General features: G+C 30.1%; 2 protein-coding genes across 2 annotated transcripts; one reads left to right on the top strand and one right to left on the bottom strand.

The window, feature by feature from the left end:
* Nucleotides 1-21245: 21245 nt before the first annotated feature.
* On the bottom strand, nt 21246-65158 carry Mvk (Mevalonate kinase). Its single transcript, XM_035374818.2, has 9 exons — nt 64913-65158; nt 56483-56630; nt 49950-50103; nt 46083-46315; nt 42990-43038; nt 42676-42766; nt 37508-37624; nt 32904-33063; nt 21246-32802 (listed from the first exon to the last, which is right to left on the bottom strand). Exons 1-9 carry the CDS (start codon nt 64979-64981, stop codon nt 32690-32692), a joined length of 1134 nt encoding a protein of 377 aa, XP_035230709.1. The 5' UTR covers nt 64982-65158; the 3' UTR covers nt 21246-32689.
* Nucleotides 65159-65437: 279 nt separating this feature from the next.
* Nucleotides 65438-111026, top strand: udt (protein undicht). The gene is made up of 15 exons (XM_035374816.2): nt 65438-65553; nt 69373-69556; nt 72443-72504; nt 74428-74517; nt 74602-74814; nt 77743-77846; nt 81106-81211; nt 81300-81516; nt 85449-85513; nt 86019-86108; nt 87496-87735; nt 93889-93995; nt 94870-95011; nt 98812-98990; nt 106593-111026. The coding sequence occupies exons 1-14, from the start codon at nt 65487-65489 to the stop codon at nt 98964-98966; spliced, it is 1842 nt and encodes a 613-aa protein (XP_035230707.1). The 5' UTR covers nt 65438-65486; the 3' UTR covers nt 98967-98990; nt 106593-111026.
* The last annotated feature ends 9237 nt before the right edge of the window (nt 111027-120263 follow it).

Here is a 120263-nt window from a genome sequence, read left to right as displayed (position 1 = left end):
TATTTTAGTTTTATTTTAATTTCTAACAGAAAGACACATTTTAACAGAAGACACATTTCGTACCAAAATAGACAGATAGACAACGTAGACCAAGGAGGTTAGAATAGAAGGAGGGAATGTTCAACTCAAACGGTGAAGCTTGGCGGCCATGTTACTGTTATCGCTGTGACTTGTGCAAGGTAATCGCAACATTTTTTTTTCTTTTCTTTTTGAAGCATGTCAGCTTGTGTTGCATATGGATGCACAAATATATTTTCGAAAAAGATTCCTGGAATTACTTTTCATTCGTAAGTATTGATTTTCGTTTTCTATGTAATTTGATAAATATCACAATGTCATGTTGTATTCTTTCCAGATATGAAAAAGAGTACTTAATAATAATCAAACTATATTAAATACGTTTTAATGCTTTTGTTTATAGCTGATATCCTCGTTCCTTAACATACAATGATATATGCTAGGATTTAAACTGTATAATTTGAACGTTTTAAATAATTCGTTTTAGAATTTTCATTAAAAATAAGAAATCAATTGTTACTATTTTTATGAATTGTAAATGTGTTAAATAAAATAATGCTTTTATTTATGTATTAATTATTATTCATGTTTAAGTTTTGTGAACTGTTAGGAATATAATTTGTGGATTTGATCAAGATAAACTACCTGTTTTGTTGTTAAAAGTTTTTTGCTTAAATTTACAAATTTGTGAGCAGTATAGCGATAGAAGTAAAATATTTACACGCCTGAACATGTGGGAAAGATGTATCCAAATATTTATATTGGTATATTTCTGTAATTCACCTTAATTCAAGGAAATTTCTTTGAGACTGAAATATGAAACGAGCATAAACTGAAATCATTTAATTCACATAAATCTGTTTTATTTTATTAATATTTATTTTCATGTTGTTATAAGGTTGTTGGTTGTGAAAAGAATCTATTTAAAACTTTCATTAAAAAAATGCAACTTGTGACTATCATTTTAGATAATTATCTGCTATTAATTTCAGGTTAAAATCATTTTAAATGATTCTTTAGTAAATTATAATATTGTGAATATATCAGAAATATCACTTGTTAAAGGAAAAATTGCAAAGTACACCCAACAGGCTGCTAATAAAACCTAAACAAATTCTTGAAATATACAGAAACTTCATTTTTAAAGGCTTTAATGTTATGCACTTGCATTTAGATTTCGAACTAGTTCTTAATGATTTTCTGTACGTAGTTAATTAAGAATATTATCTTTATAACTTTAAAACAAAAAACTAACAATAGCGAAGGATTTCATTATAAATTTAACATATTTTTACTGGAAAATACATGCACAGAACAGCTTAAAAACACGTACGTTTCACTGCCGTAATGCAATGTTTTGAAGTTACAAACATGGACGCCGCTTGTTCGGTGGAGTTTCATTCCCCGACAGTGGAGGAAACTGCGAACCTTCCCTCCTTCTATACTAACCTCCTTGATGTAGACAGATGTCTTGTTTTGTACCCGCTAAGTCTTTCTGCACCGGTGGGCGAAAATCAAGCTTAGTTGCCTAAAAGAAAGGTACATAGAATGGGGGCAATTTAGTTTTTCAGAGGACAGTTGACGGGGGACGTGTGCAGTTTTCAGAGGAGAGTAAAAAGGAACTTCGTACATTTTTATACAAGTTCAAAAGGCCAGGAAGAAAAGATGGGACAAAATAAAGTTAAAATAAAGGGCCCAAAAGTAGTGGAGAGAGAAGGGGGAAAGATGAAAATAAGTAGAAATTTTTCCTAAAACTCGATTGAATCCACGGGTATTGTGAAAAGGGAAGGAAGCTATGTTATTTACAATAAATAGTGTCTCCCAGGTGTGTGTAGTGAGTGTGTTAGGTAAAGCTGAATAGATGTGATGATGAGGGAAGTACCAAAATATTCCAGGTATAGAAAAATTATTTCAATTCCGTTTACAATTTAGTTTCATTTTGAACAAATATAGAAACTATATTCATTACAAAACAGAATAGGTAATGCACAGGAGGTATGAAACAACATCAAAGAGTTTCTGGCTCATATTTTAAATACTAAAATATGTCACGGCGTGTCAAAGAACAGTAATATCAGGTATAAGCGGAGATAGAGAAATTTATTTATTATCGGAAACAGGGTCAGTTTGAACACCTAGCACACACTGACCCACTTTATTTATTTATTTATCTGTCAATAAGCCTTTCCACCCACTCCTGGCAGTTCCACCAACGGTCGAGGGATAAGTCGTTGAACACTGGTAATTCCGAACTGTGTTCGATTCCAGGCAAACGGGTTGGCTACATGGGCGTTTTCGTGATTTTCCCATGTGCAGCGTGTGTACGAGCCGGTTTCCCTTAGAAATTAATCTACGAAGGCATCCCTTCCCTTAGCTAGACATCCCTGATGAGTTTCCCATAATGACAATAAATCAAACCATCTCCCTCATATTTAAAATAGGAAAAAAAAAAAAAAAAAAAAAAAAAAAAAAGAGGAGAGAAAGGGGAAAAAAAAAAGAAAAAAATAGCATGGGTGTTTTTCCAATAAATTTTCTAATTCATTACAGGAAAAAATAAATGCGTATGCAGAATATACTATCCCAAGATTCCCAAGGCGCATTCGTATCCAACATTTTTTAAAAAAATTAATTTTTTTAATTAAACTTAATAAGGAATAAATGAAACATTAACTTATTTTTGCTACTAAATTCTTTATAATTTGGCTTTAATTCTTTATTACTAAGATTTTATTCTCTCACATTAAGGTTTTATGCTCACTGTTGCCTCTGTAGACGAAGCAGCTTCTGTCACATGTCTTATTCATGGTAATTCTTTAAAATATGCGGTCTCGTCTTTATTCAATTACGATAGTTTTGTGAATAAATTAGAAATATGTTTTTCAAAATTTTTTAAGAACGCAAAATTGTAACAAAGTAAAAAAGGCAAAGTCCCAACGACGATGAGCGGTAAAGACTCCGAACACTGGTAGCTTGACCTAGTGTTCGATTAAAGATGAACGAGGCGTTTTCGTGATTTTCCCCATGTATAACATAGACGCGAGTCAGTTTTCCTCATAACGTCCTCCACAAAGGCATCCCGCCTTTTAAGCAGATAGCTCTAGCATGCTTTGTTATAGCCAAATAAACAAACCAAATTAAAGCAGAAAGGTAATAAAACTTAAGTCCTTATCTTTTATTGCGTTTAAACTTCTCACTATTTCTTCGTAATTTACTATACATACAGAAAATTATATATATAATCCGTATTACTTTAGAAGACAAATTTAACAACAGTACTGCATTTTAAAATAAATTTACAATATTATTATTAAAACACATTTACGTATAGCACTGAAACAAACATGGCCGCCAGTTATTCAAGCCAGCTTTCTGGTTCAGGTTGATATCACTTCCAGATAATAGAAAAATCGACAAGCTTCCTTCTATTCTATTCTCTTTGATTCTTAGCTGTCTGTTCATTGTCCAATATGAAGAATGAGGGTTTCTGATAAAAATTTGCTGCTGTGAAACTCTATAGAGATCGCTGCATATTTTCCAATAGACAATTTATTCCTAAAAAATCTATGTTACTATTGGCTGTTGAATTTTCCATCGATTAAATAACAATATTTTCTCTCACTTTTCGTATATATCTAAAGAAATTCCCATTTCTCTACCCTTCTTCATTTTCAATATCTTTTCACGAATAACTTGCCAAACTATATCTGTCACTAAACACTTTACTCACAAATTGCAGATTATGCATAAGACTCTGATAATAATCTTCATACGACAGATGCATATAGAAGTCAGGGCAGGCCTCTGTAATCTGTAGTATAATAGGTGATCGAGGTGACACTGTACTTAGCTAAATGATAAGCTTCCATCCCAGTTTGTAATTCCGAGTTGAGGATTTCGGCTCAACGTATATTTTGAGTGACTCTTTGCCGCACAGACAGTATACGATTACAAATATCCATGCCTTCTCCGTGATTCGATCCCCATCCTTTTGGTACGGCAGTCAGTGTCTTTAACCACTATCCCATTTGGGCGGAACATTCGTACGACATCCCACCCATATTCAAATTATTCGACAATTAAATTCAATGAAAAAACAAAATTAAATTCTTTTTCCGATACCTCCTTGTTAAAGCAGCCACATCCGCCAGTCACCAAAATTGGAAGATTAATTTCCAGAATTGATAAACTTGTAATAACAGTAATATATGGTATAATATTACACACATAAAACGGTTTAATATGTATAAAGTTTTAAGATAAGCTTTAACATATATAGTATATATAAGGTTTAATATGCGTAGTGCCGAAGCTGTGAGCGATGCCGAGTTTGTGCATTTCTCTTATTGCTTTGAGTGCAAAGACATCAGTGTACACCTGGGTAAAGACATGATGGTTTTTCAAGCTACAATGCTTTCATCGATTAAAATATTTTTTGAAAGTATATAACTCCATAATTATTTTTATTTTATAATTTTTTTCACTAATTCCCTATCAAGAGTTCTAGGTACTTCAAAATCCTCATTTCATTCGCGGTAGTTTCTGTAAAATGTTTTGGATGTAAAGCAGATCAGCCTGATTGATCTACTCTTTTAGAAAACATATTATGCAAATTAGTTGTTTCTTTTCCAATAACTTTGATCACTTCATCATTAAAAAACAAATTGTAAAAGTCAGATATTTTGTTCCCTAAAATTAAAGAATTACCAACATTCAAGTCAGTCTGGTTTCAATAAAGGTCAAGCTTTCGGTAGTTTGGCGATGAATAAATTCCATTCAACAATATCTTGGAATTCGGACATCTTCCCTCATCCAAAGGGAACATCTACCGTCTTACTTGCATTGACATATTTTCCAAATGGATGGAAGCAATTTAGTGATAGTGATGAATCAGTGTAAGTGCATTGAAGTTCAAGAGACAGTGTGCATAATCATATTCATTTGTCGCTCACATATCAGATTTAGCAAGGTTCACCGCAGATATGAGATTAGCAACTATTTCCTTTTCATCACTGACTGTCACATTCATGATTTTCTGAATCTTTTCAGTTAAATATCTTGTAGAGACATTAGGTAATTTTTGGAAGCAGAAGAGATGAAAAATTAGCAACCGCCTTCGCCGGGAATCGAACGACGGACCTCTGAAATACAGGCCTAATGTGCTGACCACTACACCACGAAGGCACGCTAGGAAAGCAGGAGAAATACTGTATAATCTTTCTCTTTCCGCCACTGGTAACACTAAAAAACTGGTTGCATGCAATTGACTAATAGTGAAGAATTTGAAGCAAATCTGTTAAATTTCGTAAGATGTTTACGAAGGGCTTGAGATAGTGAACTATGACTTTACAAGCGTTTATTTTTATTAGGATGTGACCTTCAAAGCACTACCTTTTATTGACACGATCTTCAAAGTACTTTCTCTGGTCAGCGATGTCCTATAAGCTCGGTTGGTTCAGGATCCTAGCAAAAACCGCGACTTCAAAGGGCCTCGAGCTTCAGAGGCCACCGTCATACATAAATAGTACTAAATAAGCTGAATTACTTCACATCTTCACTCTTAAAATGAGTACTTCATCGCTTTAAATTTTTTACATCTTGCTTGCACTCACATTCCACTTCAGCAATATGTCGATCACAATGTGGTAAATCTCGAAACAGAACCACATATTGCTATATTTCTGGCGCAACAGCCGATATTACTGCAAAATTAATAACATACATATCACACTTGCCTTTTTTTCTCAGAAAATTTAGAATTTTATCATCGTATTGCTGCTTCGCCATTCCTTTGGATATAATGGCACTCTGTTATCAAATTGGGAGATTTTCAAGCACGATTTTCAGTACTGTTACCAAATAGAGAGATTGCGGAAAATCCAAATGTTGCAACTGTAGTCCCAACTATAGAATGAAAAAGCTTTTGGGCTCTCCTACTTTGATAACACCTAGCCAAATAAGGAAAATGAGGTTTCTGCTTTGTTCTTCAAATTATTCATCTGCACCTCGTTAAGTGTCAGATAATATTTCCTTTTGCAAACTAAACTACTAGCTATAAGTGAGACATTTTAAGATCTCGAAATCATTTTTCACAAGAAGAGAGATACACAATTAGTGCAATAAAAAGTGACTAATTAATCACGCCAAAATACTTAACAGAACAAGCGGAAATATAACTTCCTTTAAGGGGTGACCAAACGAAGTTAAAAAATCCAGTGAACATGAACTTTCCTGGAAAAACTGAAGTTATGGCCACATATGACTGTATTGAACAAGTTCATCGAAGAAGGAAATTCGGAAGACTGGTTATGACCTTAGCGAGGATAATTAAAATAAGAAACATATAGCGATTCTATTAATATTATCTCTGTTATGAAAAACAGCTTAATCTAAAATAAATATTATTCAATAGTTTTAGACTTTTAGACTGGTCACAAAAAAAAGCTGAGTGTCATTTTAAGAGTGGTAGATGGGTGTTCTAGACCAGTTACTAATGCAGAATTTTTTTTGCTTTTATGAAATTTGAGATACCATTGGTAAAGGTCTCACTGAATCATAGCTCTATTAATTATCTGATACCTTTTTCAAATTCTTACAACCAGTCATGTGAGGATGAAAGTAATAGGGAGTAAGCTGTGGGTTACACAAGACACATTCTTGAAGGAAACTCAACAGCTCATTATACACCTAATTCTGGTCAAAGACCTAAAGATCTCAGCGATGTAATGAAATGGATTCAAGATTAACTCGTTCTTAACTTCCATCATCTCCTATATTGGCAAAATCAAATCAGCAAAAAACTCTGCAGAAAAATTACAAACAGGCTTCCAAGCAGGTATGCTACTCTTCAATTTCGCAGAATCCGAAGATTAGGGAAGATTTAGCACTCCCTCTATGACGGACAAATATGGAAGCAGGAAATTCACACAGCTATTTTCTGGACTTAATCTCTTCTACGTCTTATGCAGTCTACCTTCTTCTCCGAAGGTCTTATACGCAAAGCTCTTATTCTCAAAAATTCTCAAAGATGTTGCGTTACATACAGGATGACGCTTTCAGCCTAGGCGCCTGCTCTCCATATGCTTCACACCTGAGCCTTCTGGTCATAGAATGAAGTTGGTTTTTAGAGATGTACTTCTGTGCAGATTGTCACTGAAGTTATGGCCATATATGACTGTATTGAACAAGTTCATCGAAGAAGGAAATTCGATCGAAGAAGAAAAATCGAAGTTCATCGAAGAAGAAAAAAGATTGTCGCAAAAAGCATTGGATTAACACATTTTTTTAAAGGTCGTCTTATTCGCAGAATCTTATAAAATTTGTGTTCAAGAAAACACTAGTAGGTACAGTAATGACACATAGCTATCTTGTAACATAACAACTTTCATAAATTAAAAATTAAAAATATTTATAACTTAATGATTTTTTATGATTATCATAAAACCATATGAAACAATTCTTAACTTCAAAATCGTAAAAAACAACCTTATATTTAGCGTAGGTATAATGAAACACTCAATCGATTTCGAGGGCAGCTAAAGGTCCCTCCTCATCAGGAGAAAGAAATACATAGAAAGAAGAAAATAGGAATCACAGAAACACGTGGTGCTTATCAGCACTGCACGTGGTTATAACTAGATTTTTAATCAGAGTTGCACTGGCCGCCTACTTTTACTGAGCCAGGCTGTCTGATCAAGCATAAAGAAATATTAGCGAAGTTAAAATAGGGAGCGAGGGGCAAATGCACATTACGCTCAAAATCTGAACTTCAAATAATGAAAAGCAACCACTGAACGGATTTTTATACCCTCTGGTAATACCAAGCAAAGAATCTAGGAGGTAACGCCATCTATCGGCAAAAATAATTGAATTAAGACAGTAGAATTTTAAAGGCATTAGGAAGGACTGGATTGGACTTTAAATCATTAACTAAACTTTCTAAATCTTTGTGAATGTGAAAAGCCTCAAGAAAATCCAATTCGCCTATGGAAGAAGCTTTTTGGATGATTTTTGCAGACCCAAAATCAAAATTATGGTTAAAAGTCCAGCTATGATACGCTATTGAAGACTTGTTAATTTCCCCTTTTTTGACATAAGATTCATGTTCCTTGATACGAAACTTCAACGCTCTTTTTGTTTGGCCAATATATCTTAAACCACACTGACATGATATACTATAAATTCCCCAAGAATTCAAGACAGAAACGCAATCTTTTAGAATCGAAGGGTGAATTTTATTAATAGGGGAGAAACCGACTTGAAAATTGAATTTCTGGAGAATCCGTGCAATTTTATAGCTAACAGAAGGATAAAATAGAAGCACTACAAGGTCATTGATATTATTTCTAACAGTGGAATGTCTTCTTTGATGGGAATCTGAAAATTTTTTGACGGCTTTATCAATAATCACGGGAGAAAATCCACGGTCAATCGCAACTGCTCTCAAATAATTAAGTTCATTGGTAAGCAAAGATTCAGAGGAACAAACTTTTAGCGCGCGGAAAACATAATAGTAAAAAGAAGCCATTTTTTGCTTAACAGGGTGGCATGACTTGGCATGGGGTGGTAAACAAACTGCAAAGGGTTTGCGGTACACAGTGGTGCTAAAATCGGTTTCATTGCGGATTATAAGAATATCGAGGAAGGGGAGGGAATTGTTGGATTCAATTTCAAGAGTGAATTGGATGGCTGGATCAATTGAATTCATAATAGATAGAATCTCGGATAAATCCTCTTTATAACCGTCAAAAAGTGCAAAAGTTTCGTCAACATACCGAATCCAAAGACGAAAAGATAATTTATCAAATAATTTCATCTCAAAATAGTGCATATAAATGTCAGCAAGTACCGGACTGAGAGGATTACCCATAGCCAATCCTTCAACTTGACGAAAATATGCATTTTGGAAAACAAAGTGGGTTTGACTTAGAGAAACTTTAGTAAGCGAAACCAACTCATTAATTTCAGTATGTGTGAAGTGAAATTCCCGAAGCCTAGTTTCAAGACAATTTAGTGCTCCTTCGACCGGAACATTAGTAAACAATGATTTGACATCAAATGAAACCATAATGGAACGAAGTGGGGAAATATTTTTAAGTTTATCAATGACTTCAACAGAATTTTTTACAGTGTGAATATTGTTATCAAGTAGAGGAGAAAATCTGGAAACTAAATATTTGGCCAAAGGATATGAAGCAGTACCTATGTTGGAAACAATTGGTCGAAAAGGAATACCGGTTTTGTGGACTTTTGGAAGAGCATAAAGTCTAGCGCAATTAGTAATAGGCGGAATAAGTGATTTCTTCAACTGAGTTTTATCCCTCTCCTGATGAGGAGGGACCTTTAGCTGCCCTCGAAATCGATTGAGTGTTTCATTATACCTACGCTAAATATAAGGTTGTTTTTTACGATTTTGATTGTCACATTAGCGTGTTTCTCTTCTAGTCTAATTCTTAACTTATTTTTAGCAACTGAAAACTTATTCGCTGAAAAATTCTTTTAACATACCATACGTAATAAAAATATAAATTACAGGATGTTGCATAAATCACAAAAGAATATCATTGAATGACATCTAAAGAAAAATAAATCTACCTCGAATTATTCCAATTAACTGATCCTTCAAGGTAAGTCGCAAATGAAGTCAAAAATATCAAATTTTGAAATTAAATATCTCCGTCAATTTTTGTCACACAGGAATCAAACTTCATATAAAAATATGGATTGGAAGACCGTATAAAACTGCATAAAAGTTAAGATTTTGAAATTTTTACAAAATTGGCATTTAAATTTAAATTAAAAAAAGCCAAAACACAAATATTTTCACCACTTAAAATATTCTTGTCATTTAAATTATGTCTATGACCTATGTTTAAAGTATATGTATATGTCAATGAATAATTGCGAAAATAAAGGCCATATAAGGATATTCGTGGACTGTATGTGCGTATCTTAATATACACCTACACTACACTCTTTCAAATATAAACAATAAGCTGTAAAATAAAATATTAGATTTTAAAATTAAATGAAACTTAGAATCAAATGCATATTTTTGTACTCTTCCATTTATATTTATAACTGAAGAATATTTTTCTCCTTTTGTTTAACTGCAAAATCTTTAAATTGGATTTTAAAAACTAATCTCGCATAACACATATACTTCTACATCTATTCGAGATAAAGCATATATTGCTTTAATATACTGAGAAAATGGTCAGCTAAATGGTCAGTGATTACTGAAGTTAAAACTATATGAAAAATAATATTTGCTCATATAAAATCACCTTCAATATTCTCTGCTACTATTATTTTACAAAGTTCAACAAGCCTGACTCTTGTTTTACGGTTTCCGTTTTATTGAACTTATGCATAAACCAGCGAAAGTAATGAAGTTCAGTTGATAAATTACTCTTCCAAATCCTCGGGGAAAGCATCAACTAGATTTCGAAGACAAATTTTTCAGTTTTCAGTATTCTCAACAATGATGACGAAAATAATAACAATAAAAAAGGTTGATATAAAATTTATCTCTGGCTTTAAGATACACGTCTAGCAAATGATCTTCATTGGATATCTTCTTCCTGATACAGTTCTGAGTTTAAGATGCCTTGCAATCAGTATCTGATAACATTTTGTTTGTAGTTGCTTCATACCTTTTATATTCAACAAGTGAAGTGCAGAACTATTTTACAAGCATTTCGTACTTCATATATTCTTCAGTTCGCATCATCACTTCGTAAAACTTTATCGCATGAAAATTTTTCAAAATTTTATCCTTACAGTTCTGCAGGATACACTGGTCTTCAGCTAGGAACTTTAATGCAACTTTAAGGAAAATTGCGAAAGAGCTGCTAGTCCACGCTCCTGACCAGATATCAGAAAGCAGTTTTATGTCATCTTCATTTCAATGCAATCTTTACGAATACGTCACCAACTTGCAAGAAAAGAGAGGCATTTTGTTTCATACAAGAAGAAACTAACCACATTTTGACAGCAGTTAACAGCACTTTGGCTTACTACATTTATAAGCGATTGCAAAAGGCACATGGATAGCAAATGTATTTGTTTCTTTTCTGCACCCTCTTCTAACACACAGACGTGTTAACAACATTGTGATAATACAGGTTGAAGCTTTTTATGATCACTTCTTCTCTTGACGATATAAGTACATGCTCATTTTCTTTACAATCCAGCTTTTTTTTAACGCTACATAAAAAAAAAAAAAAAAAAAAAAAAATAACGAAAATGCGGTTTACGCATTTTGTTAAAATTAATTTGAAAGCAGGAACGATGTGACTTTTTTCCCACTCATCCACAACGTAAAAAGGTAGGAACGATGCGACATTTTTCTGCACCTGCACAATGTAAGGGAAAGGAAAATAGATTGGCATATATAATAAGTTTGCCAAATGAATTATTCTGGGCTCAACTTGGAAAAAAAAAAAAAAAAAAAAAAAAAAAAAAAAACTGAAATGTTTCAGATTTTAAATTACGTTCAAAGGGGCGTTTTTTAACATTTTGTGTGTTACCTTTCTTTATTAAATATCATGTTCCTCGAACTTAAACCATAAGATCCAGTGCAACAGCAATATCGCAAAATAGTTTTAAAACGAGCATATCTTTAGAATTTCCGATACAGAGACTCACGCGCTGGAGATAAAATGTTTTTTCTGCACAACGTTGCCATTGCTCGCTTTGAAATCCTTGAGTTTGTTAATCAAAAATTCGTCAAAGTTTTAAAAAATAGGAAATCGATCATAAAACAAATTTCAAATTTGGTCTTCCACATGCTCATATTCGTTGGAGGATTACGTTATTCAAAATTCGATGACTCTATGTACCGTTATTTTATGACAATGTGAGAAATATACATACATTTACGCAGATTTTTATTATTTAATTTCTTCAAATATAATGCAGGCCTCTAACATTTTATGGCAACAGTTTGAAAAGTGAACCGACATTTATGAGTCCGACGCAAAATGCCAAAACGAAACTAATAGTCCTTCGGGATTCAAATCCCTTTGGACTAAAAAATTGCACTGACTATTCAATTTTTGGAAAGATTCTCACTTCACAATAAGGATATTTTCAATTGAAAATGAAAAAATGACATATTAATTCTTCACTAGTATTATCATAGAAATTCCTATGCTTAATTTACATAATCTCAAGATACATCAAGAGCTTCATACAAATTGTAACATATATTTTACCAAATATTCCCCCCCCCCAAAAAAAAACTATTAAACAGTTCTCTTCTAAAAAAAAAAAAAAAAAAAAAAAAAACTAGGAGCACGTGAAACTGCTTGAAGTAGTCAACATTTCTTACATTGTCAAAGGAAACAGCATTTATAAAATTTTTATCTGTTAAGAGTTTAAAAAAAAAAAAAAAGATTTGTTGAAGAAATGTTGATTAGTTAACTGGTGAGGGATATCTATGAAAACAGTCTTATGCATGACTTCTTAAAGTAAACTGGATTGCATATATTTGAAACAGAGAAACTATTAACTCAGCTAATACACAATCGATAATCATACATATGAAAAATAGCTCAAGCCACTTTACAATTGGAGGGCAATAGGTCTAAAATTTTAATATATTAACCTTCCAGTATTCGCGAAATTTACGACAAATTCAGGTTTTAAGCATATTTTTCCAGGGTTCGTACGCATTTCTGCACAAGGAAATTAAGTACTTTTAAAGACCATTAATGAAAAAAAATTAAGGACCTATCAGCAAATGGGAACTGAATAAATTCAATTAAAAATATTATATCTATGCCTGAATGTAAGTAGCTTGCATTATTATTAAACATAACTTAATTAACATAATTATTAATATTTTGAGAATAAAAATAATTTTATGAAATTTATCAAGTAGCATTAAATATTTTACACTCATAATAACTGGACATATCTGAAAGAAGATAAGTGACATTTTAGTTACATTTTACTAACAGTTAGCTTTTTTTTTTAATGTCTCCTTTTGTCACACACTTGCTCAGTCTAGAGGTTTAGTAAGTAGATTTTATGTCAAGCAGCATAGGTTAAAATGAGCATTAAAATCATAATCAGCATGATTCATAACAAAAGACTGGCTGTTGTCACCGCTCCTGCTCGCCTATAGTAAGACCTGCTAATCAGAACAAAACTGAAAGGCCTGATGTAGGCATAGTTAGCAAGTTTTGAAAGTTAGCTGACCACTGTCTGACGCTGTTAGTGTCATAGCTTCGTGTAGAGTTCCAGGGGTTGTAACTCAGTTAATAGAATTTAAGGTTCTATTAGGCCACTAAAGCATTAGCGGTGATAAGTTGTTTTGCATTAAGTCTCACTAGATGGATGCAAAGAATAAGTTTCACATGAATTTTTATATTTTTGTGTTTTACCTTGTGACCACGGTAAAGGTTTAACACCTTGAGCCCGGCGCCGAATTTGTTGTCCTTTCTGTTCAGTCAGCAGCGATCAGCCGGCGGCAATATTGCGATCAAGCGGTGCAATATTGCCAACTTAAATTATTCATAAATTATACAAAAAGGAAGGAGACGTACATAAAGTCCAAAAGTATTGTTCGAAATGTTATGATGACAATTCAAAACTATTTGGATGCAAGATAGCCAAAAATGTAACCAAAATAGTTGTTTCAGATTGTAATTTGTATAACTAAGCCGTATTTTTGTTTAGAATGTTTCAATAAATTTCATTAAAACTACTTTTGATCACATTTCATTGAGACTATACTTATTTTTTAACTTTAATACTGTCGGTTCGGCGGACTGACGCCAGCCAAACGAAAATTCCAGAATAATATTTGTTAAAAAAACCCTATTAATATCACAATCTCATAAAATTTCACAGTTTAAAATACATGCAATTTATGACATTGATTTTTAAACAATATTAGGATAATTACACATTAAAATATACAAAACATAAAACTCAACAAAATAATTATGCGTCTTTTTAATTTGAAGGTCTGCCCAGACATTTTGGTTAATTTATATCGATTTCCTTCTCCTTAAACATGTTTTCTAACAATTAGAAATTTGTCTCAATATGCAAAACAATGTTCTCATTAGTTTCTGTGAGTTTTATCTCCCAAATGCTAACCTCTCCAACTGCTACCTATCTCCAAACTCTATCTCCAATTCTACCTACATAACCTCTATCTCAAAACTGCTACCTATGAGGGATCACTTGATCTGGTAAAAGTTAAATAGTCCAACAACCCCCCCCCCCAACAGACGTGAAACAAATTATCACTATGTCTGAAACTAACTATAAATCAGATAATAAATTTAAATAAAGGTTTAAATAAGCTTCTTATTCAAAACTAACTTGCAAAATATAGGCCTGTTCTTATGCAAACAAAATTATTTACAGTTTGTGGTGATATAATTAAACAAGAAGAGTCAAATTCAAACTAAAAATATGGACTAGTGGTCAAAGACTATACAATTTAATTTCAATTTAATCTGGTTCAGTAACTCTATTGTCATAATAAACTCAAATGTCAGCAGCAGTAATGGAAAGACTAATAATTACAAATTATCAGAGCTGACACAACTAATGCAAAGAGCAAGTGGAGGTCAGAAACACACTTGTCTTACACTCCAGAAACATTCATTTTATCACATTTTTCTGGAATCTTTTAGAATCGAGGGTCTATAAATTTGCCTTATAATCTTTCTAAATTTTCCAAGCTTCAATGTCTAAAATCCTAAAGAAAAATTACCCCTACCAATTCTATAACAGCAAAAAGCCAGAAATGTTTTTTAAAAAAATCGGAAGAAAAAAGTGTGAAATCAATTTTATAGAGAAAACTGATGCATTTTCTGAGAATTCTGATCATTCTGAGAAATGTGAAAAATTCTTACCATGAAAAAATTAAAAAGACATTTTTAATTAATTACATAGCTATTTTGCTTTTGCTAAAAACTGTTTTGTAAACTGTGCTTTATAGCATTATTCCTTGCTTATTTTTCACATTCAAAAAATTTTACAATATATGGCCAAAATGGAACTTTATAATATGAGAAAGAAAAATAAAAATACTTAATTTTAATATTATTTCTTAAATATAATTCCAAAATATTACCATTATTTTAATGAAATTTAACAAAAAAATCGTCAAAAAATTCACAGATCTCGGAATTAAAAATTTTCTATAGAAACCGATCTTAAAATCGCCAAATTTAGAACCGTTTAATAAAAGAATTCACATTCCCAAAAGTGGAAAGTTCTTTGAGAGCTCTTCATTACAAAAAATGAAATAATTTTGAAATGCTTATGTTCCACTTCTTGTTCAGAAAATCGAATATCCCACCATTATTTATATTACAAATAGGAAAAAATTATAACTCATGAACCCATTCAAAAAATAGCCATATTTGTCAGTGAATCGCCAAAAATATTCCTGCAAAATGCTAATTCACACTCGAAATGACAGTCGTAAAAACAGACAGAAATTTCAGATGATTAAAATTAAGGACCTTCTGCCGCTTTTGGCCAAAATTAAGGACTTTCAAGGACCAAAAATCGATTCCAAAAAACTTAAGGACTTTTAAGGACTCTTAAGGACCGTACAAACCCTGTTTTCGCATATCGAAGGAGACGTCTGAAGGTCATTTCTATTCCTCCTTTCTACCCTTCCCCATATCATGGAATGTGCCAACAGGAAGTCATTTGACTTTTTTTTTTTTTTTTTTTTTTTAAACTGGGATTTTGTGCTACGTGGCAGCTTTTTCATAAAAGTTACAACACGCGCATGGTCATGTTTCAAAACGTGGAAAAACTTTTTTCTTTTTTGTGTTATTAAAAAATATTTTTGTGTTATTAATTGCCATGTATTATTTTAATTTGAATACATTTGGCTCTGTAAATTTTATATCAGTTTTCATGGCAAAAAAATATGTGCAACCCGCTGATTTTGCGCAGATTCTTCAAGAATTATCAGATGGAGAAAAGGAAGACAAGGAAACCTTTGGATGGGAGAACAATAGCGATTTCCATTCCTTATTTCTTTTATTTCTATTTTTCAGAAATAAATAAGAACATTAAAGTTAGTTTAAAGGGCGTTTTTGTAACCAGTAAGAAGTAAATTTCTTTGCAGAAGTAAATAATGCTAAATTTACTTTTTTTCCTACCAAGGTGTTTTCATTTTTTTATTGTCTATACTTGTCTTTGATGAATATTAAAATTAGCTTTGATTTTAAAATATAATTATTAAATAATAAATTAAAAATTTTCTATAATGAAATACATCATTGCATTTCGATCTCACGAACATAAGAACATAAAAATAATTCCTTTATATTTGAATGTGATATCATTTGTGTTTTGCAATAATAAGATTAATATTTTACTTCTTAACAAATTTATTATCAATATTCACCCATTTCTGCCGTTTTTCTTGCCAAAACCAGTAAAATAATGGATGTCGTAAAAAATACGATGCGTGCGTGCTCATGTAAAATTGCCAAGTGCGCATGCTGGAAGGTTAATATATTTATAACATGCATAATTTTAGAATATCATAGCTATCATCGTGAAATATGGAAAACTTGTTTCCAAAAGTTTCCAGGAAGATTTTATGCTGTGCAATGACATGATTCAAAAAAAAAAAAACAACTTAAAATTGACTTGTAGTTTCTTTATAATGTATGATTCAGATTATCGAACTACTTGTAATATTAGCCACTTGCACGACCAACCACATAAAATAGTTAAAAGACAGACAAAATATATAATGATGAGTACATTAATTTCAGGGGTCCAATTAGAAATTAATAACAACAGAGATTAAAAACTGCATTTACTGCTTCTAAATTACATGCTTTGTTAATCAATAGCAAACACATTAAACCTGAAAGGAAAACAATACATCTTGCGCCTTCTTGCCAGTCTGTTGCCAAATGGCAACAGACTGGCACATTGAAGATAAAAATATTTTATATCAGGTAGTGGCAATAAATTTTTTTTTTTTTAAAAATCAAAGTCTTTTTTATTAAATTTGAAAGACAACAGTCACACCTTTTGCCAAATGGAGCCACATTTCTTTTAAATCAATAAATTTTCATATGAAATGCGAAACATTTTCCCGAATGGCAACAGTCTGGCGAACTGGAGTTAAAAAGGTTTTACTTCGACGAGTGTTGCCACTTCTCACTTTCCAATTGCTGAGTTTGTTAATCAAAAATTGATTAAATAAGCATAAAATATGAAATAAATTATGGAATTTGGAAGCTCTAGATGCCACCGCAGCACAAGGAACATATATACATACAGATTATTCATCATTTAATAATGTTAAATAATAAAATACATTAATAATATTTAATTACATATTCTACGTTTAATGTTCTTTGGGTAATTTCATTGCTAATTTTCTTACACATTTACAATGAAAACATCCCTAGTAGAGAAGAAAAGCTTTTATTTATCAAAGTACTTTTGAATATGATGAAAATAAAATTAATAATCAATGCACATACTATTGTGTGGATAAACTTGGAATGTATTATTTATTAAGGTAAAAATAATTGAATACAAATATTACATAATTAAACCCTGGCTAAATTGGTCAAATCGTCAGAAAAATTTTTCAGTAGATTAAGCAATTCAGATCACATAAAATAAGAAAGAAAAAAAAAAAAAAAAAAAAAAAAAAAAAAAAAAAAAAAAAAAATGCTAAAAATCACTATGAGTTGGAGGAATGGAATTTGTGGGTTTAAGTTTCATTAATTCAATAAATTCCATTTTTCGATGGGGAAATTTTTTAAAAAATAAATATTAAAAATTAAAAAAACTTGTTTCATATTTTTTTTAAAAGTTTGACAGAAATATATATTCGAGATTCTGTGATCTACTGAGAGATGGGGAAGTATGAAGAAATACTGGGAATATCCTGGTAAAATTAGGAAAGTTTGTACCCATACAATATATATATATATATATAATAGGAAGAAATATTGCAGTGAGCTCGCCAAAAAGTTACCAGGAGCTGTGGCTCCAAGAAATAGTTCAACGCAGTATTTTTTTAAATAATATCATTGAAGGGTGAAAAATTAGCGTACATGCGAAATAAAATGCAGAATATAAAACTGTTAAAATCATTCGTTGGAAACATGTGAAAGGCAAAAAATACAGTAAAAACCTATCGATGTGATAAGTGAAAAGTTAACACATATAAAAAACTGATCGAGGGAACAAGTTAAAACAAAATTAAAACATATGAAAAACATAAAATTACAAAAATTATAAAAATTACAAAGCGGAAAATGGTAAATTAGCCTAATTAGACTTCGAACCTGGCTTTTCAAGGGAAATTTAGTTGGACGTTGAACTAAACTAACACCATTACACGTTTCGCCGACTAATTAAAGAATTTCAACATTTACTTTTCAAGACGCCTTATTTCAACTCTTTACACAATAAAAAGCAGCTATATAATCTTCTTAAAAAACAGCAAGATGACTTTATCATTACAAAAATTGACAAAGCCAGCAACAATTTTAGTGTTATTTGAAAAAAGTTTTACTTCAACCTTTTGCATAATGAATTAAATAACAATTGCACTTACCAAAAAATTACTACCAGCACTAAAATTCTTTTCAATAAATTTAACGCACTACATAAAAGACCAAAAATACATCCCCAGAAATATAATAAAAGATTTGTCAATCTCTATGCACTACCAACATTTCATAAGTCTCCTATTAAATTCAGGTTCATTGCCAATAGTACCAAAAATTATCTTAAAGAAATAGATTATCGTTTTGCAAAAAAACTTCGCTTAATACTTGACTTAATTAATAACTATGATTTTAAGGATCTACATTGCAACTGGATGATTTCAAGTAACGAGCTAGTTCTAAAAACTATAAATTCACTTAAAATAGACCATATACAATGGTACAACTTCGAAAACCTCTATACTACCTTACCACTTAAAGAAATATATACAAGCTTATTTGCTCTACCGGATATAATTCCGCAAATTTCTACAATAATAAGTACCAAAAAATGGCAACTTTTTCTCTCAAGCGTGCTTTTCAACAATTTTATTCAATTTAACAATAGCATCTTTAAACAAATTCAAGGAATTCCAATGGGAGGTAATTTTTCCAGTTCTGTATGTCAATTATTTCTTTTTACAAAAGAATTGACCTTTGTCCGTTCACTCAGTAAAGAAGAACATCAAAACAAAACAGAAGTTGCCAATATCTACCCCACTTGCTTAAAACTAAATAATACAAATACGGTTCAAAATAATGTAGTCTACCTTGACTTGGATATTATTGATTACAATTTTATAAAAGTTTACAACAAGAGAAGAGAATTCACTTTTTCCACACTAAAGTTAACCAACTGGAATTCTAATATTTCCAAAAGAATCATCCTAAACACAATTTATTCACTACTTAGAATAAAAAGAATATGCAATACAACAAAACACCATCAAGAAGTAATACTTTACTTCATGATAATTTTGAAAAATAACCTAATTCCTCATAAAATAATTAAAAATACCTTAAAAAAAGCTGGCATTAGCCTTACCAATTTTTAGACAATTTGAGTTAGATAATGAAATTTTATACTTAAAGCCCAATGGGACAGTATAAAGTGTATGGCTGATTCAGAGAATCTAATGTAAAAATGTACAGATAATTCTTGTCACTACATTTTCTTTCCTCCAAAAGATTTTGGCACAATACTTTAATACTATTGTTTTAATAGTTTTAAATTACTTTGATGGCCAATTCTACTTTTATTAACAAATTGGGCCTTTTCGTTTTTCACTGTAGCTTGATCGCCCTCTAGCTTGAAGAATTACAACTTTTATTAACAAGTGACTTTTTTCCATTTTACTCTTACTTTTGAGGCCATGTTGAGTAATCTTTGTTGAATTAGCCATTTTCACATTTTTGAAACAGTTTCATTCTTCTAACAACTTGACTGATGCCATTTTGAATTCTTTACATGTCTTTTTGAGTCTTTCAACTCCTCTTTAACTCAGAGGGGGGGGGTATAAGTTCCCGCCAAAGGACAATCTTATCGCATTGGCTGATACACAGTATCATTATTTCACCTGCCTACATCACACGACGAGAGAGATGGCTTTGAAAGACATGGAGGGGATTACAACCCCTTTTCAAATTTGCTTCGCGATCAAGAGGACAGCTTAGCCACAGGTCTGTTTTTTATGTTTCTTAAAATATTTTTTCTTGGTCTTAGCAAGACCCACGGCGTTTGTTTTCATTAGAATTTAATTTCAGAGCTATAATATTCATAAAAGTTTTATTCTTTAAGCTAGCAGGTCCAGCCCATACGTTATTGTATAGTTTGATTAATAGCAGACTGCTATTTATTTTATTTTTAGTTGCATTTACATTTTTTTTACACCTTAATGTGTTATTTTTTGCGGATGCATTGGGAAATTGGAACAGAGAATTGTAGCTCCAAAAGATTTTTTGGGACAATTCATATTATTTAAAAAATTTTTTGTCACACAGGAGCGTCAATTGTCTGTTTCGGCGAAATGCGTAATGGTGTTAGCTTGGTTCGACGTCCAACTAAATTTCCCTTGAAAGGCCTGGAAGTCTAATTAGGCTAATTTACCATTTTCCGCTTTGTAATTTTTATAATTTTTGTAATTTTATGTTTTTCATATGTTTTAATTTTGTTTTAACTTGTTCCATCGATCAGTTTTTTTATATGTGTTAACTTTTCACTTATCACATCGATAGGTTTTTACTGTATTTTTTGCCTTTCACATGTTTCCAACGAATGATTTTAACAGTTTTATATTCTGCATTTTATTTCGCATGTACGCTAATTTTTCACCCTTCAATGATATTATTTAAAAAAATACTGCGTTGAACTATTTCTTGGAGCCACAGCTCCTGGTAACTTTTTGGCGAGCTCACTACAATATTTCTTCCTATTATTTCATAATTTTTGCAGCATATTGCGCAAAAATTTTTTGACCAAATAGGTCTTACAGCACAATACTTATTAGCTTTTCAATTTCAATTATATATATAAAGAGGTTATTTTTTTGACAACATTCTCTTAAAATATTATAATGGTAACTCTACAACCGCAACATTTCCTTTTTCTCCTATATATAGTGATACAAAAATACTAAAATGTGATAAAACATGTTTTATTAAAAATTTGTTTTTTTATCTTATTTGTTTTATTTAAATGATACAAAAATACTAAGATGTGATAAAACATGTTTTATTTAATAAAAAAATAAATTAAGCCACACATTAAAAACAAATACATATAAAATTCTAAAAAAGATATACAATATTTAAAAAAAATCTGTATTTTTCATAATCTAAAGTTTTTAAAATAAATGTACATGCAAGGAAAATACCTACATGTAATGATTATTTTGACCCCAAAACAAGAACATGTTTTAATACTGACAAGTAGATAGTGTTTTTTAGCATACCAGCAATCAATTGCTATCTTAGAACAAGAAAGATGGTAGTTTCAACAACAAAGTTTGATAGAAATATATATTCTGGTGCCATAAAATCAGTATATTTTTTTACACATCTGGGAAAAACGTGGAATCATTAGAACTTGAAAATGCAAAAAATACATAAAATTTCATTTCAAAATCGAAATATTTTTAAAATTTGTATATCTTAATTTAAATCTTTTTCACTCGAATGACTACAGCAAAGAAAATGCTAGTTCTCTCTGAAACTATTAAGTCAATGTTAATATGATACAGTTAACAAAACCAACAAATAGGAAAAGTTTTAGGAAATATATATACATTTAAATTATTAGTAATTTTTTTAGAAATAAAATTTATAAGTAATAAAATGGAAGATAAATGCACTCATAATGATTTACAAGACAGCAATGATAAATTCAAGTTTTGTGCAACTAACCTCAACACAGAAGAATGTAAGAGTTTAAGTGAGAACCGGCTGAGAACAAAACAGGGAAACAACTAGGGTGCAAAGAACTAACATAGATTTATAGTAATAAGATAATTTAAAAATTTTTATTTGAGTTTTAAGTGCAGTTAAAAACGTTCTTTTACAAGATTTTGTGTCCTACAAATTTTTTTTTCAATGCAATATCATTCAATTATTATGAATGGAATTAAATGGAAATCATGAAATAAGGTACAAAATACATAAATTTATATATCCTTTTGCTTTCAAAATCATACTTTGATTTGATCACGCAGGCATTTGGTTAAAATCTCTAATAATTTTTGCACTAAAAATAAAATTTCTTATATAAAACTTGTTGCAAATGCTTTCATCAAGACTTTGAATTCTCATTATTTTTTAATTGCTGTGAACTTTAGAAAATTAAAGTGTGTTGCATGATACACACATACATAATAAACACTGCCAACAACAACAAAGTGACAGCTACTAAAATTAGTTACCTTATCTACAAGCTCAAATAACCTAGCCGCCAGAAATATTAAAAAGATTTATATCATCCTGATATGAAATTATAACTATCATAAATGCAGCTGTATTTGAAGACTGCATCTTGGGTTATACGATTTACTTCCCATGTCAGTAACTTTTAAATCATAGGTATAAATTAACATCATGCAATGCATTTCATGTATTTTCAACATTTTCCAATTGTGTTTCATAATGTTCAGTTATTCTTATTTTATTTAATGAAATATAACAATAAAATTAAGATACTTATGTATTAATGCAACGACCTTAGTAGGAGTCACCAAATTTTCAGAATGTGCCGAAGTCTAGCTACCATACGCATAATAATCCTTCAGTTAATATACATGATAAAATGTGTTTCCTAGATAGCTGCTGTTGAGTCTCCACAATTCTATGAATTTTTTATGCAAAAACTTATCACTGTGTACTTTGAGAGAACAACAGCACAAACAAATTACAGAAAGATTTGAAGAAGAATGTATATGTTTTATTTTTTTTAATGTACCATGTAATCCTTATTTAATAATTCAAATTTGAATTTTAAATTGCTAAAGTATGTTTTCTTTTCATATGTTGATAATGTTTACCAATTTATGATAAATACTGATAGTTTAGAAATCTTCCTAAAAAAAAGGAGATGAGTAAAATCACTGACTTGCAGCTGATAAATAACTTTTAACATTTTATCCGTAAAAGATCGCTAATTTGCACTGCAGATTGCCAAGGTGGTTGTGTTAATACATAAACACCATTTTTTTCTTTTCATAAAAAAAAAAAAAAAAAAAAAAAAAAAAAAAAAGATAATTGATAAATTTAAAAAAGTGATAATGACAAAACACTTGTAAATAAAATAAAAGAGAGGCAGTGGCATTAAATGTTATAAATAATAAAAAAATTCCATACATAGAATCATATAAACAAAATGCTTGCTTAACTATTTAGCTTCATACCTCTTAAAACAATTTTAAAATGTTAAAATATTACAGTATTATGCCTATGATATTCATTAATAATAATTATGGCTACAAAAACAGTCAAACGACATAAAAAAGTTCTTATCCACTCTTTGACTTCACATTTCATATTAAGAGTTATAGATTTATGTCATATGATTTAGTGATAATGAAAGCTTTTATATTTTAAATGCTCACAAAACAACTATTTTTATAACGAAATAAATGAGATAATGCAAATTACTACATGGTTAATTTATTGAAAACTGATTTATGCTGGCCTTTCTTTGTAAGAAACTTATCATTTCTTTATCCTCCCTCTTTTACAGCTTTTTTTTTTAAAGACAGCATTGTCATCTGGATGAAGAATCAGTGTCCTTTGTCTTTTGCTAACAGTTTAATCGACAATGTTCTTTATCTTTTTCTAACAGTTTAATCGACAAAATATATTGCCAATCATTTAAAGAATTATAAGAAAATGTAAGAATGAAGTACCACATTCCTTTCAAAATAACAAATGTATGGAAATTTTCTGACATCAAGAAATTATTGAATATAAAATCAGGGCAAATATAAACATGTGTTACATTTTGCAAAATGCAATTAGTAAAAACTGAGTGGAAGATCAAAAATGAAGAAAATTCCAAAATGCATCAAAAGAAAGATGAAAAAATTCTGAAAATCTGTACTGTTCTATGGAGAAAATTTTTGCAAGCAAAAATAATAGCCATTTTCTACAATGATACATATTTCCCATTTTTTCAGTTCAACCAGTGGAAACAATGGGTTTAATATCCAGGATATCTGGCAAACCCCTAACACTGTGAAATGCTTACAAAAACATGAATTCAAACCTTTTGCAATGTGGTTTTATCCAAAATGGGCACTTCTGAATAAAGGGAGTAACAGTAACTGGAAATGCTTGTTTGGGTAAATGCTACTGTTATAAAGTATTCCCACTGAAGATTAGTCCATGGGAGTAGTGCAGTTTACTGACTGGACATGGTTTTGAGGCAGTTCACAAAAGGGAGTTATTAAATGGTTAACACAGACCAACATCGCTTTTGTTTTTATAAAGATAACAATAAATATTTGCCAGGCTACATCTATTGAAAACTTTCTTTTAGTTTTATTAAAAACCTAATCTTTTTTGTGTAAATAATGACCAGAAAATAAGTTTCTTTACTAAAGAATAATGCTGTTGTAAACCAAGAATTTATCCTGCTTCTAGTGGTGAGAAATGAACAGCATAAGAATGGCTGAGAATCAACATGGATCAGGGCAGATGCACATATATAAAGCTTGCAAAATTGAAAGACAGGTATTACATTTTAAAACTAACTGCTGCACATAACTCATGAATAAATTTTAAAAAAGTTATCTTTCATGAGTTATTAACCTATTGATGGACATCAATGGGCTCAGCTCGAATTCCAGTTATGCACAGCATTGGATGCAAATAAACACAATTCACATTGCAAATTTACAACTGACTGGTATTGCATGTACTTGGGCAGAAAGAATTGCTTAATCTCGCAACCACTAAAAGGTTAACATCTGAGAAAACAAGTGAAATACTAGATTTACAAGAACTTTGGTTACAAATGCATATATTTCTTTCAACATGTTCATATTTTTTACAGATTCATTTGGATTTTTTATATGAACCATTCAGAGCTTGTGTAAATAATTTGAACTGCATGAAATGATCAATGATTTTGAACTGTATTGCACAGAAATCTTATATGGGACACTACTGAATTAAAAAAAAGTTATTTAAGAGTATAATTTAAGCTATATTGTGCAATATGATAAGTATTGTGCATAGTGCTATTACAGACGAAAAGAAAAAAAGTCGGGAGGGGGGGGAGGATTTGAGGGAGCAGAAATTAAATAAAAAATAAATAAGGAGGTTTAATTTTTGAAAATGTTATTAAGAATTGTTATCAAAATTACAGAATTATTAGGAAATGAAACTAATCTTCAGGAAAAGGCAAAGTAATTATTCCACATGGATTTAGATTCTCAGAATTCAATGTTTGGTTTAGATGATCATTTAGACGTTAAAATGGCATCGAATCGAGAATATTGAAAGCACTGCATTACAAATGAACATTCAGAGTAAAAAAGATATCTTCAGATACTTGAATGTAATCCTTCATAATACACACAGAAAATTCTGTTAAGTTCATTAACGGAATTATTCCTTCAAATCCTTCGTAATACACACAGAAAATTCTGTTAAGTTCATTAACGGAATTATTTCTTCAAATGTTATTGTTAATGAACCAGAGAAACCAAATGCATGACAGCCAAAATCATACATTGAACATTTGACAGTGATTCGGAGAAATTTCAAAAATCTTTGGCACAACTTAAAAATCTGATGCATAACAATTAAAATTTACATTAAGTAGATAAATATAGTTATTAAAAAACCTTCTGAAATGCCCAGCTTTAAATAGTAGTTGGAACTCAGCATCGAAAACTAATTATAAATGCTTAAAGACTGATTTAATATTACAATTAAGAATAATAATTAGTAAATGAATTACTGTTAGACTTAAAAGAATCCAACTGATTTGATAGAGGAAAGAAGACAATATGCTTAAAAGAGAATCAAATGTGGTGGCTTGGGCTGACAGAACAATATATTAAGATAATTTATCACTTATTTCTTAACTTTTACAATTAAAGAAAGCACATTAATTTAATCTACCTCAAAGTATGATATATGTAACATCTGATTATAGCTCTTATAGAATATTACAAATACACTAAGCTCATGTAAGGCTGCTTCACATGCAAGCCTTTGTTTTTACATTTGTTAAAAAAATGCAGGTTCATGCAGTCACATACGCCAATCCATTAATTACATTCTCCATTTATACTAAGAAGAAAACTGCCTGTATAAAATTAATAAAAAACTAAAAGAATAAAATAAAAAAATTTCATAGATAATAGCTATTACCTATGGAAACTAGAAAATTTAAGGAAATAAATATTAATACAAACTCTACATAATCACAACCATAAAATACTTAAATACAGAAACATCACATTTACAGAGATCATACAATAACCTCTCACAGTAGATAGTATTTCTCTGCAAGCCTTTGATATATTCATATAGTGTATACAAATTCTACTAAGAAGTAATTTAAAAGCAACTTATTTGAAGATTACTCTTTACATTTTATTTCTTTCTTTCATGGGCAATCTTAAGAAATATAAAGATTTCATTGGAAGACATACTTGAAAAATTTGAAAAACAATAATTGTGAAAAGATTAGAGAGACAGAGGTGAATTCAAGTAACTTCTTCAACCTTTTCAGAATGGGCATATTACATATGAATCAGTCACAAATGGTACCTCAGAGTTGGGTATGTCACTGACTCTTAGGACATGTGCACCACATATGAATTTCTAGATAGAATGATTAATTTGTATATTTTTTGGGCTACTTTGTGAAACCCTACGTCTTTTATGGCAGAATTTATTGAGACTGACCTTCATTCCATTGCAGTATTTTATTTTCGATATTTCTTTTGAAATCAAAATGGAAACTGCGAGTTGAGGAATGTAAATAAACACAAGGTGGCTATGAATTGTGTCAGATGATATAAACATATGGGGATGTTCTTGATGCTTCTGAATACTTTTTTTTTTTTTATTTCTGCTGATATGGAGATATATGTCCTATTGGTTTACAAGCTTTAATCATTTCTATTAAGAGTTTTACTAGTGTTGAGGTTAATACTTTGTATATCGCTTAGAGAAAATTTTTTTTATAAATGGCAAGGAAAATATAATGATAAAAAATTAGTTCTGATAACTACCTGAGTGCTCCTTTCATAATGTGTCAAAACTGGAACAACTGGTCCACAAATTTAAACTTTTTCCTAAGTTAAATTTTGCAGTGCAAACTGCCATCCACAGGTAAGGCAGAAACTAATCTTAGCCTAGCCATCTACCAGATTATATTGAGTAATGCCAGAAGGGTTGGGGATCCATTATAAAGTAATGTGCTGCCTGCTTTCAAAAGAGAATCAGAACAATCTGGCAGAAATAAAGTTAATTTTTACCACCAAGGAGAGACATATAAGTAAGTGCTTTAATGACAGCTTGACAAATAATAAAGGTAACAACATTTGACTCAATTCTTCTGCCAATTTTCTTGACAACTAAAGAGACTAACAGCCACTTCATCATCAAAGTTATGGCTGAATTTACTGAAAGACCTGTAGAGATTAAAAAGTTTTGAATGAATTCTTGCTCCAGTGTAATGCTATCCACAATTTAAGTGTCAGTGTAAACATGCAGCCAATTTGAAGGAAGACATCTTTCAACAATTGCCACAAAAGTAGCCATTTTAAACAATATATTTGTAGAAAATTTCCTGTTTATGAGAAGAATCAGGTCCAGATTATAGTTGACTGCACTGATATGTTTCTGACAGATGATTGGTTTAAACAGGGGAATTTCTATCACAGGGAATTAGGGGATAGTGAACTATAGTTAAATTAAATGTCATGTAAAGCCTAGATATTTGTGCAAGAAATACGAAAAAGGAACTGCTTTACCTGATCATTTTAAATAAAACTGAAACTTAAATACAAAAACTCATTTTTTCCCCACAAAAGTTAGCTTTTAATTTACAATTATTTTTTATTCATTATGGTTATATGCAATATGATTCAAAGATATTCTTCTATTAAGTATAAACATAATATGTATTGAAGCATTTATATATCAGGTATGTACATTCAAGATGAAATTTTTTCATTCTTTAAAAATATATTATAAATAATAATAACAAAAAAAAAAAAAAAAAAAAAAAAAAAAAAAAAAAAAAACTGAAAGCTTTTAGATTTTATATTATGCTGAAAGGGGCATTTCTTTTTAACATTTTGTGGGTTACCTTTATTTATTAAATATCATGTTCTTTGCACTTAAACAGAGTGCGTACGCATTTCTGTACTTTTAAGGACTTTTAAGGACCATTAATGAAAAAAATTAAGGACCTATGAGCATATGGGAACTGAATAAATTCAATTAAAAATATTATATCTACGCCTGAATGTGAGTAGCTTGCATTATTATTAAACATATCTTAATTAACATAATTAATATTTTGAGAATAAAAATAATTTTATGAAATTTATCAAGTAGCATTAAATATTTTAGACTCATAATAACTGGACATATCTGAAAGAAGATAAGTGACATTTTAGTTACATTTTACTAACAGTTAGCTTTTTTTTTTTTATGTCTCCTTTTGTCACACACTTGCTCAGTCTAGAGGTTTAGTAAGTAGATTTTATGTCAAGCAGCATAGGTTAAAATGAGCATTAAAATCATAATCAGCATGATTCATAACAAAAGACTGGCTGTTGTCACCGCTCCTGCTCGCCTATAGTAAGACCTGCTAATCAGAACAAAACTGAAAGGCCTGATGTAGGCATAGTTAGCAAGTTTTGAAAGTTAGCTGACCACTGTCTGACGCTGTTAGTGTCATAGCTTCGTGTAGAGTTCCAGGGGTTGTGACTCAGTTAATAGAATTTAAGGTTCTATTAGGCCACTAAAGCATTAGCGGTGGTAAGTTGTTTTGCATTAAGTCTCACTAGATGCAAAGAATAAGTTTCACATGAATTTTTATATTTTTGTGTTTTACCTTGTGACCACGGTAAAGGTTTAACACCTTGAGCCCGGCGCCGAATTTGTTGTCCTTTGTGTTCAGCCAGCAGCGATCAGCCGGTGGCAATATTGCGATCAAGCGGTGCAATATTGCCAACTTAAATTATTCATAAATTATACAAAAAGGAAGGAGACGCACATAAAGTCCAAAAGTATTGTTCGAAATGTTATGATGACAATTCAAAACTATTTGGATGCAAGATAGCCAAAAATGTAACCAAAATAGTTGTTTCAGATTGTAATTTGTATAACTAAGCCGTATTTTTGTTTAGAATATTTCAATAAATTTCATTAAAACTACTTTTGATCACATTTCATTGAGACTATACTTATTTTTTAACTTTAATACTGTCGGTTCGGCGGACTGACGCCAGCCAAACGAAAATTCCAGAATAATATTTGTTAAAAAAACCCTATTAATATCACAATCTCATAAAATTTCACAGTTTAAAATACATGCAATTTATGACATTGATTTTCAAACAATATTAGGATAATTACACATTAAAATCTACAAAACATAAAACTCAACAAAATAATTATGCGTCTTTTTAATTTGAAGGCCTGCCCAGACATTTTGGCTAATTTATATCGATTTCCTTCTCCTTAAACATGTTTTCTAACAATTAGAAATTTGTCTCAATATGCAAAACAATGTTCTCATTAGTTTCTGTGTGTTTTATCTCCCAACTGCCAACCTCTCCAGAATGTACTACCTATGAGGGCTTACTTGATCTGGTAAAAGTTAAATAGTCCAACACCCCCCCCCCAACAGACGTGAAACAAATTATCACTATGTCTGAAACTAACTATAAATCAGATAATAAATTTAAATAAAGGTTTAAATAAGCTTCTTATTTAAAACGAACTTAGAACATATAGGCATGTTCTTATGCAAACAAAATTATTTACAGTTTGTGGTGATATAATTAAACAAGAAGAGTCAAATTCAAACTAAAAATATGGACTAGTGGTCAAAGACTATACAATTTAATTTCAATTTAATCTGGTTCAGTAACTCTATTGTCATAATAAACTCAAATGTCAGCAGCAGTAATGGAAAGAGTAATAATTACAAATTATCAGAGCTGACACAACTAATACAAAGAGCAAGTGGAGGTCAGAAACACACTTGTCTTACACTCCAGAAACATTCATTTTATCACATTTTTCTGGAATCTTTTAGAATCGAGGGTCTATAAATTTGCCTTAAAATCTTTCTAAACTTTCCAAGCTTCAATGTCTAAAATCCTAAAGAAAAATTACCCCTACCAATTCTGTAACAGCAAAAAGCCAGAAATGTTTTTTAAAAAAATCGGAAGAAAAAAGTGTGAAATCAATTTTATAGAGGAAACTGATGCATTTTCTGAGAATTCTGATCATTCTGAGAAATGGGAAAAATTCTTACCATGAAAAAATTAAAAAGACATTTTTAATTAATTACATAGCTATTTTGCTTTTGCTAAAAACTGTTTTGTAAACTGTGCTTTATAGCATTATTCCTTGTTTATTTTTCACATTCAAAAAATTTTACAATATATGGCCAAAATGGAACTTTATAATATAACAAAGAAAAATAAAAATTCTTTATTTTAATATTATTTCTTAAATATAATTCCAATATATTAACATTATTTTAATGAAATTTAACAAAAAAATCGTCAAAAAATTCACAGATCTCGGAATTAAAAATTTTCTATAGAAACCGATCTGAAAATCGCCAAATTTAGAACCGTTTAATAAAAGAATTCACATCCCCAAAAGTGGAAAGTTCTTTGAGAGCTCTTCATTACAAAAAATGAAATAATTTTGAAATGCTTATGTTTCACTTCTTGTTCAGAAACTCGAGTATCCCACCATTATTTATATTACAAATAGGAAAAAATTATAACTCATGAACCCATTCAAAAAATTTCCATATTTGTCAGTGAATTGCCAAAAATATTCCTGCAAAATGCTAATTCACACTCGAAATGACAGTCGTAAAAACAGACAGAAATTTCAGATGATTAAAATTAAGGACCTTTTGTCGCTTTCGGCCAAAATTAAGGACTTTTAAGGATCGAAATATGACCAAAAATCGATTCCAAAAAACTTAAGAACTTTTAAGGACTCTTAAGGACCGTACGAACCCTGTTAAACCATTAAATTCAGTTCAACAGTAATATCAAAAAAATAATTTTAAAATGAGCATATTTTTAGAATTTCTGATATAGTCTGGCACACTGGAGATAAATTCTCCCCATACAGTGTTGTCATTGCTCGCTTTGAAATCATTGAGTTTGTTAATCAAAAATTCATTAACATTTTATAAAATATGAAATAGATAATAAAGCAAATTCCAAATTTGGGCTTCCAGATGCCCCTATTTGGGTGGAAACGTACATTATTCAAAATTTGATGGTTCTAGGTACTGTCGTTTTATCACATTGTGAGAAACATACATACATTTATACAGATTCTTCATTATTTAATTTCTTTAAATGTAATACAGGGCTGTAATATTTGGTGGCAACAGTTTGAAAAATGAACCAATATTTAAAGTTGTCAACGCAAAATGCCAAAATGAAATTAATAGCCCTTCTGGGCTAATTATTATTCTTTAAAATTATATGCTTGTTAGAAATCATTTTACCATTTTTAGCAAAACAGCATTAAAAATTTGCTAAACCAATACATATATATGTAATGAAAACGAATTTATAACTACAGATGGAGGACTACTGAGACATAAAAATGCAGAAATACTGACTGCATAAATACTTGATAGCTTAGAATGTATATTCATATTCTGATTCAGAGGAAGAATTCTGATTGCTTTGTTATAACTATGAAACTTTGCAGTTGAGGCGGATTAAATTTCATTTTTATTTAAATTGACATTTGTGGCCACCATTTTCTCGGCACTCTAATCGTGCCTATTTCCAGAATATTTATTTTTGAATGCTATTCCAATGGGAAAAGAGTACAGCAAAATTGCATCTAAGCAGCACAGAGGGTCGAGCAAAGTGCACATTTATCTAATATGGCAGAAAGGTTTAGGTCAGAAAAGTTTCAGGTCTCTGATTTTAGATTCCAATTTAACTAATTAATTAATCAGCATTACGCAAACTGTGGCACCAGTTAATCTAGAAATGAAACAGTCCAGAAAAACTATTATTACGATTTTAGAACAGAGAGGGGGAATTAAGGGTTACTGTTAGTTAAAATTATAATTTTGAAATCCTTGATCCTTCCTTTACTGTATATGAACTCACCAAATAGGAAACAAAAAAGAGTTATAAAAATCTGCCAGTAATTCAGAATATACACACAGTTTTGCAGAGACAACAGCATTCAGATTTCTGAACATTAGTTTCTTTCTACTTTCACTGTATCTTAAATAAGTTATTTTACATAATAAATTAGCAATTTTAGTACATTAAAATTATAATCAAGAGATTAATACTTCAAACTTACTCAAATAGAAATAAATACATGCATAAATAAAAGGGTTTTAAAATATCAAACAATATACATAATACCACTTTCAATAACAAATAAATATAGCAGACAGCATCTATGAGCTATTGGAATTTAACTTGAACACCAGGAGTTCCAGCAAAAATATCCCAAATATCAAAATCACAGTTTTGCAAGTCTTTTTTCAAAGAATCAATGATAGAAGATTTTTCTTCTGCTAAAATAAAAATGTATAAATTGAGTCAACAGATAAACACAGTTTAAATTACAAATAAATATATTGAAAAATATTGAGATAAATTTTCATTTGTTACTTACTATTTTTAATTGGAAGTAAGATAATAGCACTACCACCCCCCCCTGCTCCAGTTAATTTTGATGCACAATGATAACTTTCAGCAATATCATGAATGTGATTCAGTTTTGGGTGACCTGCTCCTAAGCTATTCAGCAGATGATGATTCATATTGATCAGATTCTAGAAAAGAAATATTTTATTTGAAACCCAAATTTTTCTACAGAAAAATGAAATGTAAGTACTCTATACATGCTTTATAAGTAAAAGTTATATTATTAATAAAGACCACTTAAAAAAAGTTATACTTACAGATAATGCCTCACTTGCTTTGTTTTATACTATTAGATTTTTCCAAAAGACTACAATTCGTATTTTTTGGGCTAACAGACTGAGTTTGAAGAAGATTTCATTTTTATGAAAAGAAGATCAAAAGCAGGAATATCATACATTTTATGCAAAGAGTGCAGAAAATTATAATTTTAAATAATAAAAAAGGATACATATGTAAAGCAAATTTGCAGGAAATTTTGATTATTTGCAAAGAAATGCATGGCAGAAAAAATGCCTTAGAAGTCACATATCATACTTAGAGACTTTATATTAACCAAAGTACATAACCAATAAACTTGAGCTCTTGACGATAAGGCAGGCAAATTTATACTGACTTGATGGATATAAACTGTACTTAACATATGATCTTTATAAATTCTCCTACACTACATGCCATGTATTTCCCTACTACCAAATCACAGGTGACTCAGTGTACTATTCTCACAGGTAACACTTTTAAAATTTCCAATATGTTCTATATTTTTTTAATTTCAAAAAGAATGCTTTATGCTTGAGCAAATTACTTCTATTCATGTGAGCTGTGTAAACCACAACAAGGTTATTTAAGGTTTTATGATCTTATAAAATAAAATTTGATAAACCTTTTTAGAAACATCAGACTGTTCAAAACTTTTCACACACTAATTAATTATAACTGCTTTTCCCTTTTATATCATTTCAGCTTATAAAAGTTTCGTGACAACTTTCTACTACTTTTTTAGTGAAGGAAACCTGTTTGTTTATATATATATATATATATACATACATAATTCATTTATGAAAGAAATATTGATTATATTACCTCCTAAGATTAATTTTAGTAGAATTATCTAAAAAGAGTGAATCCATAGTTAGTAAGTTTAATTCCGAAAATTGTTTAAAGTACTTTGAATGTAAATTGTTAAAAATGTTTAACGGGGAATGTTTAATATTTAAAGGTATTTAAAATCATACAACATTTTATATACATACATATATATAAATACTCTTTTCAGAGAGAGAGGGAAAACAAAGTTTTATTAGATGCTTTTGGCAACAGCAGCTTTTTTAAATTGATCTCTAAACCCACGGAGTTAATTTTTACTGCAATAGAGCCGGCATTTTTACTGCTGTTAATTTTTACCACCATTAATTTTTACTGCCATTTTCATCAAATTGCATACTTATAAAAATTTCATTTTCGAATTATCAAAATAAAATTTAATCACCATTACATATAATATCATGGCATCGCTTTTTTATGTCTAAAAGAAATATGTATCAAATACCTCATCATAATTTACAGTTTTGTGCCCATTGCTAGTACATAAAACTTAAATCCTAAAGAATATAAATACTGAAGATGGCACAGGTATTTTAGAAAGAAGCAGTAAGAATTCTAGAAGATGGCAGAGGTAGGAAAAATTCAGACTTTGGACTTAATGAGCACTAAAAAATCTAATTAAAAAATTTTTTTTGAAATTCTAGATTAGATATATTTTAGAAAGATGAAAGAAATAATGAAAATGATAAAAATATTTTACAAAAAATAAGACTTATAATGGGCACACATAAATCCAATTAAAAAGAAAAAAAGACAACTTTTGAAATTTTTTTTAAGAACTTTGTATTTTTTAATTTTATACATAGAAATTTCAAGTTAATTAGTATGCTTCAACCAATTTCAGATAAAAAGTGTTTTCTTTCTTCTTTAAATAAATAAAAAATGACAGTTCCCATGACACAGAAAGATTTAGCATACTTGTATCATGTCTTTAAATGTAAAAAATCATAATTTAAATAAATTAATTCTGATTTAAATAGATAAAATATCTTGTTTATAATTAAGTTATGAATGCCTGATTTAAACACTCATAACATGTTCTTAATAATAAATATGACTTATAAATTTTCAGTGATTATGTAATCTGCAAGAGTATTGTAATTTTTTAAAAATATTTATTTGCTGAAAATTATCTTATTTATAATTTGCTAAAAAATGATTTTAATATTTGTTTTCAGTTCATTTATTTTACTTCTTTCTAAAACCCATTAGACTATAGTCTGCACCATATTTTTAAACATAAAAATGAATATTAATCATAATAAACAATTACAAAATAATTTTATAAATGACATCAATATGAAATACTAGTTCATAATCATTTTAAACTATTCAATAATAAAATACCATGATAATTTCCTCTAAAGATGTAAATTAAGTAATTTTAAATTCAAGTTTAACAAATGAATTATTTACTCAATTTTTCTTAGCTAATCAAAGCCTTCATGTAAAAATGTATTCAAATGTTCTAAAAATTAACTCAAAATTATTCAAGGTTTGTTGAAAGCAATAATGGGTTGGATGTAATTAATGGATATTAACTATACTAATTTTTACTTAGGCGAAGATTAATGAAAATTATCTGTGAGTTTAGCTCCTTTAAAGGAAGAGAGTATATAACTGATGGTCCATATAGAGTGGAAGTTCATTACAAGATCATTTCTGATTGACTTTACGTAAACTTTTCTATAACATATATTATTATTTTGTTGAAAAATGGACAATGCATGCTTGGAATATAACATAAAAATAAAATCATGCAACTTCTGTGCTATAAAAAGTGTTTAAAATGGAATTTTGAACTTTCAAAATAACAGAAAACATGCACAGGAGTAGAAATTATTATATTTTCTGCATAATCCCAATCTATGCAATGTACTCATTTTAGCATTTTATTAGCAGCTGGATATAACAGCACACAATATCTCAGGAAACTGGAGCCATGCATGATTGAACAGCTTGCTTCATCTCATCACTACTTGGAAATGTTAGCTTTTAAAGAATGAAAATTTATTAAAAATGTCAGAAGACGAGTTTTTGCTAAGTGATCAAAACCACTGGTTATAAGTAATTAAAACTAGCGTAACAAAAAATCATTTTTGCTACAAAACTGGCAGGAACTCAGAAAATAAGTAATATTTATTCATACAGCAGCAGATTTAGCACTCAAAATTCATCTGACCTTTTCTGTAATTGATTTGACAGCAGAAGACCAATTTTCACTGCTCTTTTAAAACCATAAAATTTTCTTAATTTTACTATGAATAAATGAAAAGCTACAGAATATTCTTTGAAACCTAGCAGTACTTATAGGCAATGTCATAACTGTGCAACTAAGAATTTCCAGTCTTGAATTTTCATTATCTTTAAATACAATCATTATGTAGAACCTGTAATATTTCGTAAGACTTCATTGAAGAAATATATATTATCAAAAGGATTGGGTAAAAAACTATGATGTAAAAAGCCCCAAAAGATGGTTTAATGGTATGACAAAATGTGCCAACAATTTCTTCTCCCTCACTTAATAACTTCGATTTCACACCATATTGGATGAATCATATAAGTTGAAGCATAATGCTAAATTACTGCCTGAATAAAGCTATTTTTTAAACCATTTTTCACATGTTTATAGAAGATTATTATTAGCCATTAGTATTAACCAAATTTTGCTAATAATATTAAAGTGTTTATGGATTATATCCTGTGTAACAATAATAGGTTTTAATAGCTACAGCAAGTGTTTTACTTTATATAATAATTATAATTCTATTTATCATTTTAACTACTTCCTCGTCATCACTATCATTTCCTTAATTTTGAAATAAGTAATAGTTTCTTATGAGTGATTAAGCAGTCGGTCAGACTATACCATCTTGTATATTTCATGGCACCTACATATTCTTTTAAGCCAAGTATCTTATTTGTAATGTTTATTTAACAGACACCAACTTCATTAAATACTGATGTCGGCATTGTGCTTTTTAAAGTGCTCTTCATTTTATAAGGTTTAAACAACACATTTGTGGCACATGCATTCTACTATAATCAAGCAGACAAAATAACATTAACAAATATTAGGAAATTGCTGATATATCTTCTTTTTGACAAAACTGGTCATTAAACATGGAATGACTTCCTACAAAGCTGTGATTGGGCATATAAATATAATGCTATGAAATAAACTATAAGAGGGGTCAATAAAATTCTTCAAAATAGTACATTTGGATCTAAACATTTTACTTTTTGAATGTTTTCAAAATATTTGTAACTAGAAAACACTTTTTAATAGAATGAGAATAATAAAATAACACATACACTGTGTTATGAGTCAAATTGTAATAGGGACTAAAGAAATTCCACACAATATTATATTTGGATTTCATAATTTTAAATTATTTTAAATTTTTCACAATACTTATAACTAGAAAATGCTTTTAAAGAGAATGCAAATCATAAAGTTAAATATACCTCTAATACTGCCATTTCTTCCTCATTAACAGCAGATATTGTATTTTTCAGTAAATTCCAACACTGCTTTGAGATTGCATTAATAGACTCAAAAACTGGGTCAATAATAGATGGAAACTAAAAACATAGATATTTAAATCAATTAACAAAATTAATGGAAAAACCATAATTCTAAAACATGAAAATGCAAAATATGCGGCATCTATCAGAAATGTATGAACACCACACAGACAGATTTAAAGACCTCATGACAATAAAAATGTTTTAATACCGAAAATGATTATTTTACGTTTAATCATAAAATTTTAAACTCTCTTGCAATGTTTACAACATAAAATATACATTACATAAGATACATTACAGATAGACATAAAATATAGATTTCTTAAAAAACTTCAATTTCATGCCAAAAAATGTAACATGCTATCTTGTCTACAGTTTTGAGTAATTTAAGCAGAAATACCATCACATCTTGATTTACATATCCAAATTCAGTGATTTTGGGGTCATCAAATTCTTTAATATGATATCATAAAAATACTGTATTTATTTTGTAAAAGGTATTTCTTAACATTATATTACCAATGAAGAATTGTATGTTCCTTTTAAGCTGAAACAAAAGGAAAGCCAGAGAGATATTTCTTCAGCTGAGAAAGTGGAGGGAAAAATAATCCACACTTACTGACAAGGACTCACACTTAAGCAGCAGCATTCCAATCAAGCTGAGATAGATGAACATAATTAACCCTCTGAGCAGCATGACCGGCTTTAACCGATCATGAGCTTTTTTGTCAGTTGGCACATATTAGCTTATAATTTAAGATATTTTGCTTTATTATTTTCTTTAATAATATAAATATTATCTTAATGAATGCAAGCTTATGAAAATGGAAAGTATAATTGGTTATTATACTAATTCAGCTAATAAGTACTGTTTAAATACACATCTTCATGACAGATCCAAAATCTTACACTGCTTAGAGTGTTAACTGATTCACTCAATGACAAAGGCATGCAGTATTTCAAAGCCATTTTCAAGTTGTGAGAGAAGAAAATCACTTTGAACAATTTTTTGAAATCTGAATTTTCCAGAAAATTAGCTAAATGAGCAAGAAGGTAAAAGCTGAACATTCCATATCCAGAAGAGAATTGGAAAGACTCACACAAAACTGAACTTTGCATACATGGTGTACATAAGTAATTTTTATAGCTAATATAATAATAAATTCTAGCAGTTCTTGTATCAATAGCACTTTTATAGTCTCTTAATAGACAATAATTTTAAAGTCTTTTAATAGAGAAAATTTTAATGTTGCTTTGTTATGTTGGGCTGGAGTTGAGAATGGATCTGAAATATTCCCATAACAAAAAGCATTCAGCAAAATGAACAATTCACATAATGAATGCCATTGTGGAATAGATTATATTCATTATATAAGGTAACAGTGTAGAAATTTTATGAGATATCATTACCAAGATATGCACCAGATAGAGGTAAAGATACAGTAAATTACAGGCTTATTTATTTGACATGCAACTTTTATACAGATACAGAATTTGATTAAGATAAAATTTTATAGAAGATCTATAAAGAAATATAAACTCAGAAATGGCAGATATTACAATACCAGAAATAAATGGACTTTTATGTTTATCTGGGCAGAAGAAGAGAATAATTGCAAAATTACTGGACAGCTGATTTCAGGTATCACTAGGTGAATGTAACATTCAGCAGCATGGTAGGTTTTCCTTTAGAGTACACAATCCAGTAAAAGCAATAAAATAGAAAATATTCTGATAACACAAATCTATGACACTATGAGTGTATCTTTGAAATTTCTGCTGCTAAAGTAACAAACAAACAAACAAACAACAACAACAAAAAAGTTTATCTATTTTTATTAAAGTTAGTTAAGAGTTACTATATCACTATTATTACTATATAACTATATATTTGTTATAATTACTATATTACTATATATTTGTTATAATTACTGTATCGAAATTTAATTAAATCAAGAGGTAAATACATATATAAGGCATATTTCACACAGAAACAGAGATCTCAAATGTCTTAACCTCAAAACACTCTTTAATGGTCAAATTGTATCTCACAGAGTCAAAATGACAAATAAGAAATACACCGACCCACAATGAAAATTTGCAATTTTCAAAAGCGTAGATGAATTTGAGTGTCTGAAAAATCACTGCTAATGTACACAGCACTATGCAAATATCATATGTTACAACCAGTCACGACTGACTGTCTGAATATATTGTCACGAAATGTACAGGCATGGTGGAATAGCTTTCCCACAAAGCAGGTTTAGGGTTGCCATAAAATAGCAAGGGAAGGCAGGGTTGCCACATTTGGCGACAAAATTGGCGATATACCATTGACGGTTGGAGAACCTTCTGGAACGAATTCTTACCGGTTTAGCCCAAAATGTTCTCGAACACAAGCTGAAAGCTATATAAACCCTGCTGGCCCACAGTCAGTTAGTATCGAGTTGGTGTCTCATCTAGCGAGTCAATCGCTGCGGAGTCGAACGAGTTGACAGCCGGGCAGTAAATGCAGAGTGGGTCATTGAGTGCACTGAAAGAGTCTCGTAGTGTATCGTGGTTAGTGCATCATCGAGAGAGCGTGCTGAGCTCCGGAAACGACTGAACCGAAGAGTCGGGAGCTGTGCTCTGTGTGTTGTCGAGTGCATCGCGAGTTGTAGCGTGGAGAGTCTCGAGAGTACGCGGAGTTCCGAGAACGACCAAGCAGAGTCGGGAGCTGTACTCTAGTGCTTTGCAGTGAAGCTGTCTCCACCGTGATAGCCTCATAACCTGGAGGCTGTGTCGTTGATCGTGTCAGCGTGTTTATAGTAGTTTATCGACGACTGTAAAAATGTGTTTTGGAGCTGTCCTGACAATACTGGCAAATAAAGTATGTTTCGATACTTCATCAAGTAGTGTCATCATTATTCACTCCAAATCTTCACGAACCCCATACGAACGTAAAGGAAGAAAATGACATAACAACTGGTGTCAGAAGAAAAATGCAACAATATGCTAACAAGGCAGTTGTTGAAGATGCCAGCAGTCTGAAGTGTTTAAACGCTGATATGAAGTGTTTATAATATTTATAGGATAATTTTTGATGACATTCATATTTTTATACTGAAAGAAGAGAAAGGGCAGTGAGCTCTGGCATGATTTTGGATGCAAGCCAGTTAAAGATGCAGCTTTTATCTTTGGTATTGATAATTCAGTAGCTTCTTGAATGTAGAAACAATCCCAAACAAGTCAAACAGTTGTCCAGAGACATGCCCAGTAGACTTAAGATTACCAACTCTTCTGAAGATTGGTATATTGTTATAGTAGTCTGGTGGAATTGTTGAGCAACCTCACAGAGCATCACTTGGTAAGACAATATCTGCCAATATTTGGTTTCTCCCATGTGTACCATAGGTATGCCCAGCTACTCTTATAAAGTCCTTAACAAAGACATCCTTTCCCATAGGTAGATAGCAAATAAGTTGTTTTGTCTTAATTAATTAACCTAACCATACCATCTGCCAATACCGTGCACTGAAGGCTTCACATCAAGGGACTGCACACTCAAGTGTTTCTGTTCCACTAACAGTCCAATCCAGAGGGACAAGATTAAAGTGGTGTTGTCACCATTTCAATTGGACAATACCGGTACAATGCTCTATTCAAATCCAGATTTGCTTTGGAATCAAATACTAACCATGTAATTATTTGGATAGAATGAGGTATAGGAAATATGACCAAAATATCATCGAACATCACAAATTCAGAAATAGCTTCATCATGATATGGGCTGGAATTTATATGGGATAATTCATTCAGCTGCACATCTTTAAAGATAGCTCTGTAACAGCTGCATAGTATTGGGATGAAGACCTACACCTCATCATAAGATTTTATGTTGCAGCAGTTGGTCCTGATTTTCTCCTTATGTATAATAATGTGTATTTTCAATGAGCCAACATCATAATTAAGTACCTGGAGAATGAAGGTGTTTTCCATATGAAGTGACTGCCATATTCCCTTGATCTTAAACTCCTTGGGTTGCTCTTGGATGGGCAGCCTTTGCATGTTTACATCTTCTGGCCAGTCTCGGACAATTGAAAAATAACCTAATGGAGGAATAGCTATTGCTATTATCTGCGAAGGTTGATCATCTCACCGGTAAAGGTTTGGTGAAGTTACATAACTTGTTAATTATTTTGTTTGTATGTTTTTAGCTTTCAACATCCATTTGTTAATCACCCAAATGTGATGTTGTTACAAAATTTATAATTAAATATTGCTTTCATCTTTGTACATGATGCTTGTTTTACTTCATGCATAATCATATTTGCTATTTTCATGTGTCATTCATCTACGATTAATCAAATCTTTATTTTTGTATTTTTCTTAATTTTACCATCATGTGCTTAAATTTTGGAAGCCAGTGTAGTCTAAAAGACACTAACACTTTATACTAATTACATATTAGAAAAACCTGATATGTTTCTCAGTTAATCTCAATTTAATTAGTTTAGATTACATCGAAATAAAAAATATCATATAATGACTTATTATTTCAGGCTCGGTTTAATAAAGTTCTATATAAAATTAGCATATACTTTTGTACAAAATTATACTGGCATGAAGGCTGACATAAATTCTTCTTCTGAAGAAGAACAAGGGGGAACTTCTTTGCTTTTTCAGCAAAATCCTAAAGAATATGGATCTATATCATTATCTGTGAAAATATTGATAAATAAAATGTAAATCAATCTAAGGCAGTTTTTCATTCTAATTTGCATTTCACAGTGGCATGTTTCTCCTTCACATAGACACAGAAATAACTTTAACTGTAAGGGTTTCCCCTTCATTTCATTTCTCTTGATCCTAATATTTTAATTCTATTAAGCAGCTACTTTTTTCCCTCTGAATATAAAAAAAGCTTCCATGAGAAAGTTCTCCATGAAACTAATCTTCCTTTTAGGCAGATAGCACTCCAATGCTTCACTATAATTCAAAAGTCCTAACCTTCATAGTCCTCCATCTTTATGTCTTGAGCTTTTATATATCTTCAGTCAATGCATTATAAGCAATGCACTGTAAGCAAGCTTACACTGCATTATTAACCAAAAAATATTACTTACTACTTCTTTTTTCTGCTTGACAGCAGCTACTAAAGCTTTCGTATTACGAGACACTCTTGTATTCACTAAAAGCACATTAATGTTTTGCATCCTGTAAAATGTGAAACATATATTATGTTTTAAAAATGTTTTTGACAGTACATAAGTAAATAAAAGAAGCATTTCAATGAAGAAGATGAATAATGGAAGAAATCAAACGCTTATGAATATACAATAAAAATATAATTTTACATTCTGCATTTCAGACTATATTTCAGCTTGCATACATGGATATTTAAAAATTTATCATTAAAATATTATTTATTAAAACATACTCAGGTAATGTATCAGCAACAAGTCCATTTTCAAAAAGCAATGCACCACCTTTCAAGGAAATAACAATTAGCACACAAATATTTCTTATACATATAGGCACAGAAGTTACATATTATTATATTATATAGGCACAGAAGTTACTGTTTACATCTACACATTTTAAAAACAATTGTGTTTGGGTAGAAATAACAATCAATCATACTTTATTAGTTGAAATGTTTTTGAAAGTAGATATAAAAGTACAATCATGTTAAACCCCCCAAAAAATAAATAAACAAATAAATAATAAAGACAAATCCTGGGAATTACATTAATTACATTTGGAGCATTATCATAAAAAAATTTTTTTAGGCTTCAGATTTTTTTTTTTTTAAATTCAACATGAATATTCATGAATTTTTTTAAAAAAAGAATCATATGAAATTTATTGCTGGGGTCAGAAAAATTAAATGAATTTTTTAAAACTTTTATAAACTGTACTAAATTATTTCACTAAATAATGCTTAATCCATTTTTTTAACAATTTCAAATAAATATAATGTCCAGAATTATAAATGAGTTAGCGTGTTGTTATACAATAGCATATACCGTTTACCACTGATGTACAGGTTATTTACGTTAGCATCATATTTTATGGTTAATCTAAATAAGAGTACAAATGATGAGATTTTAAAACATACCTGACAAGTGATTCTTTATAGCAATTTTTATAATTTTTATAATAATTCCTAAAAAATAGCCATTTCCAACAATAACATTACGTATTTCACAGTGTTGATAGAATGACTGACTGGTCTGTATTGTTGCCAGAAGGTGGCAAGTGGCCCATCAACTTTATTAAGCATATGTTATTGTTGGGGATGAAGTCTGAGCAATTACTGCTATACAGAAACACTTTTCAATGATGCTGTATGTAAACAATTTACGTTTTGTTTATATTTAAGTTTTCATGCCTTAATGCTTCATCTTGTGCCGATACATTCTGATACAACAAATGTTTGTTGTTGTGTTCTTTACCGCTCTTTTATTTATCCTATGAGTTCTGAATAATACTTTACATAATTTTTCTTTAATCAAGATTAAACTGAAGTTTTACTAAAATGAGAGTCTTAAGTACTAACCATTTTGCAACAATAATAAGGAAGTAATCTTCTTTGAAAACAGAGACAACTAAACATTTTATAACATATTTTTCACTCTGATCTATGCAAATTTGAGATTAAATTTTAATACATGCAGTTGATTACTTTTAAATTATACTTTTTTTTTATTTTACATTAATTCAAAAGTTCAGAAAATGAATTAAAATTCATCTGACTAAGAAGTATTTTGCAATCTAAATTTTTTGTTGAAAATTATAACCAATAAATTTACCTATATTTATTTCATAGACTGCTTAGAGAAATAAATTATTTTAAAACTATGAAAATAACTTCAGAAAAATAAAGTTAGATTTATTAGCTTTTTACGAATAGAGAATGTTTGTTAAATTTATCTAAAATATATGATTTCCATGAAAATATCTTAGACATTAAGTTTTAGCAAATTATTTCAATTGATTAATGGATTTTAACAGGTTTATAATACCTTTACTAATAAAAGTTCTATTTCAGTGATAGGCATGGGTTTCTACTACAGTAATGCTTAATAAGATGATCAGCTTTCTATACTGTTCTTTTATTCAAAAGAATTCTTAAAGCTCTGCTACATAGTGAATATCAGAATATTAGACAGTCATAGACAATAAAAGCTACAAGAAAAATGTGCAGTTCGTAAATTTTCCAAGGTATCACAGAAATGCAGTTCATTTCCAAGTTAAATGCTAGAACCATCTATAAAATAATACCGCACTCTTAGAATCTTATATAAAAATAATGGCTTCAAAGTAAGGAAAAAAATCAAGAAATTCAGACAAAACAAAATTGTCTTAAAATCTGTAAGCAATTAATTCTATCCATAAGTGTGTAGAAACTTATCTTAAATGACAAATCATATCTTACATATGATCCTAATATGACTGCTGGCATTAAGTATTATCATTCAACATTTCCTACCTATGTCTCCTTGTACACTTCAAGATTGAGCTTAAAGGGGGGGGGGAGTAATTGTATGGCATGCTCTCCATAAGAGGATAATATTTCTCTTTTGGTCTTTTTTGGAACTTCTGGTCTCTTTTTGGGGAAATGTTGTAATTAGTTCTGTCAATTTAAACCAATGTATTAAAATTCCTGTTTCCTTTCATTAACCAACATTCCAAAATGAACATATATTGTTAACTTTAAGTCATTATGCAAAAGATGGTACAGACTATTTGAACAGCCAGAAAAATCTATTTTGTGTACAAATTGAATAACACTCTGAACAGATTTTTAGGCCAGAGAGCCATGCAAGTGGTTTTCAAGAATGACTGTTTCTGAAGTTCCCTTGTAGCTCACTAGATGGCAATCAAGAAATATAAGCCAGTAGTTGATGCAGCAATTCACCTTCAAGAAAATAAGCATCAGCCATTGAAGTGTCGCAAATAATTTCATTGTAACACCTGATATAGTAATAAAACAAGAGTTTTGCTGAAAAAGTTAATTGCCTTTTACTGTCCCTCAAAGAGTTAAGGCACTCAACTGAGTTACCCACCTAAATTATTTCCACACATTCAAAATAACTACATTCAAGAATTTTTTTTTTTTTTTTTTTTTTTTTTTTTTTTAAGATATGAATACTATAGAATATATCTGCTACAGTTTTCAGTTAGAATAAAGAAAGAGGTTAAAAGAGGTTGAATTAAAATAAAGAATAAAAAATTTGGTGGAAAAAAGAGCACTTTTTGAATTTTTATTGCTGCATTAAAGGGTTAAATATACACAATCAAAAATAATTAACTGAATAATATTCTGAAGTAAATTTTAAGTTTGCATGAATAATAGTGTTAATTTTAAGCAATTTGAAATTTATGTCTTTATTATCTGAGCCATTCTTTAAGTAGTTGCACCATTCAATAACAAAACACCAACAGTTTTAAAAATGTAAACATTTTGAGTGCACTATCAAAGTACTGTACCTTTAAAGTTAAGTATAAAAAAATTAATATTGCATACCATAAGTGCAAATAGAATTGTCAATTCCCGATGGTTTGCCATGGAATATTTTTTCAGCCTGAAATGCCCACTTGTTTATAAGCTCTTTGTCTTCAGGTAAAAGGCGTGGAGTTATTCTTCCACATGAAATCAGTAAAGCAGTTGCCAGGCAAACTGAAAATGAAGCAGAAGATCCCATACCAGATCCAACAGTAAGCTCTGAATCTACATGCACTACACATGGTGCAAAAGACCTTAATTCCATACAAATAAGAAACCAAAGGATAAAAATATTTATATATAATTTTAGTAGCATTTAAGACAATAGTATCATTATATTATAGAAATAAGAGAACTATATAAAAACAAAATGTTAAGGCATATAAAAATTTATATGAGCTATAATATACATACAAAAAATACAAGTTACATGGATTTAGGTTGGATACACTAAAAAAAGCCTCATTTTCCTACCCTGGCACCTTTTCACAGTTCTAGGGATTCTATGCTCTTTCAAGCAACATAAGATAAATATGCCCATTTTTTCATCAATCTCCCATCGTTTCATTCCTTTGAAGATTCAGCTTAAGAATTTCCACCCATTAAGGTTCCATCAATGGAGAAATTTTAAGCTCACTTGAAAGTGCTATTAAGTGACAGCAGAAAGCCAGTATAACTACTAGAGCAGTGATTTTCAATCCTTTCTACCACTCTTTCATCATTGCTAGACAGTCATTTTTACTCTCCCAATACTTTCCAAAATTAAAAAAATACATATATATTCATTTAAATTTCAATTACTTTTTAATGTGTTTTACAAATTAAACATGAAAAAATAAAAAAATGCTGATAAATACCAAAACTTGGAAAAAAAGTCATTTTTTACATTCATAAACTAAAACTAAATATTGAACAGGTAAATAAAAGGTTCACCACATTCCCCACCCCAAAACTACGAAAGTCTCCTCTATGGGGGCATTTTCCTCTAGTTGAGAACTTCTGTAACAGAATATTCAAATGGAAAGAGGGGCATAAAGAAATATGCAAAACGTTAAACTACTGTTCTGCAAATGTAAAAGGAAGATACTCTACATGAACATTTTACCATTTCTTATGTATCCCAATTTTAAGAAAATGATTTGTTTCTATTAAGAAAAGGGGGGGGGGAATTTGGTACTGTTCTGCTATTAGGACCAAACTGAGATATGTATGTACAGATGCATGTGTTCATGTATGCATATATTATATGTATGTACGAATGTATGTGTGTATGCACATATAAGCACACGTATATGTGCATACATGCTTACATACATATATTTCTGAATCTGGTCTCGATATTAGAAGAGTACAAGGAATTTAGAACATGTATTTCTTTTGTTTTTCTTTTTCTTTCTTTTTTTTTTCTTTCTTTTCTTTTTTTTTTTTACTACATATAGTGGAAAATATAATATTATAAACAGCCATATAAGAGACATTTTAATGCTCTTATTATGCCCATATTTTGGTGAATTTTCATGGAAAGAAAATTTATGATTTACAGACACATCATACATTAAATTTTGCTTCCTACAACTTAAAAGAACTTCACATATCAGCAATAACTTATTCATTGTATGATTATTGTGCTTAGTAAAAATTACATTTGACAATATGATTTTGAAGTGCATATATAACATTAATTTTCATCTTTAATAACACATTTATTAAGTACCATACACTGGGTACAGACTCAAATTGCATGCAAGCCACATGCATGATCTGAAAGCAGCTCATGGGGCAGAAATTATTTTAATGACATAAAATGTTTCTAACTAAATTAAAAATTTTATTTACTGAATATTTATCAAAACATAAATAAACAGCAATAATAATGATGCAAAAGAAAAACCTACCCGAAATCTGAAGGTTGGTATCTGTAAGAAGTTTCTGTTAGGTACACTTTATAATTTAAATTTACTGATAGCTAAATATTAAATTTTTACACTAATATTCATTTCAAATAATTGTAAAATACTGAATTAACTGCTAAATAATTAATTATCAGCTTAAATAATTTACAAAACTTCCCAAGTGAGGCAAAACTTGAGAATAAATATTTACACTCTATTCTCTTTTATTTATTAAATTTTTCTTCAATACATAAAGATAAAATTCATATATTTGCATGTAAAATAATTATAAATTTCTTTATTTCTTACTACAACTTTCAGCTGCAACATATCACAGCATTTTGATTTGATAAAGTTTGTAACCTTAAAGAAAACTACTTCTTACTAGAAACTATCTTCTTCACAAATTGTAAATGCTCATTGGTCACGAGTCTGGTTTATTTCTTATTAATTTTCAGGGAGGGGGGAGGGAAAAATATCCGAAAACATTCAGATTTTATATTATGCCCAAATGGGCATTTTTTAAACATTTTTTGTGTTACCGTTATTTATTAAATATTATGTTCTTTGCTCTTAAACCATAAAATTCAATTCAACAGCAATATGACAAAATATTTAAAAGAGCATATCTTTAGAATTTCCAATACACAGTCAGAAGCAAGCAATGGGATTCTGTAGTTTTGCCATTGCTTGCTTTGAAATCGTTGAGTTTGTTAATCAAAAACTCACAAATGCTTTACAAAATATGAAATAGATAATAAAACAAATTCCAAATTTGGGCTTTCAGATGCCCATATTCAGGTGGAGATTTACGTTATTCAATATTAGATGGCTCTAGGTACCATTGTTTCATCACAATGCAAGAAACATACATACATTTATTCAGATTCTTCATTATTTAATTTCTTTAAATCTAATACAGAGCAATAATATTTGGTGGTAACAATTTAAAAGCTCATTAGCTGTTTACAGTGAATCAACACAAAATGCCAAAATGAAATTAATAGCCCTTCTGGACAAATTACTCCTTTGGGCTAAAAAAACTAGTCACATAAAATAAATGTATTGCCAAACAAATGATAATTCTTACTGAAAAATTCATAGCTGAGGGTATATATCTTTTGACAAGTATGAATAAAAGCTAATCAGATCTGTATCTTCAAATCTTTGAATAAGAATTATGTCAGTGTAAATTAATTAGCTCTACTTGTAGATTTTCTGGGACATTATTACTCACATTCAATTTTGGTGATGAAAATAATGTAAAATTAAACTTCAGATCATTAAAATCTTAAGCTTTATGCTCTTGTCTTAATTTATGTCATAATAATTATAATTAATTTATGGAAACTGTATTCACAGATCTTGTAAAATTACATTTGAAGCTTTCAGTTTTGGACCACTGCCATACATACTGCTAACAGTTGCTTTTTTTTTTTTTTTTAATAAGGAGTAAAAATAAAAATCCGACAAAAGATCAGTGTTTTTTTTTTTTTTTTTTAAATTTGGCATTTTTTTAAAACAAAAACTGTTTAGATTTCTTTTTTTCTTTTTTAAATTACAAAAATGGGCTACCTTTTTGCAGCCCTACTGCCTGCAAGCATTGTTGAGCAGTATTTCATTTCTTTAATAATTTTTTTTTTTTTTTTTTAGTTTTTTAAACAATAATAAAATTAATCTGCTGCTGCAAACTGCACCCTATGAAATGTGAAATTGTTGCTAAATAACTTTTGAAGAAAATATTGTAAATATGCAGTTGAACTTGCAACTGCTGTATTTTAAAATACATCCTCCTATATTATACACGACACATCAATAGATTTTTAACTATTTTATGAACTACAGCTAATTATTGTCAGTTTTACACTGGGAAGTAATTTAAGTGCTGCCAATTTTAACAAATGTTTTTTAATCATTTTGGCAGAAACTTGCCAGTTCTAGTTCCAACACAAAAGTTAAAATATAATAATAATAAGGATACAATAAATTTACTTACCCAGCATTGTAGCATTTAGATATGTGAATACACAGAAATAAAAATGTGATGATAGCCAGCTTCTCGGATTCATTTTCAGTTGTTGACGAATTTAATTCAAAAGCATCGGTAATATGTTTTATACTTTCTTCATCAGCTTGCATGATATCACCACCTATAATTATTTTTTTAAATGTCTACAAAAAATCTAGAAGTTATTCTGTTCAAATAGTATTAATAGTTATATACAGTAAACCCTTTCTGACAGTTTCTTTTTTCACAGTAAACCTTTTCTTTGCTGTCCCTTGCCGTTAGGTTATCATGCATGTAAGGCAAAATCACGCTCTGCAAATATTAACTTTATATGGGGGGAGGGAAAAGATGTAGTTCATATTAAGAAAGCATGCATGATTTGCCTTCAAAATGCCATTAGTGTGTCTTCAGAAATGTAAACATGCTTGACATATAATAATAGGCTTTCAATGCTTTTAAGATTTCTTCATCCATTATCTAGATTAAAAAAGTGGTATTTGGTAGAATGAAATAAATCTCTACATTTGGATGCATTGTTGTGAGGGTTTCAGCACTGTGTCCTAAAGCATTATTTAGAATTAAGAGAAATTTAAATTTCAGGTTTTATTGTTCTAAGCAATGTTTGACTTCTTTAATAAATGAATTTTCAAACCAGTCATTGAAAAGGACTAACGCAATATGGCTGATGCCCTTCAGTATATTATGTGTAACTAAAATTCTTGTATTAAGTAAATTAAATGGAACAATTAAGATAAAGAGTATATGCAAAGTTACATTCTGCAAGGGATTGCTGAAGATATATTTTAAGATTTCATTTAAGAATTGTCTAGATAAGGGCTACTTATGACTATTTGAATATTTTCTGCATTTAAGAATCAAATTTTGAAAGTTCATCTAAATACAAAGTAGAAAATTAATGATTTTCTTTTTTCCCCAAATAGTTCTTTACCTTATGAGGTCTTATGTCATAACACATATTGCGGCATATGGTTTTGTATGATATTTTTGTAGGCGCACATTCATTTCAGTTGCAAATCAAGGTATTAATAATTTGAACAATTGATCAAATTGTTATAGTAAATTATTATAATTAGTGCTTTATTACAGTTAGTTTTAATAAGAAAAGTTAAGTATAATATCAAAAATAATAAATTATTTTTCTAAACATATATGTGAAGAATATACAAGACAAAAATTCACACAATATAGCACAGAATTTTTTAAAATCAACATGTAAAATTTTATAATGCTAATTTTCCCTCTTTAGAGAACAGAACTCAAGAAAAAGCCTTCATAAGGCAAAGCAGTATGTTAACAAAATAGCTACATGACAATAATCGACCATGATATTGATAAAAAAGGTATTTATGCAGCAATCCCAGCATATATACAGTATATGTCTCTTTTGACTGCTATGCAATGCAGAGCTGTATGGAGCTAAGACTGTGTAATTCTTTCAAGTAAACACAGATCACTGTGTACACAGGGAGACCAAAAGCATAAAAGAGATGGATTTCTAGAGAAAGGTATTTTTTACCGATGCTTCTCATTTTTTAAATTCTATTGATTGATGCTTTTGTATAAAATTCTCAGTGCATAGTAATTTTGAAAATGCCTGTTGCTTTTTGCACATTAGCTGGCTAAATATTAGTTGCTGATGAATTTACAAAATTTGAGCAATAACTTACAGACCCTATTACTGTATAGTATGACTGTTTAGCAAAAATTAAATTTGATGACATAATTCTGAACTACAGACATCGTATCAGTATCTTTCACTTTCAACAACATTTTAAGGTACTTACATATTTTCCTGTGGACAGTGAAAGTTTTTGAAGATCCCATCAATCTTAAGTCAACTATCTGGGGAAAATGTGAAGGCATAGTACACTTTTTTTTTTTCTATTTAGATAATCACAAGTCACTCTTTATTTACAGGGTTCGTATACATTTCTGCACATGTAAATTAAGTACTTTTAAGCACTTCTAAGGAACATCAATGAAAATTAAGGACCTATCAACAAATATAAACTGAATAAACTAGAGCTATTATCTATACCCAAACTTCACTTTTTTAATACCACTTTTGTAATTTGTAAGAATTTTTTAATTTTTGTAATTTGTAATAAATCTGGCAAGTAGGATACATTACTTTTAAACCTAATCTAATATTTAACTGAATAATAAAACTTCAAGAATAAAATCAACTTCATAATTTCTTTCAAGTAATTAGCATTAAATTACAAAATTTCTTGAAATATTTATATTTTACACTTATAACAGCCCCATATATTTTAAAGATTAGTGAAGCCCCATATATATTAAAGATTAGTGACTTTTTATTTAAATTTCACTAAGTTACCTTTATACCAAGTCTTTCTTTTAAGCTTCCTTTTATCATGTACTCGCTCAGTCAAAAGGTTTATGCACATTTTAAGTCTAGCATAAGTTAAATTGAGAAATAAAATAATAATCACCATGACTCATAACAGAAACTTGGTTGTTGCCTCCAGCTGCTTACTTAAAAACAGAAAGTCACTCAACAGGAGAGATGTCTGACATTGATACAGATGGTCTGACATTGATACAGATGGTTAGTGTTGAAAGTTAGCTGCAATTTGTCTGACCCAGTTAGTGTCATGATTTCATGTAGATTTGCTGGAGTTGTAACCCAATTAATAGACAGTATTTAATATGAAGTTACAATAAGCCATTGAAGCACCATAAGTGACAGGTTTTTTTGTATTATTTGAAGTCTCATTAGATGTAAGGAATAAAGTTTTATGTTAATTTTTAGATTTTTGTGTTGTATTTTACATCCACAATAAGGGTTAATAAAAGACAATAACTAACCTTAACATGTAGAGATAACTTTTTAAGGATAAAAAGCAGTTACAAATAATTTAATTACATAGCTAAATATCCTTAATCATAATAGATTTACATGGTTAAAATTACATTTTTTCATTTCTATAAAATACCCATTAAAAAAGTACAAAGAATATTTTACTGCAGTTATAATTTATGATATTGATTCTAAAATATATTCGTATGAAACTATGAACATTAAAAGCTATGAAACATTTATGTTTTGTAGCAACAACAAAGAACAAAATATCGATTTGTCTTTTCAATTTGAAACTTTTCCAGACAGTTTAGCTAATTTACATCAATTTCCTTTTCTAAGTTTATTTAGTTCAATAAATAAGACAATGTTCCCACTGCTTCATCTCCTAATCTGTTAATGTTTCAACAATCAAACTTTGAAGAATAATTTTCTCGCTCTTTATAAAACCAATTTCTTTTTCAATGAATTTCCTCTTCATTTTAGAAATTTCTAATTTAATTAAAAACTTTTGTTATTCTAAAGAACTGCTTGTACTTAGAATGTGTAAAAGAAACTGTTATATTATGAGTATTGAGAAGAAATTTGAAATGATATAATGTCAAAGCCGATGTCAGAATTTTTAGAATTTAGTAAAGCACTGAGCAACAAAATCTAGGGATGGCAAAAATTTTAGAATTAAGGAAATATGTATGTTGTACTGAGACATATAAAATGAATTTTTTAATAAATTGTTGGTTTACAGTTTCTTTCCTTGCTTCAATGCTTGTGCTTAGTGAAAAGATAAGAAAATAAAAAGAAGATAAACATGTTAAGAGAAAGACTTTTGGGATGAAAAAAAAAAAAAAAAAAAAAAAAAGATTCAAATAATTTTGCTTTCACTGCTCTTCCAAAAATTCTTCAAAAGCTAAGAAATTCATCACAAATTTGCTATGAAACACATCCATTACAAATTAATACCATAAAAACATTTTTCATTCCATCACATTTTTCTGGAATTGCAGGTCTATAAATCTTGTCTTTAAGTCCTTTTAAACCTTCTGAGATGCTAGATCTAAAATCCCTACAAACTCTGTAAAAGCAAAAAGCTAGATGACTTTTAGGAGAGAAAAAAGTTCAGAAAAGAGCACAAAGTGAATTCTCAAGAGAAAACTTTTAAGGAAAAAAATCATTTCCAAAAAAAATCTAAGGACTTTTAAAGACTCTATGAACTGAGACTTTGTTTGATAATTAACAGATAAAAGTTATGGATATAAGTTATGGTATAAAAATTTTAAATAAATATCAGCTCAAGCTTTAAGATTATCTTGGCCTACCAGCGGCTGTGAAGTAAAGTCACTGAACATTTATTGTTCTACCTGGGCTCACATCCTGGCGAATCGGCTGACTTCATGGGGTTTCCCTTGGTCCTAAGTCATAACATGGATACAAGCCAGTTCTTGAAAAGCCCTCTATGAAGGTCCACTTCTCTGTATGCTTTGCCGTAACACAAATAATCCTTTCACCTCTCCTTGTGTGCCCCTTTGAGTTTATCTTATAAATTAATTTAAACTAGCAGCATATAAAATAGCAACAAAATTTCCACCTTAATAAATTTGGTGCTATATCAATTCCCTAAAGCATTAAGGTCACAGCTTTGCAATGTCTTTTTTTTTTATTTATTTATTATTTTTTTTTTTTAAATTCCATTTCGACAAACTGCAGTCTTTCAATGTTTTTAGTATCAAAACAAATATAGGCAGTCCTGTAACTCTGAAGATATTCCACTGCTTGTATTTTTACAGAAAGCAGCCCCAAATTTAATTATGTGTGGGTCGTCTTAGATAGGGACATAGAAGAGTCCTGTATAGTGTAACAAATATTTATTAACAGGTTTAAGTTACACATGAACATTACATTTAACTTTAAGAATATTACACAGCAAGATAGGTCTGATACAACCTATCAAGTGGGATGCTTGGCTTTTACTGAAGTACTTCTCTGGCTACTTACCAGAGGGCAGCCTTGTTGTCACAGTTAGTATAACAGTTTATGTTAAGCGATTGGTTACAATTATTTAAAATAAATATTAAAGAAAAACTCAGGAATAGAATATAATCTTCTTCTTCTTCTAAAAACAACAACAACAATCTGGCTTACTGAGGATTATAGTTGCTTAAAATCAAAGTAAAGATTTTGTGAATGTGTTGCAGTGTCCTGCTTATCCATTACAGATGCTAAATTGCACTACTTTGTAACAGCTTTTATTTGTCAAAAATGATTGATAGGAAAATACGAGGGCAATCTCAAAAAAAAAGGTCTCCTATTTTTTGGGGACGTAGAGAAAGTTTTAATACGGTTGTTGGCAACACTTTTGTGAGTGGTGCCTTCTCCGCTACCACATAAACACGCAGGCGCTTCGCTCGGATGCTCAGTCTTGGCTTGGCAGCCATTCGAAATGGAGCTCCCGATAAACGTTACCGCCAAGTGCGAAGTGCGCCCAGTTATTCAATTTTTGAATGCAAAAGGCATTAAACCGGTTGAAATTCACCGCCTATTGACAGAAGTGTATGGACAGTTGTGCATGGATGTCAAAAACGTTCGCAAGTGGTGTAGAGAGTTGACAGCCGGTTGTACTGAAATTCATGACGAAGAAAGGAGCGGGAGGCCGTCAATTGCCGACGAGACAATTGCGAAAGTTGAGGTTGAGTTTCGCGATTGTTGAGTTCATAAAATGCGTAAAGATCGGAGGATCATCTGGATGCTCCTGAAGCTCCTCAATGCTTCCCGAAGGGCATGGCGGCAAGCTGGTATGACATGAGCATTGTAAAACTGCCACTGCGTCTACAAAAATGCATCGACTGAAATGGCGATTATGTTGAAAAATAAAGCATTCTGCAATCTTTAAAGTGATGTAGCAATTATAGAAAATAAAAGGTTCTTTGTATATCTAAAAATCTAGGAGACCTTTTTTTTGGGATTGCCCTCGTACATAAGTACTCATTTTAATAAGTATAACAGATGATAAAAATATTCAATTTTCTTTAAAAAAAAATTGAGGAAAGCAGTAAAGGAAAAAAAATCGCTCAGGTTAAAAAAAAAGGAGGCATAGCGTATTACTATGAAATACAGAGAGGTGTAAATAGTCTTCAGAAAGTTACAATACGTCCGATCAATTTTGAAGACTTTTCCACTCTTTCACTTTTCCAAATAACATATGTCAAATTACCTGAATATATAATTTTTTATATGTAAAATTATTTGAATAACTCATTCATTTTTATTAGACCAGTTTATTTCTAACATGTCCATACTTTTCAGTTTCTTTCTTAAATTCAAACAAGAAGATAAGTCAAATCTAGTACAATTTAACTATTTTCTATTTGAAGTTTTTTATGATGTTTAAAAGTGATTACATGAACATTCTGTATTAGAATATGTATTCCATAGCATAATAATGTTCATAACTATATATAATATAATAATATTTAAATTTTGCTTATAAAATTAACCATTTATAACTTGATAAAACGGCATTTACAAACAGAATCCTTATAAGCAGTGTCTATTGTCATTTCACCAGATGGAGTACATTTGGCATAAATTATTACTTTAAAATACTGATATTGTTCATGTAAAAATCATTATATATTATATAAAATTTTAATATTTAAATCTTTATGTTAAAGTTTTATACCTGCATTAAAATGCGAGAAATTATTAAGGTCATTCAAGTCCCATTCCTTCTGCACATTCAAGTTTTTTAGGGTAAGAAGTACTTTGTCTTCATCATGAGAATCCAGTATCAGATATGTTCGAAGACTGATGCTAACTGCAACAGCAGCCTATGGAAATATTGATCATGCTTTAAAATAAAGCAAATTTTTTTTTCATAGTAGAAAGTATAATTTTTTCACAATGACCAAGTAAGGTACTAGAGACTAAGCATGATGATAAGGTATCTGAAGAATAAAGATATCATAGGAATAAAAATTTAATATAAAACAACAAAGTGAATAGATCTATCAAGAGCAATGCAATTTTGTTTAGTGATATGGAAATTTCATAAAACAAAATATATCACAAAAATTACATTATTTCACAGTAAAATTAGCAAAATGAAAAACTGACAATTATTATTTATTATTTTATTTACCATATATTAAGGCCTATAACATGCACTTTTTATACAAAGAATAAGATTGAAATTTATGGGTGCACATTATATGTCGGATATAAAATTGATAGATAAAAAAAAAATTGTTGGATTTTGAAATAAATATTAAACATTTGGTATTACTTCGTCATGTTCCCGCCACATATTTTAGCATGCGAGTGTGAATCCTTACTAATATTATAAATGCGAACATGAGTTTGTTTGTGTGCTTGTTTGCTATGATTTCACGCCTTAATTACTTAACTGATCATCATGAAATTTTCAAGAAATATTTTTGATATATTAGAAAAGGTTATAGGCTATAAAATGTCTTTGTACGACTTTAATTAGTTGAGATATTAATTAAAAACTATGTTTCCCCTACATTTTTCACTTACTTTGTTGGGTTTTTTCCTATTAAAGGAATTTGGCTACGTGGCAATTAATTTTTTTGCAAATATCTATGGAACAGCGGTTAGTTAAATGTCGAGACGCATAATCATCGATTCCAAAAATTTGTCGGAATCAATCAATACCATTTTCATTTTTGTACGACTTCAGCTGAAACATTAATTAAAAACTCTGAAAATGCTAATTTGAACGAGACTCGATAAACAACATTAGAGATTTTTTCTTAGGTCTTCCCGTGTGGGTCCAATAAATTGGTGATAAAAATTATAACGTTTGATCTAATTATCCAAATTTCTCAAAATTTAGAAACTTGTGTTGCACTCTGAATGATAGGAACATTGGTGGTAAAACTGTTTTTGGTACTTTTCCATTTTGTCGGCGCAAGCGTAAAAGTCGCCAAAAATGGTACAACCGATGCCAAACGGAATTTTCTCGCTGGTAACCTTTTACGTTTTATTTTCTAAACAAGTCGCAGCCATTTCTTATCATATTGATTGTTTCTTTCAATACTAGTATACAATTACATAGAATTTGTACCAGATAATTCAGTTTTATGCCATAAGGCCATTCGCAGTAATTAAGTCAATTAGGATGCAATAACACCGCTCTCTCAAAGGTGAAAATATAGAAAAGGCAAAGTCAAGGGTTAAATTCATCAATTCTAATGAGAATGCACTAGCGAAGTAAAGCACTGCGGTTTCACATAATTTCTGAGTAAGCTATTCGTACGAATTGAAATAATTCTTGCATTTAAACTTATATTTCAAATTAAGAATGTAGATAATTACTGAGAGAATTAGATTTTTGTAACATGGTTTACGCGTGACGAGATAACTTTGGGTCACGTGATATGAAACGGCGAATCAGGATGCAGTACCACGAAAGCATAATAAATTCTTAATGTCTTTTTACAAATTTATTGTCTTTTATTTATTGTCTTTTTACAAAACTTTAAACGATATTAAAATGTTTATGCCTTCAAAATAAAAATTTCTTAGAACTAACATTTGTTAAAATTTTTTATGTGTATACTGTGTGTTGTCGCCAATAAAGTCTGCTTGGCGAGATTTGCGCCGGGTAAACGGAAAAGTACCCTGTTTTTATCGCTTAATTATTTCGAGCTTAATCGCAGATGAAACAATACTCTGCTTGCTATTGTTAACTCTTTGTTGACAGGCTGCCATTCGAAAGCGACAGAAGGGAAGGGGTAGCTGGCATTCGGTTGACTGTTGGGTTGACGAAAAGGTCAAAGTTCATGGATTTACATGCTGAAAATCATTTAAAAATTAATAACTTGATTTCTAATTAACTTACTTGAAACTATTATCAACATTTCGACTTTTGTGATATATTTAATGTTTTGTTTCGTATTTTTTCCAAAGATCTATACATTCGTTTTATATATTTCTGTTATTGTTGCTTGAAAAATTGCATTTACATTTTATATTTTTTACATTTTACTGTGTGCGATAACAATTATTGTTTTATCATTTTAAGGCATTTGATTATTTTTTATTTTTAAAAATAACCCTTTGGTCAGGCGTAAATACAAAATATCCGTGGCATATAGGTATTGAAGGGCAGTATTTACTGAAATCTTACAAGGAGCGTATTTTTAAAATTCACAGGTAGTTGAAATTTATTTAAGACATAAATGTGAGCGAAGCCGCAGGGTGTGCGCTAGTAAATAAATAAATAAAAACAAGCACAAACACTGTTTTTGCATCAATCACACACACATGCATGCACATATGCCAAAATGCTAGGCAGGTATTCATAACGGAAAAGTACCAAATATGTTTATAATAGGGAGACTTGTTATTATAAAAATTCTCATGGAATTAAGAAATAAATTGATAAACTCATAAAAATACATAAAATGCTCAGCTACATACAAGTAAAAAGCACATGTCAAAAATATTATACCTTACTAACAAGTTAGTTGTCATTTCTCATTCAATAATACATACTGCTTATTATTCATTATAAAAATTTTTAACATTATACTGAAAAAAAGGTCACCAACTTATTGTCAGTTTTGTGAATAAAATAAATAAAAATAAAAAAAAAAAAAAAACTGGTTAGTCTATATTTTAGGGTGGCCCTTGTATTATCACCAAGTTGTTGTTTCATCATGGTAACCTGAGTAGTTGAATGTTATGGAAACCCTATTACGATGTTATTGGTTGCGTGATTGCAGTGAATTTGACTGAATTCACTGCAATCATGCAATAATAGATGGGAAAATATTTGTAAGGGCTTATTTCTGCACTGGATGTCAGTTGAAAGTACATTGCTTATTTTATGATGTACACTGTAAAATGGCTGTATGTAATGAGATTAATGTGAAGTTTCTATATGATTTGGAATGAAAGGGGGAAGGGAAAAAGCATTAATTGACTGGTGTGTAAATGAAGGTTATAATATTATAAGCATTAGAGTAGATTGAAGGGTGCCCCTTGTATTATCGCAAAGCTGTTTTATTTATCGCCAAGTTGTTGTTTAATATATGGTAACTTGAGTAATTGAATGTAATGGAAACCCAATTATGACGTAATCGGCTGCCTGATTGCCATAAATTTTGAATGACACAAAAAAGATTTGCAAGGGTTTGTAGTGTGTGTTGGTTAGGAAGTACATTGCTTGTTTTGTGGTTTAGATGGTAGAATGGTTGAATGTGGTAAGATTAATTTGAAGTTTCTGTACGATTTAGAACGAAAGGGGAAAAATGCATTAATTGACTGGTGTGTAAATGAAGGTTTACTTAGTAGCCATTATAAGTGTCCTGTTTGTATGCATATGGTTGAACATCAGAGGATAGCGGCACTACGGAATATATTTTTGACTCTTATTTTTGTGAATTTATGTGATGACGCCAATATACGGATTCTAGTTCAGATAATTTTAGGAAGTTTTTGGATGCTGTTAAGAAATTTTGTGTGCCATAGACTGAAGGACTCAGAAATTTCTTAGTGCTTAGATACATATGATGAATTTCCTTTTTTATGTTATTTTATTGTTTGATTTAAAACATAGTTTATTGACATTATGTATTTTTTTTGTTTGGTTCTACTGTAGAATTGGATGCTCCTTCGACTTTTAAGTGAAAATAGATCAATATATACATGAACAAAGTCACGGGATGCCAGTTTGTGCAATTCTCTGATTTTTTTAAATGGGAAAATAGGTCGATGTGTACATGGATACCGAGTTTTTAGGAAGGAAATGCGTTCTTTGACTTGTTATTTTGTCTTGCACAAATAACACGTTAAAGAATCGTACAAACTCGGTATCCATGTATTGCCAAAGAGCACCTGTAAATATATTTTTACCTATTATAAGTCAATATAAGTGTCCTATTTGTACAAACAAAATGTGTACGGTCGAACGTAAAGATTGTTCAAACGGCTTTGAAGGGGGTTTGTCACAAGAAAGGTTCATGCAAGAAACATCACCAACAGTCATGCACTACAGAGGATATTTTTTTTACTCTTATTTTTGTGAATTTATGCGGTGATGGCAGTATGCATACTCTAGTTCAGATAATTTTAGATAGTTTTTGGATGTTGTTAAGGAATTTTGTATGTCACAGACTGAAGACACAGAAATTTCTAAATATAGTTAATCAATATTTCCTTTTTATACTGCGTATATGTGATAACATGCATTTCCTTTTTTATGTTATGTCCTTGTGTGATTTAAAATGCAGTTTGTTAAGCTTCGGTTGGCTACAAATTTTGTTCAATTTTGGTGATGAGTAATCTTGTTTTAACATTATATATGATATTGTTTTCTCCTGATTTTTGTTTTTGGGTAGAGTTGACTTTAAGGTACCCCTTGTATTATCACAAAGTTGTTGTTTCATTTATCGCCAAGTTGTTGTTTCGTTTTTCACCAAGTTGTTGTATCATTTATGGTAACCTGAGTACTTGAACGTTATGGAAACCCTATTATGACGTAATTATTACACATTACAAGTGTATGGCAAAAATACCTACTTTTGAAATCTGAAAATTAATACTAGTTGCATAGTAACAGCATGTCAAACTTTACTGAATGGCGAGAAACTTTACTGAATTCGGCCACAAAGTGTTTGTCGTAACTGAATAATTCTGATTAAAGATACTGTAGGTGTTTTATTACAATTATTATTTTTTTTTTTGTTATATAGATATAAGTTAATTTATTTTGACTTTTGAAATTCACAAGCTATTAACATTTCACACTATCAATATTAATGCTATAAAAGTTAGACTACTATATAATAGTTGGATCATTCTATTAGCTACAAGACATTTGTGAATCCGAATTAAATATTCATATTTCAGCAAGAGATAAAATTTTTCAAATCATAAATGAAATTTCAAATCATAATGACATTTGTGAATCCAAATTAAATATTCATATTTCAGCAAGAGGTAAAATTTTTCAAATCATAAATGAAATTTCGGCTAATCTTTAGAATATGGTAACAGGTAGTTTGGCGACATTTTGGTAAGGCGATAAAGGTTACTAGGTAGGACTTTAGCAATAATCTGAGAAGTACACAGTTCGAATCACAGATTGATTGTTTGATTAGAAATGCGAGATCATGAGACATGTCGTGACATTTTCCGGAAAATTCCGATCGTGATTTTAGCTAATAAGCACTTAGAAACAATTTCGCTGCTAAAGTGCAAAATCGCCCACTTATTTGTTTGGCGCTTTTCACAAGAGTAAGAAGAATTCGATTTTTGTCAATTTTCTTTGACTTTTTAAGTGAAAATAGGTCGATGTGTACATAGATAAAGTCAAGAGCATGCGCAATGCCATTTTTGTGCAATTCTGGGATGTTTTTTTAAGTGAAAATAAGTCGACGTGTACATGGATACCGTGAGTGTGGAATTCTTAAAAACGCATCAGGCAGTTTGCGATTCTGCACTTTCTCCCAATTTCGCACCAAATCTTCGTCATGATTACGCATTTTTGTTCCATAAAAGTTCTAGTATAAGCGTAATTCGGCTAGCAGATTGTTGGAAAAAATGTTGAGTAAAAAAAAAAAAAGCATTTACTTCGTGAAAACAAAATGGCGTTCAAAACAAAACTAGCAGGTTGCTGCTGTAGCAGGGTTAATCACCAAAGTTTCGCCAAATATCGCCAAGTTACCATAATCTAAAGATTCACCGAAATTTCTTACATGAAGATTAAGCCAATATATCTATACCATATGAATTCATAACTTTCAGAATAAATGTTATTTTATGAATGAAATTGTTAAAAGCAGGGCAATTTCGGTAAAATCCTAGTATACGGTGCAGCCTTGGCGCGACTTTGAAAATTATCGCCAACACCAAAAATGATCCAAAGAACGTCTAGATACTATATATTATACACACATAGTATATATACTATATACATACGAAAAAATTGAATTTAATTAAATAAATTAATTTAAATAAATAAATTAATGGTTGATCTTTACATTATGGTAACTTGGCGTTTTTTTTGGCGAAAATTTGGCGACCAACTCTCCTACACCAACCCTCTATTTTTTTTTCCCGCCGCCATTTTGTCTTCACGAAGTAAAGACATGTTTCTTTTCTTTTTATCTACTGAACACTTCTTCCAACAATCTACTAGCCGAATTACACTTATGCTAGAAATTTTATCTAACAAAACTGCTTAATCATGACAAATATTCACTGCAAAATTGGGAAAAAGTGCACAATACCATACTCCTTACGCGTTTTTCAAAATAACACATACACATAAACCATGTACACGCCGACTTATTTTTACTTAAAAAAACATCCCAGAATTGCACAAAAATGGCATTGCGCACACTCTTCACTATATCCATGTACACTGCTTTTTTCTCATAAATTAGAAAAATTTAACGAAAATGCATGACAATTTTCTGAATCTTTAAACCCGGTAAAAAGAACATATATGAAATTACCTGATCGCGAAAAAGTATTTACCCTTTCCAAATATGAACATTTCCACATATAAAATAAATAAAATATCCAAAAACTTTTACCTCTAAATCATCTATTAAATTATACACGTCACCAACGAATTTATACCGCAAGCATTACAAATACTTAGTATCAAATATTTAAATTATTTCCATGCACGTTTACTTCAACTTAAACATATACCAAATTCCTACAAACATAAAATTCACAAAATAACTATCATTTAATTAAAATATCACTAAACCATGTACACGCCGACTTATTTTTACTTAAAAAAACATTCCAGAATTGCACAAAAATGGCATTGCGCACACTCTTCACTATATCCATGTACACTGCTTTTTTCTCATAAATTAGAAAAATTTCACGAAAATACATGACAATTTTCTCAATCTTTAAACCCGGTAAAAAAAACATATATGAAATTACCTGATCGCGAAAAAGTAACGAACATTTCCACATATAAAATAAATAAAATATCCAAAAACTTTTACCTCTAAATCATCTGTTACATTATACACGTCACCAACGAATTCATACCGCAACCATTACAAATACTTAGTGTCAGATATTTAAATTATTTCCATGCACGTTTACTTCAACTAAAACGTATACCAAATTCCTACAAACATAAAATTCACAAAATAACTATCATTTAATTAAAATATAATTAAATTCAAAAACACTACTTAAATTATAAATGAGCACATACATTAAATTAATACATACACAAATACCCATTTCGAATTCACTTTAGTTACGGCCATGGGATCCAAAAATTCACGAACACTGTTTCACACAACACAGAATAAAGCCAAATACAAAATTTCCAGATTTTTTCCCGATTTCCCCCCTTTTCCGATTAAAGAACCGTAATTCGTCCATTAATATCACATGACATATCCCATGATCTCTCATTTCCCTCACACAAAATAATGCGTAATCGGAACTGAGTACTGCTCACATTATTACCAAAGTGCCAGGTAATAACCTTTATCGCCTCCAAAATGTCGCCAAACAACCAGTTACCATATTGTAAAGATCAACCAAATTAATTTTTCATGGATTGGTTTTGCACTTTATTTGCTTATGCTTCTGAATTTAAATGATATTGTAGATTAGTTCGAAAATTAAATCTTTTATATGTTTACACATTTTTTTAAATAATTTTTTGGCTTTAAATTTGCTTTTTTTAATTTCGGCTTTAAATTTGCTTTTTTACTTTTATATGTGTTTGTTAAAATTTAAATTTAATTAGTTTAAATTTACTATATACTATGTTTAACTGTATATTTTCTTTGAATGACCCGTTAACTACTCACCTTATATGTCCCGTTTTTACTGCTCATCATAAAGTCGCCAAAAGTAGCCAAATCCCGTGTGCACCGGATACTAGGATTAAACCGCAATTTCCAATCATTCGGACCCATTTTAAAACTACCGCATCAGAGTTGTAAAATACAGTACATCCATACGAACAGTACACACATAAAACAAACATAAATTGCAAAAATATTATCTCGAAATATAGGAATTTTAAACCTACTTACACTACTATAAAATCTACATTTTGCACAAAAATACGCAAAAAAAATTATCTTACTTTTCCATATACTACAGCATGTTCGCCATGCAATACAGTTTTGCCGGGCGCTGAGATTTCAATTTTCATTTTACACTATAAAAATGCACAATATTTTACAGTACAATTGAACAATTTAAATAAAATTGATATTACTTGCAGTATATTCCATAAATAATGAAAAAATATAAAAATCGATATTAATTTACTACTAAAACCAAAAAATCTTTTCTATTAAAGTTCCATACTATTTAAAAACACGTAATACAAAACAGAACACGAACGTCTCATTTTGAACCTACTAAGTCTTTTTGCTGTACGGTGAAAATCCTCAACGAAATTTATTTTACATTATTTGGTATGGATTTCATTCCAGTAGTATGAATTTATTTAACACTATTTGGTAATAGAATGAAAAATAAATCATATAAAAATTTTATTTGTAGCTAGAGAGAATTTTTAATCAGAAAAATTATGAGGAATGTTATTTTTGACATTAATATGACAAGAATACCAAATAAATGAAATATTTTTCCATAACGTTTTCGGAAGATGGCAACAGTAATCGAAATTTTGTTTTCGTTTTACGTTGAGAATGGTAAATAAAAGTGTGTTTCAGCAGTATTTACTAACAATTTTATCTGCAGTTTTATTATCTGCGGGTAAGTGATGATTCATAATATTTATAATATATAAGATTTTTCAAAATGGTAGGTCATCAGAGAACTATTAACTGTTTTATTTTTAAGGCATTTTAGAAGTGTATAAGACCGCACCCATTACTTACATTAGGGAATCACAAAATATTACTTTATGGTTAATAGGAACGTATTTTCAAAATTGCTAAAAGGAAAAATTAGAAAACACAAAATTTATATTAAATAATTTTTCATGTTAAAATTTCCCTTTTTGTATAAAAATACATACATAATTTCTCTATATTTTGCCAGGAGCATTGAAGGTATATTTCAGAGGAATTACTTTTAACTGCAAATAGCTGTGGATATGTTATTTATTATTGAAAATCCTTTAATTACGTAATAGTTCTTGACATAATTGAACTACATGAAATGTGAAATTAGGTAACTGAACAACCTTAGATTGAAAGATGTATTAAAAAGAAAAAACTAAATTACGTATTTTTGATTTTTTTCTCATTAACTTGTTAAATGGTTTGCGCAAATTGATAGTTTTCAAAGTAATAAAATCATTAATTAGATGATATTAAGAAGTGTAATATGTAATTTTATACATAAAATTATTGTAATCAATAATTAGAAATAATATAAATTGTACATAATTTTATTAATTAGATATGAAATTCTAATATCTTTGAAGCTTTCTGACACTAGTAATTTCCAAATTCTGTTTAATCACTTAATAATTATAAACTTACATATTAACAAACAAACAAACAAAAAATGCTAGTGATATAAAAAAAAGGAAAATATGAAAGGATTCGGTAAAAGTATATTTTTGGGTACCCCTTCGTGAAACTTGGCGATTTTTGGCGGTACATGGATACTAGCTTTCTGACACTAGTAATTTCCAAATTCTGTTTAATCACCTAATTATAAACTTGCATATTAACAAACAAACAAAGAATGCTTCCCAGAAAGATCACCCAGATGGAATAGTGAAACATGCGAGAGGATACTAGATGAATGTGCATTTAGACCAACATGAGAACATTTAAGTGAAAAAAATATATAATGTAATCCCATAAAAATATTTAATATTTTCAACCCTTTGATGGTTGCAAGGTTAAACAATTCTTACTTCCCAGATATGCTGCTGGTCATGATGGAAACAGATGGTGCATTTTTCCTCCATATGTGATTTGCTCCATAGGTGCCAAGGATGAAGCAGACCATACTGCAACCACCATAATAGAAGCTGCCAAATTTTTACAATTTGACAAATTCTGGAAAACATACATTTTTCATTCTGGCAACATATTATTATGTGCATGGTTCTTCAGCTACCATGCACGTAATAATTCTTTTGTTTTGACAAACAGAATGACTGCTTTTTTATGCCTTTTTTGTTGCATTTCAAGTTTCAGCAACTATAAAAAATTTTAATATTTTATTCATCTTTAATTTAACTTTAAATCTATGCTGGTCAAATTTCTCTGCAGTAGAAGAAATTGTGGTGTAGAAATTTTACCACAGTTTCTTCAGGAATATAGTACTTAGCCACACAATTGTTAAAGGGAACAAATGCTATGAATCTGTTCTTAAAGCACTTAAATTTTCACCAGAGCAAAAGAAAAGCTGGCCTGTAAGTAGATTTATTCATTGATTTTCATGATGAACATTTAATTAAAATATAAAATATATATGTAGTTAATATATGCGAGTAACAAATAATTTTTTTGGTAAAAATATATTTCAGACTATCCCTCTGCAAAAATTTGTGATTTTTTGGCGCCATTCCTGTTTACGTACAACGTCCTACCCAGTAAAGTTGCATCCAAAACATAATACGGTAAAACATAATTTAAACAAAAAATATGTAATCTCAATAAACTGCATTTTAAATCAAACAAGGAAATAACATAAGAATGGAAGTACATGTTATCTAATCCACACAGTACAAAAAGGAAATATCGACTTATTTAAAAATTTCTGTTTCTTCAATATCTGTGACACACAGAATTCCTTAACAGCATCGAAAAGCTATTTAAAATTATCTAAACTAGAATCTGTATACTGCTGTTGCCACATTAATTCGCAAAATTAAAAATGAAAAATATCCTCCATACTGCCGGACTGTCAGTAGCATTTTTTTCAAAAATCCCTTTTTATTATACCCCTTATACCTAACATAGTGTTGATATGAGCTCTGGTTTCAAAATCCTTAAATCTCACTGCGTAACTTAGCCGGAGGTGAATGAAGCTATTTAAATTTTTATTTACACACCAGTCAGTTTTTCCTTTCCCAGTCATTCCAAAGTGAACAGAAACTTCAGGTTAATCATAGCACCAGCGGGCATTTTACGGTGTAAAGCACAAAATAAGCAACATACTTCCTAACAAACATCCAACACATAAATAAGCCCTTAAAAATATTTTCCCATCAGTCAAATTAACCACAGTCATGCATTATAACCAATCATGTCATAATCGGGTTTCCATAAATTTGAACATAAAATACTCAGGTTGAATAAATGAAACAGCAATTTGGCGATAAATGAAATAACAATTTGGTGATAATTGAACCCTAAAATATTAACTAACCAATTTTTTATTGTCATCACTCTTTTTTTCTCTTAAAGCAGTTACAAAATATTCACCAGAACAAAAGAAAAACTGGTCTGTAAGTAGATTTATTCATTGATTTTCATGATGAGCATTTAATTAAAATATAAAATATGTATGTAATTAACATATGCGAGTAATAAATATTTTTGTCAGAACATCATTATTCTTTTTTTTTTCTATAAAAAATCGCCACACTGCACCAAGGTGGTTGCAGTAATACATAAGTAACAAATTTAGTCACGATAATAAATTTCTATAGTAAGATTAAATGTTGCAAATTATTTTTATGTTTCTTTTCCTCCTATTTTTATTTTGTCTAAATGCCAAAGAATAAGTTTATTAGAATACAATGATAAGTATTATTTTTCATTAAAAAATAATGCTTTTATATAAAGCAAGAAATTGAGTGATATCTGCTGGTTTTTATACTTCATGTTTTATGTATGGTTTACAGTTATAGTATATGGTAACTGTACAGCATTGATTTTGTAGTTACTGTGCATAATATTATGCAGTGCTTATGATGTGTACTATAGTGAGTATTTTCATGTACATATCTCTTCAATTACTGTAAACATTTCTGTGGATTATGTTATTTGGGTGTATTTTCTCAGATGCTGATGTATGCTGCATTGATATTTAAAAATGGATGTACAATTTTGATAAGTAACTTGTATGATGGTTACAGGCTCTAATTAAAGCAAAATTAGTCCAATATAATATAACTATTAAAATTTTTGGCATCTTTTTCTGACTTTACAGTAGATTTTAAATGAAATATTTGAAATTCAATCAATTATATGGTAGGATTTTCTAATATGATACATATATGAGGTTTTTTGGCCACACTTGTTTAATTTTGTCCAAGATTAATACATACTGGGATTAAGAAAATGAAGACCAGAATGTAGTGACATTGAAATTAAGTGTAAAGTACTTGTAAGTTCTGTTCTTCCCTATAAATAACAAAATACTGATATAGTAGCAAGACCTTAAGTTTTTACAACCAGAATTATTAGAGTCATATTATATGTCAAGGTTGATCATAATAATATATTGTAACCTAATGTAAAATAAATAAAATAAAATGCAGTAATAATAGGTAAATAATTTTGAAACATTTCTGTATCAGTTAAAAAAAATAATTTTTTTTTCTTTCTAATTTTAGTTACAAACAAGATAAAATATTTTTTTCTTCAACATGTCTTATTTTAGTGTTTGGCTATTATGGAGACGAGTCATGTTCTCTGCCTCAGACAATTCATGGAGAATGGTTCTCACGGGAAGATGGCTTGAATAATTTCATTACAGTTGATAGAAAAACTATTCAAGATAGAGGGAGTTGTGTGGACATATTGAATACAAATAATGATAATTTCACTATTCTGCTGAGAAATGAGTAAGTGTTAATATTTTATACAATGCAAAAACTTTTCCTTATTCAAATGTAACATAATAAAGTAGTCTTTTCCTTTAAAATATTTTAGATTGTAGAAACATTAGGTTATTTTCATGAGATGTGAAAAGTGTGTAATGCCCTTGCCGAGACGCGAACCTGAACCTCTTGAATATGCGCTGAGTATGCTATTGGTACACCATGAAGATATGCAGCAAGGAGGGAGAACATGTCAAATGAATTACAGTCAAAATTCGTTAATTTGGACACCCATAATAGGGAATGATCTATAATCCGGACCTCAAAGCTACAAACTTTCTGCACATGCGTCGCGTTGACGCATGCGCTTAAGACCTTTACGGCTGCGAATTTGCGTGTGCGCGTGTGCAAAATACGTTTATGAATGCGCGTTTAATGTATAACGGACGGTGTAAGCTAAGCTAAAATTATCTAATTATCTATTTCAGTTAATGTTGCAGATTGTGTTGTTCCTTAATCTTTGAATTGGATCCGGCTTATTATTTTTTGCAGACTGTTAGAGCAATTTTATAAAAGTAAGCTTGAACTTTCGATTATGTCAAATAGAATTTCCGATATATGTTTACTAATATGTAAAGGATCTACAAAGCGAAAGTATGTTTCGGAGTCCATTAAACAAAAAGTGGAATTGTTGCAAAAAATGGATAAAGGCATATCCTTTGTTTATCTAAACTTTATCTTTAACGCCGCACGGGCGTGCAATGAATTGGAAGTTGATATGTCAGCACTATCCTTATCTTCAGGGCAGATGTTTTTATTTGGCTTATAATTGCTTACTAAATGTAGTATTGCATATTGATGTACTCTGTCTTTGATATGATTTAAATCAAATGCCTCGTCATTATAATTCGATTCGGATAGGGAAGAAAGTGACAGAGGTTATTGAAAACGAAAAAATTTCGATTGACAAATTAGTTGGTAGACACAGCAATTATAGGAGTTGAACAGCAGAACTTTGTAACTGAACAAGAAATTATGTCTGTTTATAGAATTAAAGAGAATGTATTATCACATAAAAAACGAAACAACTTACATTGAAAGAAATGTTTAATAAAGTAAACAAATAAATATTAAGCTTTTTTTTTTTGTAAATTTTGATACCCTTTAGATCATAATTGATCTTTATTTCATAAATTACGGTTTCATATTTTTAATTTTATAATTTCTGCATGCCATCTTACCAGATTTCAACTGATGATCTGTAATCCGGAAAAATCGATAATCCGGAATTGCCGAAGTCCCGACGAGTCCGGATTAATGACTTTTGACTGTATTAACACAACTACCTCGGCGCACAATATTATATACAGTGGAACCTCGAGATACGAGTTTAATTCGTTCCAGCATTGAGCCCGTATATTGAATTTCTCATATCTAGAAACAAACTTCCCCATGGAAATCCAGTTAATCCATTTTGCACCCCAAAATATCAACATAAAAATCAATTTTCTAATAAATAACACTGGTAAATAATATAACCTTAGTTTACCTTTATGATAGCTTCTGACACTGACCTTTTAACTGCTTCTTGTTAATCTACACCAACAACAGCTTCTCAACATGTTCTTGGAGTTTTGGACAGTGCCTGGAAGTAGCGATAACTCTTTTGATTACATCACGTTTCTGAATTTCTTCCTGCTTTTCCAGAATAATGCAGATCTTCGATGTTGAAAGGCCGTTAAGTCTTCGCCAATTCCGTCACTCTTACACCACTCTTATGTTTATCTATGATTTCTTTCTTAATTTCAACAGTCATGGCTTCCTTATTTTTCTTTGCAGTACTATCTGAGACAACAATCTTCTTGGGAGGCATCGTAAAATAAATATTTTCATGTTAAATGTACTAAACAACTGACATACAAACGCACAAACACATAGATAAAAAAACACCGAGTGATCTGATGGGGAAATTCCCCGAGCTGAGCCGGATCTGAGAAAGGTGCCACATACCAACTGCCTGGCTCATTGCTCGTTACTCGAGTCAATGCTCAAATTTAGAGACAAATTTTTCGCTCATACTTTCCTTGCATCTCGAATTTCTCGTATATAGAGGTGCTCGTATCTCGAGGTTCCACTGTACATAAATATTATTTCATGTATATTTTAATTCATTAGAATTAAAATACACAATTATATGTATTTTTCCTGCATTTCAATCAATAAACCTACTTGCAAGCTGGTTTTTATTTCTTTTGTTCATGTGGAAAAGTCAGGGTGATCCTGTTAACAGCAGATTCAAAGGAATTGCTCCCTTTAGCTATTTTGCAGAAAGTACTGTAGTCCTGTAGAAATTTTACCAAAGTTTCTTCCATTGCTGGCAAACTTCACAAGTGCATTATTTTAAAATGGAGTGAAGACAAAAAGTATCATAGTTTGCCTGTAAAAACCATTGGAATACAGCAAAAATAGTGCTTATGAAAACATTGATATTGCTTGACTGAAGAATTGTTATGAGCATGATTGCCTGAAGAATTACTATGCAGGTTGGTTACCAGAGTTTGCCATATTCTAAGAATTTGGTGACTTCTATTGAGGTAATTGCACTAACACATAAGTAATAAAAAATATGCGTTGGGGAAAAAAAAAAAAAGAAAACACTAATGATAATCAAATTTGCGAGTGGAAATGGTGCCTTTGGTGGAATTTAGTGCTTGTCTGCTGCGATTGCATGCATACCTGGGTAGCCACATAAATACATTTTACTAAAGTCGTGTGTTTTCGGGACATAACATGTTGCTTTATGAACTTTTAAGGTGTGTGGATAATCAGAAAGTACCATATTCTTTAATGAGCTATAGTTTTCATTTGTTTCAGTTTGTTGAAGTAATATACCTTTCATATTTTTTTCAGTGCCTGCTATCATTGCATTCGAATATTAGTAAGAACTTTGAATGTTTTGGAAAAGACTGAAAGTATGTGGATTTTAATTATTTTTGTGTTTAGTGTTTGCACACTTTTTTTAATGAGCTTAATAAATAACAGAGTTTAAAATAAAGCTTTGAAAATATATTCTGAAAACTTAAAGAAAGTTTAGTAATGTTAAAGTTTATTCAAATGATTAAATTATTCTTTGTTTGTGTTTGTTCATTTGTATTCATTTGCATATTCAGTGTGTAATATATATTGAATATTTTGTACTGTATATTAAAGCAGTTTCATGAAAATCAGTTAAGTATCAAGTTTTAGCGAAAGTTTCCTGCCTCCACAAATATAATATGTGCAAACAGTTTGCATTGGCTTGTTTAATCATATTTTGTCAAACAATGTTTGGTATTTGAAAGAAAGAGACTTGCTTTAGAACACTGTGTTGTGAAATTTGTAAAAAAATATCATTGTCATTAAGTACAAGGTATCTGAAATGGAACTATTATGCTACCAGATAAGAACCATCATTTACTTCCAGTTCTGTTGCGAAAAGCCAGCTACAGAATGTTGCCAAATCTTATGTATAGCTTTAGGTACTAATGTTGTATTATATGACACTATGAAAGTTTGATACTGAAAGTTCAAAAACAAGGACTATGACATTTAAGAAACAGAGCACTCTGGCCGCTTACTGATGTTGATGAGGTCCACCTGTGAGAACTTGTGGAAGAAGATTAGTATGCAAGTACCCAAGAGCTTGTTAAGGAGTTACACGTTAGTGCTGTGTCCATTAGTCATGCTGTGCATCGTATAAACTTGATGTACAAGTTCAGTCTTTGGGTGCCACATGAGCTAACTACAGCAGATAAGGACAGATATGTTCGAGCCTGCACTAATCTGCTTGAATATCAATGCATGGCCACTTGTGATGAAAAGTGGATTTACTTTAACAACACAGACCGAAAAGAGTGGTGGTCTGCACCCGGTGAGCCCTTCGGCAGGGTCGCAAAGAGCAATTTGACTAACAAAAGGATCTGGCTTTGTATCTGGTGGGAATGCTATGGTATTATCCACAAAGAGTGTCTGGAAAATGGTAAAACCCTCGACAGTAAGGTGTACAGCAAGATGCTAGTTCATGTTGACACTGCAGTCAAGGAAAAACATCGAACTGTTTTCCAGTGCAAAAAAGGTAATGTTCCATCAAGATAATGCAAGACTACATATGTCTGCATTCATTGGCTGGACTTTGTAATAGATTTGAATGGTATTCTTTGCCACACCTACCATATAGTTCCGACATTGCTCCTTCGGACTTCTACCTTTTTTTCTCACCTGCAGCTACATCTGGCAGGTGCTATCTTCCATTTTGCACAGGATGTCCGAAATAACATTGATCTGTTTTTGGACTTGCAGCCACCAAGTTTGTGACCTGAAGGAATTGAAAACATAATAAAACATTGGCATAAAGTCATAGATTTTGGTGGTTATTACTACCCACTCTAAAGATACCGCTTTCATTTTTTTTTTCTAACTTTATTAAGAATGTGTTTTGGCGGAAAACTTTCATTACAACCAGATATTTTCAGATTCGTATGTACTATTACTAATGCGAGTAGCTTTAGTGGAAAAAATTGATTAAGAACTAGTGAAATTCTACAAATGAGTGCTTTGTGTTTGTGAAATCTTACTATACTTTCTATACTGTGCATTTGAATATTGAATTGAAAATATTATAAAAATTTTTGCTATTGTTAAAGCAAGAAAAATAACATTTTTAGAATATTAGAATTTAAATTTTATTTAAAAAACACATATAATGTTTTAAATTACTTCACTACACTTTGAACATGACTTTGAGCATTTTTGGTGTGCATTGAGAAAAGTAGCTATCTCAGGAACTGCCCTCCCCAAAAAAATCTTTTTAAAATTAAGTTATTTTTGTCTTTATACAAAATTTAAGTTTGTTTCAGCTGGTTGCATAAATCCTGAAGGAGGCAAACCTTCACTTTGGTCTGTTTGCAAGTTTTTAGATCCTAATAAAGAACTTATTACATGGTTCTGTAAGTACTTTTTTCGAAGTTATAATTTTTTTATGGTGTACTAATTTTTCAGAGCATAATTATTTATGTTTGTTTTCATTTCAGCAAAGAATCCGACATTGAAAAACTGCCGATCTAGTTTAGAAGGTGTATGGAAATTTGCATATCAAAATCAGTTCTTATTTACCGGTGAATGTAAGCATCCTGAAGCAAATATTACTGCTTGCCAAACTCCTGGAAGTCAGTTTTATATAGAAAATCAACAGTATATTATGAATTATCGGCATTGTGAAGGAGTTGCAGAGACTCAAGATGCTGGTAATGTTAAAATAATTGTAATTACTTATTTGAGTTGAATTGCATTTACTTGAATATATATAATATAAGAAGTAAATAATATTAGTTATTCACTTCTTATATTATATATTATTAGTGAATAATATCAGTTATTTTAAATTTGTGTATAATTTATGTGTACTGATTATTTTTAACCAAAAAGGGCTATTGGTCTCGAAACATGATTTTTGTTGATTCGCTTTAAATATCATCCTCAGTAAATGTGTTGTTTCATTTATCATTTGAGTTACCATAATCTTTCAAGTTTAATATGTCTGTAACTGATTAACAGACTATTTAAAAGTAAAATGCAGCTCTTAATAACATTTTTAAATTTTTGATCTGATTGATTTAAATAAAAATTCATTTAATTCAGAATATATCTAATTAAAAAAGTTTAATATTTTTATAGAATTGCAGATTTTTTATAGACTGTATAGAATTATATATTTTAGTAAACAGAAAATATATGATGTTTCCATGTTAGTCCAAATGTGTTTTCATCTAGTATCCTATAAAATGTCTCACTATTCCATCTAGGCCATTATTTCTGTTATTTCTACTAATAAAAATATTAAATTTTAAAAGAACAGTTTTGGGCAACCATTAAAACCTGAACTCTTTCAGAATTTGTTTTCTGCCACTGATGAACAAACTAAGCTATTTAAAAGCAATAGATGCATAGTAATTTTTTCATTGTTCAAAATAAAGAAACTTAACCCTTTTTTACACAAAGCCTGGTGTATCTTGCCTTTCTCCTCGATTACTTGGGAGTTGACTGTACTTTTGTGGCTGAATATTAAAGGCCAAAAAACACTGGTAGTTAGTCTTAGATTTTATTTTGGATAGTTGAGCTGGCTGGTTGCCTGAAATTTTCATTCCTCCCTCATTTGTAATTTGAATAATATGAGTTCCTTTAGAAAGATTACACAGAATCTGAGTTTGCTATAATTGAGTAGTCCATTCTATAGTCATTACAAATCTAAGATTTATAAACTACAGTCAGTATTCTTTGTTTATCATCATGGAATTTTTTTTATTTTTGATGTTTTATATTATAATGTTTAATTAATTTACATTAATTCTTATTTTAAAGTATTATAATATTCTCTCCAAAGCACATTTGCAGTCTTTTTTAGTAAGGTGAAAGAAATTACATAGTTTGATTTCACTGCAACCACCTTAGCCAGGTTGGTGATTTTCTACAGATGAAAATGTAGAAGTTACTTATCAGGTGCAAGTTAGCGTGGTTTTTGTGTCTTTTTCTTAGAAAGATTCCAAGACTATTGATATTTATTGTAAGTTTGTAAACATTATTAACATATGAAAAGAAAAAGAAAGCATATTTTAATAATTTAAAATACAAATTTGAATTACTAAATAAGGATACATGATACATTGCAAAAATAAAACACATTTTTTTTCAAATCTTTCTGCAATTTTTTTGTGAGTACACAGCAAATTGTTTTCACTGGAAAAAAAAAAAAAAGTTAAGAGAACTGCGGAGACTCGGCGTCATGCAAATCTCGGCAACAGTGGCTATCTAAAGAATGCATTTTGTCCTTGTTCCCTTTAAAAATGTTTCAGGAAAATACTTTGTGTCTGCAGAAATTTTACTGCAGTTTCTTCCATTGCTGGCAAATTCCACAAACTCATATTTTAAAACTATGTTTGAGGAAAAAAGGTATCACAATTTGTTTATAAAAAACATTGGAACATGGAATACAGCAAAAAGAATGCGTACGAAAATGGAATCATTGCTTTGACTGAATGATTGTTATGAGCATGGTTGCCGGAAAAATAGTTATGCGCATGGTTGCCAGGTTTAGCATTTTTTGAAAACTTGGCGACGTTTATTGAAGTGGTTGCATTAATATGTAAATACCATTTTTGTTTTAATAAAAGTTCAATATGCTGAATTCAGAACAAAGAAAAATTAAATTTACTTCATTTAAAGTATTTTTTAATTATAATCTTTATGTAAATCATGGAATTTAGTTAATAAAAAATATTAAAATAAAAGTTCTGAAGGGTTCTTTCTGATTATCTGCCCACCTCCTTCACAAAAAATCATCAATTTGTCATCATCAATCAAATATGTGAATTATCAAAAAATGTTTGTTTGGCAATCATGACTCATAGGTTCTCTTCTGTTCATAAATAATAAGAGGAAGAATTGTTTTATATAAAACAAGAAATTTTGTGAGATAAATAAAAAATCTTTATGGCCAGTATTATGTTTTTGTAGCTAATGGATATCTTCAGCTAATGTTTTCAAAATTTGTGCAAAATTGTGTTATTGCCAGTGTGTACTTAAACATATATATGGTATGTATGTGTGTGTGTGTTGGCTAAAATGTATGCCAAAAACACATGAATTGTACTGAATGTTGAAACTGAGGTGTGTGGATGAACAGAATGTAACTTCAGAAGTTTTAGGAATTAATAAATAAAAATCAACTTTCCAAAAAAGTAATTGTGCGGATTTTCCTCTCCATCACAGTTCTATTTTTAATTCAAAATCGGAAGTAATTTGTTTTCATCTAGACTTTTTTTAAGTTAGAATGTAAACTAGTAATATCATTTATAATATGCTGACAATGATTTATGCTCAATATTAGTAAAGTGTATTATAGATTTTAAACATTAGATAAAAATTTCATGTACTGAAGTATTTATTTTCTCTGCCTTTATTTAACCCCAAATGGTATGGTGGGTAGTGAAAGCTAATTACCACTAGATTCAAATCCTGAATAAGGCTAAATGTTTGTAAAAGAGGGGCACTCAAAATCCATGAATATGAAAGTCTTAATTAATAGATTAATGGTAAAAGAGGATTACAAGAATTTTAGAATGTCTTATTTTTATACTTGCTATAAATCGTTTGTAATTTATTATATACTTTTTCAGAGGTGCAGTACAAATGCTTAGGAGATTGGTATATTGGAAAAAATCATTTCTGGGCAGTTTTAAATGCACGGGAATCTAGAATAGAAGAAGCTTACCGTTGCTTTGTAAGTATTAAATATTTATTTAAAAATTTAGTTAGCTGTTATATTAACTTTTTTCCCCCTGTAGTAGATAATTATTTGAATCTTCCTTTTTCCCCCCTTTTAACTTTTTTGGAGGAAAGTTAATTTATTTTCATGTATGTATTTAGTTAGATTCTGTGTGGAAACCTTTGCCATCAGAATTGTTTATCTCAGTTATTTTCATTTGCACATATTATGGATTGATTTTTTTAAAAATCAGATTATGCAGAAAATCTATTTAATTACAGCGATGTTTTTCTTTTTGGGGGGGGGAAGCTGCTGAGATTTAGATGGTTTGAAATCCTAAAATAACTATTTGCCTATTAGTGTCAAAATTTCAAGAAATACCTTAAATATTAAAAATAAGATTATTCATGTTTTTCTATATGAATTATTTAATACTTATTAAGAAATTATTTAATACTTATTAAGAGCCATGCAGCTAAAGGGGGTCAGCTCTCATAATCTAAGCAGAGACTCCCACTTTCAACTATATTTCTGCCAGCCTGATTTACAACTTATTTGTTTTAACTTTCTGATAGTCTCACAATAGCTGTGCAGCTTATTATTTCATTATTTGTACACTGAAACCTGATTTCTGGAATCTGAAATTATTTGAATTTTCTCTAGATTGATTTTTCTGTAGGTTTGTGAAAAAATACCAATACTTTCATACTTTCATTATTGAGATTTTATGGTGATTTATGGATTTTATGGTGATTTATGATTTTATGGAGATTTTATGGTGGTATTTCCATTATGCATGTGAGACTAGACGTGTCTGAAAACATGTTTCAGTTCCCCAATAAGCATCAAGTGTTTCTGTGACTCATCATATTACCAGTTAGCACAATACAAGATCAAGGCTGTTCTTATTAGTTCTGTTTGTTAAAAAGTATTTGTTTTACATGCTTTGAAAAATGTTTTAAGAATTTGTAAGCTTTTGCCTTGATTATGTTGTGGAAAAAGTATAGCACATTTATACTTTTCAAATATCAGATACATGTAACTTGTATTGTTTCATTAAGGAAATGTGCATCATTTTTCATTGCAGTTTTTCAATTTCCTTTGGTGACACAATTAGTATTCTTAAACATATTTATTATTTTTTTAAATACATTTTTATGGCTGAGGAAATCCTGTTGATTTTTAAAAAGTCAGGGTTTCTGCAATTGGTAAGTTGGCACCATTGCACCCCAAAACATGAATAATTAACCGAAGGAATAAATGAAGTTGTTTCATCTAATATGTACACCTTATACACACAAAAAAAGGGACAGTTCTATATCTCCCATTCTTCTCGACCGATTGTTGAAATTTAACTTGCGTTTCCCTTGTCTCGAAAGCGTAACTTGGGAAATATGCTAAATTTTATATAGCATTGTTCTGACACAGGTATTTTGATACAAAATTGAACTTTTTCTGAAATAACATACCAATTTCTCTCCATATTTCGATTCTACAACTAAAATTATGCCCAAGTGCCAAGTTTGGTAAAAATCGCATGAGCTAGTTTTTAAGAAATTAGCTCTGAAAATTTTAGCACCTCCATTTTAATTGAATTTTGTATATTTTTATTAATCTCTCTTTTATTATTAAACTTATTTGATTCTTCCTTTCACATTTCGAACTTCAGGTTCATTCCAAATTTGCCCATTTTTATGATTTATTTTTAAAATTCGTATTTTAAAATAATTTTATAAATTTTTCAAAAAACATTTTGAATTATTACCTATAAAATTTTAGCATCATCTTAACGTAGATGTATTTCTCAGCATACCTGCAAATAATTAGAGTTTATTATTCAAAATTTCGTGAGATGTACGTGAATTTACATACTAGTGCATGACAAATTTCAAATAATGTTAATAATAAGGCCAAATGTGGTTTATGTGCTTTGTTAAAATTATTTGAAAGTATGAATGATGATGTTTTTTTCCATGCATGTACAACGAAAAAAGTGAAAGGAAAATAGGTTATTATAAATTGAAAAGTTCGCCAAGTGAATTATTCTTGACGCAAACTTAAAAGAAAAGTGCCAAGATAAATTTTTAAAATACTGCATTTCCCACCAAATATTACAAAATTTCATATCCGAGCATAATTTGAGTTGTAGAATCGAAATGTGGAAAAAAATTGGCATGTTATTTCAGAGAAAGTTTGATTTTTGTGTCAAAATACCTGTGTTAGAATAATGCTATATATAAATCTAATATATATCCTAAATCCCGCTTTGGAGACATGGAAAACACAAGTTAAATTTCGACAAATCAGTCCAGTAGGACGGGAGATATAGAACTGTCCCCTTTTTTTTTGTGCAAAGTGTTCAATATAGCACATTTTATTTGTGAATATATCCAGAATTTTTATCAGATGCTTCTAAAGGTATAAATAATTACTTTATAATCCACTCACGAAGTTATTAAAAACATGGGGGAGTACGACTATCTAATCGAACAGCCACACATAAATGGCCCAGAACTATATATTATAATATTGGATGGTAGTTTTTGTATATATTTTATTATTTTAAACTATTTAATCTAGATTTTGTTTCATCTTTATCATCATTTTCATCTTATTATTTACTTTGCCCGGTACCAAGGCTACTGACTTTATCATAATTAAATTCGTATATCATGTGACAGTCTACTTTCCTATGAGTATTAAGATCTAGGTACTTTCACCTCAGACGAAAGCAAAAAAAATTGTATATATTATTTTCTTATTCTTCTCTTGTATATATTATTTTCTATTTTTACTGTACGATACTGTGTCAAATCTCCGATAATGTGTAAAAGATATGCCATTGCGAAAAGATATGTCAAAGTTATGCCTGACGATATCTAATTGCTATTATTGCTTATCCAGAGAAGACTTCACCCATGACCGATAGATGGCGCTACGCCTGATCAACTTCTTCACTACTGAGGACTTTGCACTTTTATTACAAGTGCACAGGATTTTCCCATTTTTATGGAATTTAACGAACTTTTACAGATCCTTAGGGTAATGATAAACATGTAGTGGTAAAGGCCTTTGGGTCAAACACCACTAAACGAATAATGATGTCCGATAATTTATTATGAGTTTGAATCTGTTCTGTAGCAGTGATGATATATTTTTTCCTATCTGAATAAAAGAAAGCTTTGAACATGTCACATTTTAATGCTTTTATCTGTGTTCATATTTTTATATTCTTTTTTTTTCTCTTAATGCTAATTTTTGTAATATACTTTAGCTTGCAAATAGAGATGATGATTACTACATATCAGTTTCCATAACAGCTGAGTGCAATACATTAAAAACTGCACAAGGGGGACCAGAAAGATTGCATTTAACTCCTGGTAAGATAATTTAAATAAAATGATTATGATTTTCTTTCCCTCCGTCTAATCATATTTTTATAAGCCATTTTGTTTATTTTTTTTTTAGTTAAGGCTGAATATGTTGAACCCCGTTGCAAGTTCTACGACAATTTTACGGGTGTATGGATCAATACTGCTAATTTTGATGCTGAAGTTACAATCAATGGCACACATATAGTTGAGCGTTGGAAGCCTGATACAGGTAGAGAGAAAGTACAAGTTTATATATGTCATGAAAGACGAGATTCACGTTTTGTTTTAGCCAGGATGGGCATTAATGGATGGTAATGTGTATTTGTGGTTTCTATAAATTTTACTTTTTGTATAAGATGTGTTACAATTGCCTCTTATTAATGTAGATAAAAATTATGGAAATTTGCCGTAATTAAAATTGAGTAGTTAATTTTGCAATTATTAATTAATAATGCAATTTTTTTCTCTTTTGTTTGAAGAAAGAAATTTTTAATTGCAATATTCTTTGTCAAATGATATTTATAATTGTGAAATTCTAAAAATATTGCATACTTAAATTTGTCTTTTATTCTTATTCTGTCTTATTAAAATTCACCCATTAATAGTTGAGAGGTTAAGACAAGTGAATGCTGGTTGTTCGACATAGGTCGAATCCTGGGAACAGACTAGCTGCATGAATTTTTTTTATAATTTTTCCCATATGTAATGTAAATGCATACCAGTTTTGCCTAGAAAGTCCTCCTTGAAGGCTCCTTTCAGTTGGGTCAATAGCTGTTGTGTGCTTTGCTGTATTCAGTTAAACAAAAAAACAAACAAATTTTCTGTTAATTCATATCATAATTCATTTATTTTATTTATAAGTAAATTGGTTTTGTTCTAAAATTTTCTTTTTTAAACTTATTGCTGAGAAATGGAATATTGAATGAAGTTTTGATGTTTTTAGCGTTTTTCCATTGCTTTTTTTCTTCCATACCATTTCTATCCATGTTGATCCGGCCCCAATAGTTTTAAAAGTTGAATAAGCTGTTAAGCTTTATTTTGTGCCTATTCATGAATTTATGATTAAAGTTAAATTTGCAGGTCAATGTTTTTCAAAATATTTAGGGATACAATCGTTATAATGATATCACCTAGTATGGATGGAAGAAAGTTTAAAAACGTAGAAGCTTTCAGATAAATACTGCTGAGAAGGTAAATGTTTTAGAATATGAAAATTTTGCTTTTATTGCCGCCCAGATGGCATAGTGTTTAGGGAAGCCAACTGCGATGCTGAAGGGTCCGGGTTTGAATCCAGGGTAAGGCATGATGTAAATTTTTTGTACCCTCGTAGGTAAGTAATAGCGACCGCCTATTAGGTGCCTCCAGAATAGAATGGCTGCCACTTATGGCCTTAGGAGTGGTCAATGCTAGAAAACCAAGTGCTCGCAGTTGCCTTTACTTGCTTAAAAAAAGTGTATTTGTACTCTGGAAGTTCAGATATATTTTGAAGAACACAACATCTTGATAATACCTTAAACTCTTTCAATAACACATCTGAAAAACTCTTTTTAGATAACACATCTAAAAAGAGTCTGGTATTTAAAATTTAAAAATACGCATAAGTAGAAAAATGTAAAAGAAACATCCAAAAATTTGACTTCTCTTCATAAGTAAACTTGATATCAACTGCTGCTAATTTATGAAACTAAATATTAATTGTAAAAAAAAAAAAAAAAAAAAAATTAAAAGTAAAATAAGTATGAATTTCAGTTTCAAATGTACTTTTTGTTTTTGCATTTGTTTCTTTCTCTCCCCCCCCCCCCAGTGTAAAAGGGTGTGAATGAAAAAATGTTGAAATATTACAAAAAAGGGGGGCATATTACTCTGAGCAAAACAAGAAACAGAAATGTATGAGGCCTGCAGTTTATTTGTTATTATAAAATTTCATCATCATCATTCAAATTTATACTGAATGCTGACACTAGTATTCCCAAGAAGTAGCGTTAGCATATCCATGAAGTACTGTTAAGATTTTGGAAATTCATCTGTTAGAAGTTTTGCAGTTTACTTGTTGTAGGATATTACAGTTAGAAATGTTGCAATTCACCATTTATAGGATATTAGTAATCTCTTTTGTTTATGACATTCAAAGTATAAAATAGCACTTTTAAAATATTCTGTGAAAATTCTGGTAAATGACTTTTTAAATAATTAATTCTGTACTGACCTAAGTACTCACATAGCAATGAAGGTAGAAAAAAAAGCTTTTGTTATTTAGCAACAGTGTTAATTTGTAATCATATATTAATTTATAATGTTAATTTATAATATACATATATATATTAAATAGAAGATGATGAGACTATATAGTGCAGTTTTCAATTCTAGTATGTACATTTTCCATCAGGTAGAATAAATTTTTTTTTTTTTTTTTTTTTGGTAATAGATGCCACTTTGTTTGTGAAAAAAGATTATTTTGATATTTGTTAATTGTTTGTATTATTCAGTCAAAATAGTCTGTCAGTGGCAAAATAGGCAAAACCATTAAGCACTTGCTGTTTCCTGCCAATTTTTTTCCTTAGAAAAATAAACTAGGTGTTTGGGTTTTTCACAATCTTTCTTATGTGTAATGTAGATACAAATTAATTTACCTTAAAAATGCCATTTCTAGAGGTATCTCACGTAAACTAGGGAACCCTCAAGTACTTTACCATAATTAATTAATTATAAGGGGATCATATTTCATTTTAAATGTAGCTGTTTGTTGGTTTTCACTGTAGCCTTGTATTAATTTTAATATCAAAAACTGAATTAAATTGGGTTATAAGGTATTTCTCCTGCCTTCCTAGCAAGCCTTTGTGGTGTAGTGGTCAGCACACTGAGCCTGTATTTCAGAGGTCCGTGGTTCAATTCCCGTCGAAGGCATTTACACATTTTTCATCTTGCCTGCTTCAGAAAGAATCTTAATGTCTCTACAGTGGTGCCCAAACTAAAAGGGTGTTGGATGATGATTCTCCTCACCCAGGATTTGGCAATTATGTCCCCTAAAAACCCCAGTCGCCCTTTAAAAGGAGGGGAGTATATAAGGTATTTCTCCTGCCTTTCTGGTGTAGTGGTCAGCGTACTGAGCCAGTATTTCAGTGGTCCATGGTTCGATTCCTGGCAAAGGCGATTTTTTCATCTTGCCTGCTATATATATATATATATATATAAAACACTAACGTGTCTACAGGGTTATGTATAGAAAAGTTAAATAATTTTATGCTTCCAATAGAAAGCATCCAATTAAAGGAGAAATGTAATCCAATTAAAGGAGATTTCAAAATCACTTTGGGTTAGAATTGATTCTTTTGTTATATGGAATAGTCATAAAATTTTTGTTTTCTCATATATCAAAATAAAAGAAAAATGGAATTTACTAATTCTCCTTTTTTGGGGGGGCGTGTAAGAAATGAGAGCTGTCTATTGGAAACTAATAAGCCAAATCTACTTGTATGGATATTTGGTATTGAATAAATAATATAAATCTGGAATGAATCATATAGGATAGATTTTTAACTATGAGAAAAGTAGTTCATAAGTAGGGGAGTTTAAGGAATACTTATTCTAATTTCTTAGAGCATTATTGTAAATTGTTATAAGTGTGGAAATATATAGTGACGAGCATATGTTCTGTAAAATTCTAACAAATGCTAATAGTATTTGTAATATGACATTGCAAATACTTTGATCTAATTGGCATTTTCCAGAATTAAAACTAAAAAGTTTGTCTGATGTGTTGAAATCATATTAATTTTTTTCCTACACATTTCATGAAATTACCTTTTCATGTTGAGTTAATTAATTTGTTTATTCTTTGATTACCTATCTGTCTCAAGCAGAAAGACTTACGATCCTATAATTTAATTGAAGCTCTAAATTTTGCATTACAAATTAAAATCATGTTTAAAAATGATTTTCTTTTTTCTTGCTTTGTATTAAAAATGTTCAGTTGAGTAAGCATGAGAAAAAATGATATAAAATGAATTTCTGCTCAATTAATTGTAGAAAAATGCTGAAAGAAGATATCTGTCATACCCAGTCAAAATCACGTGCTTATAATTACATGCCTTTAAGTTTTGTTACTTCCCTTCAGTGTAGAAAATTTATACTTCCCCTAACTACTTATATCTTTCTGAGATTTCTGATTTTGTATTTGTTATGTAAATTATTTTTAATCTGTAAACTAAATTTCTATTAACATGAAAACTATTTCTATTTTTAGTCAGAAAGACTTCATGTGTTTTGATTTTGTTCCACGGCATCATAATATCATCAGATATAGAAAAGGTAATTTTTTAATATATGTGTTTCACAAATTTACAGAGCATAAAGATTATCTGAATTACTTACATTTAGGCATAAAAAGATAATGTTGCATCACTAGGATGTTTAGTATAATGTGTATACTATCTGGTATAAACATGTAAATGGCTTAAAAGTTGCATTTATGATTTTTCATAGAAACATTTTGTTGAAATGGACTGTTATCGTGTTTTTAATTGAGAAATTATTGCGATTAATTTTTTTTTTATAACAAGTTGAAACTTTGTTTCCTTTTTTTTTTTATCAATTTCTGTGAATTTTTTACGAAACTGGAAGACACATTTTATAACTTGCAAAATTTATAAAAAATATTTTTTGTGTAATTGAAATTTGCATTATGCTTAAAATTTTTCTTTTTTTTTTCTTTTCTTTTTTTTTTTTTTTAAAGAGTTTTATTTCCTCTACTGATGAGAAGAATACTCATCACTATGAGAAGTTTACTGTAATTATATTTTTTGTTTGTTTTTAGGGAAATCCATGATTGTAGATGAATTTTCAATTGTATGTTCTTGGACAATGTTTCCTAATAAAGACAAATGGCGATACGATCTTCTAATTGGTAGGTAGTACAAGTTTCGTCTTTTATAGTATTTTTTAGTCAAAATATTTTACATTTGTCTTGCAGAGAAGTATTTTATAACATGTATTGGTTGCTATAAATGTAAAATAGTAAAAATAACAATAACCTGTCTGAAAATATTGGGATCTTATTCCAGCTTTGTCATTTAATCAGTAAAGTAGTGCATATACTTTTAGAGCTGCATTTTGTGTAAAAATTAGTAGTAGTAGTAGCACGAAAACAGGCGTTGTAAAGTAGATTATTATTTTATATTCTAAATATGCATAGTGAAATAGACATTTTTAAGAATGATAATGAACCATCCTTTCTCCCAAAAAAGTCCAAATTTTATATTTTTCACAGAGAAATAAGAATATTTGTTTTGTGTGTATACAAGGTAAGTTTTTTATTATTTATATGAAAACTGGATGTCAAATGCAGTTCTGATTTTTTCTCTAGAAAAACATCCAGCCCAGGTGCTTAGAATTAATGAAAATATTAAATTACTTTTTTTTTTCATACATTATATGTTTGTATATAGTTGCTGTTTTAGGTCTTTATGTGATTTATATGCAGTTTATATTTTTGTACCTATGGAATCAAAATTATATTATTCATATAAATTTTTTTAAATGCAATATCATTTGATTATGTTTGTAAAAGCTAATAGGAATAATTTTTTGGGGAAGATGGTTAGTGGAGGCAGCTGTTATTGTTTTTGCCTTGGTTTTGAATAATATGTGCATGAGAAATATTATGATAATGCTGCAAATTTCCATAAAAACTATCTATAACATTCATTTAATTCATAATGCATCAGGTGCAATTTCTATAATATGTATTTGTGGTCAAAAAATATTTGCATGTTTTATTTCAAGAATTTTGGTTGATTTTTGTAATTACATAGTTTACTTCCTTTTTTCTGTTCTTACCCCCTTTATATATATATATATTATATATATGAAATATATTTTTAACAGAGTCTTTCAAAAACATTTTAACCTGTTACATAACACTAATACACAAATATCATTGATTTACTTTGTCACTTTGTCAAACATAAATTCATAATCGTTTTCTACAAATATACATATTTCTCACAGAAATATTCTCACCCATGACCAGTTCTTAGAGTATTGAAATAGAGCAAAAAAATCTTAAATTTATTCATCTTTAATCAGTCTGCAAATGCCTAACAAAGTAAATAATAAACACACTTTTAAAAAGTTAAAATTTTTATTATTTTAATAATATTTTAAATTCATATAAACTAAAATATATAGGGAAACTGTAATAATACAACTGGCCTAAAACTTCATTTTATGTAAATTTTATTTCCTGCAGCTGTATAAATGATTTACGTTCACTGCATTTCTTTATTTTGCAGCCATGAACCCAGTTTCAATTAAATGCCCTGTTGCTGGGAAATTTCGTTTCTATCAGAAGGGGGATATTCTGTTTGAAACAAGAATAAGAGGTGGTGTCACATCCAGCCCAAGGCCTAATGTTAAGTGTCAGGATATTGTATCTGATTTTTCTGTTTGTGATGCTGATCAGAAGATTATATACATTGATGCTGAATACTGTATATCTGTTGATTATTTTGGTCGTCCTGTTGACATATATAGTAAGTCTGTTATTTTCTTTATGATTTAAATAAACAATTATTGTATTTTTAACTATATACAATATAATGTATATATTATATTAGCAATGCATGCCTGGTTTTACCAATGCTGAGCTGTAATGCATAATTGAGAAGGAATTTCCAATTCTGGAAAATTTGGTAAAGATTCTTTGTGTTATGTGTAGAATTTCATTTATTGACTAAGAAGACTATTAACTTCTCAAGCTGAACATTTGCAAGGTTACCGATGTTTGAGATCTAAAAATGATTGGTACTCTTCTGTTATCGGGATCAGATTAAGAAATATACCTGTGTAAGCGGTGTGCGTATGTGTGTACACACACATACAACACTGTACAAAAAAAGGGGGCAGTTCTATATCTCCTGTTATAGTAGGCTGATTGATGAAATTCAACTTGTTTCTCATGTCTCAAAAGCGCGACTTAGGATATGTAATAGATTTATATGTAGCATTCTTCTAATATAGGTATTTTGACATAAAATTGGACTTTTTCGGAATTGACATGCCAATTTTTTTCCATATTTCGATTCTACGACTCAAATTATGCCAAACTGGCAGGCGCTGTAAAAATTGCACAAGTAGTTTTTAAAAAATTAGCTCTCAAAATTTTAGCTTCTCAATGTTAATTAAATTTGGGCTATGTTTATTAGTTTCTCTTTTTTTATTAAACTTGTTTGGTTCTTCCTTTCACATTTTGAAATTTAGGTTCATTCCAAATAAAATTCGCCCATTTTTTTATTTACTTTTATAAATAATTTTTATAAATTTTTCGAAAAAAATTTTCAGTTATAACCTAACAGATTTTTACCATCACCTTAACAGCAGAGGTATTTCTAAGCATACCTGTAAGAAATTTGAGTTTTTTTTTAATTCAAAATTTCTTAAGATATACATGAATTTACAATATTGGCGCATGTTGAAATTTGTCATACAGTCAAAAGTCGTTAATTCGGACACCCATAATCCGGAATGATCTATAATCCAGACCTCAAAGCTAAAAACTTTCTGCGCATGTGCCGCATTGGCACATGTGCACAGGCATTTTACGCGTGCACGTAAGGCCTTGACTACTGCGCATATGCATGTGCGCAAGTGCAGAATACGTTTTAGCCTGCGCGTTTAATATATAACGGACGGTGTAAGCTAAAATTATCTAATTATCTATTTCACTTAATGTTAATGATTGCGTTGTTCCTTAATCTTCGAATTGGATCCCGCTTATTATTTTTTGCAGACTGCAAGAGCAATTTTATAAAAGTAAACTTGAACTTTCGATTATGTCAAATAGAATTTCCGATGCTGGAACTTTCAAAGGATCTACAAAACGAAAGTATGTTTCGATGTCCAACAAACAAAAAGTGGAATTGCTGCAAAAAATGGATAAAGACATGAAGAATGTGACAGAGAGGTTAGTGAAAACGAAAAAATTTCGATTGACCAGTTAGTCGGTATTCTCGTCACAGCGATTAACGGGACTTGAACAGCGGAACTTTGTAACTGAACAAGAAATTATGTCTGTTTATAGAATTAAAGAGAAAGTATTATCACATAAAATGAAGCAACTTAAACAACTTACATTGAAAGAAATGTTTAATAAAGTAAACAAATAAATATTAAGCTTTTATTTTTGTGTAAATTTTGATACCCTTTAGGTCATAATTGTTCTTTATTTCATAAATTATTGTTTCATATTTTTAATTTTAGAATTTCTGCATGGCATCTTACGAGATTTAAATTGATGATCTATAATCCGGAAAAATCGATAATCCGGAATCGCTGAAGTCCCGATGAGTCCGGATTAACGACTTTTGACTGTATTTGTTATAAGCGATAATAATCCCAAAAGTGGTTTACACACTTATTTAAAAAAAAAAAAAAATTATTTGAAAGTATGAACGATGACTTTTTTCTTTTCTGCTTGTGTACAGTGAAAAAAAGGAAAGGAAAATAGGTTGCGATAAATTAAAAAGTTTGCCAAGTGAATTATTCTTGGCGCGAGTTGAAAAAATTAAATGCACCAAGATAAATTTTTAAATTTCTCCATAAATATCTCACCAAAAATTACAAAATTTAATATCTGGGCATAATTTGAGTTGTGGAATCGAAATATGGAAAAATATTGATATGTTATTTTAGAGAAAGACCAATTTTGTGTCAGAATACCTGTATTAGAACAATGTTATATGTAAATGTAAAATATATATCTTAAGTTGCAATTTTGAGACATGAAAAACACAATTTGAATTTCGTCAGTTATCCCAGTAGAATGGGAGATATAGAACTGTCCCTTTTTTTTTGATGTAGTGTACATATGTGCATACATGTATACATGCATACATGAACGCATACATCCATCCATACAGGCATACGTACATACATTTTTGAATCTGGTTCTGATAACAGAAGAGTGCCAAATGATTTGATTATAGGTTGTGATTCATCTATGAATTCTAAGAAATCATTCATTATGATTTATAAACCTGTATTAATTCCAAAATTCCATTAGCATGAACAATTAAACTCGCATATGTATTTCCCACAGTCAATCAGTATGTTTTCTGATCTGACTTCTAATCCGTTTTTGCTCTGCATTATGGAATTGCTGTATCAGAGCTGCTTTTTAACTCTGTATCCTCCAGGGCTGGATTTCTTTCAGAAGAAGCATGTTTCTTCCAGGATAATGGAAGAAACTAATCCAGGATCCTAATTCCAGTTCCAGGATAATGGAAGAAACTAGGGAAAACTTGAAGAAAAGAAGAGATGAACTATGATGCACCTATAGGGATGCTACTAAAGGGAGATAGATAAATTTACAAATAATGGTTTAAGTTATTTGAAGAGGAATGTTTTATTATTTCTGCAATAAACTGTAATGCTTTTGCATTACTCTCCCTAAAATATTTAACAAAATGTATGGTGTAATTCTTTTTAATTTATATAATATTAATGAAGTAAATTAATAATTCCTATTACTTTACATCATGTTACTGGAACAAGAGCAAAAACATACATATGTTATATAATGGGTGGCCATAATTACACAGACAGTGCTCACAGTGTTCTGTAGCGTGATCTATTTGCGAGAATGACGCCACATTTTGTAGGAAGATTAAACAAGACGGGGGACGAAGGATTTCACGAAAAAAAATTAGTTCCAAAAGTCACCGCTAGGGGAATATTATGCCAAACTGGCAGGCGCTGTAAAAATTGCACAAGTAGTTTTTAAAATATTTGGCGCTGTGTAATAGAAAATAGAGTGTTAACAAATGCAAATCGATACGGAAATTACCTTTTACTTTGCATTCAAATGAGGTTCAATGTGGGTGCCGTTGTTGTGGACCACATATTGCATTCTGTGCGCAGTATGCACAACAGCAGAAAGTAACATGTCTGCAGGAATCTCCCGTACAGTCCGTGATATGTTATCCTTCAACGTAGCCAGGTCCTGGCCCACTCCTTGATAGACCTTGGACTTAAGGTAAACCCATAGCCAGAAGTCGCATGGGGTAAGATCAGGCGACCGAGGTGGCCATGCAGTTGGAAAGTAGCGGCTAATATTCTGTTGTGAATTTCTGTCGTAGCATCTGTTGCACCCGTACAGCAATGTGTGGAGGGGCTCCATCTTGCAAGAAAAGGATTTCCCCCAGGCACTGTCTTTGCTGAAGTGCAGGAATGACAAAGCTGTTCAACATGTGGCGATATTTCTCTCCGGTAACAGAACAGGTTTCCGGTCCTGTCGGGATAATGTTCTCATAGAAGAATGGACGTAGGATAAATTTTATTCCGTATTAATTTGCATTTGTTAACACTTTATTTTCTATTACACAGTGCCAAATATTCCCCTAGCGGTGACTTTTGAAACTAATTTTTTTTTTTCACGGAATCCTTCGTCCTCTGTGTTGTTTAATCTTCCTACAAAATGTGGCATCATTCTCGCAAATAGATCACGTTACAGAACACTGTGAGCACTGTCAGTTTAATTATGGCTACCCGGTACATACATACATATATATATATATATATATATATATATATATATATGACATGATATGAATGATTTGGAACTTGGTGTTAAAGGTAACTAAAACTAAAATGAACCAATCACAACTTCAAGTATTTTCTGCATCTACCGATTTTTATGAAACATGTAGCTCCTACCCTGCAAATAGCTCTGTGCCGCTTATGCTGTGCTGTCCAAAATGCTCTTGTCGTACTTTTAAAACTCATGTACATGGAAATTTCACTATGATTAAAAAACATCTTGTCTACGAAAGGATGACTTTTGATATGTGCGAAAATAAAGATTGGTGATTTATTGAAATCAGGTTTTGTTATCTTCATCTGTATGTATGCCTTAACCATCAGCCATGACAGATATCGAAAGCTGCTGTAACTATCAGTGACATCTACGCACATAAAATACTACATATATATATAAATATCAAAGAATGAGTTAATTAAAATATATTGAAATAAATTTCCTAATACTTGCGCGATAGCTGCAGAGTAATAAATTAATTATTTATTGACTAATGTAATATTGAGTATATTATTTCCTTACATAAAGTTAGTAGAGTTAATTAACCCAGAAGCATTTAAAATTGAATCCCGAAAAAATTTTTTTAAAGGAAAGTTCAATTTTAATCATGAAAAATAGAAATGGAAACTTTTAAATTGAAAATTAATCAATAAACTAAATAATTATCGCCATTGATCGGAAATTGGTTGACTTTTCAAGGGGAAAAACCAATTCCCGTTCAATTAACAATAATTAATAAATGCGAAGGTGTTTCATCTTTTACTCAAGTTAACTGGTAATTTGAGTTTAAGCCAGTCTTTGAGTTCAATCCAATTATTGAGATTAAAGTGATATGAATTAAAGTGAAGGACTATAGAATTCAGTATGAATGTAGCAGTTCCCTTAAACTTATGAATTTTGTATATATCTTGAGATATTATAGCCAAATTGAGTAGTAGTAAAAAATTTCTTTGCAATTTAATTAGTAGTAAAACAATTTTTTTTTTCTCTTTTACTTGAGTAAAGTGTCCTCTGACACCCTCACTTTCATGCATGTTAATTAAAAGTCTTTATAAGCACAATAAAGAAAATGTAAGCTTTGCAAACATTTATGAAATATAATTCAAAGCAACCATTATAAACATAATAAAACATAACACAATGTAATCTTTGCAAAATTAATGAAAAATAAAAGTGGAAAAAATTAAAGAGATTTATGTAAAATAAAGTACATGAAAATGTACAAATTTAAGTGTACAAAATATACATTAAAGGCCAGAATATGAATTAATTAACTTATGTGCTTTCAAGTGTGGGGATGGTGATTTGCTCATGTCTGTCTCCCTACTCAGAGGGAATTTGTCATGCTATCCAAGATGTAGAGAGAAGCAGAGAGGGACCCTTATTAGTCGGGGACCTTTGAGAAGCTATTTTTAGAATGTGGCAGGGAAGTGGTAGTGGAGCTCTTTTGCAAGTGTAAATGTGTTAATTTTGGCAGATGTACAAATTAAACTAAATATCTATATAATGAAAATATTTAAATTAATTAGCAATATAGAAGTGTACAGATAAAAAAAAAATATTACTATTAAATATCATGTATTCTGACATATAACACAAACTTTTAATACAGGAAATAAGATTGGTTTTATGGTTGTGTGCTATATGCCAGATAAAAATGAAAGATTAAAAAATATGGAAAAGAAGAGCATACAAAAATTAGATTTCTATGCATACCCATGTTATTTATTTAGCCACCCAACAGGGACTGTGGTTAGTGATTCTGTCTGTTCTACGAAAGAGCCAGGGTTCGAATCCTGGAGAAGGCATGGATGTTTGTAATAGTGTCTGGGGGTACTCTAAATATGCAGTGGCATGGGGGGCACTCTAAACATGCAGGGAGTGGAAAGTTCTCTCGAGAGGTTGTTGGTAGAGGAAGAGGGGTGAGAGACCTTCAGACCTGTTTCCCCCCCAGGGTGCTGTCCATCAAAATTAGGGGACAGAACTGAGTCATATTGTCACCTGTATGGCGCCCAAAGCTCTTGCCAATGACAGTCCCAATGACTTAGGAATGCAGGCATTTACTAATTTTAATTTTACTTCTATTTTTCAGGTGAACCTGATTATAAAATGAAATGCATTGGATACTGGAAGGAAAATTTAAAATCTTATTTAATCACATATGATGAGGAAGATGCATACAGTAAATATAGATGCTGGGTAAGTAATTCAAATCAGATATAGAAATGCTTTTATATTTGATTTCAAATTTATTTTAAAATTAAAAGCCATATAATTATAAGGTGTACTCAAGACTTTATGTAAATTTTTATGTCATTTCTAAATTTCAGTATTTTTACATACTGAGTAGAAGGTTGCCTCATATATATATATATTTAAATTTGAGATTTTTTCATTGCTTTTGTATCTGAATTCACATTTTTTTTCAAATGAAGAAAATCAGTAAAATTATGTGATGTTTTCTGCAAAAAGAGTTGTGTGAAACATTTTTTTTGATATAATATATCAAGTGAACATTAGTTTTTTGGCCTTATTTGTAGACTTACATGAATGATATGTAAGTGATTACAAAATATGTAGTTTCATTAAATGTTTTTGACCTTTAAATATTTTGGAATCCAGAAGTCTTGGAATGCAGCTTTATTGTTGAGTTAATGATACTTATTGTAAGCTCCATAAAATTTTCTGTCATTAAGCTAATGACATTTGCAAAGTTAGAGATTTAATTGTCTGCTTTGCAGGACTAGAATTTAATTTTTATCAAATTTTGTCTAATACTGTGTCTATCATCATTTATGGTTCTATGGTCAGTTTCTACTTGTTTGGGAGGCAGATTAACATGATCCTTTAATGAAAAAAGTTAAGTTTGTTTACTGCAGAATCATGAAAAAATTACTTTCACAAAACATCAGTGCATGGCAAAACTGTGTGAAAATTAGTAATTATCTTTTTGCTTACTCTTTCTCATTTAATTTTATTCCTTTGGTTAATTTAAAAATTGCTATTTATATATGTAAAACAATAACTGCAAAAATTTCATTAAACTGATATTCTAAAGTGATATTATTTTTAGGTATACCAAAAAGCTGATTTAAATCGTCTACTAATGTCTGAATCTGTTGGAGCTTTTTGTCATTTAAAGCAAGATGTATCTAGCTATAATGCTTCTGAAGGTGCTCAAGTTTCTCTTGATATGGATGAATATGAGAGAGAACGTAAGTGTGTTTAATGTAAAATTTCCATTCAATGCAATGTATTTTATCAATTTTTTATTAATAAATTAATAGTCATATTCTTAAACTTGGGTAGGAAAGAGTATTTTGAGAGGAAGAGATATAAGGAAATAATTTTCATATCTGCAAGATTTTAACATCAAAAATTGAAAGATCTGTGTGAAGCAATGCAGGGTGTTTAAAAATTTGCTAAAACTGCCAAATTTGTACCAGTATGAAAGATGTCAGGTTTAATGACAGAACCCACTAGAAATGAAACATAATGTGTACAATGCCAAGAATAATAAACATGCTGAATCACAGCCAAATCTTTCTGCAGATTAACATTATTTTAACATTTTATAATAAGATATCCTTTTAAAATTATTTTTTGCTGTATGCCTCTTTTGTGAAAAGTAAGTAGATATCTTACATTTCTTATTATCACCTTAATTGGCTATTTGTTAGTTAAATGTTACCTGATTAAAAATGAAGTTAAAATGAATTACTGCCTAGTTATATTAGAAAATAACTATATGTTGCTAAATATTACAATAAACTATATTTTTTCAATGAAAAATGTTTCAGTGAGAAGTAACGTGCAGTAAAATTTATGAATGGAAATTTTTTTTATTATTTAGAAGAGGCCCTGTACAGTATAGCACACCTATACTGTGCAGTACAGTCTGTCTCTTTTATATATTGCCAACAGCAATAAATAAAAGATGTCTTATGAATTTTTTGCATCGATTATATATTCTGTGCTCTTAATTGTGAAAATGAAAGGCTTCTGCATTTAAACCAAAGTCATCATGAATCATTTGGCATTCATAATAAAAATTTGTAGAATACTTTGAGGTTTTAATTTTTTATATTCTTCTTGAAAGGAGTCCTTTCCTTTCAAGAAGAGTCAAAGGAGTCCTTTCAAGAGTTAATTTAATGCTTCCAGTTATTCTGTCATCATCTCTCTTCATAATTCTGATTTCTTCATGAACTTTGTTTTTTCTGCCAAATTTCTATTCTGTAAACTTAGTCTTAATTTTGGAAAGTTGAAGGTTGTAGATGGCTAGATGAGAAAAATTTGAAGAACAAGTACTTGTAATCACTTTTTTGTACCATAATTTTCTACAGTTTAATGGGCATGTGTGCTTCAGCCTTGTAGGAATCATGCAGTTACCATTGATATGCTATAATAGACTTTTGAGCCTTGTATTGTTCTGTAGTCAACATAGCATGCTCTTATAGTTAGATACATTGATTTTAATCTACTTAGAATAAATTCCAGCAGAATTCCTGTGCTACCATTAATCAGAATCAGTACTGAGTTCATATTGCTTTTGGCTTACGGTGCTTTCTCTAGACATGAAGATAGTGCATTTTTGATTTTGAAGGCTGTTGTTTGATTTCTGAAATGTATCTATTAATATGGCTTTCTTTCTCAAGAATTACATAAAGACATTATCAGCAGTCTAAAGTCCCCGAGGCACTGCAAATTTACATTTGCTTATCTAGCATGATATATGATATGAATATGAAGACAGTCTGCCAGTCAAAATAGCTTGAAGCATTACTAAGCTCTCAGTAATGGCTGAAATGTTTCATCAACAATCCCTAGAGTTTATATATGGATTTTTTTTTTTTTATTTGGACAGATTGTACCTGTTAAGAGGTATTATGTTTCTTCATTCCTGCAGACGTTTCTTGGCAAGATTTGAAATGTCTGTGCTACTTTGAGATGCCTTTTGTTAAAATATCATCACTGAAGCAATATCTATATGAGTGATGCGTTCGGAAGCATGCTTGTTCATATTCTTATTCATTTCCAATGGCAAAAAATAATTAACATGTACTGAATAAAGATATAAAGTGTGTGGCATATAAGTAATGGATGACATAAAGAGCCAGAATGAATTTATGAATGTGTGATAAGCATCAAAGGATGCAGAAATAATAATTTTCTCATACTGGTTGTATATTCCTCTTAGTTTGTTTTATTAGTTTCTCATTTTGTATTGCTGCTTGCTGTGGCTTTTTGGACAGTAAGCCTTGTTCTTTGTTCGGTATTTTAGTATATTATTATACATAAAAACATTTAATAGATTTACTTTTAAACTTTTATCGAATACAGTCAAAAGTCGTTAATTCGGACACCCATAATCCGGAATGATCTATAATCCGGACCTCAAAGCTACAAACTTTCTGCGCATGCGTGGCATTCACGCATGCGCACAGGAGTTTAAGAGTGTGCGTAAGACCTTTACGTCTGCAAATATGCTTGTGCGCATGCGTGCAATGCGTTAATGTGTAACGGAGGTATAAGCTAAGCTAAGAATTCAGTTAATGTTGCAGATTGCATTGTTCCTTAATCTTCGAATTGGATCTGGCATTTCATTTTTTGCAGACTGTTAGAGCAATTTCATAAAAGTAAGCTTGAACTTTCGATTATGTCAAATATAATTTCCGATATATATTTACTAATATGTAATTTGTATCTACAAAGCGAAAGCATGTTTTGAAATCCGAAATCTGTTTATCAATTTCACGCTGTGGATTGCAAGTTGATCTGTCAGCACTATCCTTATCTTCAGGGCAGATGTTTTATATTTTATTTGGCTTATAATTCCTTACTAAGTGTAGTATTTCATCTCGATGTACTCCGTCTTTGATATGATTTAAATCAAGTTCCTTGTCATTGTAATTCGCTTCCAATAGTGAAGAAAGTGACCCAGAGGTTATTGAAAACGAAAACATTTCGATTGACAAATTAGTCGGTATTCTCAACACAGCAATTATAGGACTTGAACAGCGGAACTTTGTAACGAAACAAGAAATTATGTCTGTTTAATAGAATTAAAGAGAAAGTATTATCACATGAAACGAAGCAACTTACATTGAAAGAAATGCTTAATAAAGTAAACAAATAAATATTAAGCTTTTTCTTTTTGTAAATTTTGATACCCTTTAGATCATAATTGTTCTTTATTTCATAAATTACGGTTTCATATTTTTGATTTTGTAATTTCTGCATGCCATCTTACCAGATTTAAACTGATGATCTATAATCCGGAGAAATCGATAATCCGGAATCGAAGTCCCGACGAGTCCGGATTAACGACTTTTGACTGTATATGTTATTTTATCTGACCTGAAGTCATGAGTTATGCTGAGTTCAACTATAAAAGTAAATAACTTCTGGAGTCTTCATGAATGGGACCTGTTTACGAGTACATCATTAAGAGTTTCGTTAAACAGAAACATTTGTCATAATTTATTTTTGAAGAAATTAAATATTATGGTTTTATCTGAATAGATTTATTCATATTGTGTTAAGTTCTCTGAGTATTATATTCATTTACTTTGCATGGTTTTAAGCATGTTAAAGGCATTTAATGGAAGATCATGAATTCCCTTGTATCCTTAAAATCATTAATTAAAAATTAATTAAAAAGTAGCATAATTATTGCATGGGCTCTCCTTGTATAAGTGTTGATTAGTGGTCAGATGGCTAAAGCTTAAAAGTAATTGTAGTTCAGCCTGAATTCCATTCTCAGAATTTGAATAGGCTGGTTTTGTGATATTTTCGTTGTATATTATGTGTGTATGGATTCTTTGCCCTAGAAAATTATTTATGAATTCAACCTATAGGTAGTTAGCCCTAGTATGTATGGCCATAATAAAATAATCCATTCGAGTCCTTCTGTTAGATGTTTCAATATCTCTTATAAAATAATGTGAAAGTTAAAATTTTCTTTTCATTTTAAATACATACTCATATTTACCTAAATTTGTTCTTTTCTCAATAGATGATGATTGCCCAATGTTCTTTGATGATGGTTCAGATCCATACCAACCACCTGCACAGCAAGTCATGGTTCTGAATTCAGGAATCATTAACTCTTTGCATATTTATCTTCAGCTAACACTCGTGTTTAAATGTGTTTCTATAGTGTTATATTGAGAAAATAGTGCTGTATAAATAGTGGTATGTATTTTAAGAGATATTTTAATTTGATAAGTCCCTGTAAAGACATGTTCAGTTGTTGTAAAATATCTTTTTTAGATAATATAACAAATGAAAGCTATAATGTAACAAATGAAAACTGAAATCCAGTGCTTTTAAGTAAATAAATTTACTAACTGCATCTTAGTTTTTATGTATAATGCAAATAATAGTTGGAGGACTTACCCCTCCAGCCACATCCTGAGATATGAAAAAAATAGGCTTTTAATAATTTAATCTATGTAGAAATAAATTGTGTAAATAAAAAAAAATGTAAATATGTAAGAGCATATGTATTGACTTTGACAAACTAAATTTATAAATGCTCTTGCGATGAAATGAACTAGAAGTGAGTGACTGTACAAGGTTTATTTGCAACCATTGTTATTTAATTTTTAGTTAATTATGAGATATTTATAAATAAATTCTCAATATCTATACTTTTAAACCCAATTTTTAGTTTTTTACTCTTTATGAATGATGTATTAAGAAGGTCCATCTTCATTTTAAGCGAAATAGCAGTTTGCTTTCCCACTGGGCTCTTTGCCATTGCGGAAAAAAAAAAAAAAAAAAAAAAAAAAAAAACCACCCACCTGCAAACCAAACTTACTGATTTGTACTCACACTATGATGTACTCATCGCTGAATTCCAAAACAAACTGATGAGATTTTTTGTGTGGTATTTGTAGAGGTAGAGGGTGAAAGTAGCTTAGCTAAAAGTTGGTTGGTGTATTTAATTATGGCAAAGCACACGAGGGCTATCTGCCTGAGGGGAGGGATGCCTTTCGTGGAGGACTTTCTAAGGGAAACTGGCTCGTATACACGTTACACATGGGGAAAACCACGAAAACGCCCATGCAGCCAGCCCGTTCGCGGGATTCGAACCTCGGACCGAACTACCAGTGTTCAGCGACTTTACCGCTCGGCCGCTGGTGGGCCAGCTTAGCTAAAAGAAATTGGCTCGTGTTGCAGGCTATTCTAAGGGTATTTCAAAGCCAAGTTAGCCTCCTTTTTACGAAATATGTGAAACCACCTCTCTTTCATTTCACACTCCTCTTAAGTTTTCCCTGTGCCACTGGTGTCTTCTGTATTTTCTTCATTTCCAGAAGGAAAATCGGTTGATCTTTACATTACGGTAACTTGGCGATTTTTTGGCGAAAATTTGGCGACCAACTCCCCTACAGCAACCTTCTATTTTTTTTTTCCCCGCTGCCATTTTGTCTTCACGAAGTAAAGACATGTTTCTTTTCTTCTTATCTACTGAACACTTCTTCCAACAATCTACTAGCCGAATTACACTTATGCTAGAAATTTTATCAAACAAAACTGCTTAATCATGACAAATATTCACTGCAAAATTCGGAAAAAGTGCATATACCATACACCTTACGCGTTTTTCAAAATAACACATACACATAAACCATGTACACGCCGACTTATTTTTACTTAAAAAAACATCCCAGAATTGCACAAAAATGGCATTGCGCACACTCTTCACTATATCCATGTACACTGCTTTTTTCTCATAAATTCGAAAAATTTCACGAAAATACATGACAATTTTCTCAATCTTTAAACCCGGTAAAAAGAACATATATGAAATTACCTGATCGCGAAAAAGTATTTACCCTTTACAAATATGAACATTTCCACATATAAAATAAACAAAATATCCAAAAACTTTTACCTCTAAATCATCTATTACATTATACACGTCACCAACGAATTCATACATGAAGCATTACAAATATTTAGTATCAAATATTTAAATTATTTCCATGCACGTTTATTTCAACTTAAACGTAAACCAAATTCCTACAAGCATAAAATTCACAAAATAACTATCATTTCATTAAAATATCACTGAACCATGTACACGTCGACTTATTTTTACTTAAAAAAACATCCCAGAATTGCACAAAAATGGCATTGCGCACACTCTTCACTATATCCATGTACACTGCTTTTATCTCATAAATTAAAAAAATTTCACGAAAATACATGACAATTTTCTCAATCTTTAAACCCGGTAAAAAGAACATATATGAAATTACATGATCGCGAAAAAGTATTTACCCTTTACAAATATGAACATTTCCACATATAAAATAAATAAAATATCCAAAAACTTTTACTCTAAATCATCTATTACATTATACACGTCACCAACGAATTCATACATGAAGCATTACAAATATTTATTATCAAATATTTAAATTATTTCCATGCACATTTATTTCAACTTAAACATACACCAAATTCCTACAAGTATAAAATTCACAAAATAACTATCATTTCATTAAAATATAATTAAATTCAAAAACACCACTTAAAATATACATGAGCACATACATTCAATTAATAAAAATTACCTTACAATCCTAATTACTTTAAACTAAATCATTGCTAATAACAATTTTCCCAATAATACCAAATTCCTTTCCACCTTACATTTCCAACAATGCATAAAAATAATTAAAAATACTAACTTACCTAATCTCCTTCAGAATCTTCATTACGTGGCGGATACACTTTTCTTCATTCTCTTTCAGAATCTTTAAAATCATACTTATCTTTCAAAGCAAGATACCAGGTAAAATAAATAACATAATAAAACATGTTTATTTCTCTCTCACACAACCTTAAAAAACATTTCTTACTATCCTTTTCAATACCACTAAATACCCATTTCGAATTCACTTTACTTACGGCCATGGGATCCAAAAATTCACAAACACTATTTCACACAACACAGAATAAAGCCAAATACAAAATTTCCAGATTTTTTCCCGATTTCCCCCCTTTTCCGATTAAAGAACCGTAATTCGTCCATTAATATCACATGACATATCCCATGATCTCTCATTTCCCCCACACAAAATAATGCGTAATCGGAACTCAGTACTGCTCACATTATTACCAAAGTCCCAGGTAGTAACCTTTATCGCCTCCAAAATGTCGCCAAACTACCAGTTACCGTAATGTAAAGATCAACCGGAAAATCTTTTCATGTTAAGCGATTTTCCATTTCATGTTAAGAAGAAAAAAAAACACATAGTAATATTTCGTCTTAAGCGTTTCCACGTTAAACTTATTTCACTGTATTAGGGAAGAATAAGCTTGAGTAAAATGAGAGATCTCCTCAACTGCATTGAATTATTCAATGGACTACATTTGTAACTATGTTGGATTTCTAAGCAACATTAATTTTATGTGACTTGCAAACTAGTATGTAAGAAGCGAAGTGAAATTCCATCATCAGCTTCTAATAAGAATAATTAAAAAAAAAATTACTGCAAGGTAAATACAAAACTAATATTTTTGTGTTCTGAGAAAACTTTTTATATTATTCAGAGTGGTTATTATATTTTGATTGAAAATATAGTTATTTTTCCATTTTGTAAATTTCATGTTAATTTATGTTTTGCTCCATCAATTTAATAAAATCCTAATGCAAAAATAAAATATTCTGTTACCAAAATAAAAGATTGCCCTCAGTATTTTGTTTAAAAATGATAATTTTTCTTCTTAAGCATCTTTGATTATCTTTTCTTTTAAGCATATTTTAATTTTAATATCAGCTATTTCTTAAAAAATTATGTATTTGAACTTTTATGTGTTCTAAAATTACACCTGTTAAATACTTATCTATCCCAAGCTTGTACAAGTGTATGTCAACTGAGAACTATACAAACTTCAAAAAAAGGGAAAATTGCTGTATTTGCTATTCCAGAGGATATCTGCTTAGAATCTATTAAATGAAGATTTTTTTTGAAAAGACACGTGTATTCAGATTCAAACTATATTTGAAAAGCTTTTCTTTTATTTTCTTCATATATTATTGCTATTAAGTCAACTGAAAGGCTTTCAGCTGACTTAATAGCATTAATTCATGGATTAGTTATTTTCAGGGAAAAAAAAACTACGAAAATCCGTTTTTAAAATTATTGCGAAAAATCCAAGAAGAAACGTCCTTTGATAAAACGTTTCTTCTTGGATTTTTCGCAATAATTTAAAAACGGATTTTCGTAGTTTTCTTTTTGTCAAAAAGCGTTTCTTCTTAACACGTGTTTCTCAATTTCCTGTATACATCGCGGAGAGGGAAATTCTGGCCGCCAGGTTCTGTCGCCAAATCCCTTGGCAAATTTTCCCTCCGCATTCTAGCGGCGTAATAGCATTTTACTTGTATGGAACCTTTCCTTCTTTACATAGACGTTGTTTGGTTAGAATAATAATGGGATTTGGCGACATCTTGATGCGCAGTAAACGGGTCATTTTGGTCTTGGCGACAATTTTCAAAATCGTGCCAAAGCCTTACCGTATACTAGAATTTTACCGCAAAATCTTTTTAAACCTTTTTTTTTCTTTTTAATAAATACCTTGCCATTTTGCAGTAAAATAAAAAAATAGTAATCAGTCATCTAGGCTAGCCATGTAATATAACTATATTCGCTAAAATATCGTTGATTATTCTAATTCAATTTTTAAGTAATTATTTTTATGTTATTCATATAATTTAATGTTGCTTCTTCCCTCTAAATTTATTTATTATTAGTAAATAATATTTCCAAATTTCAGGAAATTTTCTCTGGCATAATCCTGAAATTAATTATAGCAGTATGATGACATACCATCACGAAATTTAATGCACATATTTTTTCCGTATGTATGCTGCGAAATAAATATAAAATACTTCAGTTTATTAAAATAGATTTCTTTCTTTCGTTTAGCTGCAGAATGTCTGCAAAAAAAAAAAAAGCCTTATTTTATTCCAGATTGGGAAGATTCTAATTTCAATCTTCAGTGGAGAAAACAACAACTATTATAATTATATTTGTGTTTTCAAGTGTTAAGGTGCCTTTTAAGAACATACCTCACGCAAATTAAATTTACCAAAAATCTAACCTAACTATTTAGCATTGTGTTGTGATTTATAAGGACCGGATTAGCCTCGTGTTGAACTGGTGATGATCATGAGTAATAATTAAATAAAACATACATTTGTTATCCAATATATATATCTTAAATTTTATTAAGTTTCTTAAGTGGAAAACTAAACAAAATTATCAAACAAAGTATACCAAGAATAATTAAGAATAAATGTCCTCTGGGATTTATTAAATAATTAAGTGAATTTGCTACACAATACAAGTAATATCATAATTAATTTACCTCTTAGCACAGCCAACGTACATTACGCGGATAGACTGGAATTTTCTTGAAACACACCTGGAAAACCTGGAAAAGTCAGGGAATTTCATTCTCCTGTTTGAGTGGCAACCCTGTGAAAGCCATTAAGAATATTATAATGTATATTTTTTTTGATTAAGTATAAGAATTTAAATATTATGTTTGGCGTACTGATAACATTCATCAGGTAGCAAATCTCCGTTAGTTACTTACCAGAACATATGAACATAAATCATGTTGCAATTTACACATTTTCCCAAAAAGTTTAAATGCTAGAGAATTATACTTTTAAAAACATTTTTATTAATTGATTTATCAGTTTTGAGAACAAAAAGCTGATAAGGAGTTGAACATAGTGCATAATTGTGTTGCAATGTAACGATACTTTAGGCTAGATACTGTGGATTAGTGCATTTAAAATCGGAACAATATGTTAGATGAGTATTCTGATATTTTTAATTTAAGTATTAAATGCTATTAACTAACTGTCAAATCTATCAGATTTAACTACTAAATCATCATCAAACTATCTATCAATTTCTGTTCATCAAAGTATATCATTATCTATATTCTGAATATTCATATCGCAATAGTCACATATTACTAATGACTGATGGTGTATTTAAATTATTAGCAATGAATTCTCATCAGCAGAAATGTTGTAAGGAATACATATGAATTTCCTTATTCATTCCTTGTATGGAATATATAGAGAAATTTCCAGGGATATGTCACCAAACCTTGGAAGCAAATTTTATAATCTATGTTACCTTTGTTTTAGATTTTGATTATTTAGAGCAATTAAAGATTCAACTAAATTAAAATAAGCAGATATCTGTACTCTCATTTCTAAGAATTGAAGGTTTTCTGCCCTCTTCATTTTTTCTCAAAGAATTAAGTCAATTAAGTAATTAATCTTCAAAAATATAACCTCCATAAGGTGGAGATTTCAACCTGTAGTAAGTAGGTGTTCTGATTTTAAAACCTTATTTGCAGTTTGATATTATTTCCTGGTAAATATTACTAGAAACTACCATGTTTGTCGTAACTTCTGTTAGATCATATTGTACTTTTTATTACTTTGTATTGTTATTTGAATTTGTGGAGAAATCTCTTTGCCTTCCCATTCTAGCATTTTCAGCTTCTTCACACTGTTGATATTTTTCTTTTTGTTAATTAATTTGAAGATGTTAACATCTTGACACATTCTTTTGGAATGAATTATAATAAAGTTTTTTTCAGTAGGAGCAGATTAATGTGATCTTGTTTATCCATGGTTATTCTAGTAACATTAAACAATGAGAAAAAGTGTCCTTCAAAGCATCAGCAGAATTAAACTATAAATGTAACAAGGAATACTTAACTGAGTACTGCCACAGAATTTTAATTAGAGAAATGTAAACATTGGTTTATGAATGTTCATAACATTTCTGGAAATTATTTGACCGATGCTGTACCCCTAATCTTCATGCTCGGAGAGCATCCGTCACTCACCAGATCAGAAATGCGAATGCAAAATTTAAATTTATGTAAAACTAGGTACATTTTAGCTTTTGCTAAGTTTAGTGTAAATGTTTCCATGGATTTTTCTCCTTAGGAGCAAGGTAAAAATATTTTATAGATTTTTTTTAAAAAACCTGAACAAGAAGGACCTGTGTCTGATCATTCTCGAAATTGATAGAGTTAATTCAAAATTAATGCGAAACTAAGGATTTTTTTTTTTTTTTTGCCTAATATTAATGATTGATTAAAATCATAGACAAGCCTTTTGGAAACTTAATCCCTAATTTGGTGACATTTGTTTTCTGACATTTAACAATTTGTATAATCTATTCTGACTTTATTTGGCAACTTTATTCAGTTAAAAAATTATTCTGTAATTCTTTGATAATAAAAACCAAATCGTTGATCACAATAACTAATATATTTTCCATGTTTTTGTATACAAACGGGCAGAATTTGGAGAGTTCAACAATAATACTCGAATGATAATAATAGTCATGAACACATCAGGTACTGTAGCATTAATATATCTGATACCATTTTCAAAAATCTTATTTGTTTATTGAACAAATGTAAATATCTATTTTTGAATACCGACAGGAATTTTAATGACTCCTTATTTAAGAGTTATAGGATTCTTTATTGACTTGACTATATCTCAAATTAACGTGATTCTTGATTGTATCATAGCATTTAAATATTTTTCTCATTTTTTAAAAGTTTTTAACTGTTTATATGCACTTTTAATTAAAAACACTTTTAGTAGTGTTCTAATGAACGAAATTGGAAATTTTTTCATAAAAAATGCTTTACTTGAAAGTTAAAATATGCTTATTTATCAAATATCAGTTATGTTTTTTAACTTGATTTTTAAATTAAAATATTTTTCAGAATTTCAAGGAACAGTCACTAGTAGTTGCAGTTACAAGGCCAAAGTGACAGCATGGTTCTTGGATTATTCTGCCTTCAGCTCATTTTACCAAAACTATATGTTGTTTTGGGAAATGATGTTAACCATGCAACGCATTTCACTGGAATTGTATATTTTGATATTTTTTTAGCTGTCATCTTGAAATGTTCCATCATTGAAAATTTCTATTTAATCTGCTACATTAAAAATATTTATTATGATCAAAACAATGAACATAATTATATAATTAAATGCAATTTTAATAGCTGTTATAATTTTTGTATTTTTTTTTAATGTTTCAATTTTAAAAATATCTAATAATGAGTAAAAATGAGGTGATGCATTTAGATATGTTTTAAATTTATACTGGTGAATCTCTTGCAGCATCTCTCTCTTTTTATTATTATTTTTTAAATTTATCCTGGTGAATCTCTTTTTTTTTAATGTACATTGATGAATATGTGTATTAAATTTATATTAGTTGCTAAGTAAGAAAATTTTTTGTAAATTATTTATAAATTGTTTTCTGTTTTCATTGTCCTTTCAGTTTCATTTTTTCATCTTTTTTTTAAAGATATTTTATTAAAACTTCATATTTTAATGACACATTCATGATTTTCAGTTTAATTTTTCATCTTTTTTTTTAAAGATATTTTATTAAAACTTCATATTTTAATGACACATTCATGATTTTTCCATGTTAAAGTTATTAATACCTGCCAGCAGTAATTCTTGGTTAATAATTATGCATACTAATTAAGAATATATAATTATTAATCAAAATTATTTTTACATTTTATATTTATGCACATTTTGTTGTGTATTATATGGATGAACTTAATAATATTAAAACTGTTGATATTGTTTTCATTTTTTTACTTTTTCTTTTCTTTCCCTTTTTTTAGAGGGGTTGCAATCTTATTTTTATTTTGCATCATCATTCTAGGTGAATTGTTGTGTTTATTTCATTAGTATTACGTATTCTACTAACTTTATTGTAGGACAGCTGAAAAGGATTTTATATTGGAAATTAAAGTTAAAAAATATTTTCAAGTTTTTTTTGTAATGTGTTGTTGAATGTTTGTGTATAATTAAAATATGACAATTGTGTATTTTTCGTGCAATTTAAGTGTCTCACACACTGAAGTTATTAATTGTTTTTCTTGCATTTATCTATTGGCTTTTAGCTTTTGGTAAGATCTATTAATTTATATATTAGTTGAATAATCATATTAAAAAGTATGAAAGTTTGATAAAAATCTGTCCAAATACTACATAATACAATCTCTCCATTTATACAAATGCAATCCATCTGTTCATACAAAATGTTGTTTGTTATTGTTATTATGATTTCTAACATTCTAATTGTAATGCTATTAAGATATTTTTATAATAAAAGCAGGATTATCATTTATATGTATAGAATGATAATTATATTGTATTGCGATGCGAAAGTGGCACTTTCCTGCATAAGGGTGATGAATCTAGTTAAGCAATTATTATATGTACTTGGTGATAAAGTAAGAAATAATGTCTAAGCTTAGAGTATATTTATTTTTGGATGAGTCTGTAAGTAGTATGCAGTTTTCAAAGTGCATTACATATTTTCATCAATTGTGACTAAAATAGTTTGTCCATGGTTATTCTAATAACATTAAACCATGAGAAAAAGTGTCCTTCAAAGCAGCAGCAGAATTTAACGAATTCAGTGTAAATGCAAATATGTATTTGGTGATAAAGTAAGAAATAACATCTAAGCTTAGAGTATATTTATTTTTGGATGAGTCTGTAAGTAGTATGCAGTTTTCAAAGTGAATTACATATTTTCATCAATTGTGACTAAAATAGTTGTTTTTGTAAGTAATGATGTATTAGGCAATAACAATATAGATTTCAGCTCAATCTTTTTTGCATTATGCCAGTGATAATCATTGTTATATGTATATAATGATAATGTGTATATATCACTTTTAAATGTATAATGATAGTTTTAAATATATATGACACTTACAAATAATGAAATGATAATTAAAGATTGAAATGAGTTGAGTCTGAGAGGTATGCTTATACTACATTAAAATTTATTTTTGCACTTCAAAGGTATTTTGTGTGAATTTTTTATAATATATTTTAAAATATTATATTTGTATATTACTTTTACACTTTGATGAATTTTGTTGATTTTTATGATTATAACTTTCTCGGTGGAAATATTATTCCAGTTTAGATGTGTTATGAATTAATTATGAAATTGTTGCATAAGTGAATCTCAATGAAAAGAAATTGTTGTGTTTAAAATTTGGGTAGTATATTCAACTTTAGATTTTTTACTTTACTGGTAACACATAATTGAATAGAGTTACACTAAACTAGAAACATTCCATTTTTGTTTTAGTATTTATATAATGTGCTATTTCCCTATTTTGATAATGAAAGCAAGTGTTTTGTCTTAGTTTTAGTAATTTTATATTCACAAGTGCTGAATATAGGATTTTTTTATGATTAAACAGTATAAGGATTAATGGATGTGCTAAGGCAGTAAATATCAGTGTAATATTTATTAATTAGCTGGACTAGTTTTGGAGGTTTTAAGTGTAGAATTATCTTTTTCAGATGCCGAAGTGCAAAATATATGTTTAAACCTATAAATTTATAAATATTATGCTGGTTCTTGTTGCCTTAGCTACTCCAATAATCATTACTTGCATTGTTATTTCAGTACAGTGAATATTTGGTGTATGTATTTTTTCTATGTATTTTGTGTTTAACTTTATAACATATTCCTGTGGTTATTATTTTGTATGATAAAATATTTTCTTCTGTTATTACAGTTAAACGTATTGCAAATTGTGATATTTTTTTAATTAATATTTGCAGTAGTTTTAATGTGAATTTATTACACATTCCATCTACATATTCAGTTTATAATTAGCATCAGAAGAAAATCTGATGACTCTCATGTTATTGTAATTATTATTATGTAGCTGTTTTTAAGTCAAAGAATAATTTTATATCCAAAGAACTTTCCCAATGAGAGTTTTTGGATTTTATGAAATCAGACTTTTTTTAAATTAAAAAGAAATTTACAAATGTAATAATTAATATACTGCATATTTAAATATTTAGTTGTGACAACAGTTTCTAAACATATGCATCTGAGTTACAGACATGTGGCTTACTATGCATATATTAATAGCCAACTGAATTAATTCTTTTAAAAAATAAAGGACCCTGTTTTCATTTTATTAAATAAGGATTCTAGATTCTGCAATTTCATGTTAATATAACTCTTAAAAAATTATGGGCTATCTGTTGTTAATCAAAATTAACTGAACATATTCAGAGATTTTGAATTCCCATCTGGAGAAGTATGAGGCTTCATGTTCATTGTTGCATCTGCAGTTTAAATTATTTTTTTCTCTCTAACTAAATGGATCCATCACAGTGAGCTATTCCAGTTGAAATTTCATGCAGATTCAAACAAGTTTGTTATTTGGCTATAAAAACTAAAATTGCGTCATCTGAAATTTGGGTAGCATATTGAGCTTGCGAATAAATTTTGTACAATTTTGTTCATTGGTTAGGTAACTTATTTTCAGAGGACAATATAATTTCCAGTTTAGCATAAGTATGATATTAAGTTTCAAGCTTTTTTCTTGTTTTCCTTAAAAAAAAAAAAGAAAAGAAATTTTTAAATTGTTTTTTATGAAAATTAGCAAAAGTATTGCATTTAAGGGGGGAAATGTAAGAATAAACTTCATTTCTGCCTCTTCTCTGAAATTGACTTTGTTATAGGAAGATTCATTTAAATATAATTCAAAATTTCTTAATTATTAAAATTTCGGTGTTGTATTTGTGTTTTAGATTCTTAGTGTATTGAAATATTTTCTGATGGAAAAGCATTTTAAATAGTTTGGGAAGAAAATTATTTCTTGACTAAATTGTGATTTTTAAGTCTTAACTTGAGGCTTTTAAACATTTGTTAAGTGCTATTATCTTGTAAAATGTTTACATATGCTTTCTGGTTGGCTCTTGGTTCATTAAATCAAGATTTCTGTATACTTATTATGAATAAGTTTTGATTAAATTTTAATTAAGCTTTAATATTGTGGTGCTTAAAATTGATTGTGTCAGAAATATTTAATGTCTACATACTCAGTTTTCATATTTCTGTGTTTTATGTACAAATATCATGTAACATTCACACATATCAGAGTTCGTTTTAGTTTGCCTTCATGTATTATACACAATTTGTGTACAGTGATATAAAGTGTTCTTGTATATTTAACAGAAGAATATATTTTTAATTTAGAAAATATGTATAAAAATATTTTTTACTGTATTCTATTGGAGATAATTATTGTTGACTGTGCAAGTTTGCTGTCAAGCAATTAAAAAATACTATTCTATTTTAAGTGTGCTGTGTTTGTTTTTTTAAAATAATGTACATTTTTATTATTTTGGTTAACTGAAATAACTTGACTTCCGTAAATCTAAATGTCAATGGCACTGTAAACATTCATTTGAAATTATGCATTTCCAGAAGCGAAAACCTTTGAATAAAATTATTCTTCAGAGAAATTCTTTTTTGTAATATATGAGATAATTTTTAATAAATTATATAAGATCTTTTATATTAAATATTTACCATAACATGTAATTTAAATGACAAATAATATTTAAATTTTTATGATTGAATTCCATTCAGTCATTAGTAATTTCAGTTAAATGGTCACTTATATGTAATTAGAAGATAATAGTAATGAATTTAATACTAATAAATATAACTTTAATACTAATAAAATATACTAATTATAGCATAAAATTCTTGATACTGTTACTAATTCTTGATAAACAGAACTTATGTGTTTAGATGCTTAAAAAAATTTGTTTAATATTTGGTCTAAAACTTTTTTTATAGGAAATTATATTAGGAATTTCTACTAAATTATATTGCTAGGAAAAATATGTTATATAGGAATTGTGTTTTCTAAGTGCTTTGGGTACTACTTGATTTTCACAAGTCGCACCATAACCGCCAAATTATATAAAAAACGGTACCTTTCCTTTCCAATTCAATTTGCTGAATTTGACGAACCACGTGCTATCATAATAGTCTTTTTTCAATTTAAACATTGTAAGAAAGTATCGTTTTTCCAGGAAAAAGATACATTAACTACCAATCAAATATGCGTAGAAGGCCATGAAATGAAACTATACGTAAACGAAAGTATGTGGAAGTGGAAACTTGAAAGTTGGGAGGGGGGAAAGAAGAGCGTTTGATCTAGCAACTAGTTTGTTGGTTCCAAAATAGCATGTCTAACAGTCCAATAATTGGTGCACACACACAAAGTGTGAAAAAATTGTGGGGTCTAATTTATGTATTAATCCAGACTTCTCTAACACTAGCATTTTATAGCACAGGCAAGTATTTACTAATTTAACAAAAAAATTTCAATTTGTGTATAATATATGCCAGGTGGTGTTTGATGCAACATCCCCCCCAGTTATTATGATTCTTATAAGTACCAGAAACCTGAGTGTCAAGGAAAATGAAACCAATATTTTGCTATAGATACTTTATTTAGTAAAACACCATCCCTATACAGTAATTGGAGATTTGTAAAAGCAGTATTTCTGAGAAATGACATATTTTTAGTAACATGCTGCAGTTTAGAAATGAAATTCTGAGTTAAATTGGGTTGAAAATTTAAAATAAAAAGGTCTGATATTTTATATTCCCTGTATGTACTTCTTTCGATTTTATCAAATGGAGAGAGATCAGACAATTCTGTGCATTATTATTTCTGAATGAACAGTTTGAGACCATCATTCATCAAACTAAAATAATCAACTTTATTTATGTTCAGATAATTTAATAAATGAATTTTATTGCTGAAAGCTGATATACTTTTTTTAAATATAAAACTTTGGGCATTAAATATTATTAGTCCAAAGGGATTTTTGTCCCTGAAGGACTATTGTTTCCGTTTTACGATTTTGCATTGGTTTACTATAAATGTGTTTCACTTTTCGAACTGTTGCCACCAAATGTTAAGAGTCCTGCATTATATTTGAAGAAATTAAATAATGAAAAATCTGCATAAATGTATGTCTATTTCTCGCATTGTGATAAAACAACGGTACATAAAGCCATCGAATTTTGAATGACGTAATCCTACTGCGAATATGGGCCATATGGAAGCCGAAATTTGTTTTATTATCGATTTCCTATTTTGTAAAACTTTAACGAATTTTCGATTAACAATCTCAAGGATTTCAAAGCGAGCAATGGCAACGTTGCACAGAAAGAACATTTTTATCTCCAACGCACGAAACTCTGTATCGGAAATTCTAAAGATATGCTCAATTTAAAACTATTTTGTGATATTGTTCTCGAACTGAATTTTATGGTTTAAGTGCGAAGAACGTGATATTTAATAAGTAAAGGTAACAGACAAAATGTTAAAAAAAACGATCCTTTGGGGGTAATTTAAAATCTGAAACCTTTCAGATTTTTATATATTTTAACTGGAATTTTTGTTTAGTTATTTTGTTTATATCTTAGCTGTTAGGGGAGAATATCACGTTTGATTAATACGAATGTCACTGTGAAATGTTTGAGATACGCGCAGACGATAAGTGGCAGAAAAAAAATTAACGGTTAAATTTGAAAATATGAATTATTTTTCATAGCAGGCGATTTTTTATTGGACAACTGTAAGTAGTTTAGCGTAGAATAAATTTTATGCAGAAGGAAAAATGGAGTTGACGCAAGAAAATTATCATGTTATGATTTTTGTGATTTTAAAGTAGAATTAAATCGGGAGGAATACGTTTAACATCTGGACAATTTGGAACGTCTACAATTTGGAAGTGAAGGAGATCCATCACGTGTTACTGTATTCAGATGGTTTACAAAATTTCACAGAAGTCGCAGCTCTCTTCAGAATAAAGAACACAGGAAGGTCGTTGTTAGCAATAGTTCCATATGTGTCTGCCATACGGAAAATGTTCATCCATGATAATCGCTGCATCTATCAAATGATACAGAAGGAACTTATCACTGGATACACTGCCGTATGTAAAATTATTCATGAAGAATTATATGTGAAAAAACTAGTTTGCCGCTGAGTTTCCCCATAATTTAATTGAGCATCAAAAAAGAGAGTGTCAGAATCAGTAAAGAAACCCTTTAGTTACTTAAAGATGAAGGCCACCACATTATTTCTGAATTATTCACTGGTAATGAAACGCACATCCATTTTTTGACGTTCTAATCATTTTTTTGACGCCAAGAAAGCAAAGTATGGGTCTTAGAGGATAATTCCTCGCCCACAATGGTGAAAAGACAGCGTGCAGTGAAAAAAGTAATGTATGTGATTTTCTTCAGAAGTACAGGACTGGTCAAAGCCATCAAGTTGGAAGGGACAGAAGACAGTCACAGCTAATTGGTTCACCATTAAGTGTCTTCCGGAAATTCTTCAAGAAGTGAATGTTAGCGGGCTCATGCTCCACCATGACAATGCATCTTCTCATTCAGCAGGATTTGAACAAAAACACAGCATAGTTATAGAATATCCACCCTATTCATCTGATTTAGCTGTTTGTTACTTTAAGCTGTATTTTAATCTAAAAAAGAATTTACGTGGACGTCATTTTCATTTCGAAGATGAGACTGATGAAGCTATAAGTGCATTTGTTTCATCGATTCCAAGAAATGAATGGATTGAGGCATTTAATCTTTGGAAATTTCTCTTACAGAAGTGCATTGAAGCTGGAGGAGACGACTTTGAACACTCTTAGTTTCGTAAGTATAACTTCAAAAACTTACGTGTATCTCAAAAATTTCAAAGTGAGCCTCGTTTAGGAATAATGTGTATTTAACCATCTATCTCAAACCCTTTACACGAAAATTATTTCTAAAACTGCTGCATATGAGAATGAATTTTTTAATGAAAATGAGCTGCTATTGCTCACAGAAGTTCACATTGTTCCTTAGAAGTCTAAAATTTTTATTATTCATTTACACCCTTGTTTAGGTTTAAAACTTCAAATATAACTTGATATTCGTGAAGGAGGATTTTATCTTTTGGGCTTGGTAATTTGCACTGATTTTGTCAATTTTTATGAAGTTAATTGCGTTTTTAAAGTTTGCGTAGTAGTTTTCTTCTGCGTTTATTAAAAGTGGATCAAAAGTAACCACGCTTATGGAAGTATTAAATTAATATTTGTATATGTGTGATGCTTAGTAATAAATTTGTCCCATTATCCATTTTATAAGTTGCAGAGGTTTTTCTGTGTATCCAGTGTTTAATTACTTTTATCTCCAGAATAGTTTATTAATTAACACTGGAAGGTAATCTGTGATTTTTTTTCTTATTTTAAGAAATATCCTCCTCTTAGCAACACATTTCTTTCCTTTGTTTGGTGGGGAAAATAAAATTTCAAATTAAATTTTATGTGTCAGTACGTTTATTTATAGCAGCTTATTTCTTATGTATTGAATAACAATCTTATTTTACTCTGAATTTACTATCTTTTTTTCTACGAAAGTTTTCGTAATATTATTGTAAATTTATGACAGTAATAAAAAACATCAAAATTTAGAATCTAACTTGTTTGTATCATTTGAAGGATTTAGATGTAGTTCATATATAATTGTAGTTCCTTGACTTTCATACAAGCTCTGCAACGATGCTCATACCTGATCGAGTGTACAAAGCAATAATTGCCATTCCTCAAACAGTGCAATTTCTTGCTCTCTAGGTGTTGCAGTTCTGATTAGTATAACTCAGTGTTTATATATAATATTTTGACAGTTAATGTCCATTTCACTTGGCTGGTGACTTCATCGAACAAACAAACACACAAACAGACATTCTTGTTTTTATTGTATAGAGAGATTTTAGAAAACTTACAAATATTTGATTACCAGATTCTACTATTTGAAAGCGAGAAGTAGCAACACTTTTCAAAATGAAGCATTTTCATCTTCAACGCGCGAGACTGTTGCCACTCAAAAAATGAGTGTGAAAATTAGCGCTTTCAGAGTTTTTAATTAATATTTCGGCTGATTAAAGTCGTACGTAGACGGGAATAGTCGAAATGGCTTCCCGCGAATTTTCGGAATCGGGAATATTGTATTTAACGTTTGGCAATGCTATTTTTATTTCGTCGTAAAACTTAGAAGAAATTTTTTATTAACAAACTCAATTATTTGAAAGCAAACAGTGGCAACAACTTTCGAAATAAAGATTTTCATCTCCAGCTTACAAGACTGTTGTCACTCGGAAAAATAAAGGCGGAAATTATCCTTTTTCTGAGTATTTAATTAACATCCCTGATTTTAGCCATTTGTTTTTGAAAAAAGTGGACGTCGATCTTTTCCAGGATCCAGATAAGAATTGTAAAACGTTTGGTGACGATAGCTATAGTACTGACTGAGTTATTAGACGAAAACCAAACACACAGACTTTCTTTTTTATATATATATATCTTCTGAAGAAGAAGGAAGGTTCTGGTAATTTCCGTTTTCTTGAGATTTCTGGAAAGCAAGAGATTAGAATTACGGTCACAGATAACACAGTAGTCAATTACATTTACTCAGTTTAAATATAAATTACCAGACATCTATTTATTAAATGCCCCGCTTGCTCCAGTATTTTTACTTTTTCGGCGTAGCTTCTCTTAAAACTCGTCACGCGCTGTATTAAACGGAGAAATAAAACGATTTGAATTATAATTCTTCTAAAAATTGCTAACTAAATACAAAATCCGAAACAATATATTCGTTATTCTCTCCAGAGCTAGGTGTCCTATATTATTGTGTTGTCTTATTCATCTGTATTATAGCTCTTATGTATTGCTGAGGTATTTTCTGCAAGCCTCATGACCTATCTGGTGGAACAAGTGAGGTTTTGCATTTCATTTCTTCAATAATAATAACAAAAATAAACTAATAATGGTTATAAAAAGGTAAAAGTAGTTGTGCCAGGAGGAGTGAGTTCAAGAACAAGCAGATAAACCGCGAGCTCAGCGGCAACAGGAAAAAAAAAAAAAAAAAAAAAAAAAAAAAAAACCCACAACAAACTCTCTGATGCGACGTTACAATCTAAATCTTTCAGATTTTTTCTTTTTCCTTTTTTTAATAGTACGTTCTTGTTTTGAGTGCTGTGTTTTTTTTACATAGCCAAATAAACTTGTTTACAGATTAAATTGCTTCAAAACATAGTTAAAATATGAATTGTCAGTTTTTATTTATTATAACACATTTTATTCTCCTTTTTTTAACTTCAGTCGCGATGTCTAAACCGCGAGTGTGTTTCGTTAAATCTTCAATTGCTGTAACTGCTTTTATATTACCAGTTATGATACAGATGGCAAACATTTGCTTCGAAAACCTAACAACCTAGCAGGCATTATATTGTTCCAAGGCGAAAATATTTCCAACACGTGACATCATTTGCCACCAGAAGAATATTCTCTCATAAATTTCAAGTTAAAAATATTGAAAGCATAAAAATAACCTTAAGAACCCCCTTCTCCTCCCAAAGGCAGATGCGATAGTTATCATTTAAATATTCCAATATTATCTTTACAACCACAACATAATTATTTACAATTATGGAATGGAGGGCCGCGGGCGGCACGTGGCAAAATGGCTGGTCTCCAATGGCATGTAGGCCACGAAGCAAAATTATTCTGCCCACGAATATAGTATGTTTTGTGAGCAGAAACATATATTCTCCTCCTCCTGCTCGTCTTCTTTGTGCGCTCCTTCTGCTGCTCCTCCCCTTGCTGCTCCTCCTCTTGCTCCTCCACTTCTTGCCGCTCCTCCCCTTGCTGCTCTTCCTGCTGCTCCTCCTCCTGCTGCTCCTTCTCCTGCTGCTCCTCTTCCTGCTGCTGCTCCTTCTGCTGCTCCTCCTCCCCTTACTGCTCCTCTTGCTGCACTTCCTCCTGCTGCTGCTCTATTACTGCTCCTCCTGCTGCTCCTCTTCCTGCTGCTCCTCCCCCTTACTACTGCTCTTCTTGCTGCTCCTCTTCTTGCCTCTCCTCTTGCTGCTCCTCCAAGCAAGAGGGGGAGCAGCAAGAGGAGGAGAAGCAGGAGGGGCAGCAGGAGGAGGAGTAGGAAGGGGAGGAACAGGAGGAGGAGCATCAAGGGTAGGAGCAGCAGGAAGAGGAACAGCAGGAAGAAGACAAGGTTCTTTAATATACTAAGGTTAGGCCAGGAACGGAAAAAGCGTGCCATTGTTTGCTGGTAGTGACGTCACCCGGGAGACAAGACGCATCGGCCGACGCGTCTGCTACATGATTTTGGTAATGGAAAAAATGTAAAATAAAGCAAAATAATCATTTTTATGTGGTAGATACACCGGAAATACCGGGTATATACTTTCCGATTAAGTATTTTGTTAAAGAAAATGTTTGTTTTATGCACAGAATTCGTACGAATGCTGAAAATAATTGTAAACATTAAATTCTTTTCGTAAAGGAAAGCATTAGAATGAAAAACGATATTTAAGTTAATTAAGGGAAATAAATATTGTAAAACAAGGTATTTTTCAATATTTTTTCGTAGTATTGTTTGCACTAAATAAATCTTGTTGAACAGAACACATAATGGCGTAACTGCTAAGACCATGGTAAAAACATAATCAAAAAGTATTATTCTATTTATTTTCATTGCTCATGCACTTTTTTTAATACACAGGAACTTTGACATTCCATGAGAAATATATGATCGTGATTTTCGGTTTAAATTACATATCTCAAGCAAAAATATATATAAAAAGATTTGACTTAACAAATTCATATTTAAATACCATAAAATTCTACAAATTTCTTAATATCCGTCATTATACTTTTAAATAGTATACTTATCACATTCTTTTTAAAGTGAAAAGTCACTTCATACTGATTCACTTCAGATTTTAGCAGAAGTGTCTATATTTTCAGTATAATCTAAAAGTACTCTTATAATCCCTTACACTCCCAAGATTTCTATATAACATTTATCCTGACGTGATTATTTGCTATAGTAAATAATCTTCGATATTGGCATCCTATTCTTCCTTCCATACATTAAAAATAGAACAATTAAAATACATTTTCTTACACATATACGCACAATAATAATAATAATAATAAACTTGCCCTACATCTTAGTTTCGGCCCACCAGCGGTCGAGCGGTAAAGTCGCTGAACACTGGTAGTTCGGTCCGAATCCCGCGAACGGGATGGCTGCATGGGTGTTTTCGTGGTTTTCCTCATGTGTAACGTGTATACGAGCCAGTTTCCCTTAGAAAGTCCTCCACGAAGGCATCACACCTATTACGCAGATAGCCCTAGTGTGCTTTGCCATAATTAAATACACCACCACATCTTAATTTCAATTCAGCCTGTACACAAATTAAATATTTTTAATTACTAATGTATTTTTATCAGGTTGTTTCTTAAAATACTTTTGTTATACTCGAAATATGTGTTCAATATTGAATTATTTTTCTTTCTCTTATAATTTAAAACAAGTTATATGGAATCAAAATTAAAACATATGCAGCAGTTAAATAACACTGAACAGAATATCTTACTTACTCTTTCGCTATTTGTATTCTAGCATTATACACAGATTTGTTTTCCTTCAGGTTTAAGCATGTGTAAGTTATATCAATTAAATTAAATCACGTATACCTGTATGCATCAGTTAAATAACACTGAAGGAAATATGTCACTCACTCATTCGATGTTTACATCATAGTGTGGTCGAGAAATTGTTCTTTCCTCACGGTGAGGCATGTATCAGTTTACTTAATTCACAAAGCTTAATCCAGACGCTGCTTCAATACATAGAATTACGTTTATGATGTAAAAAAAGTAACCAAAACATGTGAATGAAGTTGGATACGCGAATTTATTAACTAATCATTCAGGTACTCAGTATTGGTAAACATGACACTGAGTTTAAATATTTCACTACGATGTAAGTATCATACACAAAATGAAGATTATGATAAAAAATGATTTAAAATGAGAAATTTTTCAATATAAATGTAAAATAAATGTAAAATTACATCACAGTTATGTATGAAAACTACATAAATTCATTAAAAAAAATAGTTATTTTATCTGGTTGTAAAGAGTGTTTTCTGCCAAAAAACGTATTAACTTGTATAATTATGACACAACGCTATAGCACAATTTGCCTAGGTATAATAGCAAATTAACAACACAAATCAAATAAAAGTGTTGATGCAACGAAAGTAAACAAACGCCAAGAACTAACGCTGTCACCCACATGACGTCATGCGTATGTGGCATAACTTTCTCCCTGCACTGCGCATCGCTCTTGGGCCCCCCCTGGGAAGAAGAGCAGCGAGGGGAGAAGCAGGCAGAGCACCAGGAACAGCTGGAAGAGGAGCAGCATGAGGTGGAGCAGCAGGAAGAGGAGTAGGAGGAGGAGCAGGGACAAAACATATACTCGTGGGCAGGTGACAGGTGACAGGTGACGGAGGACGGGGACGCCTGGTGTTTAACATAGGTAAACAGGCGTGAGTCCCACGCCCTCCCCTATCTAGGAATAACAACTCCCTGGGGCCCCGTGAGGCTGCCTCGGGAGTTTATAATACAGATCTAAAGATCAATACATGGAC

Source organism: Stegodyphus dumicola, chromosome 1 (genome assembly GCF_044657685.1).
Source record: "Stegodyphus dumicola isolate Sdum_Otavi_A_Nest chromosome 1, ASM4465768v1".
Classification (NCBI taxonomy): domain Eukaryota; kingdom Metazoa; phylum Arthropoda; class Arachnida; order Araneae; family Eresidae; genus Stegodyphus; species Stegodyphus dumicola.
Note: the sequence above shows the minus strand (reverse complement) of the source record. Positions and strands in the feature narration are given on the sequence as shown.

Coding starts and splice junctions, on each gene's coding strand:
- Mvk (XM_035374818.2), bottom strand. CDS start 64,981: ATGAAAATTGAAATCTCAGCGCCCGGCAAAACTGTATTGCATGGCGAA. Junction 56,631..64,912: donor ATGCTGTAGTATATGGAAAA/GTAAGATAATTT, acceptor ATATTTCCATAG/GCTGCTGTTGCAGTTAGCAT. Junction 33,064..37,507: donor AAGAAATGGCAGTATTAGAG/GTATATTTAACT, acceptor TTTCTTTTCTAG/AATCTGATCAATATGAATCA.
- udt (XM_035374816.2), top strand. CDS start 65,487: ATGGTAAATAAAAGTGTGTTTCAGCAGTATTTACTAACAATTTTATCT. Junction 87,736..93,888: donor TCGTCCTGTTGACATATATA/GTAAGTCTGTTA, acceptor TCTATTTTTCAG/GTGAACCTGATTATAAAATG. Junction 93,996..94,869: donor ACAGTAAATATAGATGCTGG/GTAAGTAATTCA, acceptor TATTATTTTTAG/GTATACCAAAAAGCTGATTT.